The sequence below is a fragment of the Carassius gibelio genome, chromosome B21 (assembly GCF_023724105.1).
Source record: "Carassius gibelio isolate Cgi1373 ecotype wild population from Czech Republic chromosome B21, carGib1.2-hapl.c, whole genome shotgun sequence".
NCBI lineage: Eukaryota > Metazoa > Chordata > Actinopteri > Cypriniformes > Cyprinidae > Carassius > Carassius gibelio.
Window position 1 is genome coordinate 15,629,665 of NC_068416.1, and position 143,285 is coordinate 15,772,949.

General features: G+C 36.9%; 4 protein-coding genes across 8 annotated transcripts; all 4 read right to left on the reverse strand.

The window, feature by feature from the left end:
• Positions 1–4,367: 4,367 nt before the first annotated feature.
• Positions 4,368–25,785, reverse strand: ddx10 (DEAD (Asp-Glu-Ala-Asp) box polypeptide 10). The gene is made up of 18 exons (XM_052588352.1): positions 25,518–25,785; positions 25,000–25,060; positions 24,787–24,917; positions 24,319–24,477; positions 24,090–24,210; positions 23,533–23,722; positions 23,302–23,428; positions 22,519–22,681; positions 22,260–22,344; positions 21,392–21,493; positions 20,327–20,414; positions 19,935–20,023; positions 18,787–19,120; positions 16,987–17,106; positions 16,745–16,909; positions 13,636–13,692; positions 10,370–10,530; positions 4,368–5,557 (listed from the first exon to the last, which is right to left on the reverse strand). Exons 1-18 carry the CDS (start codon positions 25,701–25,703, stop codon positions 5,353–5,355), a joined length of 2,544 nt encoding a protein of 847 aa, XP_052444312.1. The 5' UTR covers positions 25,704–25,785; the 3' UTR covers positions 4,368–5,352.
• A 702-nt stretch (positions 25,786–26,487) lies between these two features.
• On the reverse strand, positions 26,488–57,397 carry LOC127985798 (dixin-A). Of its 3 annotated transcripts, none has more exons than XM_052587963.1 (21): positions 57,350–57,397; positions 51,157–51,283; positions 50,946–51,071; positions 50,612–50,861; positions 47,594–47,713; positions 35,324–35,430; positions 35,085–35,239; positions 34,913–35,002; positions 34,477–34,530; positions 33,292–33,342; positions 33,058–33,162; positions 32,889–32,942; positions 32,296–32,388; positions 31,881–31,952; positions 31,688–31,753; positions 31,445–31,606; positions 31,293–31,359; positions 28,963–29,071; positions 28,405–28,513; positions 27,910–27,989; positions 26,488–27,830 (listed from the first exon to the last, which is right to left on the reverse strand). In XM_052587963.1, the coding sequence occupies exons 1-21, from the start codon at positions 57,380–57,382 to the stop codon at positions 27,824–27,826; spliced, it is 2,037 nt and encodes a 678-aa protein (XP_052443923.1). In that variant the 5' UTR covers positions 57,383–57,397; the 3' UTR covers positions 26,488–27,823. The 3 variants fall into 3 exon arrangements, with proteins under 3 accessions (XP_052443923.1, XP_052443921.1, XP_052443922.1); XM_052587961.1 differs by lacking the exon at positions 57,350–57,397 and adding an exon at positions 55,198–55,744 and having other exon boundaries at positions 51,157–51,286; XM_052587962.1 differs by lacking the exon at positions 57,350–57,397 and adding an exon at positions 55,198–55,739.
• Positions 57,398–57,791: 394 nt separating this feature from the next.
• Positions 57,792–65,139, reverse strand: LOC127985801 (E3 ubiquitin-protein ligase rififylin). Of its 3 annotated transcripts, XM_052587966.1 has the most exons (7): positions 64,972–65,131; positions 64,832–64,879; positions 64,019–64,194; positions 62,363–62,800; positions 62,068–62,278; positions 61,148–61,171; positions 57,792–61,050 (listed from the first exon to the last, which is right to left on the reverse strand). In XM_052587966.1, the coding sequence occupies exons 4-7, from the start codon at positions 62,789–62,791 to the stop codon at positions 60,857–60,859; spliced, it is 858 nt and encodes a 285-aa protein (XP_052443926.1). In that variant the 5' UTR covers positions 62,792–62,800; positions 64,019–64,194; positions 64,832–64,879; positions 64,972–65,131; the 3' UTR covers positions 57,792–60,856. The 3 variants fall into 3 exon arrangements, with proteins under 3 accessions (XP_052443926.1, XP_052443927.1, XP_052443925.1); XM_052587967.1 differs by lacking the exon at positions 64,832–64,879 and having other exon boundaries at positions 57,792–61,041; positions 64,972–65,139; XM_052587965.1 differs by lacking the exon at positions 64,832–64,879 and having other exon boundaries at positions 64,972–65,139.
• A 4,329-nt stretch (positions 65,140–69,468) lies between these two features.
• LOC127985800 (junctional adhesion molecule 3B) lies at positions 69,469–100,850 on the reverse strand. Its single transcript, XM_052587964.1, has 9 exons — positions 100,727–100,850; positions 75,783–75,851; positions 75,563–75,676; positions 74,745–74,897; positions 74,142–74,344; positions 72,280–72,379; positions 72,070–72,199; positions 71,802–71,856; positions 69,469–71,672 (listed from the first exon to the last, which is right to left on the reverse strand). The coding sequence occupies exons 1-9, from the start codon at positions 100,773–100,775 to the stop codon at positions 71,637–71,639; spliced, it is 909 nt and encodes a 302-aa protein (XP_052443924.1). The 5' UTR covers positions 100,776–100,850; the 3' UTR covers positions 69,469–71,636.
• Positions 100,851–143,285: the final 42,435 nt, after the last annotated feature.

Here is a 143,285-nt window from a genome sequence, read left to right on the forward strand (position 1 = left end):
AATCTACGGCCTGTCCTACTGACCTTTACTACTACACTCTCTATTCCAGTTGTTCTCTGGAACTGCCAGTCTGCTGTTAACAAAGCAGACTTAATTTCTTCTATTGCTAATCATTCCAGTCTCAACCTCATGGCACTGACTGAGACTTGGATCAAACCTGAAGACACTGCCACTCCCGCAGCCCTCTCCACTCATTTCACTTGTTCCCTCGTACCACTGGGAGGGGTGGAGGTACTGGTCTCCTTATATCAAAAGAATGGAAATTTGATTATCAGCCCTCACCTACAGGTGATGTTTCATTTAAATTACATGCCATTACTGTAATCCCAACCTGTTTAAATCCACTTTGTGGTCATTTATAGTCCCCCAGGTCAATTGGAAAACTTCCTGGAGGAGTTGGATGTGCTGCTATCAAACTACTCCTATGGTACTGCTTGGTGACATCAACATCCACCTAAATAAACCCCAGGCTGCTGACTTCAAAACTCTCACGCGAGTGTCTACTACTGCGACTCACAAATCAGGCAACCAACTGGACCTCATCTACACGCGCTGTTGCTCCGTGGAAAACTCTTCAGTTGCTCCACTGCACACCTCAGACAACTTCCTCATTAGTGCTAACCTAGCACTTACTCCTGAAGCAGCACACACTCCAACGCAGGTCACCTTTCGACGGAACCTGCGCTTACTCTCTCCATCTCGCCTTTCTTCTGTGGTTTCATCCTCGCTTCCTGCACTCTCTCAGTTTTCAGCTCTGGACACGAACAGTGCTATGAACACTCTTTATTCCACTTCAAACTCTTGCTTGGACAACTTTTGCCCACTGTCATCTAGACCAGCACGCACCACCCCCTGGCTATCCGAGGTTCTCCATGAACATTGCTCTAAACTCAGGGCTGCAGAGAGGAAACGGCATAAATCAAGAAATCAGTCTCTCCTCTCTTCCTTCTCTGCAAATGTCTTCACTGCTAAAACATCCCACTACCACAACAAAATTAACAGCTGTTGTGACGCTCGGACACTCTTCAAAACTTTCTCTTCTCTTCTTTATCTGCCTCCACCACCTCCTCCATCAACTCTTACAGCAGACAGCAGTTTTCTTCACAAATAAGATAAGAACAATCAGTAACCAATTCTCCACACCGTAGACTGAGGACGACTTCACAATGACCAATGCACACTCTTTCTCCTCCTCTCCACTCTCAGAGATGGATGTTTCCAAACTTATCATGTCCAATCATGCTTCTACTTGTCCACTTAATCCGATCCCCACTCACCTCCTTCAAGCCATCTCTCCTTCAGTCATACCTTCACTTACTCACATTATCAACTCCTCTCTTCACTCTGGAACATTTCCCTCAGCATTAAAAGACTGCCCTGCTCACGGTTACTGAAGCCCTGCGACTGGCAAGAGCAGCTTCAAAATCCTCAGTACTCATCTTACTGGACCTGTCTGCTGCTTTTGACACTGTTAATCACCAGATTCTCCTGTCCACCCTCAGAAAGATGGGCATCTCTGGAACCACACTCCTGTGGTTGAAGTCCTACCTCTCTGATAGATCCTTCAGCATGTCTTGGAGGGGTGATGTTTCTAAGTCACAACAACTTGCTACTGGGGTTCCTCAAGGTTCAGTACTTGGACCACTTCTCTTCTCCATCTACACGACGTCATTAGGATCTGTCATTCTGAAGCATGGCTTTTCTTATTACTGCTACGCTGATGACACCCAACTCTAGTTCTCATTCCAACCAGATGACCCGACAGTAGCGGTTCGTATTTCAGCCTGTCTGAGTGACATTTCTAGATGGATGAATGACCATCCCCTTAAGCTCAACCTTACGAAGACAGAACTCCTAGTGATTCCAGCTAACCCATAGTTTCATCACAACTCCTCTATACAGCTGGGTTTTCATCAACCATAACTCCTTCCAGGATAGCTAGAAACCTAGGAGTTGCGATGGATCATCAGTTAAGCTTCACAGTCCACATTGCTACAATGACCCGGTCCTGCAGATTTGCCCTAAACAAATATAGGAAGATTAGACCCTTCCTATCAGAGCAAGCCACCCAACTTCTTCTCCAAGCTCTTGTTCTCTCCAGACTGGACTATTGTAATGCTCTCCTGGTGGGCCTTCCTGCATGGACTATCAAGCCTCTGCAATTGATCCAGAATGCAGCAGCGAGGATTGTCTTCAATGAGCCAAAAAAAAGCTCACGCTACTCCTCATCAGGTTACACTGGCTACCAGTAGCCACTTGCATCAAATTCAAGGTACTAATGCTTGCCTACAAGAAAGCTTGCACTCTTAAAGTGAATGCTGCCTTGTGGTGCCACCCCAAAAAAGCTGGTGGAATGACCTCCCAATCTCAATTCGTACAGCGGAGTCTTTTCTCATTTTCTAGAAACATCTAAAGACTCATCTTTTTCGCCAGCACTTAACCAACTAATATTAGCACTTTTCCTTTTCTTCTATATAAAAAAAAGAGAAAAAGCCTGTTGTATACTGTTGTTGTTCTCTTGTTGACCTGACTGCTTCTTTTGTTCTCATTTGTAAGTCACTTTGGATAAAACCGTCTGCTAAAATGATTAAATGTAAATGTTAATACACATCTAAGATAGCTCTGTAAACTCACTGAGTGAACCAGACAAGTTCTGTGACTCAAACACATATCTCTGGATAAACCTGAAAATAGCTGTCCACCAGCGGTCCCCATTCAATCTGATAGAACTTGAGACGGTCTGCTTAGAAGAATGGCAGAAAATGTCCAAATGCAGATGTGCAAAGCTTCTCACTTTGTACCCAAAAAGAGTATATAATAACTGCCAAAGCTGTTTCAGGTACCGAGTTATACTTACGCATTTCAATTGTGAAATTTTGCAAGAATAAATAAATACATTTGCAAAGGTACCTAAAAATATTTTTCTTTTTGCCTGTTTTTGCACAATTTGGTGTATGAGGGGTATGAGTTGTTGCTAAAATTATCATTATTTTGGGTATTTGGTGCAATGCAATTTGTTTGTGGTTTAAGGTTAATATATATATATATATATATGTGTGTGTGTGTGTGTGTGTGTGTGTGTGTGTGTGTATATATATATATATATATATATATATATATATATATATATATATAAATATTAGTGGTGAGCATACATTAATTTTTTTAATCTAGATTAATCTCACTGTTATCTTGGAATTAATCTAGATTAAAATGGCTCATTTGAATTCTGCCAAAGGCATTCAGAATATGTATGCTACCCAAATAAAATAAGGACTAAAAGGAACGTTAAGTCTTTGAGAACGGGTTTCTCAAGCCAGGTGGTACATTAGACCAGGGGCTCATCTCCTGTTTCCAAAATGCATCACAAACTGCTTGAGAAAGCTGTAAACGAATTCCACATTGCACAAGTTGCAATCAACCTGTGTGAAACAGGTGTGCGTCTTGTCGAGGTTTCCATTGAGCTTCTTTAAAAAAAATTAAATATAAAATTCCCTGAACCACATTTGATGTGGTAATTTCACAGTAGGCATACACACAGGTTTAAAGAGTCATTCTCGCCCCCTACAGCTTCGGCTAGGTATACATCTGCACAAAAATATCAAGGTGAAAGTCATCATAGCTCGCGTAGTATATACCCAGCTCCCAATCCAACTTTGAGAATAGAGTAACAGCTAAATTTTTTTTTAATCACCCGATAAGAGTCTCACGTTAACGCAGCACGTTAACGCCGGTAACGGGCCACCACTAATATACATGTTCCACATATCGTACATAATTGGCACTCCTCTCTGCCCTGCCTTTGATATGCATTTTTACAAAGCACATAATTCTGAAAAGCGTGTTGAGCTTTGATTGGCCAGCTCTTCAGTGCATTGTGATTGGCCAAATACCTCGTGTGTTTAAAGGAAATGTTACCGCCCTTACCATATTTGGAAACACACAGCATCTTCATGACACGGCAGCGGTGGTGGCAACAACACTACAGCGAGAATACAAGTAATACATTCTTTCTTTGTGTATACCCCGGGCGCCGCAGCATAAATAGCTGCCCACTGCTCCGGGTGTGTGTTCACAGTGTTTGTGTGTGTGGTCGCTGCTCTGTGTGTGTGCACTTTGGATGGGTTAAATGCAGGGAACGAATTCTGAGTATGGGTCACCATACTTGGCTGAATGTCACGTCACAAAAGTATTGCCGTCTACAGGGTCAGAAAGCTCTCAAATCATAAATATCTTAACGTGGGTTCCAAAGATTAACGAAGGTCTTATGGGTTTGGAACTACATGAGGGAGAATTATTAATGACAGGCATTTCATTTTTTGGTAAACTATCCCTTAAACAAATGAAAAGATAGTATGACAAAGATATCATTCAAACAAATGTTTTATTTTGAATATGAGATTAAGCTGAAGAATAAATGCAGGTAATCTCACTAGTTCATCTCTCTCTCATACTAATCTCTTAATACAATACAATTAACGTTTAGTACAGTTATACAATAAGCTTTCATGAAGCAACTCAACATTACTCCAAGTGACGTAGTAACAGAGGCGTAGGCTTTTTAAAGACATTCCGTTGTTGTTTCTTATGTATTTACACACACTCGTGCTGTCGAACTGTTGTACAATGAATGTTGAGAATAATTTGGGTCTCAAGAGCACTGTTGACGGATCTGATAAAACCAGGGTTGGATAAGGTCACCACTGAACAATGCAAAGTTATGCTGGTGCTAAAGGGTGGCTATATATAAACCTAATCCAATCCCCCTCCTGACATGAGCCAGCTAAATGCAGACAACCAGACAATTCAGAAAGATGGATTTGTGTTGAATAATGGACAGTACTCGCAAAACCAAAGTTTTCTTTCAGAACCCTCCATTTCTATTTCTGCCACAGAAATGAGGGAGAGTAAATCACACATTAAGTGACTGTTCAATGTGACAGGAAGGCAATATTCAAACCAGAAATAATGAGAGCCGTTTAACAGTAATAGGTTATAGATGGCACCTGGGACTTCACAGTGGTTCTCTATCAGGATTGACATCAGCTGTGCTGTTTTTTTGCTTCACTGCAAAACAGGGGTTTTGTAGGTAATTTGAGGCTGTCTGGCAAGACGCCACCTGAGTATTCAATTCCTTTCTTGAGGAGGAGAGGATGTAAAGAAGGCAAGAGGCAGGAAAGGAAATTATAACCTGCACTCTTAACACAATAAATCACAAGGATATGTATGGCAATGCATCTTAAAGTTGCCATCACAATCAGGATAAATTTTATTAGTCAAGGGGCATTTTATAAACTCGACATACAAATTCAATGAATAAGGAAGTCTTAAGGAGATAATAGGTACAGGGACCTAGCTGTGACTGCCCAATAAATGCAACACGAGCTCCTCGTCTTCAGCCAGTGAGAGGCCAGTGTCCAGAGGAGTTACTGTGGACTCCTTCCTGGGCTTCTTCTTGCCCACCTGTGTCTGCTGTACTTCATCATCGCTATCATCATCATCCTCACTGCTGTCGCTGCTGAAACTTCTCTTCCTGCCACCTCGGTCTGATGAATCGCTGCAAAGACAAAGAAGGGTCAATACACATATGAAGACAGAAGGCAAAAGGCAAGATATGCTATCTATACAGTGAAGAGTGGGGCAAGATGTGTCAGTGGGTAAACTGTGTCAGTCGCATTAATCTAGAAAACGGCATACATTTTGTGTCACATAATCATACATACAGTATTTTCCGGACTAGAAGTCACACTTTTTTTCATAGTTTGGCTGGTCCTGCGACTTATAGTCAGGTGCGACTTATTTATCAAAATTAATTTGACATGAACCAAGAGAAATGAACTAACAGAAAACATTACCGTCTACAGCTGCGAGAGGGCGGTCTATGCTGCTCAGTGCTCCTGTAGTCTACACTGAAGACATAGAGCTCACCCTCGCGGCTGTAGACGGTAATGTTTTCTCTTGGTTCTTGTGTCTAAATAAATGCGACTTATAGTCCAGTGCGACTTATAGTCCGAAAAATACGGTAAGCTGCGGTCTACGAGTCAGAGATGCAAATGAGATAAAGATTTTTTTTTTATGATAAATGGCTTCTGCATTAAAATGCAAGTAAATTTTCTATATGTCACACAAAATATGTCTTAACGAGTCTTTGTTATGTATTGTACACTATTGTTCTAAAGTTTGTGGTTGGTAAATATTTTTCTAAATTGAAATGTTTAAAAGTAAATAACATACTCACCAAGATTTTTTTGTGCTTAATTTGTGTTAATTGTGAAAATCATGCCTTCTATTTAAAAAAAAAAAAAATTGTGACATTATAAATGTTTTCACTGTCACTTTTGATCAATTTAATGCATTCTTCCTAAATAAAAGTATTAATTCCTTATATATATATATATATCATTTGAATAATCAAACCTTTGAATAATAATATAAGTAATAAAAAAAGGCCTACCTTTTCAGTTTGTTTTTATAAATACACTACAATAAAATATTTTGAAAATTAAAGCTTGCTATGATGAATCATGAATATCTTAAGGAAAATTTTAATAAAAATTTGGAATAGGACATAATATGTAAAATGATTGCTTGTTTTGTATGCTTACTTTTAATTTAAAAACATCTTGCTTTAAAAAAAAAAGAAAAAGAAAAAGAAAAAAAGTCTTCTCAAACTTTAAATGGCTCCACATTTAAGATGCTCTTTTTCAATTTCAGCTGATGGGGAGACACCTTGAAATATATTTAGGCATATTTGTTTAACTGCATCTAATTTCCTTTTTAAGACAACTTAAGTAAAAGTGGCAAAGCTTACCCCATCCCATCTCCTACTTGTAAACACAAGAGATCCTGTGATGTGCTACTTGTCCTTGATCTTTAATTACAACATCAGCTTTCAGCTGTCGATCTGTGACCAAAGAGCATAGATATTCACTGAGAAAGGAAAAGACTTTCCTTGAGCTGATTGAAAATTCTTTGGAGAATGTGCATTTGCAAAACAAGGCACTGAACATTTCCCACAGGACCACTGATGCACCAAAGTGCTTGCAAAAGCAATCATCTGAGATTCATCTAGGAAGCGATTCCTATCACAAACGTGCACTGCATTTTAAAAGGCATCTATGTGCTGTTGAGGTGAATGGGTTTTTTCAAAGTACCGGCCCATGCGGGTGACCTTGATAGCCAATGCAGACAATTCCTAACTTAATTAAATGAGGCTATAATGGTGCATTCATGCACATCCAGGGCAAGTAATACTATTAAGGTCCTGTCAAGAGACTTTGAGGTGTGAAAAGCTTTCCTCTGGTCTATAAAAGTTAAATTTATAGCAAGAACAAAAGTTCAGCTCTTTTGTAAAGGAAAGCTACTGGACTTCCACCATTTCTGGAGTTGTGCAGAATCCACAGCACAATTATTCTGAGCTGCTTAGTTGCAAGTTTTTCGCAGCACACTGTGAGTGCTAGACTGTTTAAATCATGTTTTGATGAGAACTTTCTGTGCCTTCCTGAACTCTTTGCAACATATAAGGTTTTATATGTAATGAGATACGTACTTAATGGGAAGGATCAGTGCATTTGTGTTATTTATTAGGGATCTCATGCAAAGTGCTTGCTGCACAGCTCTTTTACATAATAATACCATGAAGAAACCAGGAAGGATGACAGATCAGCACAACGTTTAATTAAGTTAGAAGGTCTTAAATGGCCCTAACTTAATTAAGTGAGTTAATACATGAACGGTGTACTCATGAACATCCAGGACAACTAATAACATTAAAGGTCTGTCCAGAGACCACCTGGAAGTGGGAAAATCCATCCTCTGGTTTACAGCAGTCAGGTTTTTAGATAGCACACATTACGATGTTAAGGGCTGGTCATATAGAGTTTAAAATTACTGGCTATGTCCAACCAGCTCAATGACTCAGAATTAGGGATGTGCAAATCAACTAGCTAATTAAAAGCACTCCTGTTAGGAATAACAAAATTAAAGGGAAAAATTAAGAAAAATGAAAACTAGGTCATTAATAACTCATGTCATAGGTTATTTGGTCCATACTTACATACAGATTTGGTTAATAGGCAACAAAACTGTAACCAAGATTCTTTGAAATATCTTCTTTGGTGTTCTACAGAATAAAGTCAGTCAGTAATACGTTAGTATAGGGGTCAGGTCTCACTGTTAACTAGCTGATTATTATCGTGCCTGTTTATTAGAAATTATAAAGCACATATTATGATCATATTCTACAACTCTAATCCTATCCTATACTTACATTTAACAACTACATTAGTAACTATTAATAAGCAGCAAATTAGGCAATATTGAGGCAAAAGTCAAAGTTAATGGATTGTTAATAGCAAGAATTGGACCTTAAAATAAAGTGTACAAGAAAGTCATACATGTTTAGAAGTAATTGAAAGAATTGTAATTTTGGGTGAACTATTAAGGAACACTGTGTATATAAGAAAATCTATATCTTCTTGTCAGTTGTTGGAAGGGTTGCACGATTTGGAAAAAAATTAAATAGCAAATTGTCTACAATTTAAAATATTGCGCTTTAAATTAGTATGTGTGCGCTTGTGTGTTTTCAGGTTTGATGTGCTTGTATAGGGCGGCACGATTTTGCCAACATTTTGTAAATATATATACATTTTTATGCAGCTTATAATAATAATATTATTATTATTATTATTAGTATTAAGCTGCATAAAAAAATACAAAATAAAAAAGTAAAAATTAAAATTCTCACTATTGTACTTCAACCATAAAATACTAAAAACAATTATATATTTAATACAATTTAAATAATTTAACTGTTCAAGTGTAGAAGCATCACAGCTGTTTGGTGTAAACACAGTACTGCACTTCACTCACGATGCAAATATTTAATTAAACCACAGTTTACTAAATCACACTATATACTGCATATCAATTTTTATTTCAATTAATCATGCCGCCCTAGTTGTTGGATTCCTGATATGATCCGTTAACTGCTGTGACAGGGTCAATGAGTCAGTTAGTTAAACTTAAAGACAGAATCATTAAGAGAAGAGTCGTAAATGAATAATTCAGAAATGTTTATGGCCGGATCGACTGATTCTCTGAACAGATTCATCATTCGTAAAACTTCACAAATGGACCACTCATTCATTTTACTGTAACTCAGCATTCAGAGTAACTTCACTCTCATTTTAAGGAATATTTCCAAAGATTCACAAAGTGCTGGCAGGGGCAAGGTGAGGCAGGGCCAGTAAGATCCTATTAGATTTATGGGAGGGAGGTATCGGTCAAGACAGCAAAGTAGGAAGACAGGTACTGGTTCAGGGTTAGTGATGCCTCTGGCTCCAGTCCCGAACACCAGCCTTCAATATGACGGAAAAAAAATGGGCGAGCGAGCCAAAAGAAGAGGAAGAAAGAGAGATTTATCAGATTTACAGCGCCAGAGCCTCTCCTGCATTCAGCAAGTGTAGCCATGCAGTAAACACACCGCACAAAGTCATTAATCAGAGCCGCTGCTGCTGTCTATGCCGTATCACCTGCACTGTGTTTGTGCGTGTCAGAGAGCGTCCTTAATGCACGTACATGACTGAATGACAGAAAAACAGAGACATAAAAGTATGGGCCGACAGATGGAAAGACTGAAGACGAATGAGAACAGAGGACATGATTGGGTTTTACAAGAGAGGATTGGATAAAAGACAAAAAGCGAGAGTGAGAATAAAGTATGGCCCTGCCTCTCACTTTAAATCTGGATGTAATTATGCATTTTATAGATTATCTACAGCCAACTAAAGGATCTGTGCTTAATGCTGCCATGGGGAAAATGAATCATCATGAATCATTTTCCCCTTTAGAGGGATACCTCCTCAGAGAGGCAATTCTGCAGCGGACCTCAGAACAAAAAGAACACCGGATCAGCATGCCTGAGCCTAATCGAACGCTACAAACTCAATACAAGCAGAGAGAGCTGAGAAAGCCGAGGCTGTAATTGAGTATCAGAAGAATCAATTCCTCATTTCAGAATAATTACGGCCTCGTGATGCGGTGCCGGACTGATTGGCTTGATTTACTGGTGTAATGGTTTCCCACCATCACAAAGCCCTGCATGAGGTATGTAACTGAAAAGGGTCAAATATGATAATTGGTTCGACGCTCAAATATAGGCATTCAATTTGAAACGGTGCACAGTTAGAAACTTTGTATTTTAGAGGATCACCATCCTTTAGGTCACATCCTGGTGCCTTTTTAACGCTCTTAGCTTTTCATGAAAAACTCAATCGTTCTTCATTAGAGGTTTGAGTGATGAAATTGCTGCATGACTTTTGAAAGCGATGAAAGTCATTAATGTTGTTCGCAAAAGTTTTACTCTTACCCTTCTTCCTCCTCAGAGGAGGACTCAGAGTTGCGCACTTTGTCGGGATCAGGAAGTGTGCTGGGGTCAAATTCTTCATTGGCACCTGACAGATACGCTACCACCTCCTCCTCCTCCTCCTCCTCATCATCGTCGTCGTCGTCATCATCACCTTTCTTCTCCTGTGTGACAGAGAGAATTCTTCAATTACATAATGTACTTATCAATCGTTAATACTGATCATCTGATATCTTAGACGATGGCACCTTTCACAATGAATATTTTCTTTCCCTGTTAACTCTAGCCTGTTTCCACCTGTCATACAATCTCAGTATACCAGTGGTTTTCAAACCTGTCCTGGAGGCACCCATGGCCTGCACATTTTGCATGTCGCCCTAATCTAACACCTGATTCAAATCATCAGCTCATTGGTAGAGATTGCAAGATCTGATTTGGGATCCCATCTGCGGTCAGAAATTTAGATAACATTGTATTTGTAGTGTAAATACAAAGCCGGCTTTATGATTTATTTTACAGAAAAGAAAATATTCAAAACAACCTTTTTTGATTACTAATGACTTTCATGGTTTTGAGTGGACTAATCTTTTAATTTAATAAATGTAGTAACTTATTATTACCCTTAAATGGTGAAAAATTATTACTTTAGAGTAGTAGTAATATGTACCCTTAAGGTGCTACTATGACATTTTTAGGGGTACATAAGGTGCAAAAGATGACTTTTTGAGGGCACTGCCCCAGCGACAAGCTGTTGTATCACTAAAGGTACACATTTTTGCATCTGAGGGGTTCCTACACCAGCTGAGCAACTGCCACTGAGAAAGCTAATGGATAGATCTATCTAGGTATTATAAATGAACTTGTTGGCCATCAGAGGTACTTCACATCCTGATCAATGGATACAATCTCCCTAAATATGTCAGCTCTGGGATCATTTACAACCAAAGTGTGTCCGTTTCCTCCAGCGATGGTGGTCAAGGAATCGATTCCAGCCCTGTCTTTGTTCATTATAAGTTTCAGAGACTTAACAACTCAGACCTTGGTCTGGTCACAACCAGATTTATTTCCCCACTGTTCTGCTCCACCTCCAGACTGACTTGCTGTGCCCTCAGGCAAGTTCTACAGTGTGCAGCATGACCCCGTGTTCTGACCTCTACTTCTTTGGTTTAAGACAGAACTACATAAATCTAAATCCACACTGTGTCAATTCACACATCTACAGTAATATGCACATCTAAACAGACCACCCAGATCGGCAGAGGCTGAATTGTCTGTGCCAGAATAATATTGTGGTATAATCTATTACAGATAAAGGAACAAAACAACAAAATTAAAATTATATAAAATAACAGGTGTTTGTTCAACTTTACAGGTTAAATTCTTCATGTCTAAGTGGGTGGCTCTTGGTCTGAATAATCTACAGTATAGAACAGCCTACTGCCATTAAAGATTTGGTTAGGGGAGCGTGTATATCTGTGCTTGGACCTGATATGGGGTTTCTTTAGGTACCGGACACTCTGTATTCAGCGATGCTTCTGCCTGTGCTGTAATCTAATCATGCTTTGTAAGACCCATTTGAATTCTGCTGACAGACCTGCGCTTTGAACAGACGCGTCTATGTGCACTGAATAACGCCAGACAACAAGAACAGCAATAAGAGGGAGTCAGTATAAAAGACTTAAATAAAGCAAGAACTTAAAACAAAAGAAATTAAGAAATTAATACTTTTATTCTGCAAGGATAAATTAAAATGATAAAAAATTGACTTTTTAAAAGGGACATCAGATGCTCATTTTCCACAAGTTGGTATAATTTATGTTTTAACGAAGTCTATAACATACTTTGATCATTTCTCAATGGTAGTGTAAAACAACACGCTTTTCACCCTCTTTTCACAGCTACCCGTTTTGGTGCATATCCCTTTAAATGCTAATGAGTTACAGCTGGCCCCGCCCCTATCTTCAGTGTTGTGAGGAGCAGCTCTCCGAGACAGTAACTTAAACAGCGTTTGTTTTAACTAGCACAGTATTCGGAAAGGTGGTTTGCAAAGATTCATAACCTTATACTCACTTTTGGATGTGAGGCTGGATCATGAATCATTTGCGCGAACAAAACGCATTTACGTAGATTGGGGTGTATTCACTTCAGAAACAAGCGTAATCCACTGCGTCCTCAGTGGCTCAGATGTCAGGAGTAAATGACGACTGCTGTGTTCATTATTACAGCCAACAACAGAACACTTCATCGCTTAGGAGAAATTATTATCTACATCTGCTCCGGTGGTGAAACAATGGCGGACTGATGACAGCTCAGTCAGGTCAAGTCTATGCTAAAACAGCAGTGTCCGTCAATAGTCATGGGAGGAGCCTTGGTCTGTGTGATGTCACTCTGCCAGGAATCTGTAAATGGCTTGATCTGAGACAGTGCTTATGATTAGAGCTGATGTAAAAAAAATAAAAAGGCACTGGGCGGATTTTTTGCATTATAATGTGGTTGTGTACACACACTGCCAGTTCACATTTATGTTCAAACACCATGGAAAAGTGAATTTTGCATCTCATGTCCCCTTTAATCATTATATAATCCTATAAATAAACAAAAGGTTGACTGTGGTAACCTTCAACCTACAAATGAAACTAAGGAAAGGTAAGTTTTTTTTGTAAATTAATGGCATTACATTAACAAATTTACCGATTGAGCAACAAGACTCTGTAGGGTCCATCTATTTCCTCAATCTCCTGGAGAGGAGCCCCAAAAGAAGTGAAACTGACAAAAAATGAATCAGCACCGCTATCTGTTACAGCACATGCTGTCAAAAGGGCGATTAAATAGCTCTCAAAGGAATGAGTGAATGCTAAAAGAGTGCTGAGATTCATTGTTAGGGTGGTGATGAATAGTCACACGATCTAGGACAGACCGCTGAATTGATCAGATGACAAACGAGAGGAGAGCAGCAGCTGCATTTCCATATGGATGCGCAGAGCTCAATCCCCCAGCGAGGACAGGCGGAGAGAGACGGGACACATGACAGCTGCCATCCTGTGAATTATGCGCTGTCTGTGGGAGGGAAAGGCCAGAAACCGAGTGGCATCTTTCCCCTCTCACTTCCTGTGACCGGAATTCCTCATTTCAAATCATAAACCATTTAATGAACCTTTCAGATCCTCAAATTTTCTTTAAATGTGCTGTTGCTTTAAATTCACATACAATACCAGCTCTCATCATTAACATCCAGCTTTCGAGATGACTTTGAGCTATGTTTGACATACCTCTTTATGCTGTTTGCTCGCTTCCCTTCGAGCTGCTTTCTCCTTCAGTCTTTTCTCCTATTGAAAACGAGAGAGAGAGAGAAAAGAAATGACTTAATAAATAGGTGCTCAGGTACTTATATTTGGTCATGCCACAATCTCATAAACATGTCAAACAGCAAGGGGTTGAATTGATTACACGGACTCAGGGAAAAGAAAGCACAATTTAACTTCAGTGCCCTGCATTTCTTTTTGTCGTGTGTCATTTTCCAATATGAAGGGGCGACTAGACTACCAGACAAATATACACATTACTAGTGACTCACAGATGTCTGGAAGACGGAAATATTAAGAGGTTGAGGGTTGAATGGAAATCAGAGTGCTGAGAGTGTAATAAACCCAATGTCAAGTGCATTTCATTGGCTTTTCATTACTTTAGAAATGTCAAATGATGCTAATATCCATTGGTTCACTCGGACACGACATTGTACAAATATCAGTGCCATAAAATCAAAGTCAGTGACAGCGGCGGGTTGCCATTAAATATGTCAGAATATATTGCATATTAAGAATTTTCCCTAAACAAACTCCTAATCTACTGCTTATTAATATTTATTAAGGTAGTTGTTAATGTTAGGTAGGATTTAAGGGGTCTAAAATATGGTCAGGCATCAATGAGTGCTGTATTAGTGCTAATAAACATCCAATATTCTAGTAAAATGCATTTTAGTAATAATAAAGTGTTACCAAATATTTAAACTAAAAAAATTTTAAAGGCAGAGATCTTTGGAGATCTCTTTTATAAAATATTAATTCTGGTGTTATATAGTTTCATGTGAAATTTGTTTGCCATTAGTTTCAGTTAACTATAACAGTTCTTAATTTCGTGAATAAATAAAGTTATAATAAATAAAGTTAGTGTGAGTTTGACCTGAGCATATTTGAGAAAGCCAGGAACATTCTTCTATCTAAAAACTCTCTAAATAAGTTATTATCCTCCCACAGATCCGCAAGAACACTGTGGTACTCTATAAAACTATAATCTCACTAAAAGAATGCAGAAGTTTGATATTAATAGCTTATCCATACCTTTAAAGCAAACCTATACTGACACATTTTGAGTCGCTGACTTGGCACACGTCACATATGCAGCAAAACCCATCAGTGGTTTTAAAGAAACACTATGCATGCTGTTAGTCTCAGGGTTCAGCTCCAAATGTTGTTCTGCTGGAGTAATAAAGACTCCATGAGAGAATAAGAAACACAAAGGCACCAGCGAGCCTAGCGTGTCTGATTAATGAGCATGAGCATGTATCTGATGGATTACTGGGTAGCTGCCTCTCAAAGTCTCTGAGAGCACAAAATACAAAATCAAAATGGATTAGGATGGTTAGGCTTTTCACAGGAATGTTCCCAGACACAAGACAATGTCTTCTGCCTCGTGACTTTCAGGGAAAAAAAATGGTTTTTACTGTATGCCAGTCTGAATGTCAGTACTTGACAGAACTGGCAGGAGAAATTGGCAGGAGAGACTGGCACCAGCATGTTTTATTTTAGTTTTCACTTGGCTGAGAAGTGAAAGATTTCAAATGTACTATGCTGGGTTAACAGACAACAACCTCTCCGTTTATAAAAAAAAAATAAAAAAAAAATAGGGCCCAATATTCAGTTTCAGCTCATTAAAATCAAATAGAATTTATTTTATACTACAACTTAATTCCACAATTTGATGGATTTCTGAGCAAAATTTTTTTTTAATAAGATAAAAAAAATTAATTGTATTGATTGAAAAAAAAAAGTCTAAATTAGAGCCTGACCAGAATGAGAGTTTGGCAAAACATGGGCTAAATAGCCTGCGGCTATTGGGGAACATGTATTAAGTCTAAGTGATTTCAAAAGAAATCATTGTTTCAGAGATTACGTAAAACCATGTTTTTATTAAATGAAAAACCATGTTTCAACAAAACTAAATGCTGCATCTTATTTTACATTGACTTTAATACTTGTTTTTCAATGGATGACTTATCTTGTTAAATGCTTGGTAAAACCAAGCCAAGACCTAGTTTTATGACATAATATTAGCTTGAAGTACATTTATTATTTGGATAATTTGACAACATTTAAATGTTCATGATTTACTGAATTTGCATTAATAAGTCACATGACATGCAGGTAAACAAAATACATATAAATTTTTTAAATGTACTTATATTCTACATTTTTATGATTAATTATTTGAACATTAAACATTTAATCTCTTGAATATGCATTTTATTTTGACTTTTTTTTTTTTATAATTGTATTAATTGTACATTTTAATTTAATTTGTTTTTATGATTTAATTACAATTTGGAAAGCTCTGATCTACTGATTAGCACACATAATAATCCATGGTGCTCATATGAATGCCGCAAGATCAACTCTTTTTCCAATCAATTCCTGCCTTCTGTATTCTATCGTTAGAAAAAAAAAGTGGAAAACAGCAGAATCTACTAAAACCTAACTCTAAGTTTAACTTGGATGAAAAAGGGCCACGAAAACAGGACATAAAGAACATGGTGCTCATCTGCTCCATGTCCCATTATAGAAACAGATCCCATTACTTCTCTACTTTCTAACTTAGCTACGCTCTCCCAGCGATCGATATATATATATAAAAAATAAAATAAAAAAAAAACACAAATAAACTGAAACCTAAATCAGACATAAACTAGGGATGCACTTCACCGTACTTGACTCTCAAGGAGAAAACACTCTTTGCTGGAACGACGCAAATGGTGTGATTTTGCCGGAGAGCAATCCTTTAAAAGCTTGTCCAATACTCAGAAGTACAGTAATAAGTCAGAGGCCCAATCTCAGCACTGATGCCTGGAGCTTCAAGCCACGCTGCCTGCTCAGGCATCTCAGTTATTTCGATTTGCCTGAACCTGCCAGAGCACCAGCCACAGGGCCAGCGTGTCTTTTCGATTGCCCATTGCCCTCAGCTCCTTCAATATTACTTTAATCTGAACACCTGGAGCTGAACACAATAAATAAAGAGATTCAAAGAAGCCTTTTGATTCAAGGAGGAGCTATATAAACTCGGCGTGAACCAAGAGGATGGAAAAGATGATGGTATGGTCTATCTCACCCTATGTTTCTCCTTGATTTTACGACGGTACTCGATCTTGTCAAACTCCTGGTCTTCCTTGCGAAGCCGCTCTTTGGCTGCTTCCACGTTAATGCCAGACGTCTCCTCCTCCTCCTCTTCATCTGGTACCATGGTCTTTTGCAATGGAGGCCATTGCTGCACCACCTGCACACATACCTCACAGTTAATTAATTTTCACTGCTTTTTATGACTCTCAGTAATGTGTTTCTGAGAATACAAACCTCTCCCTCCTCAGTGAAGATCTTCTTAGTGTTGACCTTGAAGCTCTTTTTCTGGATTTTCTTTGCGTCTTTGAATTTGGATTCCTTTTGTTTCTTAATCTTGGACTTAGCATCTGTGTCCTAAAGAAAGAGAAAATGTATTTTACATAACCAGATGTAATTATAAAAGCTGTCAATTTTACCTCCTTGGGGCCAGGTTTAAAAAAAGAGAATTGATAAAGGAGCTCTGAAAGCAGTTCATTTGATCCCGTCATTCAACCAGGACACGGAGGCACCCAACACCACTCCACAATATTCCTGTCTCCTCTGAAGTCAATCAAGTCGATTGCTGATGAGATGTGAAAAGGTTCAGATCTTGAGGAAAACCACTTTCCACTTAAACACTCTGCAAACTCAAAAAAAGATACTTGCTACTCTGCAATTTACAGCCGTAACAGCCTTTAGCCCTTTTGCATCAAAAAGACTATTGACTAAATTGACTATAAAAATCAAAATCATTTACAAGGTGTTGACCAAATCAATTTATTCATGTGTGCAAAGAAAAGCTAGCAAAAAATGACAATTCACAAGGCATTTTATTATTATGATATGTAATAAAGAAATACATGTAAAGTGTCTTTAGAACTGTATATATATATTGTTTTATTTCTATATCAGAAATCATTTTAATGTGCTAATTTCAATTTGGTGTTTAAGAAAAAGTTTTTGCTGATGAAAACAGTTTTAGATGAAAACAGTTTCTTGTGAAAACCGTGACTGATAAATGTAAAGTTCAAAAGAATAGTATACATTTAATTTCTTTACTGTCACATTCAGTCAATTTAATCAGTCAATAGAATCATTATCCTTTAAAACACTAATAATAATAATAATAATGATAATAATGCCAAATGTAAAATAATTAGCTATTTTTTTAATAATAACAATAAATTACAGGGCTAAATTAATACAACTGGCAGTTCTTGTTTTGGCAAAGTAGCTGTATGAAAAGTTTAGATTTTTTTTTAATGAAATATTATTATTTAAAAATATATATGTCTAACTGTACTGCAGTATTTGATTGTGGAGCCTCAAGACATATCAGGCAATTCTGACATGACTCACAGGTCCGCGTCTCTCATAAACCTGCCAGGTCTGCACAGGAGTCATGTTAATGGTGTCTCAAAGGAATATTGAGAGGAGAGTTACATAATTTTGCACGTCTTCATATCTGGAGGCCTATTAAAACAATGCGCTTTGAACGCAAAATGCACAGAACTCGAATAGAAGCTCTTCTGAATCACAGTGCAATGGGTCACAACAGCCGAGACGTTACGAGGAAGATGACTGAAGAAATGTCCATTTCATAAGCACCACAGACGTAATCTTCCCACCGTTCACAAGGTAAGCTTCATTAATTATTTTCCATGTTTCAAGTTAAGGATAAAGCTGAAGTGTGTAATTTGTATTCAAACCTTTTTATAAATTTGTGATTCCGTACTCTGTATGTTATGTTAAAATAGATCCAAATAATGCATTCAGGAACATCCTTTTTCTGTATGGCAAAATGTGACTATTACTTGGTTATAAAGCCAAAAGTATACAGACATTTTCCTCTAATTAATAGCTTGAGCTATTTCAGTCACACTTATTACTAGCAGGTGCATAAAATCAAACATACAGCCATGAAATTGCCTCAGGCAACCATTTATATTGAAATGGGAACCCTTAACTGCTGATAATTCCTGTGTTCACAAAGCAGAGCCCATCAGAAATGTGCAATAACTGTAATTACACCAGAAATGTGTGTTGCTTATTTACCTCCTCCTCATCCTGGCTCTCTTCATTGATATTGAACACATCTTTACGCTTGACAGTCAGTAGGTCCTGATCATTCTGGTCGTCCTCATCCTCTTCATTAAAGCCACATAGCAGAGCTGCAGGCTTCGTCTCCTCCTCATCACCATCATCCTCATCATCATCCTCAGACTGTGAGGACTGAGACTGCTCTCCTTTGAGTTGGGCTTTGAAACTCTTGAGCTCGTCTTCAGACTCGTGTCCTGCAGCGCCTCTGTGGTCCTCCGTCACCCCACTCTTCTGCTGCTGGGCCTTACTGAGGAAACGGACCCGCGGAGCCACCGCCAAACCCAGTGACCTGACAGCGACAAGACCACACAAACCTGTCAGCTTCACGTCAAATTAAATGCATTTTTTTTTTAATCCCATTTTAGTTTTTTTGCCACTTTTTTATTTTTATTTTTTAAGTGAACTAAAACTAAAATGTTTTGTAAAAAATAAAGCATTTATAATAGAATATATATTCTATAACATATAAAATGTGCATTAATACATTTCAAAAACAAAATTAAAACAGTTATTTGCAGTTTTAAAAGAGAGGAACTGCTCAAATATGATTATAAACTATTACTGAATATAGTGACAGATAATTTTTTACCATTTCAGATATTTTGTTTTTACCACTTTTAATAGAGACATTTGGAGATGAGGAAAAAATTAATAAATAAAACAGCTTTTAGAACAAAAAATTTATATCTTTTTTATATTATAAAAATAATAATAATAATAATAATAATACATTAAAAAGGTACATGCTGCTTTAAAATGAACTGTTCAAGTATGATCAAAAATATGACTGCTGAATATACAGTGACAGGTCATCTTTCACTAATTTTCACTTTTTTGACACTTTTGGACAGGATATGGGTATGTGGGGAAATAGAGACAAGATTATTGACACTAACCACTAGACTATAATGAATTATGAACAAAATAATTGTATTAAACAGTCTATGTTTTTCCAAAACGGATGGTGATGGTTTCTTTTTGGATGATTTAACTGCACAATAATGACGCATTATTTGAAGTCCTCAAGAGTGTGTTCACATGGCTCACACACAAACACATTTACACAGAGGACTGCTGGGCATTACTTCACAGCATCCACTCACATTGCATATTCTGGGAGTTTGAGCTGGAAAACATCAAAGACGTCTTTGTTCTTCATCAGATAGACGGAGCGGAGGTAGGACACAAAACACTGCCGTTGAGAGGAGGGGAAAAAGAGAAGAGGCATTACAGAGGATAAAATCGGAAAACTTATCCCTGATAAACACATTAGTGAGAGTGCACTAGCAGGCGTTTCATGGCAGCAATTTGCCCGATTACATTTCATGCTGTTCTTCTCTCTATAATGAGCCTCACAAAGCTCAGCCCTTAGCGTGAGGCAGACAATCCGATTATCCTAAAAGCATGGCTTGGCTCTACAGTACAGCATCAACCTTTAGTGTTTGAGACGAGGTGTGACAGACTGCACAGGAAGTCAGGTCTCCTCGGGTCTTACCCTCTGTGCTCGTTCCTTCTGCTCCTTCTCCTGTGCCAGGAAGGCCTCCAACTTCTGCTGGACGCACACCAACTTCTCTGGGTTCACCCTGTGAATTAATACAAACAAATTATTCAAGGGATAGTTCACCTAAATTTTTTTTAATTCTGTCATAAATTACTCACTATCACGTTTTTCCAAACCCATTAGACGTTTGGTCATCTTCAGAACACAAATAAATATATTTTTGATGAATTCTGAGAGCTCTCTGACCCTCCCATAGACAGCAAGGGCACTACCACCATCAAGGTCCAGAAAAGTATTAAGGACATCATTAAAATAGTCCATGTGACATTAGTTTTTCATCCGTAGTTTATAAGAAGCTAATTTTTGTGTGCAAAGAGCTCTCGAATTCATCAAAAATATCTTCATTTATGTTCTGAAGATGAACGATGGTCTTACAGGTTAGGAAACAAAATGAGGCTGAGTAATTAATGACAGAATTGTATTTATTTATTTTTTTGGGGGTGAACTACCCCTTAAAGTCAATGGCCTTGTTTATATATGGTTTTAACATGTGTCAAGCAGTCAGTGCAAGGGTAAACAGGGTCCAACATATTTGTGATTTGTTTTAAAAAGTAAAAAATAAAGAGTTTATAAATTAAGTTTATTAACAATGAAATGGTTTGGAATTTTTGTCCATTCCAGTCAGGCACTGATGAGTGCAAATGCTACTAAATTAACTGAGCATTCTGGTTAAATTGGGACATTTTTGTGAAAAGTAACACTAAATAACAGCAAACATAAAATCAGGCCTGTGGAGACTGGGTCTGCAGCTGCATTCTCACAGCAGATATCACTGATCATAATGATCTCAACATGATCACATGCATCAAGCTGCCATCTTTCGTTCTCAGCATGCATGTGGCTTCCTCTATTATTCACAAAGCCTTCTGCTAAACACTGATGAACATGTCACACACTACAACACTGACACAATAACTACACATTAGCTCCAAGCTCATCTTATTTTCACTGCAAAACTGACTGCATGCAGTCGCAGAAGGAAACGAGAGATACACTCACTTGATTTTGTTAATGGGAACTTTCTTCTCTTGAAGCTGTGCAATCATGCCCTTCTCCTCTGACGGCAATAGGACAAGAAGAGCTTCGCCTCCCTCCTTATACCTGCAGAGAAAAAGAGAAAGAGAATGTGTGTTACAGCAACATTTCACTCAATATTTCCTCAATTCTGTGCTACATAATATCAGCAATCAGTTTTGGAATGGCATGACAGTGAGTGCATGAGCTCAGAATTTTCTTTTTTTTGTGAACTGTCCCTTTAAGGTCACACTAGGTGGTCTGCTGCAACGCAGACCTCTCACACAACCCCTTTTTTTTTTTTTTAATGCTCAGCTCAGTGAGTGTTCATGTTAAAGCTCAGGAGCTTTCTGCAGAGGGTGGTGATCTATGAAGGGGAGTTACTGAGAATATCGATTCCACACTGAAAAGACAAGTGTAGCACAAGGAGAAGAGAGTGAAACTGGCAGCTGGGTGGATGGCAGGTGTGTGCTGTCTCGCTCGAAGCGCCGAGAAACTTGACATGTTTCTGTAGCTATCCAGTGCCTAGTATGTGCCCTCAAGGTGAGACTTTGACAAGTCAAGCCAGAGCTTAAAAATGTAAAAGCTAAATAGCTGAGCTTGTGTTAATCTATCATGTGTCCAGTGTAAATGGACAAATCTGTACAGTGGTTAAATATGATTTTATGTAAGAGCTTAATTCCAAGGCCAACATTGTTTCCACATGTATTAGAAACATGGAAGTGATGAGGAACAGTTCAAATCTGCCATCTAGTGTTTCAGATAAAACACTCTTCCATTAAGATTGTTACAATGCTTTATGAAACATTAACCCTCAACCAATATTCAGATAAAAACTGTTAATCAGTGTTACCTGGCTGTTCTGCCCACCCTGTGGATGTATGTGTTTCCATCTTCAGGACAGTCAAACTGCAGCACCCAGTTCACAGCAGGGAAGTCTAGCACCACAGACAAAAAACCATTAAATGTGTTCCAGTTACATACTGCTTCATTAAATAAATATTCACAAACATTTGCTGAGATTTGTACTCAAACCAAATATTAAATTAACAGCACTTATTTCAGTCATTCAAACATAATGTGCATTTTTCCACAGAATAAACTTCCATTACCAAGTCCTCTGGCAGCGATGTCTGTGGCAAAGAGGACGGCTGAGGTCTTGCGGACAAAGTCATTATAAACCTCCACCCTCTTCATCTGCTGCTGTTTTCCATGCAAAGCAAGTACGGAGATACCTGGACGCAACCGGCAGAAGACCCTGAACAGATACTGAACCTGCATACAGAACAACACCCGTGAATTTCATCAAACATTTTTTTTATCAATACTTTTGTTCAGCCAGCATGCATTTAATTGATTAAACAGTTAATATATTTATAATTAAAAAAAAGATGTTGTTCTTTCTATTCATGAAAGAATTCTGAAAGAAATAAAAAATAAGCAGCATAATAATAAGAAATGTTTCTTAAGCAGCAAATAAGCATACTAGAATGATTTCTAAATGATCATATGCCACTTCAGCTGTGCAATGATATACATTACATTTTAGCGTGTATATATATATATATATAGATGTTATGGAAAATTAAAATAATATTTCAAAATGTTACTGTTTCAAGTGTATATTTGATATAAGTGCAAAATAAATTTCTGAACTTAATGCAACCTTGGTGAGCATAAAATACTCAAGAATGTTTTACAGATTCTTTTGAACAGTAGTCTAAGATATTTTTAATTGAAAGTCTAAACAATAATGCTCATATATAACGTGAAATTTTTTTAAATTCTTTTTATATATATATTTTTTTTTTCTAGTAGTTTCAGACATTTTAAACCCACTCCATTCTAGGAAAACAGACACGGAGATGTACTACAGAAATAGTTTGAGCTGTTACCTCTTTGCAGCAAGCAAAAAACACAATGATCTTCTTCTTAACATGACTCCTCAAAAATGAGAAGAGCATGTTGACTTTATGGTGCAGCTCACACACCACATAGTTCTGTTCCAGAGTGGCTGGTGTACTGCAGAGAAGATCAGTGTTTAAGAGCTTCATGTCCATCCATGATGTTAAAGGTATTGACATAACATAAACCCAACATAAATCCCTATAAAACCAAGAGATTACCTGAACTTGGCCTGCTCATGGACCCACACATACTCTGGGTTCTTCAGGCTCAGTCTGGCCAGATCTTTGACAGACTTGGTCTGAGTGGCAGAGAAGAGAAGGGTCTGCCGTGTTTTCGGAAGGTTTTCAATAATGGCATTGAGTGTGTCGGCGAAACCCATGTCCAGAATTCTGTCGGCTTCATCAAGTACTGCCATGGAAGAGATGTATGTCAGGTTATTCAAAATAAAGAGCTGAAAATCACAACTGCACATGTATAAAGTCCACTGGTTGGTGTATAAAATTTGGGGTCAATGAGATTCTATATTGATGAATTCTGACAAAAAGTACCTCGATTTCCACAAAAATAATAATAACCAGCACAATGGTTTTCAACACTGATAATAAGAAATGAATAAAGAGCACCAAATCAGCCAATTGAAATGATTTCTGAAGGATCAGGTGACACTAAAGACGGGAGTAATGATCAAATTAATTCTTTGTTCAAATATAAATCTTACTGACCCTAAACTTTTGAACAGCGTTGTATTTAAAACTCTTTCTAAGCATCACCTTACCAAGCATGTGGAGATCTGAAGCATGAAAGGTGGCCGTCTCGTCCATGTGCTGCAGCATACGTCCTGGGGTGCAGATAATGATATTGGTGCGATGGATTTTTTCTGATTCATCTTTCAGATCCTGCAGTCATTGAAAAATAATAACCAATTATTACACGATAAAAACCTTGAAAAAAAAGAAAAAAAGAAGCAAGAAACAGACTAATCACTAAAGACAAGAGAGGCGCACCTTTCCACCGATTACAAGACCAGCAGAAAATTCATGGTGCTTGCCGACCTTCCTCAACACCTCGAAGGTCTGATAGGCCAGCTCTCGGGTGGGAGAGATGATGAGGGCGCCGAGGCCATCCATCGCAGTCCACTGTTCACGGTACAAGCACTCCAAAACCTGGAGTATACAGATATATGGATATTATATATATCATAATATATTATAAATATTACATATTTACAGAAATATTAATTAGACCAAAAAAATATAATCTTGTCATTGCATTTTCAGTTCCAATATACTGAATTCAACAGTGTTTCAGATTTTTTTCCCCTAAATATTGTATACAATTTCACAATATTGCTGTTTTATTTTTTTTTATCCAAGCCAAAACCCATTACTGTTGGGGTTTTGTCAAGAGAAACAAGGTGATGCTTACTTCCAAGTCGGCCTACAAAAATACATTAGCACTGCTCTATTGCTTACTGGGATGAGGAAGGCCAGAGTCTTTCCAGAGCCAGTCTTTGCAGCACCAAGAACATCTCTCCCTTGCAAAGCGAAGCCAATCGTCTGCCTCTGAATCTCTGTGGGCTGCCTGTACTGAGCCTCATGAAGACCTGAAGGCATGATCAAGAGCATCATTAAGATTAAGAAGACATATGTGAACTTGTTAACATGCAAATCCTCAAGTTTGCTCACCTTTCAGAGTCTTTTTTGAGAGTGGAAAATCAGAGAACTTCACAGCTTCTTTGGGATTGATCTAGGAAAACATTTACTCGTGTCAAAACCTTAACAGTGGCATGTTTCAAGATGGATTAGGTGTCTGATGAAGGATATCAGGACTATTATAAATCTCAACAACAACACAACACAGCGTCTGAATACTTGACATGCGGAATCAAATTAATCCAAAACCTTGATATGTTAACTTTTTATGTCTGTTACGTGGCCTTTTCTGTCCCAGGACTAAAAAAAAAAAAACACAGACTACAAATAAAACAGTATCATGTTTGAGTAAAGACCTGTGCTGACCATCAGCAACACTTCAGGTACAACATCCAAAGGACTAGTTAGCGCTTGTAAATTGAACATTGATTTTAAATGTCAAAAGGCAGAACAGCCGCATAACAGGTAAATAAACACGTGGAACTTCTTAGAAACAAGTACTGTATGAGAAGTCAGAAATGCTTTGCGATATCAGCCTCATGATATCTCACCTCGGAGTATTTATTCACCAGCTTCTGTATGACTTCTCTCTCCACCTCATAGTCGCGTTTCTTGGTGCTCTTTTGAACTTTTTGGACTCGTTTCTTGGTTTTGTTGTATTTCCTTTTCCATTTCTCAAAATTCTTCACAGGGTCATCGTCTATCTGCGTTTTAGCTTTATCCTTTTTATCCCGCATTTTCAATTTGTTTCGTTGACTAGCTAGTGCGTAACAGCGTAACAACACGTGAAGGTTTACCTCGCGAGATCTTTGCTGGCAGTGAAGGTTGCTATATGCGTGAATGTGCGCCATCTAACGACCTGGAGCGGCGAAAAAACATTTATTAGACCCTAACATTTTAAGTTATTTATATTTTTTATATCTACACTCGAAGGGATCATGGGGTAGCAGGATTGATCCGTTTTTATTTAACACGTATGGTTATATTTTATTTAAATAACTGAATTATAAATGTTGTTGCTAAACTGAATGTAAAGGGGTGATTTTATAATTATAGATACATTTGGCATTTCAAAAAGGTAAACAATTATTTATAGTGTTGTATTGAAAACATTACATTTTTATAATTCTGTGCTTGCCAAAAATTAATTACCTTCTTTATTTTTCTTTTAATGTAAAAAAAATATATAAGTATTATTTGTTAACTCAACAAACTAGGCAATGTGTTTGAAAAACAATAAATCAATGAAAGGAAAAATCTTTCTTGCCTCATTAGATAAACGGTCCTTACATTCCAACACTTGAAACTGAGATGATAATTCACCTATGCATACCTTAAAAAAAAGACAACAACGTCTTCACAGAACCATCCACTTGGAGCAAACATTTATCCATCTAAAAATGCATTGGAGACTTTTTGTCCCATAAGGATCCCTGTGTAACTTTTTTAAATGACACAAAATACTTAATGATAATAATACATTTAATAACGTTTATTTAACAAAAACACACACATAGTGTATACTGCTTCAAACTGTTTATTTGCAAATCAAATAACATTCTACTTAAACCAGCAACACAACGAGCAGTAATCAGCAGTTTAAAGCAGAATTTCAGTCATGGCATACAGTTGCTTGAATCACCATCAATACTGTTCTTGTTAGCTCAGGCTTCTCTGATGAAAGTAATTATGAGCCTTTTTTGGATACAAAGGGGACATTTTCATATCTTTAAAATATTATTCAGTATTTATAGGACATCATTTATACGGTGTAAAGGCACTATGCCTCGCTCTGTCTCTGAAATATTAACATATTTACATAAATATAAAACAGAACAAAAATACAAAAAGGCTAACCCCGGCCACCTCTCTTTCTTCGCAGATTCCAGGCACTTTCCTGTAATCTCAAATATCTGATAGTTAACATTTGAAAGCCTGCAGTGATAATGCAATTTATATGTACGAAATGTAACATTGTGCTACGGTCAAACTCAAGAGCTGTAATTCCACCACATTTATACCATACAGTCAAATCTTCAGTGCAGACTCTTAGAAGACAGGTTCAGGTACATACAAAAAAAATCATAATCTCTTTAAATGTTAAAACTGAGAGCTCTTAAAAAAAGACGTATTGAATGACATCTTACTGTGTATCAAACAAGCAAAACACTTTGGTCCTTGGAGAAAACTGAAAGTCTTTTTTACAGAACTTCATAAAAGAATGCATCTAATGTATGTTTTAAGGAAACTCTTTATCTTAGATAAAAACAATCTCACAGCGAGGAAACAGAAGAGATCAAACTCCTTTCTGCTCTATACTCGCATACTTTTACTGCTGCTTTCTAAAGATTCATAACAACATTCACACAAGTACTCTTGACAGTCAAGATTACCTACTTCTCTCTATTCACAGCAAAAAAAATTCAAATTATAATTTTGGTTCATCGAAATAAAAAAGTACTCTGGCAGAACCTACTTTAAAGTAGGTGAAATGAACAAAAGGCTCCTCCGTCACAGTGAAGAGTTTGTCTGCTGGTAAAGCATTTGAATGGGTGTCTGTTCTATGGCAAGACCTCTAAAAGAGATCAGAAATCCTGTCCTCCCATCTTCTGTATAGTTATGTTTGAGTAATACGGGTCTGGACAGGACTTTCTCAATCTGGTTCTCCTTACGATGATCCTCCATGTCCTTTCAGGTTCATTCTGCTGTTCAGCTCATACAGGATAGAGTAAAGGTGGGGCGGGACTTTCATAGGGCACTAAAGCACCATCCTCTGCACACTTGAGTTACAAATCAATGTCATTTCATTTTGGCACAGACGTCTCCATTTCCTTAGACAACTTCTTGCTGACTTTTGTTAGGTCCTGTCGAGGAAAATAGAGAGAGTGAGCTTAAAATGGTGAGAAACAGATGTGGTACCAGCTGTATAGATGTGTGCAGTACCCTCTTTGCCCATTATCTTCTTCTACCCAGGCCACGATCTTCCCTTCCCAGCCAGGCACCACTGCGTCATCCTGGAACACCTGGGAGAAGCCATGGGTCCTTTTTATACATTATATGCAACATTTTATTTTGATACAAAAAAAAAAACAATTAATTCATGTCATTCCAAACCATGGCATTTTCTTTGCTGTCTGTGCAGGGTCAGAAAGCTCTCATATTTCATCCAAAATATCTTAATTTGTGTTCTGAAGATGAAACAATGTCTTACAGATTTGGAACAACAAAAGGATTAGTAATTAAAGACTGAATTTTGACTTACGGGTGAACTATCCCTTTTAAAGTCCCTACTGTTCAAAAAAAATATTTCAAGACCCCCTCATAATTGAAAGTTTGCTGCGGCCCCCTAATGGGCCCTGGCCTTCTGGTTGAGAAGTACTGATTTAGATGCTTGAATGTAATAAGAAAATATCTTGTTGACTGATTATGTGGCAATACCTCTTCCTTTACAGTGCCAAACTCTGGATCCAGTGCTTTAAAATGGTACCGATAATTGCCTTCCCGATCAACAGCAGCCTTGAAGTCTCGCAGGGTGACCTCCCCAAGTCTGTTGACGTAAGACAAAGAAAAATCTCATAGCACATACAGTATGTGACCCTGGAACACAAAAACAGTCATAAGTCGCTGGGGCATATCTGTAGCAATAGCCAACAATACATTGTATGGGTCAAAATTATTTTTATTTTATGCCAATGATCAATAGGATATTAAGTAAAGATCCATGAAGATATTTTTTACACTTCTTACCATACATATATAAAAAACAAATTTTGGATTAGTAATATGCACTGTTAAGGAATTAAATTGGACAATCTCAATATTTTGATTTTTTTTTTTTTTTAAATGGTTGTATAAATGTTTAAATATTATTCTATCCTGTTTTTGCGGTCCAAGGTCAAATATCTAAAGTATACTACATTATAATGATTAAAGGCTAAATATCCACCCAAGTCGCATATATGTATAATATGTGTTATCCCTGAGAGTCTGACTGACCTCTTGGGGATGTTGACCATGAATGGTGTGATTGAGCGGTCAATGAAGTACAGGACTTTGGTGCATGGTGATGAGTTTAGCGTAGGGCTGCTCTGAGAATGAGCCATTTCTGTAAAAGAGCAGAGGAGATTATTCACTTTAGTAGTATTTTAAATTAGCAGCAATATTCTTACTGTGAAGCCTGACAAGTAAAAATTATATTCAATATATTTAAACGTTTATGTCATTTCCTCTACTGAGGTGTTTTGTAAGGTGTCCCAGTAATGCACAACGAAATCTAAACAACATAACAAAATTGTCACAACACAACGCATAGGACTAATTTTATTATTGTGCTAATTATACTGTGTTGCGACTTGTTTCCATTGTGTTGTGGCTTGTTTTTGTTGTGACTTGTTTCCATTGTGTTCTGGTTTGTTTTTGTTGTGTTGTGACTTGTTTCCATTGTGTTGCGACTTGTTTTTGTTGTCGCAACTTGTTTCCATTGTGTTGTGGCTTGTTTTTGTTGTGTTGCGACTTGTTTCCATTGTGTTGTGACTTGTTTTTGTTGTGTTGTGACTTGTATCCATTGTGTTGTGACTTGTTTTTGTTGTGTTGTGACTTGTTTCCATTGTGTTGTGGCTTGTTTTTGTTGTGTTGTGACTTGTTTCCATTGTGTTGTGGCTTGTTTTTGTTGTGTTGTGGCTTGTTTTTGTTGTGTTGTGACTTGTTTTTGTTGTGTTGTGACTTGTTTCCATTGTGTTGTGGTTTGTTTTTGTTGTGTTGTGACTTGTTTCCATTGTGTTGTGGCTTGTTTTTGTTGTGTTGTGACTTGTTTTTGTTGTGTTGTGACTTGTTTTTGTTGTGTTGTGACTTGTTTTTGTTGTGTTGTGACTTGTTTTCATTGTGTTGCGGCTTGTTTTTGTTGTGTTGCGACTTGTTTCCATTGTGTTGTGACTTGTTTCCATTGTGTTGTGACTTGTTTCCATTGTGTTGTGTTGTGACTTGTTTCCATTGTGTTGTGACTTGTTTCCATTGTGTTGTGGCTTGTTTCCATTGTGTTGTGGCTTGTTTTTGTTGTGTTGCGACTTGTTTCCATTGTGTTGTGACTTGTTTCCATTGTGTTGTGTTGTGACTTGTTTCCATTGTGTTGTGACTTGTTTCCATTGTGTTGTGGCTTGTTTTTGTTGTGTTGTGACTTGTTTCCATTGTGTTGTGGATTGTTTTTGTTGTGTTGCGACTTGTTTCCATTGTGTTGTGGCTTGTTTCCATTGTGTTGTGACTTGTTTCCATTGTGTTGTGGCTTGTTTCCATTGTGTTGTGGCTTGTTTTTGTTGAGTTGTGACTTGTTTCCATTGTGTTGTGACTTGTTTCCATTGTGTTGTGTTGTGACTTGTTTCCATTGTGTTGTGGCTTGTTTTTGTTGTGTTGTGTTGTGACTTGTTTCCATAGTGTTGTGGCTTGTTTTTGTTGTGTTGTGACTTGTTTCCATTGTGTTGTGGCTTGTTTTTGTTGTGTTGTGGCTTGTTTCCATTGTGTTGTGGCTTGTTTTTGTTGAGTTGTGACTTGTTTCCATTGTGTTGTGACTTGTTTCCATTGTGTTGTGTTGTGACTTGTTTCCATTGTGTTGTGGCTTGTTTTTGTTGTGTTGTGTTGTGACTTGTTTCCATAGTGTTGTGGCTTGTTTCCATTGTGTTGTGGTTTGTTTTTGTTGTGTAGTGACTTTTTTCCATTGTGTTGTGACTTGCTTTTGTTGTGTCGCAACTTGTTTCCATTGTGTTGTGGCTTTTTTTTTTTGTGTTGTGGCTTGTTTCCATTGTGTTCTGGTTTGTTTTTGTTGTGTTGTGGGTTGTTTTCGTTGTGTTGCGACTTGTTTCCATTGTGTTGTGGCTTGTTTTTGTTGTGTTGTGACTTGTTTCCATTGTGTTGTGGCTTGTTTCCATTGTGTTGTGGTTTGTTTTTGTTGTGTAGTGACTTTTTTCCATTGTGTTGTGACTTGCTTTTGTTGTGTCGCAACTTGTTTCCATTGTGTTGTGGCTTTTTTTTTTTGTGTTGTGGCTTGTTTCCATTGTGTTCTGGTTTGTTTTTGTTGTGTTGTGGGTTGTTTTTGTTGTGCCGCAACTTGTTGTGTTGTGACTTTGTGGCTTGTTTCCATTGTGTTGTGACTTATTTCTGTTATGTTGTGCACATTTTATTGTGTTGTGCCATGTTTCTGTTGTATTGGGGCTTATTTTCATTGTGTTGTTACATGTTTTGTGTGTTTCGGCATGTTCCTGTTGTATTGGGGCTTGTTTTTTTTGTGTTGTGCACTACTGGGCCACTGTACTTTTGGGATTAAGATGTATGCTTACTTGAAGTAGGAGGCCAGGAGTCTCGATCTGAGTGAGAAGCTTTATGACCTGGAGATTTGCCTCGGGTCTACAAAGAAACAGACTGATTTGAGAACAGAACGTAGATCAGGTGCAAAACCTTCTGTGTGAGAACGGATAAACATTCACCGTACCCTCCTCTCCTGTTTGTGGCGTGTTTCCAGGTCATGGAGGCGATCCATCAGGCTGGCCACACCTTGCTCAAGGGTGTCCAAAGTGTGATGCTGAGGGTCGTGACCTCCAAAGCTGTTCCTCAGACTACGGAGAGCATCTCTTACTAACTGCAGCTCCTCAGCCTACAACACACACAATTACATATATCTCTATAGATATAATATAAGATAATTGATGAAAAAAAAGTCTTCAGGCTTATTTACCCCATGTTGTGGTTTTGATGGTGTGATGGGTGGGTGTGAATAGCCGTTGTTTTGTGGGCCATGAAGCTGAAACAAACAACAGGGTGTGTTTACTTGAAATGTTGAGGAAATAATGTAAGCACTAAACATAATCTGCAATGTGTGAAAACACACAGCTGTGGGGAAAATTGTGTATTATTTATAAGCCTGTTACCTCCTCTGTCTCATGGCTCATTAACTCTTTGAGAATACTTTCCTTGTGCTCCAGCTCTCTCTGCAGGCAAGTCTGAGAAACACACAAACAATCTCATTCACACTCAACTGTTCTATAAAAAGTAAGTGGAGAAGCCTTCAGTTACATGATGAGGTAAACAGATTCATTATTAGGGCTCAACAATCAGGATATCTTTTTTTTCTGCTGGGGCGGTCGGGACTATACCTGCATACTTTTATATTAAGATTCAAAAGTATTCACTCTCAATTTAACATATATATTACATTTGCAATAATAGCTGTACATTATATAAACAACTAATGACTAACTATCCTGCATTTCCATTCCCATCATGCAGTTCTCCTTCACAGCTGCTGTGCTAGTCGAGTCTACAGGGCTGTGTTTGATGTGGTACCTGCTGGCTGCTGCTGTCTGTCAGCTTGTGCAGTGTCTCGTCCAGCTTCAGCTGCTGCTGCTGCAGAAGTCGATCCTTTTGGCCCAGCTCTTTCTGTACAGCATAAAGACAGTCATTTTAAATATATTTTAGAAATAGATGTGGTATAACTACCAAAGCTTTATGATGAACATTAGCATTTGATTGGAAAAAGCATTTTTAATGTGTGGAATTTTTAAGACAAATTATCTACTCATTACTTAAAGCACAACTACAGTCAAGCTACCCTTTTGAAAAAAAGGTAGCTACACAACAAGCTACTAATAAAAACTAAAGCTTAAAAGTAATGCATTTCTAAATGTATAAATATAAGATAATAGTTTTTTAACTTAGCAATGAGAACAAAATGATATAATATTGCACATACAACAAAGATCTCAATTAAGGTTTCAACAAACATTAATTACTACTGGATAACAATAAAACTAGAAAACTCTGTTATTTATATAGAAACAACCGAAAACTCTCATGAACAGAAGAATTAGAATACATACAATATATTGTGGAAAAATGTTTGGATTAAAAATTATTATACTTTGCAAAACAAGACATGCCTTATATTCGGCGAGAAGCCTGTTCCGCTCCTCTAGCTTCCTCTGTAGCTCGGCCTAAGAAAATAATATACACACATAATAATTGACAACTGTCTCAAATATGGTATAACCGAATTAATATGCACAGTATAAAAACAAAAGAAGTCAGGTCTCAGTTGCATGCGCTCACATTTTGTCCTGCCAGCTCGTCTTTGGCCATACTGGTGCGCAGGAGCTCCTGTTTGAGCTGCAGGACTGAGGACTCCTGCACAGCCATACGCTGCTGAAGAGCATCCTGAGGGATGACAAAGCACAGTCAATCACTCTAAACTCTGATATATCACTTTTTCTGCTTTATATCAGTCTGAGACTAATTATATTATATTTTATAGGCATGTGGAGATTGGAGGTGTGCAAGACTTACTTTCACCCCCTGCAGGTTGCGAGCCTCCTGTTTGAACCTTAATAGCTCCCTCTGCATGTAAATATAATATAAATAAACAAAATAACTCTAAAGACTCTACAGCATAGATTGGTTATAAAAAATACAAATAAAAACATGACTCGACAAGATCAGCCCATAAATAAGTGACTACATAGTTTGTTCAATCAGATCAAAACTAACACACAGATTATGTATTATCATAAAATAGTCAAACGAACTGAAATGATATTTAAAAATACATTAATACAGTATAGGAGTCTCTTATGCTGCATTTACTACAAAATATAGTAAAACTAAGAACTAATATTGCAATTCAAAATATGTTTTCTATTTTAATATATTTTAACATTTATTTATTGAATATGTATTTATTTATTTATTTGTTCCTGCAGTAGCAAAGCTGAATTTTTAGTGTCAATTATGCTGATTTGGTGCTCAAGAAACATTTCTTATTATCAACGTTGAAAACATTTGTGCTTTTCAATATGTTTGTGGAAACTGTGATATAGGATTTTTTTTTTTTTTCAGATTCTTTGGTTAAAAAAGAACAGCATTAATTTTAAATAGAATTATTTGGGAACATTATAAATATTTTTACTGTCAATTTTGATTTAATAAATCCTTGATGAATAAAAGTACTCAATACTTTCCAGAAGACATATCTTGCTGGCATCACACTTTTGATTGGTAATGTAGTGCTGTCAAATGATTAATTGTGATTAATTGCATCCAAAATAAAAGGTTTCGTTTACATAGTTTATCTGTGTGTACTGTGTATATTTGTTATGTATATATAAAGACATACAAATACATACAGCATATATTTAGAAAATATTTACATGCATACATTTATATTTATATACATTATATCGTATATAAATATATTGAATACATATACGTAACATTTTTATTAAATATATAAATGCATGTGTGTGTATTTATACATAATAAATATACACAGTGCACACACATTATGTCAACAAAAACTTATTTTGGATGCAATTATTTGCGATTAATCATTTGACAGCACTAACATAGGTAATATTTATATTAAACATATTGTTGGATTTATTTATCCTGCTGTAAAAACTAAATCCTGCATCAATATCTCGCCACACTCAATAAATGTACAAAACTAAAACAGCCCAGAACAAAAATACCCACCTTCAGTTCTTGACTCTCCTCCATGCTTTGGTCCAGGCGACTTCGTATTACAACCTGTAGCACCACAACAGATGAGAGGGTTATTGCTACTTCAAAACAAAACCACCATAACTACAGTTCACACAACACTAAATCCAGAAAAAACTAGTTCACACGACAACCTAGAAAAGAAATGGAAGAGAGAAACCGACAATGTAGGAGAGAAGGAGAGAAATGGATACCTGCGTCTCTCTCACAAACAAAGCAAAGTTCACTGAGAGAGTAACATGATCTGCCCTGACAGAGCTTAGTGAAAGAGCAGGAGAGAAGGAGAGAGATGGGGGAGGGAGGGGCATAGGAAGTCACATATTATCAAGAGGGAGGGATATGAAGGATATGGAAGAAAAGAGGCCAATTTGGGGTAAAATACAATTGGGATAGAAATAAAGATACACACCAGTTGCTGCTCGGCATTTTCAACTCCCTCACCCAGACTGAGCGACACCTCCTGCTCATCCTCGGGTAATGAACCATGGAGAAGGAGAGCCTATAAAACACACAAAAACATCTGTTAGAAGTCTCTAGAAGCAATTCAAACTAAATTAGGAGATGATATATGTTAGTGTCACCTGTAGGCTAGACACCATTTTCCGCGCCTCCTGCATCTCCCTCTCCAGATGCTCCTGCTGCTCACACAGTTTGTCCTCCCAGGCGCAGCCATCAGCTGGACCATCATGCCCTGAGACAATGGCCTGGTCACACAGGGCCAATTTCACTGTGTCCTCTAATGGCAACACAGATTGATCATGACAGTTTTATGTGGATGAGACCATCAATGTCCAACTGACTAATTGAAAGTAATCAATACCTGACTTAATTGTTTTCTCCCTGGACAAGGTGTCTAATAGTCCTGCCTTCACGTCTGTTAGGCTGACCGAGTCTCTGGAAGTGTGGGTGGGGCTTGATGAACTGAGACTGTGGAAAAATACAAAAACATACAGTTACTGATATAGGGCTGAACATTACAGTCCAAGTCAACTTTTGATTAGCACATGGCTTTTTATTGTACTGTATTTTACACACACACACACACACAAATATATATATATATATATATATATATATATAGAGAGAGAGAGAGAGAGAGAGAGAGAGAGAGAGAGAGAAGGACCATGTGATATTTCAGTTTTTCTTTTTTAATAAATGTGCAAAATGTCAACAATTCTGTGTTTTTCTGTCAATATGGGGTGCTGTGTGGGGTGCACATTGAGGAAAAGGTGTACGCCGTCAAAAGTCTCACCTCAAACACATTGGCCAAGGAGGAAAACTTATTAAAAATGGCAAATATCCACCATGGCGAAATATCGGTCGACCACTAATAAAATTGTCATAAAAGTAGTCCATATGCTCTAAGAAAATTGTTGTCATGTGTAGGAAAAATGCTGCGTATACACTCTTCTTTAAGTCTATAAGGAACAACATGAGGCTGATTAAATGATGAGAGAGAGTTCATTTTCGTTTGAACACCCCTTTAAATGAATTCCACTTTTGCCGAATTGTCATGGAGGTGCTTCAAGAGCGAGTTATAATATCACAAAGACAGATGCTTTTGCGGTTTATGTTTATCAGGTGCTGCATCTGGTTTCTCAGTAAGGCAGAGCAAGATAAAAATAAATAGTCCTGAAGCAAAGGAGGATGGTGCCTTTTAAAACCAGTTGCCATGGAGACCCTTTGCAGATATGAACAGCCAAGTCTGTCAGAATCTGCTCTTGTGTTTGATCTGATGCCCTATCAATAATGCACTGTTAATCCGTTTCAAAGTCACAGGATCATGAGCAAATGTCTTGCATGCATGAAAATTATAACACCTTTAGTTTTGAAATTTGAAATATGCAATACAGAGTTTCTGTATCGCTGTCAAACATATGTTTTTAAATATAGTGTATTAAAAATAAAGTCTCTTCAATGACTCATTGCTTCAAAAAACAAATGTAAAATTCTAAAAGCAAATAACATCAACTGAGGTTGAATTCAAGTCTCCTGAGGGTACACGATTGTTTTATGTAAAGAAAAGATTTCATTTAGGTGTTTTTTCACACATGAACATTTGAACATGAACATATAAAGAGCACAGCAAATATGGTAAAATTAGGGTGAAAAAAGGTGCACATTTTCCTGACATTTTGGAAAAACTTTGGACAGATTCTGGAAATTTTCCACCCCTTTTATATCGCATGGAATCGATCTTACTGCTATAGATATTGTACCTCAAAGTGATGATATTACAGACCATTTCCTTGTATCGTGCATGCTGCGTATAACTGATATTAACTATATGTCGCAGCGATACCGTCTGGGCAGAACTATTGTTCCAGCCACCAAAGAAAGATTCGCAAATAACCTGCCTGATCTATCTCAACTGCTATGTGTACCCAAAAATACACATGAATTAGACAAAATTACTGACAACATGGGCACTATTTTCTCTAATACATTAGAAGCTGTTGCCCCGATCAAATTGAAAAAAGTTAGAGAAAAACGTACTGTACCATGGTATAACAGTAATACTCACTCTCTCAAGAAAGTAACTCGTAGTCTTGAACGCAAATGGAGAAAAACTAACTTAGAAGTTTTTAGAATTGCATGGAAAAACAGTATGTCCAGCTATAGACAGGCTCTAAAAACTGCTAGGGCAGAGCATATCCACAAACTCATTGAAAATAACCAAAACAATCCAAGGTTTTTATTTAGCACAGTGGCTAAGTTAACAAATTACCAGACGCCACCCGATTCAAATATTCCACCAACGTTAAATAGTAATGACTTTATGAATTTCTTCACTGATAAAATAGATAACATTAGAAATACAATAGCGAATGTAGATTCTACATCATCTAACACTTCAGTTTCATCCATCGCACCCAAAGATAAACTGCAGTGCTTTACAACCATAGGACAGGAAGAGCTAAATAAACTTATCACTGTATCTAAACCAACAACATGTTTATTAGATCCTGTACCCACTAAATTACTGAAAGAGCTGTTACCTGTAGCCGAAGAACCGCTTCTCAATATCATTAACTCGTCGTTATCTTTAGGTCACGTCCCAAAACCATTCAAGCAGGCGGTTATCAAGCCTCTTATTAAGAAACCAAAACTAGATCCTAGTGTACTGGCAAATTATAGGCCTATTTCAAATCTTCCATTTATGTCTAAAATCTTAGAAAAAGTTGTGTCTGCTCAATTAGCACCTTCCTGCATAAAAATGATCTGTATGAAGAATTTCAGTCAGGTTTTAGGCCCCACCATAGCACAGAAACTGCACTTGTTAAAATTACAAATGACCTGCTCCTTGCGTCAGACCAAGGCCGCATCTCATTTCTAGTCTTACTTGATCTTAGTGCTGCGTTCGACACCATAGATCATGACATACTCAGTTACAAATTATCATTACTTACCTATAAGGCCCTAAATGGTTTAGCTCCTGCGTACCTAACTAGCCTTCTACCACGTTACAACCCATCACGCTCCCTAAGGTCAAAAAAACGCTGGACTTTTGGTCGTTCCTAGGATAGCAAAGTCCACTAAAGGAGGTAGAGCTTTCTCACATTTGGCTCCCAAACTCTGGAATAGCCTTCCTGATAATGTTCGGGGTTCAGACACACTCTCTCTGTTTAAATCTAGATTAAAAACACATCTCTTTCGCCAAGCATTCGAATAATGTATCTTTTTAATTGTGAGTGTAGTTGCATCTGATCAAAGGTGCATTTTTATTCATTAGCTTGGGTTAAACTAATTTTACTTTGTTGGATCAGCAGCTATGCTAATCATGTCTGTATTTTGTTTCTATGTTTCGCCACGGGATTCACATCCTGTGGTATCTAGGATTTACACAAGCTCCAGTCTGGATCCAGAAAACCTGAGAAGAGCCTGACCCCTCAGAGGACCCCAGATGATGCTAACCCTGAATCAACAAACAGAACTAACAATTATTGCTAAATGTGTGACTGAATCATATAATAACTTAATTAATAATATTGATAGTTCATCGTCTAGCTGACTACGTCTTGTATTATTATTATTATTTTTTCTAAAATCCTGTTAAATGTGCACAAACTACTAGCTACTACTAAATATTGTAGAAACATAATTTTCTGTAAAGTTGCTTTGTAACGATTTGTTTTGTAAAAAGCGCTATACAAATAAACTTGAATTGAATTGAATTTGCAAACCTAAATTAAATAGAAATGATACCATACTTATGCATCAAATAAGCATATTTGAATTTCCATTTTCCATATTTGCATTATTTACAATGACTTTGTGAACTTCGTGAAGTGTCCAAGTTTTGGATTAATGGACTTTCGATGGAGGAACAGAAATTTCCTTATGTTTCATTAAATATATCTTCATCTGTGTTTTGAAAATAAACTGTCTCATGGGTTCGGAATGAGAGTAATTAATGAATGTTTTTTTTTGGGTGAACTAACTCTCTAACTCTTGTTGTTTGTAGTCTCATATTATAAAAACTAATTTCAGTAATTTCAATTGAAATCCCTGCGATCAGTGTTTCGTGTAAAGTGGAAAAATTCCCCATGCTCATATTCAAACTGATCACGTGAATTTGCAGTGCTGACCAACAGAAAGCTGCTTGGTTTGAAATTGACTTCTGTGTGAAAAGTCACTATTGAACCCCCCCCCCCCCCCCACCCCCCGCCAAACAAATTTTTTATAATGTGCACCTTAACATGATATTTATTTGTAAGAAGGAAATTATGAGAACTATGATTAGAGAGTATATTTCTGTCCATTTCAGTTTTCCACATGCATTAGACTACTAGTGGAAGAGTGAAAGCTTGACACCACAATGTGTCTCAAGGCCTGAAGTGAAGGACACAGATCTAAACTAAGCTCATGATGGGTCAATCCAAGTGCAGCCCTGGCAGCCCTGTCTGTGAAGGGACAGCAAAAGCTTGCAGCTTCAACAACACCACTCTTTCTCAGTCTGCTATCTTGATGCATGCAAATTTGAACCCTCCCATATCAACTGTCCTCCAATCCAAGTCACATAAATAAAAGGACAGTCCCGCACCCTTTGACACAAATGACCTTCAGATTAGACAGAGTGGGACAATGCTGTCATTATCAATACTGGACTTATATATTGGGGAATAAATCCCATCCACCTCATTGGTTCCATTCAATTACAGTGACATTTCCACTAACACACAGAGCAAATGGATCCCGCTTGGGTGACCTTTGGAGTATTCATTTTTATTTTCAGACAGATTAAGGCCAGAAGTTCTTCATGCCAACACAAAAAGACAACATAGGCCAAGCATATCATTTCTGGACATCTCCAAACATTTTTGAGCTCTGTAAATGATTTGTGTTCTATGTGATGGATGAAGACAAAATGCTAAGGCTGATCTGCTCTGTCGTTTTAACAAAGCAACAATGCTTCTTCTCGAAAGAAACAGAGCGCTTGTTGTTGTCTTTTTTTTTTGTTTAGTGTGTATGTTGTGATGGCTCTCATTGTCCTAATCCAGGCTGTGGAGCGCAGAGATCCTGAAAGAGAAGGCCCGTCAAACTCCACATTACTCTCTTTGTTTTATTTTTCTCACGTTGTGGGGAGGGGGAATTGAGGGGACTGTTCTCTTTCAAAACCAAATCCAGACCCCCTCCTGTTTGTGATCCACACAGACACTAAAGACCCTCACTTATTCAGTTCAGTTTCCACCATTTCTTTCTTCTTTCAGTGCTGCGTTTGCCAAAGAAAATCACCACAATTAATAGATGAACAAAGAGTGAACTGAAACTCGTGATCTAAACTAAACTGGAAAAACCCCTCACAATTTATTAAGAGTTCTGTACTAATCTTTAAACCCTGGTCTAAAACAAGACTATAAACAATGGGCCTCATTCACGAAACAGACCTTCCTGAAAACTCTCCTCTGGATTCACAAACTTTTCGTAAACATCCAATTTGATAGTTAAACGTGTCTGTTAATGAATTTCAATCATTCATAACTAGGGTGCTTGTGCACGCTCATTCACAATTAACATAATCCCTGTCTATGAATTACAGCTCGGCAAATTGCATGTCCAGGAACGCAGTGGAATATTCTGGTCTACTTTCTCAGGTTTGGCTCCAGTATACTGCATAAATGCAAAAAAGACTAGTCCATATGCCTAAAAAATAAATATTCAATAATATGTTACCACCCAAGAGTTTTTAGCCAGCTGAAAATATGTCAGACACTCTTCTTAAAATGACCGGCTGGTGGGGCTTGAGAACGCTTTGGTGGCACAGCGTTTTTCCAGCTGAGACGCTTTAGTTGCTATGGTATGGAATATTAATGGTGGAAACGTATTAGCCTACTCGTATCTAATTTTTAAGAATTTACTTAATATAATAAAGCAGTAACAAGTAATATTGACTTCTCCATCGTTGTAGGCAGTTGTTGTACAAGTAGGATATTTAAGTATTTGTCCGGCCCCTCCTCTATTTACGGCTGGGTATATAGTGACAGTGATGAGCGCTGCCTTTTACAAATGATCAACTCAGCTGCAAAAAAATTAATAAAATAAAATAAGAATCATAATTTTTAAAAAATATAAAAAATGTACACATAAAAAATATATATTAAAATGAGGACAAAAACAAATTAACTTACTATTGTGGCAGTGCATCAAAATTCAGTGTCATCAGTTTGCCAAAAAGAACAGAACATTTAACGCACCATTTACGCCAGTCTCCACATTTCTACAATATTCTGATCCCTAGATTTGACTCAAGTTATTCTAACACACTTTACTGTTCAAAAGTAAGGGGTAAGTATGATGTTATTTTATTGAAATTATTTTATTAATCATAAGAGATTTTAACATTACACACACACATATAAAAATAGGGATGCACAATAAATATCGGCCAATAATTCATGCAAATCCCATCAGTAAAGCCAGTTCTCTATTCAGAGGTAAATTCCCCGATATTTTAACCCATTTACCTGAGCCAGGTAAAGTAAGGATGCACAGATATTAATTTTTTTTTATGATTGCTAATAACCAAAATATTTCTGATAATAAAATACTATATTATTTTGTAAATAATCATTTTAAATGCTGAAAAAAATGAAAAATAGATATTAACTTGAGATTTGTTCATTCGTTTTTTTTTTTTTTTGTTTAGAGATTAATTCAAATGAGTGTGAATTGACAGTGACAGTGAAGGAAATCTGTATGTAAAATTAGAACACATGAACATGCATAATTAAATATCCAATACAGGGCAAAACAGATGCATTTTAAAAAATATGGTACCAATATATTGTGCATGCCTTAAAGTCCAGAACTGGTTACACATGGATGCTTAACAAAAGTATGATCAAGAGAAATGAAGCTTAGCAAGCAATTTGACAAGACACTTAAACAAAGTTTACCTCGAAAATGAAAATTCTGTCATCATTTACTCACCCTCATGTCATTCAAAACCTGTATTTGTTTTCTTATGTTGAACAAAAAGATATTTCGAAGGATGCTGGTAATCAAACAGTTGATGGTCCGCCAGTGGGGACCAACAACAACTGTGGTTCTTCAAAATATTTTCTTGTGCGTTCAACATAAGAAAGAAACTTAAACAGGTTTGGAACGACATGAGGGTGAGTAAATTACAATTTTTTTATTTCTGAGGTAAACTATTTCTTTGAGGCCTGTTCACACCAAGAATGATAACTAAAGATAACCACTGCAAAACGATAACTATATTAACGTCCACACACAAACATTTTAAATCCTCAGACTCAATGGACAATGGATTCTGACTTGTCAGTGTTTTTAACATACATCAGCTGGTAAAATTATCATTCCGAAAGTGATTCCAAAGATATTGTTCCCCTGTGCTGTTATATTTGTGGTGTAGACTTCCCTTTTCTCACAGAATTAGAATTATTTCAACTTTATAGTTATAATTATTGTTATTTTCCTTGGTGTGAACTGGTCTTTAGATGTCAAAAACCTCAGATTCAGTTTATGGTTTAACTAGCTGCCCAGAGGACATGAAATCTAACACATTCAGCACTGTCCAGCTAAAGCATTTCAAAAACATTCTTTAATGCTGAAACATTCTTTTTTTCATAGCAAAGATGGATGGAAAACGACAGCTAGAGAATGACTGATTCCACTGGGATGGAATCAAAGTGAATCCACAAAGCGTTCTTCTAGTTATAAATAAAGATCCGCTATGGCTGTTTTCTCTGGATGAAACACGAGCCTGTGCTAAGATACTTCCTATGCAAAGTGTTCTCACCATTCTTTTTGAAACGCAAAACAAAAAGAAACAAGTAAAACATGCTCCATTTTTTCATAAGCTACTGCAGCATGCACTGACTGGGTTTTATATAACCACTGACTGAATGCAATGGTAACATACAGAACTGTTGCTGTATGATGAAGCCTGCTGTCTGTGAAGTCTGGCTTCAGAATCCCAGCAGTAAACCCAATAATCTCTTTAACAGAGCTCGCTGTGATCCTCCCAGAACATCTTCTCCCCTGATAAATATGACTGGATCTCAAAACCGTTTCTCACATCTCCCACCCACTCGCATATCAAACCGCAAAAATGACCAACAAGTGGTCCAACGCAGATAAACATGTTCTGCTCTGAGATTCTCACATGAGATTATTCAGTCTGAAGGGTCATTAGATAGTTCTCATGAGAGCTCATCAGATGCCTGTCACAGACCCAGGAGTCATTTGGTGGGATGGCAGGAAGCTCATTAAAATGTATTTATGCTCCAGTGTCAGTAATTGGGCACAGGAGCCAGTGTTATTTAAAGGAAAAAGGTCTGCAGATGCAAAATGTCAACACAACGGAAATTCTCGGCTGCCAGGGTGGGAGCTTGAGAATTATTTCACATCTGGGGGGCTGTTTTAGAGAGAAAAGGCAGTTTTAAAGAAAACAAAGTACTTTACAACAAAACATTCTTCCAACATTTCTTGAAAGTGAAATATTGTGCTGTATGTCAATGACAGATGCCAATGATGCAAAATTGGATCCTAAAACACAACACATGTGGCACTGACATACAGTAGAGAACGTGATTCAAAATCTGTAGAAGAAAGGTTAACTGGGTCAGATCCTCTAATGAAGTCACAGCCGTCATTCACAGCCAGACAATAACAAACACAAAGGTGCATTCTAAATCACAACTATTAAAATGCTGCAAGTCAGTAAGTCACTGTCCTGATGGCTTTAAGTAGACATTCTTGCTGTATCGGCGAGTCATGTGTTTGCTAAGAATTTGAGTAAAGTTGAACCCTTGACAATGTTATCACATCGTTAATGGTTCATGTAGCTCACATCACCTCAGTCTGCCAAATCTCATTCTAATATATGATTTCTGATAACTTTGAAGAACTATCAACTGTTAAAAGTGTTTATCAAAGGGATAATTTACCCCAAAAATGACAATTCTGTCATCATTTACTCCCACTTGTGTTGTTACAAACCTGTATTCTGCAAATCACGAAAGAAGATATATTGGTAACACATTTAAGATATTTTAGAAAATCTTTTGGAAGATTATGTGGTAACCAAACAGTTTTTTGACCACTGACTTCTACTGTATGTAAAACAGAGACATCTCAAAGTATCTCTAAGTTCCACTGAGGAAATAATTCAAAAAGTATTTTGGAACGACATAAGGTTGACAATTTTTTTAATTTAAGTGAACTATTCCTTTAAAACATCACAAATATGCTTTGATAGAATCTTACCATTTGATTTGTTTGGCTCCCATTTTGGCACTAGAGTTCCTAGCCCTCTGCACCACGTTTATTCATCCATAGACCATTAGGAAGTATATAAATCAGCATCGTTCTTACAGACAACTTCTTTAGAGTCCTGTCTTAGCATGCAGTGTCTACAGAATTGCCACTCGTTTGCTAACTAGCTCCTCTTAAATCACCATACTTGGAACTGACAGCAGATCCTATCTGTGAGTTCAAAGCCTCTTCAGATGCACCCGACGTTGTCCATATGGAAATCCTGTTTTCAATCCATCCACGGTGACAGGAGAGAGCGGTACTGCTCTGTCACCAGGGCAGCTGCATCCTACCCCCTCCTCTTCTTCTCTCTCCGGCTGGGAGTTTGGCTAATTATTCCTCTTCTCAGTTCAACCTGTTCACAGACGACTCCTTCACTTCATAAAGCTCTCCAGTGCCGAGATCTGCGTGTCCCTGTCTAGTTCTCGCGCTCCCACCCTCCCTCACTAGCTCCTCTTTTTCTGTGCGGAGATTTTAGACTCAGTCCGGCCTCCCCCTGTTTACCCTCCCCCTCTCGCCTTCCCTCTATTTCGTCTTCCTTCTCTGTCCTGCCTCTCTCCCCATCTGTTAGGACCAGTATTTTGACAGAGGGGGAGCTGCTACGGGACTGTCTGGCTTGTAGGGGGGCAGAGATCTGATCTGCACCGTTTGCTGCAGCATTGAATGCACTTCTGATTTCTGAATCTTTTGCTAAAAAATTGCTATAAATACATTTGATTAGCTAACATAACATTGGTATAACATTTTTTGAAAGAAGTCTTATGCTCACCCTGACTACATTGATTGCTTTTAAAAAAAAACTGCAATCTAATAATAATTTTTGTAACAAAAATATTTTGATGTATTACTACAATTTCAAATAACTGTTTTTCTTTTTAATATACATTTTAAAATGCCATTTGTTCCTGTGATAGCAAATCAGCAGCTATTTCTCCAGTCTTCTGTGTCACATGAATTTCAGAAATCATTTGTTGCTCAGGCAACAATTTTGAAAACAGCTACAGCTGTCTGTGACTTCTCTTTATTAAATAGTACTGTGAAAAGATAATGGAATAGTACTATGGTAAAGTGAACAGAATATGATTGTGAACATTACCACTGCAACACAAATCTAAAATGATCTCAGCAGAAATCAATAAAAGTATGCACAATGCAAGCAAAAAGCTGTCAATTTGGCAGAAAAATATGTTCTGTGCAGATGGATTTCAGTGGTATCAGAAATACCAACTTCATCAGAAAATAAAGAAGCTGAGAATCACTACTTTGATATTTTCAGTAGTTCTCATTACAATCTACTTCCCCAATTCCAGAAAATCGTCGACGTTTTGTAAAATGCAATAAAATCAGGAATCTCTGATTTGTTAATTCGCTTGAACTTTTAATTGACAAAAGTACACACTCCCAAAAAGTTATATATAGCCAGAATAAAAGTGAAAAGGTTATAGAATATCCATGTTAAACTATTTTGCAACAGTTCACAATAAGCAGGTGAACTGGTAATAGGTCAGAGTATCATGTTTGGGTATAAAAGGAGCCTCTCAGTCATTGCAAGCAAAGCTAGATCAAGGCTCATCACTTTTATGACAAATTTCATGAGAGAAGTGTCAAAAAAAAAAATCTCTTTTCGCAATACAAAATTGCACAGAATTGATGTCTTTCACCAACTACCAGACGTAATATTGTGAAAAGATTCAGGGAATTTAGAGAAATCGCAGTACATGTAGGGCAAGGCAGGAAACCTCAGTTGAATGTGCATGGCCTTTGAGCCCTCAGATGGCATCGCATAACAAACCATCATGTTAAATATAGCCACATGGGCTCTGGAGTACTTCGTAAAAACACTGTCATTTACCACAGTCTGCTGCTGCATCAAGAAATGCAACTTGAATATATGTTACTCTTGAAGAAAGCTATATATTTAGCTGTACCAGACTTTCATTAGTGACAGAAGCAAAAGCAAACGTCTGTCATGGTATGGGGGTGCAGCAGAGCAAAGGGCAAGGATGACTGACTTAAGTCCGAGGTACTATTGACATGGAGGCATATATTTGAATTGCAGAACTGCAATTACATACTGCCATCAAGATGATTTATTTAATGGGAAGACCATGGTTATTAGATCAAGACAATGCCAGCTCTCATTCTGTATGTGCTACAACAGCGTGGTTTCGTAGACTCGGCCCACCTACAGTCCACATCTGTCTCCAATTAAAAATGTATGACCGGTCATTAAAAGGAGAATCACATACTGCTGAGCATCTTTTATCAAGCGAGACTGGACAAAAATGTAGCTTGAAAAACTTTTAGTATAAATTAGTATCCTCGATTCCCAAACAATGAAAAACTGTAAGAGGAAAGTTGTTGATCTGACAAAGTGATAAACGTGCCATTGTCCCAACTTTTTTGGAGTGTGTTGCAGCCATCAAAATCAAAATTTGTTTAGCTTTAATAAATAAAATGACATTTGTTTGCACTTCAGTCAACTAAATAAAGATTCAAAGAGATTTAAACGGATAAATATTCTTGATTTTATGGCATTTCACAAAACGACCCAACTTTTATGGAATTGGGGTTGTATTTATTTAAATGGTCAGTAACGAAGTCCTGACGATTTATTAAAGCATTTGATTTCAAGCATTACCCAAATGTAGCCTATGGGGCAGTGAGCTATCCAGATCTGTCAGGTTATCTCTGATCAAGTGCCTCTTAACAAGTCACTGACCTGACAATGTCCTAGAATGGTTTCTTACATAACACTTTTAGAGGCATTTACATACATCACCAAACCCAGAATTAATGACTAAGTGTACAAATGATGTTCTTTTGGATAATCAGGTACTGAATCAGCTCCTCCAGATAAAATCAAAGCTGATGTCCCACATAAAAGAACAGTCACACATTTTCTGGTTTTCAGTGGCAAAGCATGATGACGCTTTAAAGAAAGCCTGTGGGCAGGAACATCTCAGGCCTTACGAAACAAGCAAGGAGAAAATCCTCGTGACAGCCTCCTCCAGCCTATCTATGTGTTCTCCTCTCATAAAAGCGGAGAGAATAAAGAAGAGGGGTTGTGATAATGTGTTTGTGTATATTTTGTAACTACAAGATGAGAATGCTGGGAAGCTTGTTGATTCCAAGAAGTGTTTTACAAAGCTGAAGCAAATTATTTACAGATGAATGTATTCTCAACTTAAAGGCTTATAACTACATCAGTCTCTTTTTGTCTATTTATGTGCATTTTCACTAATGTTTTGTTTGAATATTGATTGATTATTAGATCTTAAATATTAGTATTGAAATGATTAGAATTTACCCAGTGGATCTTGCTCCTGTCTCCTCTTCAAATGTCCCTCTCTGTCCCTCATACTGTTGAACCAGTGCTCGGACACTCCAGCAGGGGTTCTCACTGTCCTCCTCGCCACTGCAGCCATGACTAAGAGCAAAAAATACAGTGGAATTAGAAACTGTTAAAAGCGGTTTCAAGTACGGATGATCTTTTCATTTGTAAACTAAACAACTCTCTCTGAATATAAATTTTTAAAAATTTTGCACTGTTTCAGACTCATGGTAACCATTTCAAAGCTCCAACAAAGCACATGAAAGATTATTAGTAAGGGTGACATCAAATCTTAAGTTGTAGAAACATATGTTTAGAGCAGTAGATCTGATTATCCATATGCTACCTCTGAACTGAGCTGCAATTCCTAATTACAGTGGCAAGAGGGCAATGATTCATCCGTTTGAATTTCTTCTTTGAAACACAAAAGGAGAACTACAAGCACTAATATTTCAAGTCAAGCAGACTTTATGTATTCACTCATAACATTTCACCGGTTTTGTGAACTGAGTCAACTGATTCTTAAGAATGATCAGACTAATTAACCCAAAAATGAAAATAAGCCCATGTTTTGAAGGCCTCCTGAAGTGAATGTGTTTTTGTAAGAGAAATAGTCATATTTTAATGTTATAAATAGGGGTAGATGATACAGCCTCAAAATGATATCACATATATATATATATATATATATATATATATATATATATATATATATATATATATATATATATATATATATATATATATATATACACATATATATATATATATATATACACATATATATATATATATATATATATATATATATATATATATATATATATATATATATATATATATATATATATATATATATATACATATATATATATATATACACATATATATATATATATACACACACACGATATTTATGACGATATAGAAAAAAAACATGGAACAACATTTTATTGGTGATTGTAGCTGGCAGGTAGCAGCATTTTTTTCCCAATGAGCTCCTGTCATCAGACAGTCTACCTAATTTGAAGTGTAAATCTATTGTCATAAGGTGGCAGCAGCAGCTGTGTGTTCGACTTGAAGCAGACCGATCAGTGTACAGGGCCTTAGCTGAGGTTTGTGGGGCTCTGTGCAGGTTGTACCACTGGGCCCTGTTTGAAATTGTGTAAATTGCACAAATAAACAAGGTTTGTAGGTGTCCAGGTACAAAAACTGTATAATCAAATGTAAATAGCATGGCATAGTCTTCACTGTTTAAATTAAATATAGATTAATTCTTGTTAAAACTACAAAGTAATTCAGTAAATGCATTGAGTGATTTTCCCTATTTAATTTCTTGGATTAACAAGGACACTGACAGCGGCTAGTAAATTAGGTGCGGTCACTTTAAGAGATAAAACATCCGATATAATGATACACATTCCATTTCTATCTCAACTGTTTACTTAAGACATAACTGCGCCTTTTTAATCGAGGATACTAGCAAAGACAGCTATTGTGACAATTTTGAATGCATTTGTTAGTTCAAGAGCAAGAAGAGACAAAACTCAATTTGGTGTTTAAGGGCTGTAGACGTGTCTCTGCATGCACACTGTACACACAGAACAGCGTGTGGGTGCTGAATTAAGCTTTTCATGTCTTTTTTGCTTGTGTATTGAGGTTTATTTGTTCGTTTAAGCACTGGAGAGAGTGAAGAAGAGCTCAGTTTACTGTTTCCTCTCCGTGTGCGAACTGAACTCAATGAGAAAACTCTTAGTTGAGTTATTCCACGTCTTTTGTTCGAATGCTTTAAACTGTTTTAAATGTTTCAATTGGCAAGGCTTACAACACTTGCAATTCATAAGCTTTCATGCAGGCTGTCTTTTTATGCTGGCATCGGGCAGTCAGTTGAAACCGTGGATGGTACGATATGGCAAACCCCTAGTTACAAATATTTTTCTCTCTCTACTGCTGAGATATGCTAGTCTTGTGAGTTTGTTTACATGATCAAAGGAAGCAAAGTTTCCTTACATTCCTTGCGCAAAGGAAATCCAGTGTTGCCAAGTCTGCAGTTTTCCAGCGGAATTGGGCTACTTTATCACTATTGCCACAGGTTAAAGCGACTCCGATAACGTGATATTCATCCCGTGGAATGCAAATTTTACTGTGCAAACCCCACCAAAAACATGTATTTTATCCCCCCGGACCCGGAAGAGAAGACAATGCTGAATAAAGTCGTAATTATTGTTCTTTTTGGACCAAAATGTATTTTCGATGCTTCAACAAATTGTAACTGACCCTCTGATGTCACATGAACTACTTTGATGATGTTTTTATTACCTTTCTGGAAATGGACAGTATACCGTACACACAGCTTCAATGGAGGGACTGAGAGCTCTCGGACTAAATCTAAAATATCTTAAACTGTGTTCCGAGGAGGAATGGAGGTCTTATGGGTTTGGAACGACATGAGGGTGAGTCATTAATGACATAATTTTCATTTTTGGGTGAACTAACCCAAAAGTTAATGGACCATCTTAAAGGGATAGTTCACCCAAAAATGAAAAGTACCCCATGATTTACTTACCCTCAAGCCATTATACAAGTGTATATGTATAAAAAAAATGTCCTGACTCTTCTAAGTTTATAATGGAAGTGAATGGGGGTCGATGTTTTGAAGCCCCAAAAAGTGTATCCATTCATCATAAAAAAAAGTGCACACGGCTCTGGGGGAATAATAAAGGCCTTCTGAAGCGAATTAAAACACTTTTGTGTAAGAAAAATATCCATATTTGAAACTTAATAAACAGTCATCTAGCTTCCACTGTTGTATGATGATTTAAGTGGATGATTTAAGATGTAGTTGTAGTGAAATATGCTAGTGAGAATATTATGGAGAACTAACCCTATAAAATGAGAAGGAGATTTAAGAAAAGCTACTCTATGGAAGCAATTCTAAATGAATAAACATAAACAATAAACAGGAGGTAAAGGGAAGAATAAAGTTACATGTACCTCCATTCTTGCCTTAGATGAAAGACGGAGCGGCCAGGCCGAGAGGCATCCTCCCTTGCTACTGCTAGTGCTGCTGCTGCATTCTGGGCCATGGCCATAGTGGAATGAGGTCTGTGATTGGCCGAGGAGCCAGTGGAACTCCTGCCTACGCCAGCTCCAGCTCTGTGACTGGCTGATGCGGAGGGTTTAAAATGTGCAGCTAGAGCGAGTATGAGCCTCATGGCAGATTTGAGGTTCCCCTCCACTATGTCTTTGAGTACAGAGAGATAGAAGAGATCTTAAATAAGCAGTTTTATCAGCTTAACCATGATTAAGAGCCTGCTTTGTAACTCACCCCTGGCAGACGTCTGGGGCATTCTGATCCGTTTGGATGATACAAACTGCAGAACCTTCTCCACATTCTGCTTCCTCTCCTGGTCATCACGTGGCACATAATGAATGCCATCCAGCAGCTCACCAGCTTGCCAAATATATAAAACACATCTCAATACAATGGCGTATAACACAGTTCTGCAATAAAAATGGAATATGATGTACAGGCTTACCCACGATCTCAATGAGGTGTGCTAGAACCACACCATCTCTGAGATCCTGCCGTAGATCGCTCACAGGTTTCAGTCCAGGCTTCTTTCTCAGCTGTGCATTAACCCAAGACACATAGGCAGCCAGTTGCTGCTTGACAGACAAACATTTCATCAGGTAAGTGCAAACTTAGTCAAGTCTATAGCTCAAGAGCAGATTTTACTTAAGTATTTTTTTAATTATTTAATTACTTAAGATTTTTTTTTTCAACTTTTCAACTTTTGATCAACTGAATGCACCTTTGCTGAAAAAAGTAATTAAAAATCTTACTAAGGTCAAAATTACTTTTGAACAGGAGTGTATATAAACATGCATGCATAGAAAACCAGCTGACCATTATATAGCAACAACTTCCACCTTTTTCCTTGAATTACTGATTATTCCAAATTGCAATTAACAGGTAAACAAAACCTCATGCTACAGTATAGGGTGACTTTCCTCAAGCTCAGCCTAAGCACAAATCACAAGTCGCAATGGAGCCAATGTCCCTACGTGCGTTTCTTTTTTGCTATACGTTTGATTGAAACATCTAATCATTACTGTTTATAGTGTTCACCGTCTGTTTGATAACATGACAAACTAACAGCTTGATTTTTATCATACATTTCAGTACTATCAATTTGAGATAGTCACCACTGATAAGCTATTACTAAATATAATGTAAAAACTTTAATTTTCTGTAAAGCTGCTTTGCAACGATTTGCATTGTGAAAACTTGAATTGAACTGAATTAAACTGCAAGTTATCATTAGTGCCGACAGTCCTGGTGGATAGGTTGTGCAGGATAAGCCTGTGTTGGTACCCACTAGGATACCCGTTGTCAAAAGAAATTTATGCCTCAGTGCTCAAGATGCACCTGCTTTGACAGAACAAGTCCCTCCTCATTCACCCCGGCCGGTCAGCATCGCCCGGGTTCAACAGCGTGGATTAGTCTGACTTGCACTTTGTCTGGCATGTCACAAAAGGACAGCTTAACAACCCACGTTCACGCTTCCTCTTCAGCAAATACATGTAGGAACACAAAGACTGCAGTGAGGTTTGCCGCAGTCCTGCAAAAATGATAAGTGCTGAAGAATGTGGGATGGCTGCAGAAAAAATACAGCATGTAGAAATAGCATATACTTATTTATAATAAACGAGTCCAATACCTTAGATGAAAAATGACACAAAAACACCATGAAAGTATCAAATTTTGTCTATGTGACTACATTCTATATGTCTTCTAAAGCCATACGATGGCTCTGTCAGAGATACGAACCAAAATTTACATATTATTCACTGATAATATTCCCCACAAGTGAGCTGTAGACAAATATGACACCAGATGACATCTGGAGTCACCAGATCAGTGTAGTTGTCAATTAATCATTCGTTCCAATACTGTAAACTATACTATACGACCTATACTATTTGAACTGAACTGAGCTGGACGATGACGTCACTGAATCAATGATGAACTGACTTTAACTGAAAGCGTTTACTATCGTCCTCTTGCATTATCGACACAATATTTTCCTGTTTAATAATATAAAGCTGCTTTGACACAATCTGTTTTATAAAAAGCTTTATATAAATAAAAGTGACTTGACTTGACATAACCAGAATAGCCGATTCATTAAAAAAAAGATCCAAAAAAAATACTGATCGGTGATCACTATTTATTTCATAACAAATCAGTATAGGTCAGATGTCAAGATTATCATATTCAATTTGGAGTTTAATGCAGTCATAAGGACCAATTTTATGATGCCTGTTCATTGAAATATAATGAAAAAGTGCATAGAAGTTCAAAATGTCTCTTTTTGGGGGAAGAAAATCTAAATTATGGAGTAAATGAAGCCAAGAATTGAAGTTTCTCATATATGACATACATACTATTCAGTAAGATTTTTGAAAGATTTATTCTTTTTTACTCAGCAAGGATGCATGAAGTTGATCAAAACAATAAAGACTTTTTTTAATGGTATAAAAGTGTTATTTTTCTTCTATTAATTTTCTATTCATCAAATATATCATGTATCACAGCTTCCACGAAAATATTAAGCTGCACAAGAGTCTTTAAAAATGTATAATGAAAAGCATGTTTCTTGAGCATCAAACTTCTCAGACTTCTTTCGAAAAACATTTAAAAACCACACCGACCCCAAAACTTTGAAAGAAACTGAACAGTCATTTATGACATCATGTGTCACACCTTGACAAAACATCTCCTATTAATCTGGAAGACTGTGGATAAACCTTTCCTCGGCCTCCACCTCCCAACCAATGTGTAGTTCCCATCACATGCCAACACGTGAACAGTCAAGTACAACACATGCACACCAAAATAAAAGAAAACAAAATGAGCTCTGCATGTTTTTCACGAGGACCAATGCACAGTAGCATTTATTGATTTGCCACATGGTGGGCTGACGAACACAATGCAAGCTCTGTCTGAAGCATATCTGTCTCACTTCAATCTAACAATGGTCCAGAGTGACAGGCTTCCCAGTGAGAACAGCTGACACTAAGAACTTTCAGCACAGATGCACTGTAAGATGCTGACCATGCTGTACAACTTGAAGGTAGCAAAAGTCATGTGCAACCAGCTGTACAAATGAGCTATCTGTTCCCACAGTGAACCAACAGAAGGATACATCTCCATCACCGGAGCCTGCTGTTCTGCTGTAATCCCACTTTATATTGGTGGACCTGAAATATCTGTGGAGACAGCTGGGATTCATAACAAAAAATCAATGATGGTTTGAGAACAGCGCTTGACGGTTTAATGGTTACAGTCTGAGGGCAGGCAGATGTAGAAGCACTCAGTCTAAGGTAACATCAGTAGGGAATGTCTGATGATTACAGAAATGGTATAATATGCTTAACACCTCCTCCCACACTTAACACCATTTTTAAAGCATGATATAGGAATCTCCACGGGTTAAAATTACTTTAACACTTATATAGAAGGTATAACTTCAGTTAAAAGACTATCATGTTATTCCAATGAAAATATAAAGTAGAGCAGCACTACACTGCTATTTGTAAAATATATCAAAGTAACACAAGTAGAGAGCTGACTACATGTACAGCACAATAGCCGACTGTCTCAACTGAAATTATAATTTTTATTGTGCAAATTTTGGAGTAAATATTGCATTATTTATGGCTTCTTTTTATCACTTCCTGTTTCAGTATTCAGGATTTCATGTTTTCTACATATAATTCAAAAGCACTATTTTCAACACAATATTTCTGCAATTGTAATTCATCTGTAAATGCATTCATATCATAAATAATACCCATTTATATCTGTGTGGCATGAAACAGTCGATAAATGCAGGATGAATAGGAATGTCTTCCATTGCTTAACAGCTGTTAAGACTTATAGACTTTCACTGGCATTACTACTAACAAACTACTGAAATTACCACGTTTATTGAGTAAACCATGGTATCTATGGCATAATTTATTGTTTACTGGTCTTAATTAATAATGTTGTCAACCAATCAACCAGTTTCAATCAGCTGCTTTAAAAACATTATTTCTGCAACTGTAATATCCATATAAATGCATTCACACGCCACATAATATACCTATTTATGCATGTGTGGCATTAAACAGTCTCTGTAAATTCAGGATTAATAGGATTGTGTCTTCCATTGTTTATTAGCTGCCAGGACAATCCTTCTCTCTGTTTTTGCGCATATGGCACGAGGATTTTAGTTTGCATGTGTTCTATTAAATATCACCGGTCAATGACTGTAAACATACTTTGTTCTAGTGCATGAAATACTAAGTTACATTCAAAAGAGCCTGGTATCTGTTGTTCTACAGTCACTACTCACAGACGGTGCAAACAATACAATGCCGTCGCCCTCTTCGGAGTTTCTTGCGTAATAAAACGCTTCATAAGTTGCGACAGCTACCGCTTTTAACTTTTTAGTGAGTCTGAACTTAACAGAACCTAAATAAGCCAATGAAACGCAGAATGCACGTGTGAGGGTTTAGGAGTTCAGTACCTCAGTAGGACCCTCCTGCAGCACGTCAAGCAGATTTCCTTTAGACAGGGATGCGATCATTCTTCCGACTTCTCATCAGGGTGAGGGGAGCGCGAGTGGAAAATGTTAACGTCCTTACTCAGTGAGAGTGTTTTGACCGCATATCGGAGGAACTGAGGTAAACAAAGGAAACTACAGAAACTACATCACTCACGGCGATGGCCATATGTGCCACCCGTTAGCTCGCTAGACCTGAAACAGGATACGATGTGGACGCGGATGGGGAGAGAGCTAATGCGCATGCGTCCGCAGCAGCGGCTCCGCGGTCGTTATGGCGACGCTTGAGTTCATGTCGGCTGCTTTCTGTCTCTAGCCTCTGCGATGTAAAGTACACTGGTCTTGATCGAGAAATGCACATTATACCTGTTCTGACTGAAATGACTAATTTTAAATTGAATTAAACCTCTTGAACGCGAAGCACAGAAGAGGTGCTCTAGCCTGGATCGCCACCCTGCAGCCCCTCCTAGTTTAAACCCAACACCACACCACAATGTGTAAAAATCATGATGTGAAATCAGAAATTCTGTACGCAGTCTACTCTGGCTTCATTGTGTTCAGCCCCATTAGACCACATCCTTCCTGCCTGCCTCATGCTTCCTGCTTCTGCCTCACTGTTTTATATAAAACAAACTTATAACAATTATCTTTTTTATATATATAGTTAAACTGAGTTACAGAACCATTACTATAGAGATAAAAGGCTCTCTCTACAAATACGGCATATTTCATCTTATTTTATCCATTTATTTAATTTTAATCAAATGTCTGTCTCCCCCTGCTGTAAGAACTGCAGAGGGGGGAAACATGGTTCTAAATGTGGGTCCTGTAGCTAATTTTACATGATTACAAAATTTGTTTAATTTTAAAAAAAGGTTTTTATTTAATGAAAAATTTGCCTTATTAAATGAACTATTATTTAAAAGCTTTTTTTCCCCTTATTGGGCCTGAAATGTAGGAATTTTGGTCAATATTGCTAATTAATATTTTGCTAAATGTGCTTTTGTGCTGAGACCTTGGCTGGTTTAGGCCTGTCATGGATAAATAATGATGACCAACCTTCCTTTACTTTCTATGTGACCAACAGGAGGTGGCAGCAAGCCCGTTTTGATAAATGATGAATTGAATCGTTCAAATAAAACGATTCGTTCAAAACGGCTGATTCAATTAGAAACGAAAAAAGCCCGAGTCCCAATGTGCATAATATCCATCCTTAATTCAATGTGATATTAGTAATTTTCAATATTATTTAGGGCATATAGTCTGGATAGTATGCACATGTTTTTCCCTGGACGCAGGGAAAGTGTCAATGTAAATTGTCCATTGAATCACTGGCTCACTAATTCTTTAAGGAACGAAAAACAGTGTTAGGTTACTGCAACTGAATAGCATATTTAAGGCCTACTGATATCCAGAAAAGTTGCTTGTGCAATGAATATAAAAATATAACTCATACATGGCTATTTTTTATTTAATTACTTGAATTTGTAGACAGTTAAATGAGCTATACCAAGTCTACTGGTAAGATTTTAGTTATTTCTTTTGTTGTGCAAAATGTAATTTATAGTTTACTTTTTCTAAGATATTTAACAGTGGCTCATCTGAATAATCAGTTACAATTAAAATCTTCAGAGACTTCATAAAAATGCACAGTGGGGCTCATATATAGCACAAATTATTTCATTAATTCACATTTCTATCGCACGTCAAGCTGAAATCCTAGTTTTACATCGTGTCTTCCACTTCTGTGGGTTTTATGTGGATCAGCAGACTTCCAGATTTCTCCACAGAAGGCGAATGCAGCATACTTCTGATCTACGAAGTGTTAAATGTCTCAGTAATTTTGGTTTGTTTATTATGTTACGAACCAGTTGACGATGGAAAATCTGCATACAAGCCTCTCCCATAGATTTTCATCACTTACACTTCAAGACTTCAGCGTTTACTTAAACGGTTGACTCCGACTGAACTTCGCCACATGATTACAATTTACTGAAACTCGTAACTTGTAAAGCCAATCGGGCTTGTAAACATTCTCAAGAGCCTCTCAACGATAAAACTAGCGTTAGCATCCATAACGTTACCAGAAATCAGTTCTTAAATTTTAGCGACCTACATTAGGTTTCTCCCGCTTTCTTGACGATATCATTAGTGAGTTTGGTAATCCACCTTCATGTAAATATAGTTATACATTTGCAGCAGTAGAAAGTAAATCACAGCAGCAGACTTCGGAATCCGCACCGGTCATAGTTTCTATGGTTACCAGAAACAGAAGCACGTGCGCTAAACAGCAAGTGGTTGGAATAGTTTTTCTGATTTGCCATCAAAGCGGCTGAAAAAAAAAATCGTGCAAGTGTTTTGAATCATCACTGTCGAGATGAAATTCTAACTTTACCCTGTGTTGTATGATTAGTTTATAGTTTTGTATTACTGGCCCGTGTCTCCCCCTGCTGTAAAAGCTGCAAAACTGTAATGCGGTCAGAAAACACTACTTTTAAGTAACTGGACTATTAAATCAAAACCGAATAGTTATTAAAATAAATCCCAAGCGACACATATTTGGCTGTTGTAGGTTTGTTTATTAATACTAAAAAACAAACAAAACAAAAAAAATATTTGCACAAAAACATATAGAGTAACAAAATCTAAAAATATATAAATGTATCAATGATTATAAACCTTATCACCTTTCAATGTTGTGTTTTACATGAAAACAGCATTTAGCACATCAGGCTCACTGCATATTAAAGACAATATTGGCAATCTGACATGCTAGTTTATATGATAAATGTTTATTACATCCGGAACAGCTTTTGAGTTATCAGCTGATTCGATTCAATTTCATACAGTTCAAAATAAAGTCACAGTCGCAAAGAATCTAAAAACAAACAAAACCAAACCACTTACAAAACAATACACAAAAGTCAATACAAAATCCAAAACCTGGAAAAGTTCATTCAGGCATTTCGAAGCACCTTTCAATAATCTTTTTCTTTGCTCATGTATGCAGAGCACTTATTCCCCCCTCATATTCTTATTATTTTTTTCAGAAGTCTAGGTACACATCCAATGGTTTACTTTTTTTTTTCTCTTTGCACATAATTTCTCATTGCTGCAATTCAATGAAGATATATTTGCAAATACACTTTGGCTTACAAATAATGCTAAAAAAATTTTCCCACACTTTTACAGTAAGTTTTAATTGAATTTAGTTTATATTTATTTTCACTAAATTTCTGTAGATATTTAAATCTTCAGACCACAACACATCCTACTGATATTTCAAGGGCTATAACTCCACTTGGCACATACACACACATATTTGGGCACCTTTGCTATTACATAAATAACATAACTTTTTTGATTTTGACTTAACATGTAAAACTCATTTTGCCCATTTATTTGTTTTTTAACTAGAGCTGTTAAAGCACAAAATTAAAGCTCCAAGCACCGCAAGAACCGAGCAGAAATTTACACCCATCGCTTCATTTTTTTTAGTTATGCGCCTGTTCATCATCAACTTTTTTAATATATTGTGGGGAGGTTATGGACGTTCATGCTGGGTTTGGACTGACTAGACATTGCAATGGCCAGTGAAACAAATACAGTGAGTAACTGAGATCTTTTAGGTTTTATCATGTGGCTGTTTGATTGATAAATATGCAAATACATAAAACACAAAGCTATCAAAATAGCTTGCATATCCTGTCAAAAGTCTTCAGTATGTGAGAAAATCCAAAAGATTGAAATATTTTAAGCCAGATAACGAAAATTTCAAAAGAAAACGATCCTATTTAACCACAATTATGATACATTCATACACTTGCAATTTGAATAATATTTTTTTAATAATTAAAACATTGTACCTCCATAAGTGTGAGCCTTCACGTTTAAAAATCAAGATTTCTTTTTATGAAAAAAAAAAAATGTACAGTTATGATTGGCATTATCACTCCATGACAACTTTTTATTAGGTTAACACACTTTATCATACAACAATAAATGTAGGCAGTAATGAGCACCTTGTGACTAACACAGACTTGGAAGTAATACTAGTAACGGTGGAGAACTAGCCACCAGTGTAATAAAAGAAAGAATGTACCGAAGAAAAAGTCAAGCCAGAAAAGGTTTCTTGGCAGTTTGGAAGTACTGGTTCTGTCTAAGATATGGAGTCAAGACCAAAGCATGAGGCAGTGGAATGGTTTGATCTCTAAGTGCACAAAGCCTGGAAATAGCACCCACACACTACTGGTAGAGTGCATTATAATTTAAAAGAATAGATCACCCAAAAATGAACATTTGTTGAAAATGTATTTATCCTCAGGCCATGCAAGATGTGGATAAATTAGTTTCATCATAGAAACAAATTTGGAGAAATGTGTCATTACATGACTTGGTCACCAATGGATCCTGTGTAGTGAATGGGTGCCGTCAGAATGAGAGTTCAAACAGCTGATAAAAACATAACAATGATTCACAACACAACTCGAGTCGCTCAGTTAACATCTTGAGAAGAAAAGTTGTGTGTTCGTAAGAAATCAACTTAAAGATCATTAAGGCATTTTAACTGTAAACCATTGCTTCTGGTCAAAACATGAGTCTTTAATCCATAATAAAGCTTCCTCAAGTGAAACAGTCCATCCTCTTGTGTCTCCTCACATCCAAATCCACTGACGTATTGGTTTAGAGCCGTGTTGGACTGATTTTGCTTGTAAATGGTGTTTGCTCTAAATTCTAAACTCAAACAAGTTGACTTTATTTTAGTGAAGAAAGCAATATGATAAATAGAGGACTGTATTTTATTAGGAAGCCATGGTTCAAGGTTAAAGACATTAATGATAGTTTTCATTAATTTGTAACTTTCACAAAACATTGATGAACTGGGGCCATGTGGATTACTGAGATGTTTTTTTATCAGCTGTTTGCACTCTCATTCTGACGGCACCCATTACTCACTCCAGAGGATCCACTGCTGAGCAAGTGATGTAATTTCTCCAAATCGGTTCTGATGAAGAAACAAACTCATCTACATCTTGGATGGCCTAAGGGTCAGCAAATTTTCATTTCTGGGTTAACTATATCTTTAACCAAGAGTGAACTGACCCCTGAAGTGGTCACATTATAGTGGTGAATTATCGTAAAGACCTAAACACAGAAACAACATGAGAATTGGTGAATTAAAGTCAACCATCTTACCCTGTTAACACATCCCAGACACTTCCAAGATTATTCCACATATTTAAATGTGTTCTTTATATGTCATTTAGACTTATTAATGTCTTAACCTCTAATAAACATTAATCATTCATGCAGATTATCCATTAAACCTTGCTTGCTTATTCAATATTTTCTAATAGTAATGCAAATGTTGTAGGATGGATATAAAGAAAAAATCCTAATAACAAAAAAAAAGTGTGAAAGTCAACAAATAAATTAAACACAACTTTAAAGCCACACGTTAACACCGTTGTGATGAAAAATCAAATAAGTGCACATTTAATCATGTAAACTTAGAAGCTAAGCAGCAAGGTGGAGTATTATCACAAAATGTTGAGAAAATGTTGCTTGGTGTGTGAAAAAGCAGCAAACTGTAGGGGACAGTCTGTCTCTTTGCACTCGAATTTCACGATCTGAAGACGTGCACGGCTCGAACTACATACTGTCGGCAGATGGGACACTCGTTCATGCGTTGCCCACATTTGCTGCAGGTGACCATGTGGCCGCACTCCAGCAGGACGCAGTCAATGGGAGAGTCCATGCAGATCTTGCACAGGTTCTCCTCCTGGCCGCTGGGCTCAGCAGGATCAGCAGGATCAGCTGGAAGAGTGGGGACAGATTCAATTATCAGTCACAGATTCAATAATTGTCTTACTTTAAAATAGAGGCTAATTGCCATGGTATTTATAAATCATACCTGCTTCTGTTTTTGTATTTGAAACTGAAAGTAAAAAGAAAGGGCAAAAACGTCAATTACAGTAAATTGAAGAACAACAGTATACACAATGATGATTTAAGTTACACGACCATTCAAAAGTTGGGATGAATAAGAATTGTATTTTTCTTTTCTTTTTCTTTTTCTTTTCTTTTTTTACAATTCCTCCTCTGCTCACCAAGCCTGTTTTTTTTTTAACCAGTAATTTTGTTAAATATTTTTACTATTTAAAATAAATACTTTCTATGAAATACATTATCAAATGTAATTTATTTCTGTGAAGACAATGCTACATTTTTAGCATCATTATTCCAATCTTTGGTGTCACATGATCCTTTAGAAATAATAAATAGAAAGCAATTTTTTTCTATTTCAATATTTACTATTCAATATTTTGAATAGTAAAAATATTTCACATTATTGCTTTGGCTGTATTTTGGATAAAATAAATGGCGGCTTGGTGAGCAGAAGAGAATTCTAAAAAAATAAAAAAATAAATAAAAATCTTGCTGTCAAAAATCTTTTGACTGGTAGTGTAAACGTCTTGACTATCAATTTTGATCAAATGCTAAATGTTAATAAAAGTATTGAGCAGCAATAACAATAATAATAAAAAAAATCTTACTGGACTTCAAAACAGAATTGTATATAAACTAGGATGATTTTTTTTTTTATTATTCTAACATTTATTCCAATCTTATGCTGTCATTTTAGCTATACATTTAAATACTTTGTTTTGTAAGAATATTTTGTAAGAAAAAAAAAAACTCACATGCTAAAAAAAACAATAATATTTTCAATTGCAATTGCAATTTTTGCATTACTAGTCCAAGTCTTTATGTGCTAGGCAATACTACCACTATGTTGTTGTGGTTTCACAGTGTTCATGTAGAAAGACGTACCGAGGTTGTGAAAGTCTTTCTGATCATTAAAGAGGTGGGTGACCTTCTCCATTAGTTCCCATTTCTCACAGCAGCCCTGGTAGTTCACCAAGTTACGTGCCAGAATCTCCTTCAGCTGCCGCACGCTGAGGCCTTCGATGTCCTCCACCCTGCTCAGGTCAGACAGAGAGGCTCTTCTGCTGAGCACCAGCGTCTCCTCACTGTCTGTGGACTAAGTGAAGCGCAGATAAAACACGATTATATCTGGACAAGAGGCTTCTGCTATACACAATAACACAGCATGCTTCATCCATACCTCTTCCTCATCATCCTCATCATCTTCTTCGCCCTCTTCATCTTCTCCACCTCTATCTCCGTCTTCTTCTTCCTCCTCCTCACCCTCTTCGTCGTCTTCGTCGTCATCGTCGTCCTCCTCCTCCGTGAGGGCTTCAGATTCGGCGAGAGGATGGGAGGGTGCAGCCGGCTGTGACCGGGATTCGGCACTGCCGCTGCCCCTGGGAGTTTGTTGAGCCAGCACCAGCTCCACCAGCTCCTCCTTCTCTCGGCACATCTGTGTGGGGGTTTCGTGCAGGTGGAGATAGTCACGGAGGTCCTTCACCTTCAGCCTCATCAACTCTGCCCGTTCAAAGAAGGTGCAGTGGAGCCGCTGACAGGTGTGGCACATCCGCGGCCGGACATCCATCTGCACCGAGCAGCGGCTGCAGAAGCTGTTTTTGCAGTCCATGCAGACATGCTACGAAATAGATTGAAATCAGCCAAAACCGCTCAAATCCAATTAGATTTTTTCTGGGATTTTTGCTTTAGAGGGTTAGTTTACCCAAAAATGAAAATTCTGTCATTAATAATTCACCCTCATGTTGTTCCACACCCGCAAGACTTCTTCGGAACACAGTTTTGATATTTGTGATGAAGTCTAAGAGCTCTCTGACCCTGCATAGATAGCAACACAACTGAAATCTTCCCAGTCCCAGAAACGTAGCAAGGGCATCGGTAAAACAGTCCATGTGTGAGTGTTGCAAAGCTACGAAAATATTGTTTTGTGTGCAAAAAAACATAATTTATTCAGCAATTCTTCTCCTCGAGTTACCGTCTTCCATAATCAGTGTTGTTAACGTTCAGGAGAAAACACGCGCATGTTGAGCGTAAACAACGCTGATTGCGTTCTTGGGGAAAGCGCGCACACGCATCATGCTCTCTCCAAGATTGTGGAAGCTACAACGGTAAATCGGGGGGAAGAATTTTGAATAAATTATTTTTGTTTACTTTGTGCAGAGCACAAAAAAAAGTATTCTATAGCTTCGTAAAAGTTGAGCCACTGATGTCACATGGACTATTTTGCCAATGTCCTTGCTACGTTTCTAGGACTGGAAACATTGCAGTTATATTGCTGTCTATACACGGTCAGAGAGCTCTTAGATTTCATCAAAAATATCTCAATTTGTGTTGCAAAGAAGAACGAAGGTCTTATGGGTTGGAACGACATGAGTAATTAATCAAGTCAAGTCAAGTTTTTTTCAAGAGCACATTTAAAACAACAGAAGTTGACCAAAGTGCTGTACATCCCACATCATAAATCAACAACAACAAAAATAAAATGACAGCTTTCAAACTGAAGTAATGCCAAGGAAAATAAATGTGTTTTAAGACTAGATTTAAAAGCAGATAGTGGTGGGGCCAGCCTCACAGACAACGGTAAATTATTCCATAGTTTAGGGGCCGCAACTGAGAAAGCCCGATCTCCCCTATGTTTCAACCTTACTCTAGGGACAGCCAAGAGCATACAATCTGCTGACCTAAGAGACCTAGATGGAACATGTTGTTGTATATGGTCAGAAAAGTAGGCCGGGGCTAGACCATTTTATGTCAATTATGTCAATTAATGACATAATTTTCATTTTGGGGTGAACTATCCCTTTAACAGCAGAACTGTAGTAAATGTAACCTGATTTACCGTTCTTACACTGTCAACCTGGCCTCCGCAGGCCTTGCACAAGTGTTCGGGTGGTGCTGGGAGGGGGCTGGAGCCCGAGTCTGTGTAGGCCTGGTGCCATGAGCTGCCGTTTTCTTCCACGGTGGCGGTGATGTCCACACAGAGCAAGCTATAACATAAGGTCTGCACAACCCATCCTGCTCATACAACAAAGTATTAGTTCATCTAAGATTAGGTTTATTCTGTGAGTCAATGTATGCTTGTGTTTGCTATTAATTAATATTTCCCAAAAGGAAACAAAACTCTCTATGACTCTATGATAAAGGATTTGAAGAAGTGCCCTATTAAATTAAGTTTTATATAAGAAACACTTCATATCGATAAAGCATCCTAAATAATAAAATAACTGCAGATCAAATCAGACAAATATAAACTACAGTCAGTGTAATCTTCATTATATTATAGTCAATCTTTTTTCATCTTTTTATCAGAAAGTCTATAACATCTGTTACACTCTTTATGGTTATGTTAGTTCTATTTTATTACAGAATGTATTCACATTTTGCTTTTTTTCAATTCTAATATGAATTTCAGTCTAAGTTGTCTATCTATCTATCTATCTATCTATCTATCTATCTATCTATCTATCTATCTATCTATCTATCTATCTATCATACATACATTTTATTGAATTCAGTTTTATTTTTTATTTGAGTTTTTCACCTAATATTTGTTTTGTTTTATTTCATTTTAAGTACTGCGATTGTTTTATTGAGCATTATTGAGATGCAGTAAGACATTTACATGTATGCATGAACCCAGAGAGCTGCTTACCAAGACTGCCTTGCTATGTCGGTCGCTTATGATGTCCAAAAATGCTGTCTAGATAGGCAGAACACTGGGTTTTGAGACACAGCCATAGACTGTCTCTCGCAGAATATAATTAAGGTAACTAAATGCATATGAGATCTTACCCAAAGTATCCGTTGCAACGTCCTATTACAGCCATAAAATATGTGTTTAATCGGGGACGCATGAACGATAAATACTAAATGAACGAATACGCTCTGTACAGAAATAGGTGAAATCGCTTTGCAGTTCCCTTGACGAACGTAAAGAAGTATGACGTCAGAACGTGTAATCACGCGAGAAAAGCCGGCGTCTGCCTAAACGAGGGTTTCTTTCAGGGTTGCCATGTATGCTTAATATGATTGAATTTCATCAAACCGTTGTTAAATCTCTTCAAATACCATGATATTTTAATTTGAACTATTGTTATTAATGCATTTTACCTCATTGTAAAGTTTCACTTCCTCATTGTAAACATACCACGATAAATCAAAGCAGAATACATTTTAAAAAGAATAGCCTATATAAGTATGTACGTACAAACCGACACACACACACACACACACGCACATACATGCACACACACACACACACACACATACACACACACACACACACACACACACACACACACACACATATATATATATATACATATGTATACACACACACACACACACACACACACACATATAGCTAAATTTATAATAATTATTATATTTGAAAGCTAATTAAAAGAAATTAAATTAGAGTATTAGACTGAAGGAGATTAATTAATAAATATTGCAAGTAAATTTAGGGTTAAATTCGTTATTTTTTAGGTGCTTTAAGGATTGTAATACAAGTTTAAAATATTTTGAAATGCCACAAAACAATCTGTTATTTCATTTTCTCTCGATTTTTCTAGATTGTGGCTGGAACCCTCTGCAGATTGGTCAAACAAGGCAGAATGATTATTATCTAGTGGGATCTGGCAACATAGTTTTTTCTTCCTCCCTTGTTGTTTAGTGATCATCAGAGTTATACTGCCATCAACTGGGCTAAAACTACAAGGATGGACATACAGTAATGTTAATGTTTCTCATATACAATATTTATTCCAGAATTCATTACATTCGGAATTGACCCTTAATTTCTTCTTCTTCTGTTTTTTTTTAATGAAGTAAAGATGGCATTCAGATTCATGTTTATTCATGCCTTTATTTAATAATGAGTAACCAGCTAACTTTACATGTGATTTATTTATTTATTTATTGCTGTGTTTATTAGTTCTATCTATCTATCTATCTATCTATCTATCTATCTATCTATCTATCTATCTATCTATCTATCTATCTATCTATCTATCTATCTATCTATCTATCATAGACATGGATAATCCTATTCTTATATATATCTGCAAAATCCCATCAAGGACAATGCAATTTACCTGCATTTCCACACACAGATTAAAGGATATATGAATAATCTGAAGGTGTCATGCTGTATACTGAACATTATCATATAGCCAAACTACTAGGAAAAACTGTTCCTTCTGCACCAGAAGAGTGCGCTGTTTACCAAACGTTGGTTAGCTCTTCATTAATGTCCATTGATCCGGAGCTGTTCAGTATCCAGATGACACTGGATTAATCTAGAGAGGTCAGGGATCAGAGGTGAAGCCCTCATCAGTGATGGCCCTTCAGCAGGGCTGCTGATTTGGGTTAACTCGTTAATCAGGTTACCCTGCAAATGCTGTTTGAGGCGGCTGTTGGGTGTAACAAGTGGATTGTGCCCCACACGTTTATAAGACATGGTTAGAGGTACCATAGACGATTACATTTAATTCCTCTTTTGATCTGAAATCAAATATTAACAAGCCTAACATTCAATATTAATAACAAGTATGTCAGGCAGGGGCATAGCGTATACAGGGTATGCGTGGGGCATATGGCCCGGGCAGATTGGGGGCCCGCCGAGCCAAGGGGGAATTTTTAAGTGAAACAAAGGAACGAATATAGAGCCCTTCAGGGGCCCGGCCCTTGTCCGACAGCTTATCAGAATTCTCCACCCGAGTCCGATCTGAACCTGCGTGACTAGGTATGGACAAGCCTTTGTTCTAGATGAATCCTAAAAAGATGGCGTTTTACAAGCTTCCAATTTTTTTTCCGTAATTTTTTAGGGTGTGGACTTTGTTCACGGTGCAAAGCCCCTGTGGAATAAGTTCTTTATGGTTCACGCATGGACATATCTCTTGAGGGCCCTTTCCCTGCACTCAGTGGAATTCTTCTCTTTTCTAAAATAACAACTCTTGGGTGCCTATTACAGTCAGATGGAAAAGACTTCAAAAATGTTGACTTAGTTGCTGGACATATAGGCCTTCATTTAAAATGTACAGTCAATAAACTTCTTGAGCAATGCAGAGCTGCTCTCACAGCAGATGAAATCAAGTTACTGGAGGACTATTATGAGGAGCAAATTGATCCAAACAGTGATGATCCATTTCATGTTTTGTCATTATCTCCCAGTTTAGAAGATTGTAAAGGTGTTTTCTTGCAGTGAAGAATGACACTAATTAGCCTGGAGCCAGCTTCTGGAAAATAAAGCTATAAAATGTGTGTTAAATCTTTAAACAAAATGTTTTTAAATAATAGTGTGGATACTCCCTGGCGTAATATTTTACAGTTGGAAGAGGTCAAGTACCCTGAATGGAGAGCATTGTCACCATTAACTAACTTGGGGATCTTTCGTGGAGAATTAAACATGGTCCATTTGCCTTTATCTCAGTTTTAAATCCTGACGTTGGTCATGATGGCACTTCTGTCTGCAGAGTGAAATGAATTTCACGCATGTATGCAATGTTCTAGACTTGAGCCTTTGTTTACTGTTTTACAGAATTTATTTTTTTTGTTTTGGTGAGACGTTTTCTATTAGGGTTTTTATTTGTGGTTTTAAATATGTTCAGAGAAAATTAATTAAATGTCAACTTTAGATTTTTTTATTAGGTCGAGCTAAAATGGATATGTGGTAATAGGAAACAACATTGAATTAAACGAGTTATAGTTTATTGGCAGTTTTTTTTTTCAAATCAGTAAAATTAATTCTCAATGACTTTTGTTATTTCAAAGCTATGCATGATCTTTCTTTCGACTTGATTTGGTGCTATGTTGGAACATTGTGTGAGGTTTTTGAAAACAACTTGGTCTTTGCCCCAATTTTGGCTTAATTTTCTGTTATTTTTTTTGCTTGATTGGCTGGATATTTTGTAATAAAGTTTTTTTCGTAAATCAAATCGCTCTCTTTCTCTCTCTCTCTCTTCCCCTTTACACAGCTGCTGTTGCAGCCATAAAAATAGTTCAGTTTTGTTTTTTAATGGCAAAGTGGATATATTTTGTTTTGTTTCATTTCATTTCTTTATTAAGTTAATTGAGAAGCATGACTGGAACGTTTTATGTTTCATTGCTTTGGAATAATAAGGTTCTATCTGACATTTTTGTCCCAATGGAGTTATTCATATATTCTGGATGTTTCTTTTGAAAGCTTTGTACATTAGGGATCTAACAGTATGAACATTTCTTATCACTATTATAGTGACCAAAATAATCAGGGTTATCAGTATTGTTCAAATGTGCTGGAGATGTTCAAAAAGTACAGACACATAAATCACTTCAAGTTTTATATTTAAAAATCAACAAACAACAAATAAAATGACTTTTTGTTTGCATAATCACTAAAACTATAATATTACCAATGATGTCTGGATTTTAAATGACAACTTGACAAACAGTTTAATAGCATGTTGAGGTATCTAATGTAAATGTTCAAATAAAAACTTTGTTTTTTTGGAACTTAAAATATGCCATAATTTGTCCTCATAGAGGTAAGAGTATACATCATTTGGAACTGCAAAGTATCTACTTTTATTTGTGTGCGCTCACAATATGAACAAAGCATTGCGCTTTAGTAAAATAAAGAAAATAAACAACACAGGGTGGCTTTCTGCAGTCACAGTCTTGAGCAGAAATGCCTCACAAATGCAGAATCGAAACTCAGCAAATACTTACCTCACTGACATGATAAATATATTTATAGAATGATATAAATTACTACTTTAAAACAAAATAATTGGCTGTGCCAAGATTGTGTTTGCATTAATTACAAACAGCCTACAGCGGCATTTTAGTGCCATTCAGAAAAAATAACTAAATAAGATTAACGTCATAATATTTCAAGAATAAAGTCAAAATTATGACAATAAAATTATGTTATTGCATAAGTTAGGGTGAAAATGGAAATGAAAACACATTTATACCATAATTAAAACCGTTTGTGAATGGTCGTGTAATATTATTTACGTCAGAAAAATCTATAAGTTATGGGGAGGATATGGGCTCCCCATAACTTATAGATTTTTCTGACGTAAATAATATTACATGACCATTCACAAACGGTCTGGGGGGGGGGGGCATGCAAATATATATATATATATATAAAATAAATCTGCTTTTATTAGACTAATTATATGTCTGGAGCCTTTATCCCTTTACAGTGTAGGCCTACAGGATTTTCTAAAGTCCAGATTTTTGTGTAAACACTGTATGCAGACTATGCTCCTTTAAATGATCGGCCCAATAACAACATAATGAATTTAAGAAGTGAGTTTTATTAATCACAAGCATACTGTTCAAGAATTCACACAGGATTTGCACCGGTCCCAAACCATCGGGACATTACATGAATTCAGTGAATGAAATATGTTTCACTTCAAATTCCAGCTGTCTCCAAAACAACCACAAACTCCACAGAAACTAAAATGTGTGAAAAACATCTGAACTCAGCTTCCAAGAAATCCTTTTCAATAGTTATAAACAAAATAAAAAAAAGAAGAAAGAGAACTGGGAGCAGAATAATACTGGAATTGGAGAAAATGCTCTTTTGGCAGTCAGTATTTGGTACAGCTCTCCCTGCTTTCTTTTTCTTTTTTCTCTCAAAACCACAACTTTTCCCTCACATTGACATATGCAGGGACATTGGGCTGTGTGACCCATAATGTAGGCTATACCTCGCTTTCTAACTTACTATATAAATCAATAATCTATCGCACATGTCTAGTGAAATTATGAATTTCCAATTCCATCTGCTGAATTAACACTAGTGCTCTGTCCTCCTGAAACATTATTTCATTCTACATTTAGGCACTAATACATAATAGAATATCTATGTCAATGAAAAAGAAAAAAACAAAACAATGAACAACTACATGTCTATTTACAGTAAAATATATAATATTAGATATGCGTGACCAAAACAGTGAGCGCAGAACATTATCATTCCTCTCAAACACCTGTTATTTTCTAATCATTGACCTGGTTTAAGAGCGATGAATTAGATTGTTCTGCATATTCCAATTAACTGCTACAGCATTAAACGATTGAAAACTGCATTATTGTCACCGTCTACAGAGGAAGGCACTTAAGAGGAATGATTTATGATTCTCTTCAGAAGTTAGCTTCAGAAGTTTTCTGAGAACATGGTAGAATAAAATAAAATGGTTTTACTCAAAATATTATCAATAGCATTTAGTTTCAGCGGATTGCACCCTTTAACATCTTCAAAAGTGTGTGTGAATAGTCCAAATTTATCCATTATCATTGCTATGGAAGAGTACATTGTTAATTGTACATTGTTCCAGATTGTTAATGTATTTAATAAGGCAGATCCCCTCTCTACCATGACCATTTCGCTTTTCCATGGAAAGAGTGTCATATTTGCCTCATTCGACGTTTGGTTAAACCAGAAACTTCTTATGCACAGTGTAGCTCACAGTGGATCTATTTACAACCAGTACAGTTAGCCAACAAACAAACCCTGTAATGTTAAAAAGTAACACGGAGAGCGTTTCTCACTCAAATGTAGAGCGAGAAAAATAGAAGAAAAAAAATTATAATAAAAAATAAACAACCTAGACAGTATATTCACTATATACAAGATAAACAGCTAGCATAGAAGGACACTTAAAATCAAGGATACGCAGCACTGGTCTTTCAAAATATTCTGAAGATACTCACGGTCTAAGACTATCTACAAACATGAACATGGAACGTCCTCTCACGATTAACATGAAATCCCAGCAGTATAGTAAGTACATAAGACCTTTGATTGAAGCCGGTGTCGCTGGATATACCGCTGAAAGGATTTAGAAACAAAACATCCACACATCGAGTGGTCTTGTACATTATCTGTTTGCTGAATGACTAAAACAGAGGTGGGGATGTTGGTGGAAATGGTTTCTTTCATAACCAAATTAAAAATAATAATAATAATAATAATAAGTACTGGCTTCCAGGTTAGTATTTTACAAATATTTAAAAAAAAGTATTTTTTCTATTTTTTATTTGTAGGCTTTTTAAAATATATTCCATCAAAAATAGTCTGGCAAATTTACCTAGTACAAAATAAATGTTTTAAAAAGACAGAAGATCCGAGGAAAACGTTTTCTTGCTATATGTCAGGTTCTACTGAAATCTGACACCACAGTAGGTGGAATTTTAGTAAAAAGGGGCTGCAAAAGTTGAATTAAACAAATAACAAGTAACATCTAGTGTCTTTCAACAGTGATCAGACATGATTATTTGTCACCTTTGGCAAATACAAATTGTGTTGTTGCAGACGTGCCGTAAAGCGAGGCACGTACAATGGCAGCTCCGACGTTGATGTCCTCATTTGGGGATTTGTGTCTGCGAGGTATAATAGCGCCAATAATAACTTTCAACGTAATTCCACATCTCTTCCATCGCCCGTCTTCCTCCTCTCAGATGACAAACGAGGATTTGTGTCGGAAATCCCCCTGAAAGAGAGAAGATTGAGTAAAGGAGGTTAAACTGATTCCCTGTCTTAAACTGCTAGACTTTCCAAGAGATTTCTTAAGCTCTTGGAAGCCTTAATAAAAAAATAACATCTCTCGATTTCCCCATACCTCATCCTCTGTTCTGACATAGTCCAGTCCCTCTCCTTTTGCGGGAGCTTTGTAACTGAGGAGAAAAATAGAAACCTGTCAGTTTTACATCTGCAAAACCTTTTTGTATTTTGAATATCTGGACAGACTACATGTGATGTTAGGACTGAGCTGGAAACATTCAGCAGCTCCTTGGGTGATGAAATGGAAAAAAGCCATAAAACGGTGAGTCAAAACTGCTCTGGGACAGAGTGTGACTCAGAAGTCGCTGTCAAAGTCGTGTGCTTACTTGTTTCCCGTCTGCTTCTGGCTGGTGAAGTAGCCTCGTTTATAGGCACAGAAGATGCCCACTGTTATACACAGAAGCACCGTCACCACAATCACTACGCCCAGGATGATTCCAGCTATGTTGATGTCATCTACAGATAAAGGCCAAGTGTGAGATCATGGCTTTGCAGGGTGTCCTTATCACATGTGTAAAGGTGATCAAAATACGTACAAACTTCCATCATCTGCGCTCCACATTCAGAGAAGCCAGCCTCATTCCTGGCTCTGCAGTAGTATTCTCCAGCATCCTCCTTCCTGACCGCACTGAATTTCTGAAGATCATACATTACAGTGGTTTGAGTTGACGACTTGTTTTGGATAATGTTCAGACTCGGTATGATTTTAAAAAATATCTATTTTTATTTAGCTAGGATGCATTAAACATTATAATAGTTTTTCAAATTATTATTGTATTTGTAATTGTAAAAAAAAAAAAAAAAAAAAAAGCATTTGACGGAAATCATTTGACAATGGATTAAAAAAAGAAATGTGTCAATTAAACATACTTAGACTTTAGATGACAAGGTATTTTTCACAAATAAATAAATATTTAATAAGAAAAATTAAAAAATTAAAAAGAAGTAAACACTGTAATCAACATGGCACTAAGTATTCTGGGAAGTTTGTGTGCATTGGGAATAATATTTTTCAAATAAAGCCAGGGTAACCTTCATTTTACATACCAGCACAAAGTGAAAATGACATGATTATGACAGTGGGTAAATGAGTGAAGCGCAGCATAATTTTAAAGCACGAGTTTAAAGTTTAAAGCATTCAATTCCCACGGACTGATTGTTACACAGAGAACACGCGATCATGCTGGATACACATGCACACTTCACAAGATCTCACAGCTGGATTCGACTAAGTTCGCAAGGTTTGTGAAATTAAATGTTCATTAGTCATTCAAAGATTTGTTTAAATTATACAAATGCGTAATGTTATTTGCTTAATGCTGAAGGCGAATGATTGAATATTATAATGTTTGCCTTTCTATTACTAATAGGCCTAATATAAAAGCAACTGTTATAATACTTTACGTATACATGAATTCCTTTGTTTAATCATTCTATCTGATTATTAGACAGACTTCTATACTTATTAGAAAGAACGGTTAACGACGACGATGAACAGCAGAGAGAGTGTGAGCGCTGTGTGCGCCGTCAAAAAATAAGTCCCGCCTTAAACACATCGGCCAAGCAGAAAAACTTATCGGCCGATATTTGCCATTTTTCAAATATCTGCATCGGCCTTGGAGATATATTGGTCGCCCACTATTTTTAAAAATTTGTGCATTTAAATTTGTATTGTAAATGTATAAAAAGTGTACAATCGGTCAAGAAAAAAATAAAAATGTTTCTGTAGACTAAACTTTTTTGGTAACATTTTAATATAGGGACCCATTCTCACTATTAACTACTTGCTTAGTAGCATACCTATTAATAACATATTAGCTGTTTATTAGTACTTATAAAGCACATATTCTGAATGATCACATTCTACATCCCTAATTCCTAAACTTAACAACTATCTTAAGATTAAAAATCAGCTAATTAGAAGTATACTGAGGCAAAAGTCATAGTTAATGGTTTGTTAATAGTGAGAATTGGACCTAAAAATAAAGTGTGACAACTTTTTTTTTTTTTATTAATATTCAAATTAATTAATATGACATGATGAAATTTTAACTGAATTTAAAGGACTTTCTCATCAAAAAATGAAGCCTAGAAGCATCTTTGTGTATGTGTATGTTAGAAAAGTGTTGAGTGGGGCTCTTGCAGATCTTAAAAGACACACGGTAAACTCTTCAGAGGTTGTCTCCTCAGAGAGAAGAGGCTGTTCCGCAGTGCAGGTCAGACTTTAAAAAGTGGTGTGAAGGTTGACGAGGGCACAGAGTACAAATGGTGGAGAATGGCACTCTGGAATGTGCAAATGAGGGCAGCAGATTCCCTTCATGGCTGAGCCCATCGCACATCAACTGGCTCCCCAAAAATATCCCTATGCCTACCCCATCGCCTCTTTTTCTGAACTCACCAGAGTGCCAGTCTCTCCGCTCAAGGTGTAGGTGGAGTTGAGGAACTTTGGGCTGCTCTTGGGATCGTCTGGGATTTCCTCCTTGTTGCGGAACCACTGGTACTGGGACCTTGGGTAGCCCTCGTCCTCCAAGCAATGCAGCTCTGCGGGTTTGCCTACCGGGACGGACTTGGGTACAGAGCATCTGGGCACGACGGGCTTCACTGCATGGCACACATAAAAAAATCATATCAGAGAAGAGAAAGCATCCTCACATGCACCTTAGTGACTCCAACTGCAAACATCCTGGCTAACTGAACATGCTGCTCTTTCCCCTTTTAGACCCCTGATTAAACTCAGATGCAGTTTCAGAGGTTTCCTCTTATAGCCCTGAACACGCCCTGTAGAGTTAGTGCTGCAAGCATCCTCAAATGTGCGCCAAGGGTGGGTGCATTGGCCCGCCGCTCCGTCTCATGTTACATCAAAGCAGTTGGGAAGTACAAACAATGCTACGTCTACAACAAATTCTAAATTCCTCTTAAACGTATGCATACTTGGACACATTATAGCACGTCATGGACTGAGCAATTAATGAATGCAGAATTATTTGAGAGGAGCGCTCACCTCTTACAGTGAGTGAGATCAAAATCTCATCAAAGGATTTATGGTCGTTTGGGGCAGTGACTTCACAGCGGTAATCAGCAGTGTCGGCTCTTGTTGCGTTGAGAATGAATAAAGACGCAGGTTCTCGGATTCTTGCTCTCTTTTCTAAGTCACCTGAAAAAATAAATAAATAAATGGATGATTCACAGTTGAAAGCGTGGAAGAAAAGTGTTATTCATTAAATGTGGGACTTTAAATTGTACTCCAAAAGTTCCAAATCCTTATTAAACACTGATAGAATGTGAGAAAACACAATCGGTTTCAACATTAGCTGAATAAATGACACACGTTTGATATCAGTAAAAGTTTAGCTATCTTGACCTAAAAATAAACAACACACATTAATTAAATGCAGGTTCATTTATAATAACTAATATATAACATTAATAACATATAACATAATTAATACTACATTATTGACTGTTTATAAGTTTTTAACCCCAAGTGTATGTATTGTTCAACATTGTTCAAAAAAAGTGAAATATCGCATTAACTGTTAAACTGTCAGTATAAATGTTAACAAACTTAAACTTAAATATATATATATATATAAATATATATATAAATATATATAAATATTATATATATATAATCTTACAGACCAGAATCTTTTATTAGTGGTTTATGTAGAAATTAACATTAACCAACATTATTAAATATTGTAGAAATATACTGTAATGTCATGTCAAGTATCGCATTAACTGAATGTTAGCAACTTGAAACTTATTATAAAGCATTCCTCGTGGCACAGTATTCAGTGGAGTGTTTTTATAGCTTACCTGCTATTTCTTTTCCAAAATACACATAACTTGGCTCTCCTTTCTTAATCTTCTTCCATTCTATTCTTGGATTAGAAGTGGTGATTGACTCTATCATGCAGGACAGCTCGATCGCTGCATAGGGAGAGAAAGCGAAAGAGCTTGTGAGCAGTTCCATTAGCCTGTTTAATGTTAAAATCAGCAGCTAACGACTGCTGGGGAGCAGATTACCCAGCCTTACATTCAAACTCATTGACCCATGGTTTAGCATTCGTCGTCTTGAGGATGACTGCCAAGGTGCTGATGTAGCCTGCAGTGAGAAGACACAAACAAACATCAGTTTTATGTTGAATTAACAACTTGACATTAGGGGGTGAGGGGTATCGTTATGGTCTAAACCACATGTGATATTAGTACCAATGTATATATGATTTCTGAAACTCAATTAACTTCTACCCTGACAGCACACATTCTTCGAATCACTGTGAGCTGTGAACGGATATGTTACCAGCCATTTTTAGTTTCACTCTCACAACAAACATCACTAATGTAAAAGCGTTTCACCACAAATAATTGTGCAGACTGACAAGCAGTCTCAGTTCTGTTATGAAAAACAGCTGGCTGCTTTAAAGTGAAGGCCAGGGGGCTCGCTAAGTGCATGAAGTCGCTAGTAAACATGCTAAATCAAAAAGGTCAACTCTGAAGTTCATACTAATTTTAGACATTTGTGTCTCATCGTTTTTGTCCAACATCAAGAAAATGTTTAAAAGAATTTAAATGAATCTATTAATCGAGGTTCACAGAGGAAGACAAAACAGAGTCATATTTGCACAGAACATGACCTATAAACCTTATCACTTTATTTACCACTTTAAAAAGGTTAAAGGTTAACTCTCTATGAATAGCTGGTTGGGTAAAAGCAATTTTAGCAATCAAACACCATTTACAATCAGATACTGGAATAAGATAATTTTTTTGTCATAATCTTTCATATAGCTATCAAAAACATTGTTTTTTTTAAATGAAAGAGCATATATTCAGGGCACTGAAATTTTAATGGCCATTTGATTGCTAGGGATAATTTTTATGAATCTTTGATGATTGTATTTTGGGCCAAGGCTCTTGAGAATTCATCCATCTAACACAGAACAAGGCTAGCAATACAACAGAAGTAGCAGCAAATATGACTGAGAAACCACATCAGTGTGTTGTGGTCAAACATTGAGACATTTACTTTTTTTCAGTTTTAGTTTGAATCATTTTAGTACTTCAAGTTTAAGTTTTTCCAATTCAATTTCAATTACTGTAGAATAATTGTTTTAGTATTGGATAATAACAACACTTTTACTCTAATGAAATCAGCATGCACAAACAAAACTAGGGGTGCTCCGATCACGATCGGCCGATCGTTAATGCGCATCTCGTCAGTAAAGCCGGTTTTCTAATCAGCGGTTAATTGCATCAGGTGCGTGGTTTCACATAGAGTAGCTGTTACTACACAGAGCCGTTGTTAATAGAGAAGATGCACCAAAAAACGCTGAAAATGAAGTGGATTTGCGCATCTTCTCTATTAACAACGGCTCTGTGTAGTAACAGCTACTCTATGTGAAATCACGCACCTGATGGAATTAACGGCTCATTAGAAAACCGGCTTTACTGACGAGATGCGCATAACGATCGGCCGATCGTGATCGGAGCACCCCTAAACAAAACATTTCCAGACTAGATTTGGAATAATTGTCACATATCATATTTTCAGCCCCATTTTGAGACCATTGTAGTGACAGATAAGGGCTCTGAATAGACTGTAAAGCTAAAACAATGTTGTTTATTGTGTACAAAACAGTATGCAATGGAAAATATAAAAAATTGTCTTCACAATTTCCTTTAGTCAGATAGATCAATTAGGCATAACTAAATATTCGTTTTTAATTTAGAACTTATAAGAGGTGCAGATCAGTGCAATGACGTAATTGGAAAGGATGCAGGATGTTCCCCCCAAACAACAATACATAAACACCTCACACACAAACAAATCCACACAAGCTTACATCCTCTTTTACAATCATATCCAGCCATATGGAGGACACGAAGGCCACTGGCCACTCTAGACAGGCAGGAAGTGGTGGTGTTGTCTCCCGTCTCCTTTTTCTGCCTGCCACATCCTGTCCTATCATATCATCAAATAGGAGGCTGGTGCTCACCATAGCTAGTGTAGTGTCAGTAATGTTCGACTCCATACACCTCACCTCACCAGTGATGTAAAGTCTGTCCTGTCGGGTGAAGTGTCTGTGGTCTGATGCCATTTGAGGAATAATTGAGCCCTCAAACAAGGCAGGTGCTCTATGACCTACATATCCTGACCTCTCTCTTCCTGTTTGGAGAGCACAGCTGGATGAGATGTGACAATCCTAGCCAAGCTTTAATCTTCCACTTCTTCCTTTAGAGCCATAACTGTTGGTTCTCTTCAGTAATCTTAGTGTAATGCGCCGGTAAAATCCTAGGCATTACAGAACTGAATAATATAATAGAAAGAGAGAGAGAGAGAGAGAGAGGGAGATTTCCATATCAACGCAATGGATAGTATTTGTGGCACAATGTTAATTAATCACAAAATTTAATTTCCAATCATCCCTTTTTTTAGTTTCTAAAAAAGGGTCTGGCAAACAGTGATGTACTTATATTGGAAGTGAATTGAGCTGTAAACACTAAAATACTGTTTCAATATCATAGCCACAAGACGTAAACAATATGCGTTTTAACATGATTTGATTGTGAAAAAATGCTTACAAACATTTTAAGTGTGAAGGTATATCAAGTTATATTAATGTATTTATGTGATCAAATAAATACATGAAAACTATAATATTTGTTAATGTTATTGCAATTTTAAATATATATTTTAATATTTTAATACATTTCTGTGATAGAAAAGCTGAATTTTGAGCAGCCTTTACTCCAGTCTTCAAGCATCACATGATCCTTTACAAATCATTTTAATATGCTGATTTTGAAATCTTTTGTAACATTATAAATTTCTTAACAGTCACATTTGATCAATTAAATGTATCCTTGATAAATAGAAATTAGTTTTATATACTATAAAATACTAAATCTTACTAAAAGATATCATATTTCTGCTCTTAAATCATTACCACTTTTTCCTTTTCCTTTTCTTTTTTTTAAAGAAAAGTAGGGACAAGTCTAAATTAACATTTTGAAACAAACAACATCATGCCTGGAATGCTTCTTCAAAACCGCACGAATGGACCACCTTGGAATTAAAAAAAATAAAATAAAAAAATGGAACGATGGTGAAAAAGGTCAACAAAGGGGTCGGCCTATTCGAGGAAGCCATTTTCTAATCCTGGCATCGACACCTAACTCAGCATGATGGCTTATGGAGAAACATTACACCACAGAGAAACGAGTTATACGGCCAGAATCATGGGGTTGTTTGGACAGCCTCCACAGTGCAGAGTTTAAACCCCACCACACCCTGCATCGTGATCTGCAACCGGCGTGCAGAAACGCCGAAAACACATTCTGCTCTGATGCAGCCTGTCAGAGAGCATTCAACACATGCGGTTCACTCAGCAATGCATGAAGTGGATAATATTCCTTGTTATTTTTAAACTGCAGCATTGATTCATTTTGCAGGGGGGAAGGGGGGGAGGCTGTTCACTGGCTGAGAAAGAGATGCCCACAGAGCCATTCATTACACATCCCAGCTCTGCTTCACTGGGATTTGATTGGATGTTGATCGTATCCAACTGGAATAGATTCTAAAGCTGGCGAAGCCATATCACATGGAGAGCCGAACTCGGGCTCTGCCCCCGCAGCTTTAAAATGATCCGCATGTTTGTAGTTCTGAACAATTCATGATGTGGAAGAGGTCGCAAATCCTCTTCCACTGACACATGGATAACTGTACAGCAATATTCCCAGTGTGACTTCGCTGAGGCGTGTGTTTCTTACACAACACCCTCCGATCCTGTACGAACACTTGTGTAGATGCATGGTATAAACTTGAGGGTCGGATTTCGAAACCATTGAGAAATGACAAAGGAGACAACATGTTTTAAATTCACGGTTCATCTCATGGGCATTTTGGCATTTGTTTTTGGTTGACGCTGACAGGAGGAATTAAGACTCTGTTCTGAATCCTATAAGGCTACCTACCACCTACATAGGCAGCTGGCTTCTAAGGGAGCATCTTAATGGACGAAAAGCGAGCCTCACATTGACTGACAATTGTTATAATCAACTTTTCATCTGCCATCTTGGATTTTTTCCCCAAAGCTGTACATTGGAAAGTCACTTTACTCCATGCAAAAATATTCATGCCCACTGTATTCCAATATTCTCTAATAAGCATACATTTACAAGAGAAGAAAACCCATGTGAAGATGCATTTCGGTTGAGATAAGGCTACTCATGAAGCCAGTCACCTCAATACTTGACATGGCAGTGTTAAACCCCCTCTACAAATAATCTCCTGCGTAGGACATCCCACCTGCTCTAGGGAAAGTAGCTTAGCTGACCTCTCCGAACTCATGAAAACATCGGCATCAACAGAAGTGTAGTGTTTTAAGCTTTGAGTCAGTAATGGTGGTGTTTTTACAGCTGTGGACGGCTCTTACTCTCCTGACGCTGCCCAAATGAATTACCTCAGCGGTCTACATTTTTATCTCCTTTACATTTAGGTCTGCTGTGGTTTTATTTGCATGGGTGTTACGAGTCAGAAAGGTTAAACAAAGACTCTTTTGAATAAGTGCATAAGATTAAAGAGGAAATCTTCATTTTTAAAGGTCTGAAGTTTAATATTCAGTCGGTTACAGACTAAAAAACCGCCAAGTTGCTGGAGAAATGACAGTAATGACCTCTTGCTCTGCCCTCAGTCTCATCAGTTACATCTTATCTCAAGTGAAGACATCTAATAATGAAAGCTGAGAAGAAGGTACCTCAGGGAACTAGACACAGTCATTACATCGGCTGAACATCTTGTTCATTTCTACGTAACCCTCATGTTGGATCTATCTTTATTCTCTGGTTTTCATTCAATTGAGAAAAAGGATTCTTATACTCATATTCATATTCCCAAAGTCCCATTACTCTGTTGTGAACTGTTAGATTTCTATCAAGGAAGAAATAGGCTTGCTTCTTGTTCCACCAAGACTAAAAATAGTTTAAGATAAGGCAATCTCCACAACGAAAATACCTCTGATATTCCTTCAGCTGCTGAGCAAATGTCACTAGGCGTCACTTCAAAGTGCAAGTGTAGAACAAGCAGACATTCCTCTTGAACCGCACCTCTGATGAAAACACAACACTGACTTGCTGTGGTCTACATTAGGAGGAATGTTCATTGTCTTTATGAAGATATGAAACCTTTTTAAAATGACTTTTGATTTGTTTTTACTTTTTATACTTATAGAGCCTTTACATATGAAGTGTTCCTGCGTTCAAAAACAAGTAGACGAAAAACAAAAGGAATGAACAGAAAGCAGGGGAACTGAGACACCTTTTCAAAAGTCTGACTATTTTTAACTTGACGCAGCATCTTAGAAACACACCACCTGTGGTGGGATGCCAGAAAATGGCATGCAACACCTCAAGACGTCTGTCAACATACAGATCCTATACATGTAAGATGCCAAAAATAAGCTAAACTAAATATATAAATAAATAAAAAATATATATAAGTCACATTCAGTGTGTTAAACATAATTTTTTGACGCAATTTCTGAGTGAGGATTTTTTTCTATACCATTTGTCTGTGTTCAGACATATATAAATATGTATGCATACACCTTTTAAATATATAATTTCTCTGTTTATCTGGACAGACATGAGGTAAATCTAGGTAGACTAGACTGCACGTGCAACAGGATTCATTTGCATTACTTCTAAATTCGGTGGTCTCTGACAGTTCACTTTTCGCCAGAGGCTCTGCTCTTTGCATTTGTAATTTTTGCATTCACGTGTGGATGCTATAGGCTCTCTTGGAGGTATTTGAGGGCCTGACTCCAGCCGAGCTTCCCTCTGATCTAGCCAGGTCAAAGACTAAGCTTGAGCTGAGCCAGTGAGAGAGGGGCAGCGGTGTCACAGAATGCCTGAGTACATGTCACTTTGCGTCAGCATTAGTTACTGCAGGAGGCCCCCTTTCCTTTTGTCCTCCAGCCGACTGGAGTTCATAGGACCGGTGTGCGTATCTCCCATTCCACATCTCAGTCCTGTATCCCATTATGCCCCTTCTGCATGGCAACACGCTTCAAATGAGGTGAGATTTTGACAGTCAGGTATGATTTAGTGATGGAAGATCAAAATAACGGAGTATGGCTTCAGTTGATTGCATTTGGAAATATTATGTTTTGGCATCAAAAAGCAGTACAGGGAAATGTATTTCACAGATAGGTCATATTAGGAATACTTTCCACCTCACATTCCGGTCACATGAAATAACTAGGCTTGATTATATGACCACTTTTTTCCCAATAAAAATAGACCCCTTGTTTAGTGTCACACATCACATGGTTGAAGTCCACATGAACACCAATCGAAACCTTTGTTTTGTGACACAGTTTCAGGCAGTGGGAGTGAATGAATAGTAAATTAATCAGGACAGGGCCTGATGGCAGAACAAAAGCATTCCTGATAGCAACAGTACAAAGGGGGATCACTTTTGAGTGGCACAATTAAAAAATAAAATTATACAAATATTTGCTAAATAGGCCTATTAGAAAAAAGTTCTGTAAACATTTTATAAAGATACAATTTTGTTTTATCTTTTAAAACTGTTCAGGTCAAAAAATTATATAAAAATATTCTCATTTAATAGAAATAATTAAATAAAAAAATAACATTTTAAAATAAAAAGTACTATGGCCATCTTTCCACAGTATTCCTCTGCCTTCAATTTGAGATGCTTGAGCATCACTTGAACCTTATATAAAATGAAATAAATAAAATAAAATACAAATAAAAATACAATACGATAATAAAAAAAAAAAAAACTAAAGTGTGTGCAAAATGTGTTAAAAATTCTAAAGCCCCTGTGACCCCTTATCAATGTAGCTTTTAACATGCATTTTTTATTTAGTTCATAAGTAAGCATAGAAAAAAGCCTTAATGTATCAACTTGATCTGTAAGTGCTTTTCAAGCTATTAAAATGGCCCTGGGGTCTCAGAGACCCCCGCACAGAACATGAGGGTTAAAATGCAGCTTAAGCACCATCGTTGAACGTCTTCCAACACAGGTTCGTGATTATTCAGAGGGCAGTTATATGTTGCAAGACCATGAGTTATTTTCCACAGGGGTGAGAACAGGTTACCGTTGGAGAAGCCTTTGCTATTTATAGCAGTTGTCAACACCAGTCAGAGACTGCGTGGCATACTAATTGGTTGCATTTGCAGGTAAGTCAGTGCTGTGCATCTCCTCCCGTCCCATTCATAGGCAGCTGAGAGCACTGACCGTCCCCAATAAGATCTACTAGAGGCTTAGTTTTCACCCTCATGGCTCCCGGATGCCATTTCAGCAACTGCTTTTCACAGAAACTGATAATGAGAGATATGAAATGCATTTGCATATATGCACACAATATTAAGACTATGCTTATCTCCTCTGTCAGTGCTAAAAGGCCTTAATTTAGCTCACCGAATCAGCTGATTGGAGGATCCCGTATTCGCCGTGAGGCTCCAGCCGAAATCTGTAAATCGTGTCGCACTCGGCTCCAGAATTAGCCGCTCACTGCTTTCAGCACAGATGGCGTCATCCCCGCTCACTGCAAATGCCTCACATTCTAGAACAAGCACACTGACCTCTTCCTTAATCCTAATTAGGACTGTAATTTCTGCCAGAGCCTTCTTCAAGAGCGGTGGCAGTACAAGCGTGCGCCTTGAAACATAAAGAAAAAGCTTGTCTTCTCTAACTTGTGACATTAAACGATATGAGATGGTGATGCGTCCGGATTTCTGACAATGTCTTTATGATGATGGATTAGAGGAATACATACAAGCGTCATTGAAGCCCGTACTGTGGTCTGCACGTTTCTCTAAATAATGGGCTGTGATAAATACATAGGCAAATTGGGCTAAATCCCCGAGCAGGCTTAATAAATTCAAGAGTGAGATGAAGTCTAAAGGACATTAACTCGTATGTTCTCTCAGCTGTTGGAGTCCTAAAAGGGCCCAGTTCTGGAAACAACATCTATTGTTGAGCATGCGAATTGTGTAGCAAAGCAGCGAGGTGCAGATTGGCTGACAGCTGAATAATGCCACCCCACAGTGGCTGGAGACTTGTTGAGTTAGCAGGGATATGTACATAATCCTCCTCACTTCCTGTTCAAAAGAAATGCCCCAGAATGCAATGGGGTAGGTGAAAAGAGCACCCTGCAGGGTGACTCTTTACATGTCACAAATGTAGTAAGCTGGTGGCAAAAGTTTTTTTTTTGTGTGTATATCTTGGTAAAAGGTTATCTGAAGAATTATACAAAAATATTTGATAAAATATAACAAAAACTAATTTTAACCCTCAAGTACTGTCGGGAGTTTTATATTTTAAAACAATGTTGTGCATGTAAATATATTACTAAAAATAAAAATAAAAACCATGATGGACTGGCTACTTTTCCATAGTGTTTCCATTCCAAAAAATTGGGATATCATTTTTTTTTTTAAATGGGGGGGGGGGGCGTGTTAGCATGATTATCATGTAATTGTAACTTTTACTCACAATTAATAAATAAAAAAACACTTATGTGACATATTAAAACATGCATACCCTAATAAATAAAATAAAATGAGAGCAGTGGGGTAAACAGGAGAGTATCTCAGTCTCTATAGAATCACACTCTCACAGAGCAGTGGCTGGACCGGCAGCAGGAAGTCTATAAACTGCATAATAGACCCGGTAGCAGCATTCACTCCTCTCTTCAAGATACAATCGGTGCTAAAACAGCAAGCCAAGCAAAAACCCCTGAACTCTCATTGTCTATTGTACAGCGCTGGCCCCCCATAGCATCACTTGTTAATTGCCTTTTGTTTGCACTCTTGTACAAAAGCCATGTTGTGTAGTGCTACTCGCTGCTCTGAACAGTTGGAGCTGAAGTTGTTGCTGCTGTTTCAAAATCGTTACCTCTGCCACATGCATCTGTTATAAAATGGAGTGCATTTAAAAATGAAATCGATATGACTATTGGCTGAGGCATAACGTTAGTCTGTATCAGTAATTGTGGATTGATTTATTGTCATCACTTATTTATAATACAGGGAATTCTCAAAAACAACAAGTAAAATGTGCTCAATCATCTTGAGTTAGTCTTTTCTTTTTAATCTTGATTTTATTTTTATTAATTACATTTTCTCTTAGAATAAAATTAATTTTCATAATTAGATTTGAATAGAATTTGAAAAACAGCTTATACGCTGCAATACAAGTAGTACAGTCTGCAAAAAGGTATGTTCATTCGTGACCGCTTCTCTCTTTTCATTTGCAAATGTGCAAATACAGGCCACATTCACTTCTGGCTCTATAGCAACACCATAAAATATGCCATCTCTCTCCAGCACCATCGCTTTGCTTCAGTACCAATGATGAACTAGCACAGAGAGTTTTAAATCAGGCCCGCAAACCCAATCAATCCATGAACACTGTTTTGCAAATACTGTGTATAGCTGGTTATGCAAGCCTTTCATTTGGAAAACGGCCAAACACGCAGACATTGAGGTCTTCAGCAACACTAAAATCCTGCAGAAAACCTATTTATCTGAGGATATTAATTAACATGAACAGTACTGTGACAGTCTTCTGGGCTTTTGGATCTCCAAAGGGCCTCTAATGTAAACGGGAGAGGGTTTACTCTCAGTATGATTTATACTGTGTATAAACCGACTCGCCTGTTTGAGGAAGTCTACTTTGATGTCAGATTAATGCGCATCCTCATGCCAGATCCACAGAGGTAATGCAGAACAGCCAGGCATGAGGGCCACTGATAATGTGTGTCAGTCTGAGACAACAGACAACAGGTGAGTCAGTATTTTAGAACAGACACTAAAGGTGAGAGGTCAACCAGGGGAGGCTTATTTTAGGGCTGGATTGACTTTCTCCAACTGTTGCAACTTTCTTTGTTTGCTGATTGTAAGTGATTATTCAGCCAAAAAAAGAAAATTCTGTCATCATGTGGGGTTTTAAACCTATATGGCTATATGTAGCCACACTACCACTCTTTTTTCTTTTTTTGCAATGGGGAATTGGCGATGCTTTATTAAAGCATAAAACACTTTATTTTGCAGCATCTTGAAAACCCCAAGGCTTATGCTAGACTGCTGTTTGTGGCCTTCATCATACATCATTAAGTGGTATCTGACCCAGCAGGTCAGAGTGAATCAGGCTTTATTTGAGTCTAAAGTTGTGAAGACAGGTGTTCCACAAGGATGTGTGAGTTCTCCCATTTTGTTTACACTATAGTACAAGTAGTTATCCCAGCACTTTTATTGTTAAGTTTTCTGATGACACTGCCATCTTAGGACTTATGGATATGGACATTTCTAGTTATACTTTGGAACTGGAGGTTAAAAAGTTTGTACAATGGTTAGAGGACCATCACCTCATTGTAAACACTGATTTTGATCCAGGGCATCTGGGGGACCATTCTTTATTACTGGTCCATAACAGTTGTATTACTCCGGTTCATTCTTACAAATACTTCGGTGTGTATATTGACTGTAAACTGTCTTGGAATGTTTATGTGAGTCTCTAATGCACCAAGATTCAACAGCGACTTTAATTCCTGCGAAGACCCCAGGTGTTTGGTGTTGGACAGAGGGTATTGATGTTATTTCACCAGGCTGTGATAGAGAGTGTATTACACGTTATGGATTTGTAGCTTGGTTTGGTAACATATCAGTTAAGCTAAAATCACAAATAAAGGGACAGGTTCATACAGCAATGAAAGTGATGGGGGTGAGGGAGTATCCCTCCCTCTAAACTTTTTTGAGAAGACCATAGTTAAACAGACTAGGAAAATTATTGCTAAATAAAAATCATTGAAAAAGTTCAGTGATCCCAGATTTTTAACAGTAAAGTTAAAATTTAAATATATTAATTTAATATATAAACTAAATAATAAAAAGGCCAAGATGTAAATAATTTTAAGTCAAACTGAAATTTCAATCAATCTCTCACATAAACTACTGGATTCAGAAGACAAGACAAAGTAGATAAGATACTTTTAGATAAGATAGACAAAGATACTTTTATGGTGTTTTGTGTCCTTTTTGAAGCATTAAATCTCCAGTAATTTAAGAAAAATATTTATTAACACTTTAGTAAGGGACCAATTCTCATCGTTAACTAGCATGCCTATTCAGCATGACAATATTCTACAACCCTATCCTACCCAACACCTAAACTTAACAACCTTACAAACCATTAATAATCAGCAAATTAGGAGTTCATTGAGGCAAAAGTCTTAATTAATGGTTCGTTAATAGCAATAACTGGACCTTAAATGAAATGTGACCAAATATTCTTATGTAATAAAAATATTCATATAGATTCCATTATAAAACAGAATGAATTTTCCAGCTTGTACTGACAAGCTTTATGCATAAACATCTTCAGTTTCATGTGAAAGACTGATCAGTCCTCAGAGACGTGAGTGTCAACACCACCACAAATTAAAACAGTGAGAGTTTTGCAGAAATCTGTAAGATATACTCGTGCTTCACCAAAAAAAAAAAAAAAGGCTGAGGAATTTAAAGAGAGCAAGTTAGGCTGAAACAACAAATGTTTGCAAAGGCATGCTTCAGACTCAAATAGTTCGCATACGCCGTCTAAGTGACCAGAGAAGGAATGCTTCAGTAAAACAGGTGGGGTGAGAGTGGGGGGGTTCACAGTTCAGGACGCACACCATCTGAGCTCCACGCAAGCAGTGACCTCCCAAAAGGAACCACTTCATCACCTGCTCAGGAAGATCCCCTCTTGTTTGGGAAATGCTTTGCTCCTGCTCACTTGGCGAAAATGTGGAGCATTCGATGCCCATCCGCATGCCCTGACATCTAAAACAAATGTGGACATTCCTGTGGACCGTGGGAGCATGTAAAAGACTGACATCTTGATGCAACCGCAGGAAAGCAAATGATATCATGTGGTTGTAGCAGCAGAGCAAGGGTGCGTCCTTCTATTCAACACTCAGATTCTGCTGCTCTTCTACCCATTTGCAGATATGCCAGAAGCATTCACACTTGCGGAAAAAAACGCAGCATATTTCAAATCATAAAATGTTTTCGGTTTTCCACAGAGGCAATATTAAAACTTGGACAGAGCTCTCACAATCTTTCATGATTTACCAACAGTGACATTTCAACTGTTTTGGTCCTTCTTTAAAGCCCAGGAGGCCACACTGACTCAATGATGGAGTTTACAGACACATCTGATGTCAACATGCCCAGTTTCAAAAGAATAAATCAGGGAAAGAACCACACTCACAATTCAAATAAAGTGAACCAGTTAAATATCCAGACTTTCATGAGGCAACTTGAATATTGATAACTAGGGCTGGGTATAGACATATCCTGATTCATATGTGTATATTTAAATGGTAATGGTAATGCGAGGTTATGGTATCTTGATGTTGACACAATAACCGCTCTGTTGGAATCAGTGAATTTATCAAACTGATTCAATCTCCTAAGCTTGTCCGTTTTCTTTTTTAACGATTTATCACAAGGACCCACTCAAAAGAGTCATTTGTTTGTGATTAGAATTACACGGGTTGTGCTACATGTACCAGTTTATAAGAACAATCAATTCCTGAGAAACAAACTACACCGACAATGCTGTTGTCATTATGCATGTTTCATGAAGCATGCCATTTTCTCTAATCATATTCAATTTGGAGGGCAAGCTCCAAATAAAATATGTATTTGTCTGAAAAACTGCAGATTCAGCAAAAAAAAAGAAAAAAAAATAGGTTCAGGAAACACTAGCCCAGCGTAAAAGATTGATTTAAACAAATGATAAAGTGAGTTTATTAAGATCTCATAATCATCATCAAATGTTGGTGCATTCAAGCTCATCCACAAATGTAGAGCCAAACTCCATCTTTACTGTAAGGATTTATACACACCGCATACATTTTGCATGGGTTGATCCAGATGTGCATGCCTGCCGATTCCTAATTTCCTGACCCAACTGCATCATGCTTATCTGCTTTAAGCCTTTGCAGCCCAGAGAGAATACAATGTAAACTCACTAATGAGGGTAGTTTTACGAGGGGAATAGTATTTCCTCAACTGCTGAAAATATCTCTCACTCAGTCAACTCTATTGCCGTCATTTTGGAATCTGCAATTTGGATAGCTGTAGATATAATTAACCCCACCCATGATAAGTGTAACACATGCGATGTCTACTTCTGATGAACAACTGCACTCCATTTTCCTGAAATGTGGCCAGAAAAAACATCCAGCAAACTGATACAAGAATAAGTGCTTCACCCTACATTTTGGATTTAGAGAATCCATTGCACTGATGGTCTCGACTTGTTCAAATATTCTCCCTAAACAATAGGATGTTGCCCATAGACATATGAGGAGTGATCTTGAGTAGTGCTGATAAGAAATAAAGCTGCATGGATGCCCACTTCTGCATGAATGAATGAAGCAGGTTCATCTGCTCAAAATGGAGATTCCAAGTGAAAATTCCATGAAAGTGCACAGAACCATAAGATCACTGTGCAGTGGAACAACAAAGAAAAAGAATCTATTCTCAACTTCAGGGAAAACTTTCACCTCTGAGGGGTGCGATGGCTATATGGGCCCGTACTTTCAAGGGACCAAGCTAAAAGGCATTATATGTGTGTCTTCTTGGGCCTTATTTTTGTCATAAATTATTTGTTGTCTCTGTTCTTTCTCTACTGTTTTATGTGTTAATATTTCAAGAAGCCACACATCAGTGTTCTCTTTGTTCTTCGGTCCACAGAACAACTGTAATTTAAGGTACTACACAACACGTCCTCAGACATGATTTTTTGGTTTTCTGCTGTGAAATGAAACACAATATAATCTACAATAAGTGTACTGCATCATGATAAAAACATAGTAAAAAATATATATATATTAGTAAACTTATTTTTGTACAAAAAAGAATAAAAAAAGAGAGAGAGAAAGTACAAAGTGTACCTTGAGCTTGGAAGCAAATGACTGAAACTAACCTTCACAGAAATTCAATTGAAGCATCAGCATTATTAGAAATTCTCTGTCCTCTAAAGAGACAAGTTATGCAAATGCCATTGCAGTTCAATACTTTCAGAAGCCAGAAATTATCATATGGCATTAGGAATAATTGCTACAGCCAATCATTTCTACTATTTATGAGAACATCCCCCAGGCCCTGCACACTCCCAGAGCTTTGCCAATAAAGGGGTCAAGTACAACAGATACAGGCTGTTAATGTAGTGCAATAATGCTAGCAAATACACATCAGTGTATATCTAATACTAAATCGATGTATAAACAAAATTATAATCCAGATCTTTCCTGTGCACTGCTACTCTGATATATACATACAGTACATGAAACTATATTCCATATAATACATAAAAAGGCATATGGAAAACAACCACCTTGTGATCTGTAATCTTGATTATACTCAATTTAAATGTATACATTAAATCAAAGTTACAAAGCTACACTTTTGCATTCCTTCTATATTTGTACTTTGTCTTTCTCTGATGTTTCGGTAAACATCAACAACAACAGCAGCATCTTTTCCACTTCGGTTAGTTACAATAAGATCTTTTAATTACATCCAGCATTCTGGCATTGTTTCCATATCTCTGCACATTATTAGGACTTCTTAAGTCTCAGCTAATCTTCTTAAAGGCTACCGACTGATTAGTTTCCTGCAGGAAGGATCTCATGCACCCTATCTTAGCGACTCCTTTTAAGGTCATCTTGGTGTATGCTGATATGCAGCCATGATGTAAACACGTGGTCTGTATTGTCTGCAATAGGCCAAATCTCTGAGATAACATGTTCGCCCTGGGACACCCCGAACAAACTGCTATGTACAACCATCAGTTTTCAGAAAACAAACAAAAAAGATACTTAGGCCCAATCCCATTTCCACCCTTTATAACAACACTTACCCTAACTCCTCCGTTTTGCACGTTCATGTGAAGGGGTTCGGTACATATTTAAACTGAGCAGGGTGTTTTTTCCCCATATGTCTGACTGACTGTATTTTATTATTATAAAGCTTGACTGTGAGTGTGCATGCGGAGTCAGTGCAATAAATTGTATATACAGTAAAAAAAAATCTTTAGGATGCCATTTGTTTCTGCCATTTGTTTCCTTTCATGCAGCACAAACATGAACCAAAACTCTGTTTTTGTGTACATTTTTTTGAATTTATTATTCAAGTAAAAATATATTTCTTGTATAGGCCTATTTATTCACTATATATAGCCTAGCTTTATTATGTATTTCTCCACTCGCAGAAGTGCTGCAGGTGCGTGGTGTGATATGAAGACCATGTGAATCCTCATTTTTTGTTGTTTGTTGCTTTCTGCGCATGTAAAATTAATCCCCGGGAAACTAATGTTAGTATTTTTAATGGGTCACATACACTTATCCTTTTTAATTTATTTCAATTCTAATTTTAAATAATCTTGTCAGTTAACGGTTAATAATCTGTTAACGAGCATTGGTTGTCCCTAAATGAACATCCCTAAATGTAAGCATTTTTGGCATTAATAATGATTTTAAAGGAAATTCATTATTTGATTAATGTTACATTCAATCGTGTTTTCACATTTAACACCATGTTATTCAAATAAATGTTGGAAAAAAATATTAAAACATTTGCTAATATTAATCATTACTGACCACACTGTGCCACAACATATTTTCATATCTGTACGTTTGAAGAATTGTTCCAAAAAATACCTCTTCCGGTTTGTCATAAGTTTCGGAAAGTTTTTTTCGAGTATGGCTCTGTGTGATGTTAGATGGAGCGGAATTTCCTTATATGGGTCCTAAGGGCACTTCTCCCAGAAGAACGCGCACTCCCGTAGAGCAGAGCACAGCAGAGACATTCACTGATCAGAGCGAGAGCGTCGCGAAATGTCACAAAAGGAGTGTGTTTTTGGTTGCCAGGGCAAGACAACCCTGCACAGATTACCAAAAGAGAAACAGCATTAAGGGACCAGTGGATGGAGTTTATTTTTACAGAGCATCAACGGAGTTGTGCAAGTGTTTTTGTTTGTTCCCTGCATTTTGAAGATGCTTGTTTTACAAACAAGGCCCAGTTTGACGCCGGATTTGCACATCGTTTATTTCTTAAGGATAATACAGTCCCGACGAAAAAAGGGTCACGATCGTGTGTTGGAACCGCATGCGGTGAGTAAAACTGCTTCAAATATCTCTGTGTTGTTAACTTAGCTAACAGCGTGTAAACACATCAAGTAAACAACATGCGATGTTGTCATCAAACTGCACTTTCCACATGTACAGCTTTAAAAAAAAAAAAAGAAAAGAAAAGACGACATAAAGTGGAACTTAGTCATTTTCCTAAACCAGTACATAACACATAGAGACGTCATTGCTGATGCTGCTCTTGTTAAATTTCAGCCTCTGGATCTGATTCTGGATCATAAATATACGACTGAATCTGACTGTTAGCCATGGTTTGTTTTGGATGATGTTTTTTTCCTCATGGTAATGTCACAGCTTCCAAACGCTCTCAACGCAAAAGCCTACTGGCGCTCGTGATTCTTTAGCTCCGCCCACACGTCACGCCTCCAGCCGGTCGTGTTTTTCCAGGAAAAATCTGTACAGACTATCTTTCTCTTATGAATATAATAAAACTAAAGACTTTTTGGAGTTATGAAGGATGCAGTACTACTCTATAGGTACTCAAGATTAACAGGATATTGAGTGAAATATAAATATCACTCAAATTAAAAAAATAATAATTTCATAGAACACAAGAAGAATATATTTTTGAAGATGGTTTAATTGTTTTTCCCAATACTACAAAAGTCAATGGGGTCTGAAACATCAGTCTATTGACATTCAATGTATCAACAAAAAACAGCCTCTTTTCAAAATACCTTCTTTTGTATTTTACAGAAGAAAGAACTTTGCAACGACATGAGGCCAAGTAAACAACAACAGAATTGTCATTTTGGGCGATCTATCGCTTTAATTTCCATTTTCATAAATTGGAAACCACTATGCTCATAAAAACGTATTCCAAATTCCTGAGTTTTCCGCATTGGCCAACTAATTGGTGTCATGATTGAAATGCTTTTTGACAGTAAACAGTTGCTTAACAGCTTTATCCATAAAACCATTAGTCAAAACAAACCTATTCTGCCTATTAAATATACCGTACATACATAGCTTTTTATACATGCCTCTGAGCCACGGGATGGGAAGATCTTGACCAATGTCTGGCATAATGACAAATATCCCAGGCACTTACTTGTACACACTCTCAAACCCACAACAGCTGTACTCAGCACATACTATTACAAAGTTCATTTCAGTTTTGAGGCCACTGGAGGAATCAAACATCCTTTTCAAAATATAGGCAAACCAATAAGTAGAGATGGACCGATATATCGATTTACTGATATTTTCCAAGGTATTGAAGCATTTTACCATAATCGGATATAAATTTTGAAATATTGGGTTCACCTATTAATGTTGTCATCTTTTGGGTGTTTTGAGAATTGCGTGCAGGATCGGCATTGCAACACGTTCAGGCATTGACTTCCTGTAGTTAGTAAACTTAATTTAACATAACAGCCAGTTATGCACAAATTAGATGCATTACATAAATGCCTGATGTAGTTCATGCAGATTGGCTCTAAGAAATAGAAACCAACTCACGGAATCATGTTAAATAATCCATCAAGTCCTGTCCCAATAAAGACATAACTTTGCCTGAATTAATATGCAGCCATGAATGAGTGCATGTTGGAAATAAAAGTGCTGAATTTAATTCTCTCTCTGTTGTCTGTGCTCATCGTTAGTCTCATGAAGTCGGAGTCATGCAGATAATGCGTCAAGATCCTCTCCCAATAAAGACATAACTTTGCATGAGTTTAATAAAACAGCCATGAATGAGCGCATGTTGAGGAAAAAAGCGCTGAATTTAATTCTCTCTCTGTTGTAAATTTGCTCCATCATTAGACTTGTGAAGCCGCTATCATATTTCTGTTCAATCACCAGGTTGATGTGGTTGACAGTGTTGCCAGCTAATTTCCAGGGAAAGTTCCTTAAAGGGGGGGTGAAATGCTCATTTTCACTCAATCTCCAGTTAATCTTGAGTACATATAGAGTAGTACTGCATCCTTCATATCTCCAAAAAGTCTTTAGTTTTATTATATTTATAAGAGAAAAATAGTCTGTGCCGTTTTTTTCCGGAAAAACACGAGCCGCTCGCTCTGGTCAGTGAATGTCTCGTCTCTGCTCTGCTCTACGGGAGTGCGCGCTCTTCCAGCAGACGTGCCCTCAGGACCCATATAAGAAAAATTCCGCTCCATCTAATGTCACACAGACCCATACTCGAAAAAAACTTTCCGAAACTTGTGACAAACCGGAAGGAGTATTTTTGGAACAAAAATACTCCTTCAAACGTACAACTTAATTTTTGAAACTTGGTCCATGTTTAGCATGGGAATCCCAACAATTAACAGTGTAAAAAACTCAGTATGCATAAAATAGCATTTCATACCCCCTTTAAAAGTTACCAGAAACTTGTGGTGCTTTTCGAAAAAATAAATTGCTAGGGTAGTGTGAAAAGTTGCTAAATCTAGCAACAAACTTGCTGAGATGGCAACAGTGGTTGATATTCAGGAAATGCTCCAGCATGGACACCGCATGTAACAAGATTCACTTGTTTAAAAGACCCTAAACATTTACTATAACCATTATTTTGCTAATAAACATCTAAATAAATACAACTCTATGGAAAAGATTTATTATCGTCCAGAGCAATCACAGTTTGAGTATAGGTCTGTGTAACTGCATAGATAAACCGCACTGTCTTCAGGCATTTCATAATCTAGGAGGACAAAAACATTATTAATAATTTTGATATAAAATTCCAGATGAGAAATGCAATAAAATACGATGTTTTGTTTGTTATATTCCAATAGTCCAGAGAATATTATTCAGTGAATTAACATTATCCAGTGAATTATTCTTGACCCTGTAGCTATTAAACGGCTTATAAACCTACTGAAACAGTAGTTTAAAATGAAGTTGATAGGACTCCTGTCCTCTATTTATTTTCTCCATTTGAAAACATTAGACATTCTACATTTATTTTACTTTGTTAATATTAGTGCTGTAGCTGTTGATGCTTTTTTATAAATAAAATGTTTTATTGTTGTAATATAAAGATTAAAATTTAACAACACTTAAAAAAAAGATGACTGAAATTATTTACTATATAACAATTAATAAATACAGTTACATCTGTAAAAACAGATCATCTGCATATTGGTTCTCGGGCACATAAACATGCAAATAATTGGTATCGGTAATAAAAATAAAATCTATATCGGTCGCTCACTACCATTAAGCTTGCATTTAAGAGTAACTTGCTATTTTGCTTTGCATAAAATCTATGGGGAAGCTACAGTGACTTGAATAAAGATTTTTATCTTCATCTTTAAACACAGACGCTCAGATTAATAGCATTTTGTGAATCAGATGGCATCTTGAAATAGATCTAATTCGCCTGTGCCTGTCATAAAAAAGTTCAAGCTCAGCTTTATGGGATATCTGGTTTTATTTTCAAACTCATCCCTGTTAACTTAGCAAGTAAGTGCGAGAAGCGTTATGAGGTGGCCTTAACACCGGCCCGACAGATGGTCTGAGCGCAATCTGTCAGTGCAATCTGACCAGTCGGCTAAACGCACACAACAAATCTGGTGCTAATGGTGGATTTTAACCCAGAGAGGAGTAACACTGCAAATAAGTTTCTTATTAAGGTTGCTCCGTTCATGTTGCCTTAACTTATCAACTGCTAATCATTCTTTCATACAGTGGAGGCACTATTTTAAGAGAGGCATTTTGCAGCTATTGCTCTTTAAAATATATAGGCTTAAAGGCACTACAAATGGAAATCATTAAAAATGTATTTGAAATAGGCTAGGGTAATACATTTTCTCCTTTCTGATGAACAGCTGTGCGAAGCAAATGAAAAAGTGGGCCGTCGAGCAGGTGATAAATTGTTCTTATGATTGACCGTATGCGGGTCTGACTCGAGTCGTAAAAATGACAAAGCGTAATTCGATGGAGAGATAATAAATCCAAGTGGTTGAGCTGTTTGTTGATAGAGTTTGGTATCATGTATCGGAGTTTCTTGTACAGCTACACATCATCTCCCACAGTCACTAACCTCTAAAAATGAGCTTCTACTTGTGTGAACTTCTCAGTATTTAGATATGTATTTGGTCACGCTCATCATCTATTCCCTCAAAACCTCTGCTGGGACAGTCAACAAATGCATTTGCGGGTCTTTTTTTATCACCACGCCGAAGTCATCTGCTCTTCATAGCAGTCGCTTTAGAACTTGATATCTGCTGTGAGGGTTTCAAATCATCGTCACCAAGGTGAATCATGGGAGCCAGTCTGTCCTATCTGTCAACATTTGTACTTGAGATAGCGACCATCAAATACAAAGGTGTGCTAATGGCAGATGTTTCAGCTGAGAGGAACTCAAAGAAGATGCCACTCCGTTTAACCAAGACAAAGATCTTATGTCTGTTTTCTGTCCTTGCACATCATTAGATGCAGGCGACATAAAGCAGCGGAATGAAGAAAAGTGTTTTTGATAGTTGAACTTCTTTTAATCCGAGCAGTGCATTTTTAGAATGGCATGTTATGCACCAGACATTGCAAAAGACATCAGACACAAGCACAAAAGCATGTTTACCTACAGAAATAATTGAAAAGCTGCACAGTGCAATGCAAAAACACATCCTTAATCTGTTTGTGATTGATATAAAACCAACATATTACAGTTAGAATTTCATTTATCATGTCAGTCCTATTCAAACTATTACTGCCGTATGCATTTGTGAGCTTATAAAGAGGGCACATGGCTTGTTTCCATAGAGAGCCCAGCATTTGATTCCAGCGGCTGTCAGATGATCTGTTGCATATTTCTATATTTAGCAATAATAATTACCTTTGTGAATACATTATAAATCAAGGTTCAATTTGAAATCGTTCCATACACAAAACAAGTCTATTTGAAAATGAAAACTGAAAGGGAGAGAGACTCTCATTACCTCAGTCTCTGAAATTGGCTAATAAGAAATGATTGCATGAAGCTGACGGTATCCAACTGATTCCCTCTGGAGCTATTCACCTACTGGGAAAGACAAAGCTGAGAAAAACAATAGCACAACCTTTTCCTTCGGAAGGAAGGATAGGAAATTATTAACCAAACTTGGAATGAAAGAACTGATAATTACATCCAATGTTTTAGGAATACTGAGACAGTCAAAAATCTAATATAATAATAATAATAAAAAAATGTATAATATTTAATGGGATAATTTAAAAACTACCCAAAAAGAACAAATTAAACCCTTTATTTTTTCCTTCTGTGGAAAAAAATAATGTTGGCTCAACTCTCAACACTCTTTTTTTTAGTTAACAACTTCTAATGAAGTTATGTTCAACCAACAACCTAAACTGATTTAGCAGAAATCAATCATTTGTAGCATAAACACTTTTTTTTTATGTTCCAAATATTTAAGTTGGTCCTGGAACCAATTATTCTTGAATATTTCAGTTAAAATCAACAGCTAATAACACATGCAAAATGTAATGAACTCTTTTAAATGTAAAACATAACAGCATTAAACATGTACAGGTCTTTACCTTCACTAATAAATCATATAAAAACAACACTATCCAGTCCTATGCAAAGCATGTAGGGAACTAGAAATCCACTGTCCAATTTCCAAAGTTAACGAGACCATTTCATTAAGTTACTATAACTTGATTTTTTGAAGAAAATAAACTGACAGAAATCTGACTTAACATTACACACAATATTATGTTGATGTAATTATACTTGCAAATTAAAAGGTTTAATTAAATCACAATCATGCATTTAATTAAGTAGGTCCCCCAAGTTATTTTTTTAAGCAATGAAAGTGGACTCCAGCGCTGGTTTTGACCCCTTTGTCTCTCACTTTATGTTAAAACAGCCTTTTAAAATATCCACTTTTGTGCTTCAAGAAAAAAGACAGTCAGGAATGACACAAAATAAAAATAAAAGCTGGTCTGTGCTAATCCTGCTCCTTTGCACGGGCTCCAGTATACCCAGCACAGCAGTCGGGAACTATTTTGATCAATGCCCATCTTACACATGGACGTCTTACTGACATTTAGGGAATGCACATGCTTGCCATTCCTGACTTGCGAATCTGTTAGTTCTAGGCTTTCCCTTCCACATCTGTCACTGCTTTCCAAAAGATACAAATAAATAAAAAGTAGCATTAGCAAAACAATGAATATTTCCATTTCATAAGAACCCCTCAGATCACCTTTAAGTTTTTTAATACTGAAAATGCTAAATGTTTCGTACTCAACCGACTCCTTTACATCATCTTCACCTCTGCGTGTCTGTTTTTTCGCATGTGAAGTGAATGAATTCTCACAGCTTCTGTTTGTGGGTGAGCATTCCACGTTTGTTCTCAATGCTGAGTATCTGTGGTGGGCTGAGTGGGACATATTTCAGCTCCGTGTCAGGGGGGTCCTCCATTCACTCGCACCCACAGCCGCTCAGCTGTTTCTGCACGTTACTCCGGGTTACTCCGGCTGGCTGACCGGACATGTGCCGTTCTCCCATTGCTCCAAGATTCAGCATGTTTCATCTCGACCGCCTGCCTGTCTTGGTACCCATGTGGATTACACTGGTACTCCCGTCTGGAATTTTTCCCATCACTATACTGTCACGATAAACTGCCTTTAGGAACACAAGATGCTGTTTACATCATACTTTTCTCATGCGGTACCTTCCAGCTAAAACAAACCTAAGCATGTGCGGAAGGGCAATGTGTCTTTGTCAGCAACAGCCCTGGGTGAAGAACATAGAGAACAGCTATCTTTTCCATGCAGATTTCTCTCTGTCGCTTACTGAACACATCAAAAATGTCAGCTTGTAACTGATGGACATGCCCAGAAGGTCCAGCATGATTTTCATGAACCCCCAGAAAGCCATTTGCTGGGAAGCAGCGGGTGGAAGAGAAAGCACACTCAGCCTTCTAGGGACAAGCTATCACTTTCACTGTTTTTCACTATTTAAGCTGGATTTAATCACCTCTGAAGTACTAACCTCAAGAACAGTCAATTATCAGCATTTTCAGAGGCGACACAATGGTGAATGTTTTATGTCTCATGACACCACGTTTCTGCAAAGTCTGGAGCGTTCGCTGTGGACTAAAATGGAAGTCTACCACCCGTCCAAGCATTCATCTAAAATATGGGGTGTGATCTCAACCTTTGTACTATTCCTGAATCTATTTTATCCTATCCAGTAAAGCATGTCTTGGCACCAAAAGTGCTGGCAAAAGACACTGGAGAGTTTCCACTGTACAAATACACTCCAGAGACTAGACACAGGCTTTTAAACATATAAGGTATAACAAAGCACAGAGAAACTGCTTTTGGCATAGACTTTCGATTGTTCTGTTGATGAGGTGATTTACATTGTAAATGTACTTTTAATCCAAATTAAACTAGACTGACTGAAAAATTCTATGGAACTTGTAGAGTTATGCTTAAAATTGCTTAAAATTACACTTCACGTTAGTTGCAATATAGGCCTATTTAAATAAATAAATACTCAAAACAAAACATGTTTTAAAAAATGTAACATGGCCACTATGTAAAGTGTTACATTTTAAAATATGTATATATTTAAATAACTACTGAATTGGCAAAATCTAATTGTAAAACTAAATTTTTAACTTCTCAAAAACATAAAGGAATTAAATAAACAAAGGGACAAAAAGAAATTGAGAATAGGAATGATGGTACACAACACAGACTTACCAGCAGTAGTATTCCCAGCTAAGTCTATAATTAAGCCATTCTGCACACGAATAATCACAGGAGATGTGCAGTTTCCACAAGAGCCTACGTGACTCCCTACAACCACAACTACCTAAAAAGGTCATTTTAATCAAACAAAAGTGAGATGAACAGAAAATAAAACACACATGACCTGAATAACTGGAAGAGTTTACACTGGCTTCAAAATCGAATTAAAAAAATGTCAATATTAATGATTTAGGCAACAACATCGGATTATTTTTAGTCCACAAGAAAGAAAAGAAACCTCATCTTCTGACTGAATTTAATTAAGCTATTGGTCTAGACTGAGTCTGAAGCCTCTGATTAAATTAGCCTAGGACAAAAATATGCCATCTTTTTAATTATCTGCCCGAGCCTTAAACTTATGACCGATGTATTGTGCAGGCTGAAGGCAGAAAACCGTTATCTCGAAATAACACTCAGTTTCTAACAGTTAAAAGAAACCCCAAAACTAACGAAAACGTGACCATTTTGAAAAAGCAAAAAGGAGAAAACAACAACATCAAAATACTACCCAGTCCTCGTTTGTTTATGTCATTTCAAAAACTTTTAAAGCGTGAAAAAAAATAACTCAGCCGAATGGTCCAGTGAATCATAACAGCACGAAAACAACTTTTCTGTCAGCTTTATAGGATTATAAAGGCTGAGTTCCCGTAATCAACCAATGGAACCTGTAGAATAAGGGAATTATAGAGGCGTGCGTGTTTATTTACGGTTAGTTGGACAAACACTGAGTGCGGGATGCGTGCTTCAGCCGGCGATGAGAAACAATTCCCGCGAGAGAAAACTAAATCCTCAAGCTCATGCCGCGAGACACGGCATATCCACACGATAATGTTACTTTTATCCCACTTTGGATTCAACAGCCACATCTAACATCTCATATAAAAGAGCTAACGGGTTAGCTCAATAGTTTAGTTGAGAAAACTGTGAAACAGGACGTTCACTGAAACAGATTTCAAGAACTTCGATGAATGATTCGCCGCTATTTGTATCACTTTTGCCTCTTCTACAAAGAAAGTATAAACGTGTGGGGATGCGTACTCACATTGCATGGAAAGGAGAAGCAGAACGCAAGCCAGCGGTGTTAACGCCATCTTGGAGTCGATGAAATGTTCAGTTTAGCCGTACATGCGCAAAGTAAAGGGCTTTAGGAGAGGATGGAGAGAGAGAGAGAGAGAGAAAGAGAGAGAGAGAGAGAGAGAGAGAGAGAGGCAAGCCGATCTATTGTGTTGAGTTTCCATGACTACAAACAGCATCATCGTCATGAATATTCAGGATTTTTTAGGAATTGGCCACAGTTCCTAAAGCCTACTGGAACAACATGTTTTTATGGCTAGTTATTACAAATTAGTTATGATCAGTTGGCTACCGCTCAGAATTTCACATGTGACAGATCTAAGAGTGGACGGATTATGAGCGGTTCTACAAACTTTTACATATTGTATCACGCTATTTGAAATTACTTTTCATATTTCCTGTCTAATTTCTCATTGTTTTATTATATTTCACAAATGTTCAAGAGGGTCAAAAAGATTATATTCAAATGCTATCCACGAAAAAAAAAAAAAAAGAAGTGTGCTTGAATGTGCACTTTCAGTGTAGCCTACTTCAAATCGTAAACATAACAATTATAATGTAGGCCTGAAATGAATGAAATAAAGACCATTTGAGTGTACTTAAAGATAATTTCATGACTTTGTTTCTTCATACATTTAAATTGACTTTGAACTTTGTAATAGCCTAGCTACTTTCAAATTAAATGACTTACTTTTAAAGTAGCTATTTAATTCATTACGTTTTAGTAATCTTTGGTCGTGCTTTAAAGTAGCCTACACTCATTTAATTTGTCGACTGACATATAAAGCACCTATCAAGTAAGTTACGTAATTATAATTTTGACTCCAATGTGTAAATATAGTTACTTTAATTACATCTTTATCTTTGTAACTAAAAATATAGGCTATAGATGGCATACAAATTTCAACAGAATTGATATTAAAGTATATTTTTAGTTTAGTTTATATTTTTCAGTATTCAGCAGTGCACTTGAATCATATGTAAGACAAAAAGTGATTATGGAATTATATGTAGCCTATTACTATGCAAGTATGTCAAAAACACTTTCTTAATTTCTTTTAAATTAACATGCATTTATATCTGGAAATATTTCTTTCAGTTCGCACTTGTATATTATTTTAGAGTATATAATTTCTGTAATAAGTACTCTTAAAATGTATGCCAAAGTCTGCTTCTTTTCACAAGGGCAGTCGAGTTCAGGGTTTTCCTTACAGTCTGTATTGTATTTAGCCACACAGTGCGTTGGAAATCAAGTACAGTATTGGACTTTGAGAAGCACAAATAATCTTAAAGTAAATTTCAGGATTTCAGTGTGCAGAAATACCACAGCATTAGAGTTAATACAGTAAGTGATGTTATCACAACCTGTTTATGTGAATTTGTCTGATGACAAGCATAGATAGTGTGTTTGTGTGTGTGTGTGTGTGTGTGTGTGTGTGTGTGTGTGTGTGTGTGTGTGGGACCATTTCAACAAAAAATCATTCCAGTGTCTGACAATGGGAGATAAGCGCAAATCCTGAAGGCTTAGGGCATATTATATTTTTTCCAATTCCAGACATTACCGACAACAAGGACATTCAAAGCAAGAATCTCTGGTTTTGCCAACCACTCGCAGCACTTCGACACATACTAAGAGAAGTCCGTAATCAGTGCTCTGATTGTCTGTGGTTCAGTATGATGCCGATGTGCTGGGAAATGATTATATGGGGCTGAAGACGAAGAGGTATCAAGGCAGTGTATTTATATCTTGTTCTATCTTTTATATGGAGGGTATACTAGTCAAGGCCACTCACATCCAATGTCACTCTTGTTTGACAAGAAATATAAATAAATCATACAAATTAATATATAAAAAAGATATTTCAAATGACATTTACAGAATGACCACAAGCAGTAAAAGGACACAGACTAAATATTATATGGATATATTGTATTAAATAGTTTACAAACATTCTCTACTTACTTGTTGCAAGCTCCAGAAACTGAATTGTTTATACAAATTTTCCTCAAAATAAAATTTATATATATATATATATATATATATATATATATATATATATATATATATATATATATATATATATATATATATATATATATATATATCAGTATATCAGTATATCAGTGCAGAACCCGTCAGAGCTCCATTATTTCAACATAAATGTTCAGCAAAAATAATCTGATTAAGAAAATGACATTATCCTACACATTATTAGAAAATAGCCATATAAAAATAGCTTTTTAATACTCTTACTACACTGTAAAAATAAATAAATAAATAAATGCATACATGAATAATCCTGTCATTGGAAAAAAAAAAACTCTACCAGCTGTGATTGCCAGAATATAAGAAAAAAATACAGTAAAAATGCAAATGTATTTACAAAACAACCAGTAAACTTACAGTTTAATGATAACCTCCATAGCACGTAATCACATAAAACATAATCACAATCTAATTTTGACCTCACTCAAAGAATTTTGTACGTTTTCTGTGAGGGGTGGGTTTAGTGGCGGGGTTAGAGGTGGTAATTTGTAAAAAAAAATAATATTTCAAAATAAATAATTCACAAGTTTTTTCAGTGCATGTTAAAACTAGAATTAGCAACTGACTGGGAAAATAAATATATTTTTTCCTTTTGATTCAGCTTCACCTTTCCCCCCTTTAGGCTTTTAATGCAATTTATTTTTGTACCACAAACTGAAAATAAGCAGGGAAAGCTGTGTGTTAAGAGAGGAAAGGCAGATGCTGCTGTGTAAGTTGGACAGTGTGGTGAGCTCAGGGGAAATGAATGAATTCCTCCTGGCTTAGCGTGGCTTGCGAACATTCAGGCAGACATCCCGACATCTTCACACAATCACCGCAACCCCTGGCCAATGAACACAGGAGAGCAGTTCTGTTTGTGAAGATGTAATTGATATTCTGGGAGGCAAAATAGGTTTGACCTTTCAAAAGAGTTTTGTGATTTCGCATGGAAATTTCTGAGAAACTTCATCTGAAACTACATTGGAATCTTAATTAACTATGGTATTCTTAAGGGCAATACTCATGTTTTACTGGAAAACGTCTTGGTTACATATGTAACCCTTGTTCCCTGAAGGAGAGAACGGAGAAGTTACATTGGAAACCGACAAATTGGGATCTCGCTCATAGAGACCAATCTACTTTGAGTGTAAACTAAATGAGCCAATGCACACTGGCATGCAATTATTGCATCCAGCAGCTGCTGATCACAGCGTAAGCATAAAAAGGCATTGCGTGCCAATTGTATGTGGCCCCCAGCCAGTGGTGGAGGTATCCGTGTAAACCACAGCATCCCTGGAGACCTGTTCTTGGGGCACTCCTGCCTGGAGGAATGCAAGATCTGTGCTGCCACACCCACCGTGGGACTCGGTCATGAAGCCAGTGCTGAAGCGGTCTTACTGTATATGCAATAGGACCTTGTACTGGTATGCACCTCCTTTGAAAGCAAACTACAGAAATGGTCTGTGGCATAGAAGGATCAACACGTGAAAGTATGCATCCAATCTCAGGGACGGACGCACCTGAAGATGCGTTTCTTCGTCAACATCTTGAATTGTACACAGGTCCAAGATTGGTCTGAATCCATTGTGTTTCTTGGGTACAATGAAGTAGGGGCTGTAACACCCCATATTCATACCGGCTGGAGGGACCGGCTCTATCGTATCCTTCACCAGTAGGACTGCAATCTCCAAACGCAGACAAGGGGCATCGGCCATCTTTACTGTCATGAAGTGGATGCCACTGAACTTGGGGGGATGCAGGGTGAACTAAATTGCATAGGCGAGGCTGATGGTCTGCAGAAGCCAGCAAGATGGGCTGGGTGGCGCTAGAGGGACAGAGAAAGGGACAGAGGGACAGAAAACAGAGGGACAGAGAAAGCTGCTCCCTCATCAAGATTTTCCAGATTCTCCACCTGGTCCTCCTCTGGAGGTTGGAGAGGTGACTTTACTATCCCTCAAAAAGAAGCTTCCTCCCTCTCTGGGTGGCCTGTCCCTGGGCCTCTTGTTCTCCTGCTTACAACCAGGTTTGATGGGTGCCAGGATGGGTGGGGTGGCCATCCTATGCCCAGCTCTCCGGTACAATTTGCTGGAGGCTGCTGAAGACGTGGCGCAGGAGCAGGCTGGGGTGCTGTGGCCAGCAGATGGGTGAGGCAGCAACTGCCCACCGTGGCAAGGTGTGACGATCCGCCTCAGTCTGCTTCTGTGCAGCCAAGAGCTAATAAGCCTGGCTCTCAACTGTGTCACCAGAGAGGCCGGTCTGGGATACAGTGGCATTAAGGATCTGAACTTTATCGGCGTCTCTCATATTGACCAGACACCACCAGAGATGGCACTCCTGGACCACAAGTGTGGACATCGCACGATTCAGAGAACTCACAGTTACCTTTATCGCTCAGAGCGCGAGGTCAGTAGATGTTCAGAGCTCTTTCAGAACTTCCGGATTGTGACCACTCTCATGCAGGTCCTTCAGTGCCTTGGCCTGGTGAACCTGCAGTAATGCCATAGCATGTAAGGCGGAGGCAGCTTCTCCACAGGCTGTATACTCATTCCATACCCTCTTGGCGGCCCGGAAAAGCATAGCCGACATCTCCATATCCGATTCAAGTCTTGTCACCACCCTGGAGGGCAGCAGAGCAGCCGAATCTTCTTCTCCCGAGAGCTCTCCCTCTGATGCAGTGATTGACATATGGTTGTTGGGAGGAACCACAAAGTATACTGCTGTTATGCTCTTTAAAGAGGGTCCAGCGCATTCCTTTGACGGCTCAACTGATTACAAAGTGCTAGAGAAGCGATGGTCCTCCAAGGGTTGGTTCCACCACTTTAACCCTCAAACCACCCATGTTACTACTAGACTGCAGCAGAGGCAACAGAGCTCCGCCCACTTTTAAGATCTTCTAGAGAAATAGGCTCTTTCAGGTGCGGAGACGCACAGGGGAAATGGATGATCATTTCTGAAGCACCGTCTCTGCCAACACAAGAAGCTCCCTAGAGTTTGCTGAACTCGTCACACACGAAGCAGTTTGGTAGCAGCAGAACTATGTTGTCTCTCTGCTCTGAAGTGAAAAACTGGTATGCATTGCACCTGCTGCCTTCTTATGCTCACGCTGTGATAAACAGCAGCTGGATTCAATAATCGCATGCCAATGTGCACAGGCTCATTTAGTTTACACTCAAAGTTGACTGGTCTCTCTAAGCGAGATCCCAATTCAATGGTCTTGGACGTAACATTGAGAGTGACTGACTGAAATGGAATTTTAGGCACATGACAGACTCATTAGTCATGTCTGATAAAACAGCCTGGTTAACTGTAGACCAAAGTATAAAAATTATATACATTCCACATTAAAATAAACACAAAATAAACATGAACAAGCAAAGACTTCTTTTCTGATCACACTCAGATCACACAAAGAATTAGTATTGGGAATTGTATTAAATTGTATTTGCCTCAATTTCTGAAAAAAAAAAATGCTTTACTTAATAACACCAGATAGTTTTTAAATACTAAGGAAGTTGCAAACATGCCTGTCTGTATTTAGCTGTGCAGTTCCTCCTTTTCCTCTAACACCAGTCATGCAGAATTCCTTTGACTTCCCGTGTTAACATCATGCACTTCAGTTAAACAATATTCCCCATTTCCTCTAACTGTGCTAAAAAAGGATGTGCTACTACTACTACTAAAAAAAAAAAGTAAAAAAAAAAAATTAAGTTTAAAGTTTTATGTAAATGTATTTATTTGTTTGTGACAAATGTATTGAACTGAAACCATTTCATGATAATGGTATAATGTATTAAATTAACATGCTCTTTGTTTCATTACATAGCAATTGTAATTTCTTAAATTTAATTATAGGGAGTAAAAATCTTCAATACATTTGAGGAATGGGGTAAAACAGTTCAGTTCAGGATTTTGTGTTCTTGTTACCCTCGTTTGATGAGTCACACTGTAAGATGACACATTTAGTCAAGCTGCCAACAAAAGATTTCAGCCAAAAATGATGAAAACTGATCCAGGCTTCATGCAGCTTAAATAGCCCATGGTTAAATGCTTCAGTTTTTAAAAGAACATTATAAAATCCTCTTGAAAAGTGGATTTCAACTCAAGTGGGTTTGGATCTTGCGACTCTCCCCCTGTCTAGCTAGGGAGGAAATTTAATCTCATAATATCAAGACACATACACTGATATTCAGTGCAAAGCAGATCCCCTGCTTAAGAACCACTGTTGAAAATCATATTAAATATAGTCTACAGTCTAACAGTAGGTCAGAGGTAAAATCTGAGAAAAATAAGGGAGGGGGGATAAAACAAGTAAATAAATCAATAAATAAGTAAGGCACTATGCATATTAATATGAAGGAATGTTCTGTATTATTTATTAATTTTTTAGTATTGGTTTTTTTCTTATATTTTTAATTTTGCATAGATTTGCATTATGTCTTAGGGTTGAAGGAATTTAAATCTAAGGATTTCGTTAAATATACAGGAAGAGAACACTAATGGATATCATTTTTATAATTGTTAGCTGTCCGTGGGTACTTCTAAACAGGAAGTCGGATAATTAAGTTAGCAACTCCCTGCCCTAAAGATGTTTTAGCTTTAAATGCTATAGGACTTAACCGTTTTCACTAATGAAGCCAGTTCAACTATGCCCTACAACAATGTGAGGACTATCACAAAGCAAAACAATAAGACTGATCAATTTCTCAGCTCAAAATGAACATTGATCACTTCCTACTTGTGGTGAAACTAAATAAGATTCATTATAGTGGATGCTGCATGCTGAGAACTGAAAATAACAAATCCAAGTTAAGATTTACACAGTCATTCAATTTCAACCCCTGCTGTTTCTATTATGAACCAATGACACAACATGCGGTTGATAGGATTGTGACACTTGTTGGGTGTGGTTGTTATTCTCCTCCACATATTTTGAAAGACAGCTGCATAATAGAGCGCATCGTAACTCTTCACTCGCATGTACATTTCACGTTGCATAAGAGAGCTTCACACAGCTTCAGTGTTTACATGAAATGCTGTTGCCATATCCATCGGTGTGTTGTCAGTGCCCGTTAACTCCCTCTTGTCACAGAGAGATTGTCGGACGCCTTTAAAGTCTGCAACATGCAGCATCTGTGTGAGGCTGAGCGAGGCACGCCATGCAGGCAAAAACACAGGACAGCTGCATCTCAACTCCAATTAGGTAATGGGAGCTGACAGTGTCGGTGCCTACAGCCTCAGTTCAAGGGGAGAGAAAGAGAGAGGGGTCTGAAGCTCTAACCCTACACCCCTTTAATACCTTTGGGCCAGGCTGGAGACAGGATGCAGGCGGACCCCTTCAGCAACAAAAATGATTGTGGGGAACCCAGCTGGAAGAAACTGTCTAAGTAGGCTCACTGAAGCCCAGCACAGGGTGAGGGAATTAATTGCTTAATTCACTTAGGTGAAGTGTAAGCACTGCCGGTTTACACACCTAAATTAAGAGGGATTAAGATTCACTGAATCCATTTGATGTAAAGCTCTCGATCGGAGTGGAGCTTCTTAGGTAGTAAAATACTAGGACATTAGAGGAGCTAATAATAAAGGTATTAAGTCCTAAACCTCTTACACATTTCTTTTCACACTGTAATATGAAGCTGGATTGTGCTTGTTTTTTGCTTAAACTCTTTAACAACAACAGCAACAACAACAACAAAAACGTAAACTTTTTAAAAATCTTTTTTTTTTTTTTTTTTTTACAGTGTACCTATATTTTTTTTTTTTTGCAAAACTCCAGAAAATATACTTATACATACAATTCACTGCAGTGTGCAGCTGAAGTGAACACTAGTGGCAGTAAAACTTTTATTCCTTAACACATAGGCTAGGGGCAGGTAAATACATATTTTCAAGCAATTCCTAGCACTATATTATGTTACGAGATCAAAACACACTTAACGAAGTGTATAATTTGTAAACTAATACATTTTGATGTTTTCAACACATATCCAGTTCCATATGTAGGGCTTTTCTGATGTAGTAAACTTGCTAATTTGCTCACCTGGTAGAGTGTTGCACTGGACCCTATTCACAGACTGTGATGACACATATCTGTAGTTATTTACACTGTAAATTTACCTTATTTTTATATCTTCTTTTTTATTTTTATTTATGTACATTTATAACACTACTTTGTATTACATTATTACCATGGTATTAAATTAGTTAACACTACTCCATTAGTGTTTCTAATACAATGACTGAGCGAGTGACAGCAAATTTGACATCTTTTATAAAGTTATAGAAAGGCTTTTGTGTGTGTTTTTTTTTTAGTTGTACTCTTGAAGCAAAATTCATTATTTACAAAAATTATATTTGCAAGAATTATATTTGTTGTATTCTCAGTTCACCACTTTAGAGGCTTCCTCAGCTATGACAACTTCTGCTTCCGCTTCTGTCAACCCTGGAAATATGAAAAGAATCCCTTGTGATGTGGAGCAAGGTACGAGTCCCGTGAAAAACAAGTCCCGATAGAAGAGTTTAAAGAAGCAAGCAAAACATTTTTTTATCCCATGTTTGCTTTGGTAAGGTTTAGAGGGGGGCTTACACACAATAACCAATGTAAAATATTTATATTCATGTTTTGGATAAAACTGAACTCAATTTTAACCACCCTAACTGGACATTTCACCTTGAAAGTATTGCAAAATATACTACAAGCAATACATAATATAGTTTAGCAGAAATATCACCATTATCCAATGGACCTTTTTTTTTTTTAATAACCCAGTCGATTTAAAAGATTCATCTTTTATGATGCTAATGAAATAGATCTGTGCACTGCCAAAACGTCAGCTTTTGATTTAAAAGAAGCAGTGATTGCTCAACGTCTTTTCACAGCTCCATGTTTACTCTTTCCAGGTATTTGTCACAAATAGATTAAGTCACTTGAACACTGATGCCTCACATTCCTGGCACGTGATATAGGTGTGCCCTTGGCCAACCCCATACACAGATGGGTCTGCTAGCGCTAGTCTCATCCACCTGTTCATCCAGCCTGCCAAGACTAGGCACTGTCACTGTCTGGCCCTCCACAGTTACAGCTGTCATGAGCTCCCAGCGTGTCAGACGTGCATGTGGTCAGAAGAGCTAAAGAGGGCAGAGCCTGAGCCGGCCGAAACAGAGTTGTCGGCCATCGATGGAACGCAGTCTGGCTGTAGACACTGCTCTAATAGGACAGAGAGGAACACAGACAAGTGACAATGAGCAATGAAAGTAGGGATGCAAGTCATGAAGAATTCAACTCAATGATTCCGCTTACTTAATGGAATAGTTCTCCCAAAATTAATGTTATTACTGAGTTAACCTTTATGTTGCCCCAAAACTGTATAAATTACTTTTTACTGTGGCACATGAATAAATGATATGTTGAAGAATGTTGGGGTCAAAGCAACATTCAGAGTTTCACTGAAAAGTGGAACTTAACTACTGTTAATGGTTCCATCAACAATTCTTTTTCTTTTTTTTCTTTCTTTCTTTCTTTCTTTCTTTCTTTCTTTCTTTCTTTCTTTCTTTCTTTCTTTCTTTCTCTTTCTTTCTTTCTTTCTTTCTGTCATTCTTTCTTTCTTTCTGTCTTTCTGTCATTCTTTCTTTCTTTCTTAAAAATTAATTTAAAACTGTGCGACAACTTTATATACTCCAAAAAGATTCCTAACTATTAAAAAAAAATAAAAACAATTTTTTAATCATTATTTATAAAATGCTACAGGCAAAATGCATAATAATTATGAACAACCAGTCAGTATAAAATTTTACAGTAATAAAGAATCGGTTCAAAAGAAGCCAGCCAGACTACACTTCTAAGCTGCATTTTTTTTTTTTTTTTACAAAAAAATGTAATTTGTAATTTGTTTGAGAATCAGACTACATTCCTTTCAAGGCATGTTTTGATATACTAAAAAGAACCAATTCATAATAGCCATTAGTTCAAGAAGTGAACTACATAAGTTGTGCTGTATGTTTTTGATTTACTCAAAAAATTACTCATTAGATTTACATTTTTGATTCACTACAAGAACTGGGTTATATTTTGAGTCATTTATTTTGTAATTGTATTACACTGTTTTCACTGTATTTTTTTCGATTTTCACAAAAAATGTATCTAATCAGTAATACATTTGAGAATTGGCTACACTGCTGCACAGCCTGTTTCAATCAATTAAAAAGAAACAAAAAATTTGTTCAAGAATCAGACTACATAGGTTGCGGGTGTTTCTAATTCACAAGAACCATTAGATTTAGATGAATTTATTCAGGAATAATAGCATACACCTGTGTCATTCTTTTTGGAGTCAGACAATGTCTGTTTTGCGCTATAGATTTATTAAAGCAATAAGCCCCAAGAAGCCGTGGTTTACAGTGAATTTATAACAGCTAATAAAGGCCGTTGTTACGCAGGATGTGAAGTGGAGTGTCTAAACCCCCCTTAGCTGTTATAAATTCACTGTAAACCATGGCTTTATGGGTTTTATTGCTTTTATAAAATGGTTATTCCATATATGTAGTAAGGTTTCACAAAATAAAGCAGAGCAAATAAAGTGTAATGATATAAATAGAAACAGTATTCTTCCACTAAACAATGTAGTTCCTCAGAAACACATGTGGTTCCAACAGTTGTTGCCGAGCAACACACAGAAGTAAACAAAGGTGTATGTTTGTAGTGTAATTTACAACAGCTTCGAACGCAGCTCAACCAATCAGAATCAAGGACCGGAAATATCCATTTTTATAATATCAGTGATGCGTCACTATTCTGCACTAAAAGCTGCTGGTATTGGTACGATATTCTGTCGGCAATAGATTGCAAGAACGGAAGCAACAGGGGGATCTCAGCTCCCAATCCTAAAGAATAGACAGAAAAGAGAGCATGGAGAGAGAGATGGGGCTCTGGATGTCTGCCATCCGAGCAGATGCTACATACAGGAACACCTGGGTCTACAGCTTGTCTAACCTCCCTGTGCACAGATTAGCCAAAGACTCACACTTTTGAAAACCTCATGAACCAATGATAATTATCCTGGATTGTATTTATAGCCCTCTTGTTCATTGGCAGCTCCCAAGTTAATTTCCATTGTGGGAGGAAATTTATACACCTGCGTTGCATGGCAACTGTGTCAAGCTAGAATGAAATTTAATGGGGAGGCGTTTCTTATAGAGCCTTGATTACAGCTGGAGGGGTTGATTTGCCACAGTGAGTTTAACCAGTAAGAAATGGATGAAATCTCTACAGACGGCAGACAAACTATACATATTGTAACTGTTAATTTTTTTTGCTTAATTACTATCTTTTATTTGCTATGGTTTCACTATTATTTGTCACTGACATAACGCTTCACAAATTATTTAAATTCACCATTGAGCGTATGTTGATGTCCTCGTGTGTTTGCTGTAAAAGAGCCTCCCAGTAATGGAAGGATTTTAGTGTTTCCCAACGGTTGTTCAAATTCCAGGCTGGTTGTCCAGGTTGCCAGGCCTTTTAAGAGTCTGCCAGCTCTCCTCAAACCCTCAAATGCCCTCTGTGGATTGAAATTCTCCGAGCAGAAGTAATAATATGGCGTGCAGATGATGAATTCGTAACACCTGTTTCACTGGTCTCCTTCAAAACAACCCCTGCCAGGTTTGAGGATAACAGGTTAACTTACTCAAGGTGTTCTTTTGAAAGAGACACTGGTCACATCTGGAGCTGGTCAGCTTTGTAACGTCACACACAAATGAACTCCATATGGTGTCATATGAATTCTTTGAAAACGCACATATTTGAATGAATTACATTTAAGAGTACTACATTGTTTTTTGTTTTTATGTACTCTTCATATATTTGACACACACACACACACACACGCACACACGCACACACACACACACACACACACACATACATATATGTGTGTATATAATTAATACATTTATACAGCAAGGATGCATTAAACTGATCAAAAGTGTCAGTAAATAATTTCAAAAGTTCAAAAGAACAGCATTTATTTGAATTAGAAATCTTTTGTAACAATGTTAATCTCTTTACTGGCACTTTTGATAAATTTATTTTTTTAAATATTTACAAATATATCAAAGAAAAAAAGCATCAGAATGATTTCTGAAGGATCACGTGACCCCAGCATTTCTATCAACATGATAAATTACATTTTAAAAATATATAAAACTAACCATTATTTTAAATAATCATTTATAATATTATCCTTTTTACTGTATTTTTGACCAAATAAATGCAGCTTTAGTGAGCATAGGAGATTTCTTAATAAATATATATGTATATATCACATATATATATATATCACAAACCCCAAACTTTTGAATAACAGTGTAAAGAGTTTTTTTTTCTACCAAGCATTGACACTGAAACATTATTACTAAATGTAAGCAACTTAAACTAAAGCATTTCACATGTAAACAACTTCAGAGACATGCAAAGGTTTATGAACCTTATTTAGTTAATGGAATGCTGAATACACTTAGGTAATTTGTTGATTTTACTGTATTTATTCAGTTTAATAGAGATTAAATGTATCACATATATATTTCCTGCATTTTCCTTTTTTTATAGGTTCATCCTGCTCTGTGTGATTTATGGTACCAAGGATTCCATCATTTTACTCAAGCCTAAAATATCTATATAACAGCTAAACTTTACTATACAAATATAAATACAAATATAATATGAATTAACATTCTAATACTTTAACATTTAAGATGCTGTCAGTACATCCTTACTTTAAGTCCCTGTATATATCCAAACACATACATGTAAACATTACATACAATAATTTGAATACTAATGAGATCACAGATCAAAGATGAACAGTGAACGACATACAAATATACATAAGATATGGTATAACAAGATCATCAGAGAGATGCATCAAAAAGTGTCAAGAAGTGACATCAGAGAAACAGTCAATGTTTCATGAAGGAGTCTTGTGCATTATTCACCACTTTCATCTTTTATGGAAATGTGTCATCATACACTCAAAGATTTAAAAGAAGTTGTCAGAGAGGTTTGTGAGAAGCATCGGTCACACCGAGCGGCATCTTGTGACCTTCTGATAAAAGGAGCCCTTCATTGGTTTGGACTGGCCTCTAATGAGATTTTCAAAGGCTGGCACATTTGTCAGATTTAAGCGCTGATGCTTCACCAAGGCTCATGCTTAAAGCTTTCACACAAACAAGCTTGAGTATATATTATTGAAAGTCCTTTCTGTGACTTGCACGCTACTTTGTGGGTTACGTCATCAGTTTGTTTGGAAAACAAGCCATGTATTCACTTTGACTATTAACATTTTAGTGTTTACTTGAAAAATAATCTTTTATATTTGTTTATTTATTTTGTAAAAATGTCTTTAATGAAAATAATAATAGAAAGACCCCTCTTACAAATTTTACAGGGTCAAGAAAGGTTTTTTTTTTTTTTTTTTTCTAAAACAAAATCCTGGAAAAATGATCAGAATTATTTCTGAAATGTCAGCTTTGATATCACAGAAATAAATAACATTTAAAAATATATACATATATTAAAACATTATTTTAAGTTACCATGTATAATTTTATTGTTTTTACTGTATTTTGCTTTCTTCAAAAACAAATAAATAAAAAATCTCACAAACCCCAAACTTGAATATTAGTGTGAAGTGTTTGAACACTTTACCATGTTTGTACTGATACTAAACCATTACTGTATTGACAGCAACTTAAACACACAAGCATTTTACTTATAATCAACTTTAGAGACAATCAAATGTTTATGAATCTTTTTGGTTAATAGAATACTGAATACATTTTAATAACTGGTTGATTTAAATGCATTACTCGATTTAATAAAGATTAAATATATTCATCAAATGTATTTACTGCATTCCGAAAGACCCCTCAGAGACTATACAAGGGGCAAGAAAAGTTATTTATACGTATATCACAATTCATGCATCACAGTATAGTTAAGATCAAGAAAATTAACTGTACTGTATAAAGAAATAAAGAAAATGTAAAATAAAAAATAAAAAAGAAGCTATATATTGTATATAATATAAATTATATTATATAAAATTAAAAATAATATAATAATATAAATAATACAAATAAAATCTAATATAAAAATAAAAACAAACAACAAGAGTTCAATACATACCTTTTTTGTGATTTGTAATTTAAAATGCAAATTGTTTCCAAAATAAATTGTATACCCTTTATGTGTACTGTTTGTATAAATATATATAAATATGACAAAAAAGGAACATGAATTGAAATGAAATAATGCAGTTCAATCAGTAAAGCACAGCTGGATTGTTTACCCCAGGAGCAAAAACTGAGACCAGAGGGTTTTCAGCTTTACAGATCTATCGCTCTGTATGGAAACAGACATCGCATGGCTTCCACAGCAAGGACAATTGTTTAGCAGCGTGTCATAAAGGCTCCAGACTGTCAGTTGTTGTCATTTTGTGATCTGCCAAATGCTTTCTAATGTTGTAAATGAAACGCTGGAGAAGGAATGTCATCAGAATGTACAGTTGACATCAAAGTGTGTTAACATCAGCCAGAGTCTAGAGGAGCTGTGATGACAGATGAGTGGGCCACTCCGCTATGGGATGTTCCTTCTGCCAAGGCACAAAAGCCTCTTGGCACAGGCACGACTAAAGACGCCCTAAAAGATGAAGAGATAGTCCTCTCATTCACTGTCTGTTGCTCAGAAGCAAACTTTGTGAAGTAGGTTATATGGTGGCACGTGATGAGAAATCATTTGCAAGCTATGTATCTATGCATCTATATAAATGACTGATGAATTGTATGAGGTAAGTCATTTGGAATATGGGACAGAAAGACAATGCTCTCGACTGCCGCTCTGACATCCCGGGCCATTTCCATGCTAAATGTTTAAGCGGCAGGTCTGCCTGAGGCAGCAGAGCACCGTGAGGAGGTCTTAAATGTCTTGTCAGATCCAAGGAAACTCATGGTGAAACTGTTAGTGGAAACACCTGCCCACAGCAAAGTCACTTCAAGTCTCTCCTCAAAAAAAAGGCCTGTTTCAAGACCGCCAGGAGGCGAACTGAGGAAAAACAGCTCTGACAGCACAGGAATACCAGGATAAAGCACCCTGAGATGTCCTTTGACATTTTCTTCCAGTCTTCGGAGCTCTGTATGAATGCATTTTTAATTTCTTGTAGTAATTCTGTAACCTGTTTCTGGTTCTGTCTATGTGTGCTGTAAAATAATAATGACAACACAAGTAATGCTGTAAAATATTAACTGTACCTAAAAAATTATTATGCTTTATACACTATTCTCATGATGATTTCAAAATCAGCTGCAGCAGTTTTGTAGAAGCAGTCTTTCATAACTGTTTTCACCTATGTATTAATATTTTCCAATATCCACAATGCTGTAGGTGTAGGTTTAAATCAACAGCTACTTCTAGGCAGAAAGAAAAAAAAACACTGCAGAGATTTGAAAATCTACGACATTAAAATGAATAATGAATCGAAAGCATGACTGAATTATTGATTTTCTTTTCTTTTTTTTTTTTTGAAGAAGAAGATGCTATGGAATGGGAAAAGCATTTTAGCAGCTTCAGCGTCTAAAAAACACTGGTTGATCACTGACATCTAGCGGTAAAAATTAGACTTGCAGCTAATTTTTTTCTGAATTTATGCTTTGAGCTTTTTATCTCATTTCTAATAAAGATAGAGAGAGAGAGAGAGAGAGAGAGAGAGAGAGAGAGAGAATATATTAATAACATTTAACTTAAAAATAATTGTATTAATTTACAATTATCATATGAAAACATATACACAGTGCCATGGAAAAGTTTTTGTCCCTTTCCAGTTTTTTTTTTTACATGTCACAATTAAAAGATTCAGATCATCATCTAAATTGTAATATTACACAAAGATGACCCGAGTGAATACAGAATGCAGTTTTTAAATAATTTCATTTATTAAAGGAAAAAAAAGCGGTCCACTCCAAACCTGCCTGGCCCTACGTGAAAAAAATAATTGCCCTTAAATCTAATAACTGGTTGTGCCACTCTTTGCAGCAACAAATGCAATCAAGCATTTGTGATAACTGGCAATGTGTCTTTCACATCGCTGTGGAGGAATTTTGGCCTATACTCTTTTCTGCAGAATTGTTTTAATTCAGCCACATTGGAGGGTTTTTGAGCATGAATGGACTGTTTAAGGTCATGCCACAGCATCCCAATTGGATTTAAGTCCGGACTTTGACTTGGCCACTCCAAAACCTTAATTTAGTTTTTCTTGAGCCATTCAGAGGTGAACTTGCTGGTGTGTTAGGGATCATTGTCCTGCTGCATAACCCAAGTGTGCTTGAGCTTGAGGTCACAAACTGACGGCCGGACATTCTCCTTCAAGATTTTCTGATAGACTGCAGGATTCATGGTTCCATCAATTATGGCAATTCATCCAGGTCCTGAAGATGCAAAGCAGCCCCAGACCATCACACTACAACCACGTTTGACTGTTGGTGTGATGTTCTTTTTATGAAATGTGTGTTGGTTTTACACCAGATGTAACTGGACACACACCTTCCAAAAAGTTAAACTTTTGTCGCATCATTCCACAGAACAATTGCCCAAGAGTCTTGGGGATAATCAAGGTAATTTTCTGGTAAATGTGAGACGAGCCATTGTGTTCTTTGTGGTCAGCAACGGCTTTTGCCTTGGAACTCTCCCAGTCTCTTTCTTATTGCTGAATCATGACCTTAAATGAGGAATGTGTCAATGTCACTTTTATTTATATAGCACCATTCAAACACCATCAAACACCATGCTTTACACCATCTCAATAAAACAATACAACAATATTAGGACAAACTGATTAAAATATATAAAAAGTAATAATCATTATCATCAAATAGATGAATAAGCCATTTCAAACAAGTCTGTCTTAAGTTGTACTTTAAAAACATGTACAGAATCAGTGTCCCTAACATGTGGTGGTAAGCTATTCCAAAGTTTTGGAGCAACTACCCCAAAGGCACGATCCCCTTTCTGGCTTAGCTTGGTCCCCGGAACTTTGAACAGGTATTGAGTTGATGATCTCAAGGTTCTACCTCTCTTGTACCCTATTAACAAATCTAATAAATAAGTCGGTGCAAGGCCGTGAAGAGATTTATACACTAATAAAAGGAGTTTAAAATCAATTCTATATTGTACTGGGAGCCAATGTAAATGGACCAAGGATGGAGTGATGTGTTCACGTTTTTTAGTGTTAGTTAGTAATCTTGCTGCAGCATTTTGTACCTTTTGTAGCCGTTGAATAGATGCTTGACTAATACCCTTATATAAAGAATTGCAATAGTCAAGTCTTGAGGATATAAGAGCATGGATTGCAATTTCAAGGCTCTTATGTGTCAAAAATTATTTCATTTTTCATAAGTGAAAAAAACTTGACAACATAATTTACCTGTGCATTCAATTTCAGTGCGCTATCAATATAAACACCCAAGTTTTTAACACGGTCTTTCACATATAATGACAGTGATCCGAAATTTAACTCTTGTCAGCATTTGACCTCCTGTAGTTTGTCTCCGTGCCTCTAGAGGTCCCCTGTGTTCCCTTCTGTCTTTGTTCTTCTTTGTCTACTCTTGTTAGCGTTATCCAGGTCACCTGTGCCTTGTTTCTGTTAGAGTATTTTAGCTGAGTCTTTCCCTTGTTTGACACTTGGTTTTTGAGTTCAGGCTGCATGATACCAGCTATTTATTTACTAGTTCTTCCAAGTCCTCCCAAGCTACCTCAAGTAAGGTGTTCATAGTTATTTGTTTGTTCACACGCTCTTGATCTGTTTTCTCCCCTTGTGGAGTTTTTATTTTCCCTTGTGGTTTTGTTTTCCCATTATCTCTCTTGTTATTAATTCCTCTGTCTGAGAAGAACTTTTGTTGGATTTTTTGGCTTGCAAAGTCCTTTTTTTTTTTTCTTTTTTTTTTTTTAATAAACCAAAATTGCTTGGAGTACTGCCTTGAGTGTTTCAATTGGGTCCAACACCTCAGCCTCTGTGGCCTAGTGGCAGATCTCTCACCCACCACACCAGAGACCCAAGTTCTAGCCTGGCCCGTGACAACTCTGCTGTCTTTTTTTTCATTGCGGTATAAAAAATTACAAGCAACCCATGATTTAAGATCAGACAGGCAAGACATTAGAGATTGCACATTATTTCCATTTTGTAACGGTAAATATATTTGCAAGTCTTCTGCATAACAATGAAATATGATGTCGTACTTCTTAAAAATGACTCCTAATGGGAGCATGTAAAGAGAAAAAAGCATAGGGGCTAGGATAGAGCCTTGTGGCACACCACATTTAAGTGATGTCGATTTCGATGTGTACGTGTCCAGTCTCACTGCCATGGTTCTGGCAGTCAGGTAAGACTTAAACCAATTTAGGGTCTTCCCCTGAATCCCTACATATTCCTCTAGCCGTGAACGCATTACCGTGTGATCTATTGTGTCAAAAGCCGCAGTTAAGTCCAATAAAACTAACACTGCTGAATCACCAGCATCCGCTGTCATCAGCAAATCATTGAACACTTTTACAATAGCAGTCTCTGTGGAATGATGCTTCTTAAAACCAGACTGGTAAACTTCACCAATATTACTCTGTTCTAAGTATACATGTAATTGATTAAACACTAATTTTTCTAAAAATTTTGACATGAATGAAAGATGAGAGACCGGTCTAAAATTGGTCAAGTCAGTTGGATCTAAGTTAGGTTTTTTTTATATAGGTTGCACCAGGGCCTGCTTCAGCATGCTTGGAAAAGTACCTGTGTTCAAGCTTTCATTCACAATCTGTAGAATACTAGGTCCAATAACCTCAAAGTTTTCTTTTAAAAACCACAGAGGAACCATATCTATAGCTGACCTAGTAGGTTTCAGTCTGCTTACCATTTCCAGCAGCTGCTGAAATGATATAAGTTCAAACACTCAAAGTGAGGCCTGCAGTTCTTTAGATGTTGTTCTGGGTTCTTTTATGACCTCTTGGATGAGTCGTCTTTGCGCTCTTGGAGTAATTTTGGTAGGCCAAGTGGTTGGCTCTAACCGTGGTTCGCTGGAGTCCCAAAGCCTGATATGACTTCTATATGTCAACTATTTTGTTTCTCATTAGTTCTTGAATTTCTATAAACCACTGCATTTTGTGTTGCTCTTTAAGCACGCTTCACTTTGTCAGACAGGTTATATTTAAGTGATTTCTTGATTCAGCAGGTCTGGCAGTAATAAGGTCTGGGTGTGAAATAATGTTTCTAAAATAATGTGCTTAATCACAGTTCTTTCATGATTTAACAGAAGGGGGTTTGTACAGGTGTTTTCCCTTAATAAATGAATCATTAAAAAAATTTCTCCTCCTTCTCAAGAACAACTAATTCATAGCATTTATCATACTTAACACTAAAGCCAAGTCCATAGACATTAAAATTTTAAAAGGTCCCAGACAAGTAGATGATCACCTGTTACCAGATCAGACTCCCAAACTGAGATTAAGTCATAGGCTGTTTCTATATGAGCCATTAAAAATAGTCAGCGATAATAAAGTTATTGTAAAATCACACTGGATTTAAATATTGGATATTTAACAGCAGGGTACAAATATTCTGTGATGACAGTCGGTGCATTTTCATCTGCTATTATGAGAGGTGTGATAAAATATAGCTGAATAAGAAGATGATTACAGCTCTCCTTAATTACAGATAATGTTTATTAACTCTCAGATCTCAAAGATCACAATAATATGCTATTATGACTGTTTCAAATGTCATCTTCTGCACACAGGTTTTATTTATTAATATAAATGGTTTTTTTTTAAGTTCACTCCTTATCCTCATCGCATTAGTTTTAGCTGTAAGGGGGAGTAGCTGATAGCATCAGTCACAAGACGTAGAGGAAATCCAATATAATCCAGCATCCAATACAAATCAAGACTCCCAGCTAAATAACAATCAGGAATTACAAATCGAGCTGATAATGAATCCACCAGCCGTGCACACATATAGAATCACACAGTGACGTAAATGTTATCTCTTGTCAGGGGTCCTCTGCTGTGGAGTGGTCTTACACCCTTGTGTCACAGCACAACCAGGTGATGCCATAACCAACAAAAGTTGCTAAGTGATCCAGTCCCCCTGGATAAGAGGCCTCTCCCCTGAGACGCAAATTTCTTACATGCAGCACTGAACCCCACGTTACTGAGAGAGGCAAAGAATGAAAGCTCATGGATTGTTTTTCACATCATATGGTTCTCTCGTCAGTGTATTGTAGCCATGTGCTCTATTCTGTTTTTGCAAAATACATTCACAAATGAGATTTGTGTGAATGTTATATACTGTAGGAGTGTTTCCTAACTTTTATTGTCTTATGCATTCCCACTGGGCCACCAAAAAGACTAAAATACCCTACTTCAATGACTAGAACCAGAAATTAGCTCCTATTAACTCACATTGTGCTAAATATTATCCTTATATTAATTATTACACAACAGAGTTTCAAAAGTTTGGTCTCAATACAATTATTAATTTTCATTTATTTATTTTGAAAAAAGCCTCTTATCCTCAAAAATGCTGCAGATATTTGATCAAAAGTACATTCAAAACAGTAATATTGTAAAATATTATTGCATTTTAAAATAACTGTTTTCTATTTTAATATATTTTAAAATGTAATTTATAGAGATAGATAGATTTAGATATTCAATCTAATTAAAGATTTTGGACCTGGGATAAACAGAATCTAAATATACTAACTGTTAGTGTGCTGAGACATGAGTGATGCTGTATGTTGTTATATTTAGAGCATTAATAGTGGGAAGAATAGTTCCTACAAACTGTAGGAGAAGAGAGTTCTCAGTAACATGCTGTGATTATATCTTTAGATGTCAATTAAAAAGTGAGACACCTAGCTAACATTTTTAACAGTTAGGTGAGAACTGAGATTAATAACACATGTAAGCTTAGATACTGGTAGAAGCACAGGTAAACTGTGGCACTCAATGTGTAATTGACAGCAATAAAATGGTAAAAAAAAAAACATCTAGATTGTTCATACATACACACTGAAATAGCAGATAAATCAACTTTTTTTGAGCAGTATCAATTTAAAATTTATTTGAAATGAGCCATTACAACAGACAATGGGATGTTTGATGAATGTGTCACCTACCAAACTGAGTCAAAAAGTATTTTCAAATTAAGAAAAAAAGGCAAAAATTGTCATTTTCACTCTTGAGTGATCAATACCTTTGTTCCATTTTCATGTAATAACTTATGTGTATATTTATTGTTTATTTGTAAAAAGTTTGAGGTTAGTAAAAAAAAAATCATGTTTTTAAAATAAGTCTCGGTAACACTTTATTTAAAGCCTCTATGTAATGCATTATAAAGGTATAAAAAAAGTCATAATTTTCTTTGTATTGCATTGTATCTTTTCATAAGTAATTATAACCAAAGTTAAAATGCATTATAACATTATAATAAGGTTTATTTGTCATGTGTTTTAATGCATTATTCTGAGCTTATAAATCATAATTCTGACTTTTTATATATAAACTTGTTTTTTTATCCTATATAGCAAAAAAAAAAAAGATAATAAAACGTCACAGTTACCCTTTTTTATCCTGTGAAGAAAACAGACTTCCATAGTTCCCTTGTAGTCGATCACTCTCTACGTCACAATCGGTGACCGACAAATTGGATTCTTGCTTAGAGAGACTAATTTACTTCGAGTGTAAACTAAACGAGCAATTGCACATTGGCAAGTGATTATTGTGTCAAGTGGGTTGTGCATTTCAGGTTGCACTGCTGTCGTGCTGCAAACAGCCATTTCCCCTATGCATCTCAGCACCTAAAAGATAATTTCCCTGAAAGAGCCTATTTATCTAAAAGAGCTTACACAGGTGCATCTTTGTAAAGACCATGGATCATCTTTTTAAATATGTTGTTTCACTTGTGTTTTTCTGGATGCAGTCGTTACCTGCCACAAGGTGATTTCATGATCACTGCCTCATGTGTTTGGGCATTAAGCAATGCTGAGGTGGCATGGTTTAAGATGGTTTAGATCCTACCTGTCCGATCGCTACCATTTTGTTTACTTAAATGGGGAGTCATCTCATTTATCATCAGTAAAATATGGAGTGCCACAAGGATCCGTCCTAGGTCCCCTTCTATTTTCAATATATATGTTGCCCCTTGGTAATATTATTAGAAAATACGGAATTAGCTTCCACTGTTATGCTGATGATACTCAGCTATATATCTCAACGAGACCAGATGAAACTTCCCAATTATCTAAGCTAACAGAGTGTGTTAAAAATGTAAAAGATTGGATGACACACAATTTTCTCCAATTAAATTCGGATAAGACAGAGATACTAATTATTGGACCAAAAAACACTACACAGAATCTGCAACTAGACGGATGTACTGTTACTTCCTCTACAGTCAGAAATCTGGGTGTTATATTAGACAGCAATTTGTCTTTTGAAAATCATATTTCCAATGTTACAAAAACTGCATTCTTCCATCTTAGAAACATTGCCAAGCTACGAAACATGTTATCTGTTTCTGATGCAGAAAAGCTAGTTCATGCATTCATGACCTCTAGACTGGACTATTGTAATGCACTTCTAGGTGGTTGTCCTGCTTCTTCAATAAACAAGCTACAGGTAGTCCAAAATGCAGCAGCTAGAGTCCTTATGAGGTCAAGAAAATATGATCATATTACCCCAATTTTACAGTCTCTGCACTGGCTACCTATTAAGTTCCGTATCAGTTACAAATTATCATTACTTACCTATAAGGCCCTAAATGGTTTAGCTCCAGCGTACCTAACTAGCCTTCTACCACGTTACAACCCATCACGCACCCTAAGGTCACAAAACGCTGGACTTTTGGTCGTTCCTAGGATAGCAAAGTCCACTAAAGGAGGTAGAGCTTTCTCACATTTGGCTCCCAAACTCTGGAATAGCCTTCCTGATAATGTTCGGGGTTCAGACACACTCTCTCTGTTTAAATCTAGATTAAAAACACATCTCTTTCGCCAAGCATTCGAATAATGTATCTTTTTAATTGTGAGTGTAGTTGCATCTTATTCATTAGCTTGGGTTAAACTAATTTTACTTTATTGGATCAGCAGCTATGCTAATGATGTCTGTATTTTGTTTCTATGTTTCGCCACGGGTAACTAGGATTTAAACAAGCTCCAGTCTGGATCCAGAACACCTGAGAAGAGATGATGCTGACCCTCAGAGGACCCCAGATGATGCTAACCTTGAATCAACAAACAGAACTAACAATTATTGCTAAATGTGTGACTGAATCATATAATAACTTAATTAATAATATTGATAGTTCATCGTCTAGCTGACTACGTCTTGTATTATTATTATTATTTTTTCTAAAATCCTGTCAAATGTGCACAAACTACTAGCTACTACTAAATATTGTAGAAACATAATTTTCTGTAAAGTTGCTTTGTAACGATTTATTTTGTAAAAAGCGCTATACAAATAAACTTGAATTGAATTAAAGTTCTGATTGGTGGTAGATGACCATCTCGGAGCTGTGGGCCAGGCTCCGTTTCCTCCAGGGGGGTGAAGCGATCTAGTGCTTGTCCTGGCAGATGCCATTTGAAGGCTACCTCCAGCAGTAGCATGGGTGGTTTGAGAGTTACAATGGTGGCAAACCCCTCAGGGAACCAACCCTCAGAGGACCATTGCTCCTCTAGTGTTTCGTAACCTGTTGTGCTGCCAAAGGAACTCACTGGGCCCTCTTCAAATCAATGACCAGATGTTGATCACTGCATCGGGGGGACAGCTCTCTGGAGAGGAAGATTTGGCTGTGCTGATGCATACGGGGATAAATGCAAGCCCTGAATCAGATCCAGAGATCTCAGCTATGCTTTCCCAGGTCACCAAGATGGTAGGTCTTGAGTGGAAATCTCCACAACATCTCAAGCCTTGCATGTGGAGAAAGCATTCCTACTGCCGAAGGATGAGATAGAGCCGCCCCCTTCAGCCTGTATGAATGTGAATCTTATGTACTTCATTGTACATAAGAAAGGCCGTGGGTTACAACCAATCTTGAACCTGCATGTCTTGAACCTGGTGCTTCACTGGTGACCATTCAAGATGTTGACACAGAAATGCATCTTCAGGTGCATCCGTCCCCAAGATTGGTTTGCAGCAATCGGCCTGAAGGATGATCTTTCCCCATCACAGAGGATTTCTGTGTCTTCACGAAAGTCACAGAGGGGGCTCTGGTTCCCCTCAGAGAGCAAGGTGTTCGCATCCACAACTATCTTGATTGTTGGCTTATACTAGCACAGTCTTGGGTTCAGTTGTGTAAGCACAGGGATCTTGTGCTGTTCAGCCAGCTGGGTTTTCAGGTCAATGGTTTGGAGTTGGATTCGGTCAAGCAGACAGCAAGCCGTGGAACGTGCACAGTCAGTGCTGAACTGCTTGAATTCAATTAAGTGCAGGACAGTGGTCCCACTGAAATGGTTTCAGAGGCTCCTGGGGCATATGGCAGCTGCAGTGTCTATGCTCCTCTCATGTCGCAATTCGCCAACTACCTATTCCTTTGGAGTCAGAAGATTCTGTGGTCACTTCGTGCCATTCACACTCCAGGTATGCTCAACCGTACAGCCAATGAATTGTCACAAGCTACACTCTAGAGCTGTAATCGGGCCATAAAAGTTAGGCCCGACAGGACCCGGGCCCGACAGGGACAGTACATTTTGATTGACAGCTTTTAAAGCCCGAACCAGTTTACAGCCCGACATTATTCAATGAGGGCCAAGAAGGTTAAAACCTCCCCGGCCCTTTCTATACCCTCTTGGGACCTGTCTCTGGTGCTTAAAACACTATAGCAGGGCCCATTTGAGCCTTTTCAGGCAGTTGAGCTAAAGTTTCTTTCAATTAAAACTCTGCTTGCTCCTGCTTGCATTGGCCTCCATCAAGAGGGTAGGGGGCCTGCACACATTTTTTGGTCGATGAATCGTGACTAGAATTTGGGTTGGCTGACTCCCATGTAATCCTGAGGCCCCAGCCCTGCTATGTGCCCAAGGTCCACCCTTCATGGATCAGGTGGTGAGCCTGCAAGCCCTACGTAGACCAGACACAAAGTTTTAGGATCTCAGACCAGCTCTTTGTCTGTTACGGAGGCCGGCAGAGGATGGCCCACTGGATTGTGGATGCCATCACCCTGGCTTGTCTGGCAGAGGGTGTTCCCTGCCCCCTCAGGTTGCAAGCTTACTCTACTAGAAGTGTTCCATCCTCCTGGGCGCTGGCTTGTGGTGCCTTGCTGACAGATATTTGTACAGCAGCAGGCTGGGCAACCCCCAACACATAGACTAGTTTCTTTAGCCTTCGTGTTGAGCTGGTATCCTCCTCTGTTCTCACCTCAAACGGGTAGAGGCACTGAGATGTCCTGAGATGGTTTACTGTCGGCCTGCTAAAACTGCTTCAGAGTGTCCGTACTGTAGACCCTTTCAAGCTCCTCCTTCCCCTCAGTAGCCAGACATGGCAGAATGTCCAGTACCAGGCCATCACTTGGTAGAGGGCTGGGTTTCATATGTATAGACCTAAATGGATCCCATGTGTAAAGTCCACGGTATAACCTCAGAGCCTGTGTTTCCATGGCAGACTTCTGCCATTTCCAAGAGGGTTACAATCACCTCTAATATTTCATATGCACCTAAAGGGATGTTCATATGTGTAAGTGCTTCAGAAACCTCCTTCGGGAAGGATGGCGCTTCTGCAACGTTCCAGTTCCAAGTGGAACGGTTACGTTTTCCCAGTGTTATCCGAGCATTTCTTATAATCAGAGACAGTTGTTCTGCTTAGTATTTTTGTGAAAACCATGATACCTTTCTTCAGGATTCTTTGAAAGTTTAAAAGAACAGCATATACTTTTTAACATTTGTAATTTACTGTCTTTTTAATCAATTAAATGTTTCTTTGCTAAATAATTTCTTTACAACAAAAAAATTTAAATTCTTACTGACTTCAAACTTTTGATTGGTAGTGTGTATCTGATAAAAATGAAATGTATTAACTGTTAAGGGGAACACAAGCATAAAAGACTAACAGCATGAACTAAAAGCAACAAAACTCTTCTTTCATGGGTGCATTTAACCTCTGAATTCGCAATGTATGGTAGATATATATTACATCCAGTCTCATTTCCGAGGTTGAAGTTTGGGCCTATGTTTATAGTATTTAGTAAGAGCTACTCTTAGTTTGAGGGTCTGACTCCCAACTCTTCCCTCCCCTTCACTTTATCATGCAGGGAGCCACATGCAATACACTGTGTGACGAATGAGACGGAAACCATGGCAACAGCAGGGAACAAGCGGCTTGCTGTTCTTCAGCTGTATGATCAAAACGACAGTCTGGCTGTGACCAGAAGAGTGCTAACGGTGGGCCGGCGGCTTGATTAATTGTTGTGAATCATCTCTGTAGGTCTAATGAGCGTGTTCAACACCTCCTTAGAACATGAGAGAGAGTCCGGTACAAGGAGGGGGAAGGGAGGGCTATCTGACTCACAGTGGACACGGAGGAGCCAAAAAAGGTAGCAGAAGGTTTCTCTGTCAACCCCTATCCCATCACAAGGAGATGCGCTCTGACTCACTGTGAAATGTAAGTACTTAATGTTCCAAGGGCAGCATGTATTGGCGTAAGGACGTTTAAACAATGATGATACAGTGGGGTAAGTAGTATGAGGCATCGGCATCAGGTGTGGGTTGTTCGTGGGCGGCAGCTGAGAGGAACATGTCATTCAAACAGGAACGTGAGGCCTTTACAGTATATTATATTACAATTGTGCTGATGCTATGAAAGGTCATAGATGATCATCCTACACACTGCAAACTCAGTCCTGACCATAAAATCACGTTTTCAAAATTTTCTGTTTCATGCTATTTCATCCTATTATCCAATAAAGTTAATTAAATACTATTTGACTTATTTTATCATTGTAAATGTTATTGTATTATTCATTAGGTGCTTTTCGATGATAGAACACAAACTGAAAAAGCTATAATGTTAGACAGTGCAATAAATCTTAAACTGTTTAATGTAGCATAGTGAAAACTGACTTCAAAGCAGTATTTTTCAAATTGGGTTTAAGATTAAGAATAATTCCTGAATTGCTGCAACCAAATCTTACTGAAGAACTGGCAGCCAATGTGATCAAGTGCAACAACGATCACTTTTCCAAATCTGTTTGTTAAAGGGAAATTAGCTAAAAACTGACTCACCCTCAGGTCATCCAACATGTAGATGAGTTTGTTCCTTCATAATAAAAGATTTAGAGAATTTTAGAATTGCATTATTTGCTCACAAATGAATCCTGTGTAGTAAATGTGTGCCATCAGAATGAGAGTTCAAACAGCTGGTAAAAACATCACAATAATCAACAAGTAATCCACAAGTCCATCAATTTACATCTTGTAAAGTGAACAACTGTGTTTGTAAGAAACCAATCCACCATTAAGGCATTTAAACCATCACTTCTGGCCAAAATACAAGTCTGTAATGCATAATAATGCTTCATCCAGTGAAAAAGGACTTCCACTGATGTGTGTCCTCTCACTTCAAAACTACCAGTCTTGATCTGTGCATATTTCTTCAGACAAAGTTACTTTTTCACTGGAGAAAGAGTGGGGTGTTTTATCAGCTGTTTGGACTCTTATTCTGATGGCACTCTTTCATTGTAAATTATTTATTGGTGAGCAAGTGATGGAATGCCAAATTTCTCCAAATCTGTTCTATATCTTGGATTGTCTGAGGGAGAGTAAATTTACAGTATTCAATACATCACAACTATATAATAAGCAGATAGGGATTTCATCAGAGTATAAGTTGTGAATCAAACTAAACAAGCAAAAAAAATAAAATAATAATAACAATAATAATAATTAATTCATTAATTGAAAAAAAGGCCTGAGAAGTTCTCCGGTAAGTCTTTACTGATCACTACAACATAAAAACTGCTCTGTGATGTTTAAACAAATTTCTCAGAAAGCATAATTAAATTAGCTTCTCACATTGGCCAGTTTATATGCATGAAGAAGTCCTCTTATGGACCCCACTGTGAGAGGTCATGTCTGTGGGCAGAGAATTACATGGACAGTACAGTCATTCAATGAGTCACCAAGACCCCCTAATGTCCACTACATCTTCAGATTACAAACACAACCCAACACCACCGCCCACAACGACAACAAAAAAATATATACATATCAAAGAACATTATGAAAGTATGTGACAAGGGTGACATTTTAGAGCACAGATTTGCCAAAACATGTTCTTTATGGGTAAAATTTAATACAAAGTTTTAGAGATATTGCAACTTTAACAGAAAATATCAATATCACGGCGCAACCTGCTATAGCTAGGGTCTATTTCATGTAGGTGAAGTGATCATGTACACTTTGAGTCATGTTGGTTTATTCTGCGATATTGGCGATAAATACTAGTTAACTGCACATTAATGTTAGTTGGCTACTTATGAAATAAATAAAAATGTGGACATGAAATATTTGAGATAAAATTTTAAATGAATAAAAACGTCTGTTACAACAGAACAACTGGCCTAGCAGCATCATGCACTCTGAAGTCATTTTTACTACTCTTGATAACTGAAACACTAAATGCCACAAGCTGCATTTGTATGAAATTAAAGAGCGAGTCCATGGTGTGATACATACAACAGACATTAAAGTAACACTGATTTCAGTTTGGAGAACTTTCAAAGACCTTTGAGTCCAAAGGTATTTTCCACTCGACGGTAAGTGCCCTGCGAAGTGCACTTTGGAGTGTGCAAGGTGATCAGGGTTGCCAGGTTTTGGCAGAAAACCACACCCAATTCCCCAAACAAAACAAGCCTAAATCAAGCTCAATCAATTTGAAAGTGGCTAAATATCATGTTATGTTGCTTTAAACCACGGACACAAAAAACAACCCGCAGAAAGAATGTAAGTAACCCAATTCTGCAGGAAAACGACTTACTTGGCAACACTGAAGGTGATGTAAGGACCCTGGCGATTGGAACGCAGCTTTTGTTTAAGCTATAATTTCAAACAGTGCATTCCCTCCTTTGACTTAGGCCATCTATGTTCTCCAGACATGTAATCATTTCTTCAAAGAATTTCTTTATTCAAGCAAGCACCTCAATGGCCTCATTTGCAGGAATGACAGGGTAATATTTGCTCGCCGCTTTCTGAAGCACTCGGGCCCTATGGCGAGATATGAGACAGCCTTTTTAATATTCAACTCAATGGTCAGACTCTTGTGAGGGATCACAGCAGATGAAGCACAGCCTTGTGTAAAAGTGACATGCTGTATCACTAAAAGGGTTGTGGGATAATGAAGATGACTGCTCTCCTTGACAGTGTCCTTTTTCCCTCCCTCTTGGGAAACGCTTCTCACGTTTTACTCTCTTCAGCACTAATCCGAGGAGGGTCTGGCACCTCCACGCTCTCCATAGCCCACAATTATATTACACTAAACCTGCTGAGAACTAAACATGGAGACCAATGATTACAAAAACCATGCTGCCCATTTAGAATGTCAACATTTGTTTCTTACTCCTCTTGTAGAGCCTTTTAAGTGTTTCAAACAACCTTCAGCTGACCAATCGAGCTCAATTATAATTTAAAATAAGGATGATTAGAAAACATTCTAAGCACAATGCATAGGAATTGAGACATGCACACGGGCAATCACACTACACTAGAAAGTACTAAAAGCTGTTTGGAAAATGAGTTTAGACTGACTTTTTACTGAAAAAAACATTATTCATTATCCCATGCTCCATTTACACAATCTATCTCACTAATAGGATGCCTCAATTAATAACTAAAAGATACACTTTCGAGTTTAGAATCGGTGCTGAGTAGAACAACCAGATAAAATAGCTGGATCAGAATCGGGGGGTTGTGGGTGCTGCAATGACTACATAATAAGGTTTCAAGTTAGACTGGCAAACAAAATGCTGAAGTCATCATAGCTTTGAGGTAAGTAACTGAAATGGAACCAAATGAGACCCTGTTCCTGCTAAAATATCCACTGGCATAGAGCTGAAATGTTAATAGATTTATTTAAAAAGGATGAATTAATTTACTCCAGCATGGGGATTGAACATAGGTCATTATGTAGAATGAATACTAGCCTACTGCTTGAAGTGAGCACCAACTACACACTGTAAAATTCCTATAGATCATAAGAATGCCCAAATATGTATTAAGTGCGAGGTCCTGAAATCATAAAATTTTATGATGTTAATGTTATTAGAAAAAAAAAAAAAAAAAAAATTATTGTTTATTTGTCAAAGCCATGTTGGATTGCTGACAAGTCAGCCTATCATCTCACTGTGTCAGAAACAAGCAGTGTGTATCCATCTTTTACAGAAAGTCCACACTGCTACAATACATAGCGGCTTGTTTTGTGGATATGTGGGACAACTATGCCATGTGGTGCCCTGCTGAGCCACATGGATGTGACTCTGAGTGTAATAACCGGCGAATGAGGGCATTAAGTCTATGTGACAGTGTTCCAAAGGCCCACTTTACATCTGACAGGGGGCTGTTAAAGGTCAAGGCCACATCCAGCGCTGTTATTCCTCTAATTTCACTCCCTGTCAGAATCGTTCTGCTTTCCGTTTGTGTGAACGGTTTAAGTTGTTTTATTCAGGTCCATCAAATCAACTGTATCAACTGAATTATTGACGCCATTTGTCATACAAGGCGGTTATTGCAAAAGATCTATAGCCACTGTATGGTGTAATGTGACGTAGCGTTTTAGCAATATGATTTGAGATCAAGACATGAATGATGCTGAACATTAAAAACATTTGTTAATATTAGCCACCATTTCATGTGTGGCTTTCACCAACAGATCAAAAGGTTCCAGAGGGCCGAGTTGGAACTCTACATAAAAACTTATCAATCCAATGATACAGAGGTGTGAATTCTACAGCATCATTTTCAGGTCACATGATCATAAATGGTCATTTATTAATGTTAACATTTAATGCTAGAAAGAAATGTATTTACTGTTTAAGTAACTGCTGTAATTTCTTAATTTGACAGGACAGCAAAAAACGTGCATTGTTGTATTGTGTTTTTCACATATTTTATAGGACTTTTTCATGCATTTGAATCTCAGTGGGTAACTGGAATTGCAAAGCTTGAACTATCCAGTGACATCATCGCAGAGGAGAGCTCATGGGAAATGTGGTGTAATGAGTCAGTGATGAAGCTGATGAAAAAGTAAAGGAGGAATAGAGAACACTCCTCAAACAAAATGCATCTATATCTTATAAAAATAGAACAATTTATAAGACCAAAGAAAGCTTGGAATACATTAAATTGTGCTGTATTATATAATTGAATAAAACTGACGATCATGATAAAGTTAAGGTTTTTTTTTTTTTTTACATTCTCCGGCCATGTCTGATATGAATTTAGCTAGCCTACATTGATGAGACTCAAGTTACTTTAGTAAATGGTGAGGAATTAATGCATCTGATTGATTTATCCTTCCTGAGATGATTTTTGACTGGGGATAGATACATTTTTCATAATTCCCTGAAGAAGTGACAATAAAAATTTTATTTATGTAGTTATTTATTTTTGTGGGCATTTTAGGTTATTTAAATCTTATTTAGCCTTCTACTAATGTTAGTGTCTTCTATCACACTCTTATTAGATTCTAGAACCAGAAAGAACTGTTGTATAAAATATAGGCCTTATATAATACATGATATGTGTTTTCTTTGAAAACTATTAGTAATAATACTTTTTTATATACACACACATTTATATATACACACATGTATACATATAAAATTAAATAAATGTTTCTAGTCAATAACAAAAAACTGTTCATTCCTTTCAAAAGTCTATAATATGTGGTCTAAATAAATTAAAAATACTAAAAACTAAAAACAAGGGGCTAAAGTGTCACAAATAAGCATGCACAATAGATTATTGACTATGTTGAGGACATTTTTTTTTATTATTGTAATGCTGACACATAACTGAAATGGTATACAAATATATACAGATATGTACTAACAAAACAAAACAAAAAACACCATGATTGTCCAATATGAGTCAAATATTCCAGAAAGTGATATAATAAATACAAACAAATACCTAGTTTCATTAATCACCTTCTTCTTGTCAAACTTTAGTGGCATTGCCTCACATATATAGTTAAGACTGTGTCTGGACTTCCTTCAACTGGTGTGCCAATTTTTTCTCTGACAGTTCTTTGAAATACTGTGCCATTAAAAATGTTTTTTGATGTATTTTTAACACAACTTTGTAATCTAAATTAAACACAGTTGCTCTTGAACTGCATTGCACAAACAAACTCTAAGCATTCTGATTTCTCAAGCCTTTAAATGCCTCCACATTAGGAAGTGACTGAGCTGGACTGCAGGCCCTCAATATGCTGGCAATTAAGCCTGAGCACCACTAAAAAGCATTGACCGTGGAGTTCTAAGCAAACTGCGCTCTGATATATTGGCTCCTCTCTATTGAAAAAAAAAAGAATGTATATGGGGTAGATGTTCCTCCAAGCATCGGGCAATCTAAAAAAGACAAAGGCTCAAGCTTTATTTCAGTTATCTGGCTTATATGGCACAAGTATTGCCTGATAGCTGACGCATAAGAAAACGAATGGACTGTTGCTGCCGGGAATGTCCGGATGCCGGAATGCAGCTGAACAGATGTGCGTGCAATAACCTTGACTCTGTGTGTAAATTAAGTTCTGTTTAGGGTTATAATCAGCTTTGAGTGATTTGACCCCAGGGCACGAGCGTAACTGTTTTGATAATGTTCTCCTCAATAAAAGAATTGAACGATGATTTTTAATGCACCTTGGCTCCTTTAATGTGCTGTGTCCTGTGTAATCTTGTCTGAAGGCAATGTTTTAATGAAACATTAAGTTGATTACCGGCCACCCAGTGTGCTGTCATAGATGAGCATGACTCAGGTAGAAAACGTCAGTAGGCGAGTCATTTTTGCTTTATTCACAGATAGAGGAGCTTAAGACTAGCCCTGCTTCTGTGTTATACCTTAAGAAATACTGAGATTTACCACAACAAAACAGGTGGTTGAATTGAAAGCCGCATGACAGATTTGTCAATGACCAATCACTAATAAACAATTTCAAAATAAAACATTATCAGCAAATATGGCGCTACAATTAACATTAACTATAGCATGAAGTGCTCAAATGGTCATGAACAGAATAATCTAATTTAAATTAATGTAATGTAATGTAAATCCATTCTTTTGCTGTATTTTAATGTAAGTTATGAGGTGAACTAGTTCAGTGTAATATAATTTTTCACTATATGTGGTAAGGTAACTTATAGTATTTTAAAATATGACATTTTATATCCCATAGCCTCATAAAATAATTAGGACACTTTTTCCAAGATATCCATTAATAGACAAGAAGCTTGAAGAATTCTTGCTATGAATAATAATAATCTAAAACATCATTTAAATAAATTATGATTAAACGTGAATTCTGGGAAAATCTTTTCTCTGTATTTTTCTGAAAATTATGAGGTGACTTGTATTTTATGGTATATCATTAATTTTCTGTTAAAACATGACATCTTTACATCAATGCCTCCTGTCTTTTTAAAATAATTAGGACACCTTTTCCAAGATATGTATTAATGAACAAATATGTTTTAATATAAAAATCACAAATCCATGATTCATAAAGCTAAGTTTACATTGATTCAATCCTCTTCATCCATCCCAACACTTGCATGTGCTCATTTATATTTCAGTCTGGTTGGTTGTGAAATCGTGGACAATATATAGCACAATTAGCATATATTCCTCTGGGAAGGGTTTTATGATTAATTTTGTGTCACCAGAGATGACATCAATTCTACGCACTTTACAGTTGCACAGATAATAGTGCATACACAAGAGTTGTGAAGTCTCCGCATAGAAGCAGCTGCTGTGGAGGCTTGCAATCCCTGGTCAGCGTGACTTCATGTAATTCAGATGAGTAATAAAGAGCACGATTATGGAAGAGTTCAGATGGTCTTATTAATAAACGTCTTGCCACTCATTTATGGATGATCATATTATACCATTTAACGAATCATGTTTACAAGAGAAAAACAATTTCTCAAAATATTTATGACCAAATAAAAAGTTAAATGGGATGTAAATAAAAATAATCAGCTTTGCCATCACAGGAATACATTACATTTAAAGTATAAAAAACAGAGAAACAGTTCTTTTAAATTGTAATAATAATTCACAGTATGAATGTTTTTTTTTTTTTTTTTTATACTTGGCGTGCATGATATACTTTTTTTTTTTTTTTTTTTTAAAAACATTCAACATTTTAATTATTCCAAATTTTTAAACACTTGTGTATATTACAGTAAAATGTATAACAGACAAACAAATGAATGACTAAACAAAATTTGGCCTTTTTAAACAACTTTGGCTTCATGACTTTTTTCCAATGACCTTTTTTATTTTTATTTTCCTTCAGGGTAAAGTCATCCACATGACACTCCATACTAATGATGGCATATGTCTGTGGATGCCTTCTGTAGTGTTAAGACCAGTCTGACGCTCTCATAGGTCAGTGAGATTTTGGCAGTGTAACGTAAACACTGATCCTGGACCAGCTGTCAGGTGGCCAATAAAGAAAAAAAGCTATGTGACAAGCAAATTATGAAAGCAATCTCTCTTGCTCAGATTGATACATTTTGATATCAGCAATGAGGATTTAAAACATACTGCATCTCACTAGATTCATAACACAAATACTGCATGTTTCAGAGAAAAAAAACAAGAACGGATCAAAAGGAATAAAGCTGGGCTATTTATCTTCCATTACTGGATTATACAAATGGAGAGAATTGGTCTTTTTTTTTTTTTTGTACAAGCAAAAAGCACAGGCATGCTGAAATGCCAGGAATACAAATCTTTAATACAGTATTTTAAGGAGAAATGATGGCAAACTATTTTCTGAATGCAATGCACTTGGATGTTGAGCATTACTAAAGACTTAAAAAGCTGTCTGGCGAGAGGACAGCTCAGTTCAATTACATAGTTCAGTGGCCCAGAGCGACCAAACGAATTCTACCTCAGTGACGGGGCTGGATTTAGATACAGCTTCAAATCTTGCTGTTGGATTCTTCGGTTTTAAAACTCTTTTCATCGTCATTCTTGAAACAACCAACATTTCAAACTCTTCTACTGCAGTCTGAGCATTCAACATGTGGTGACGTGTATGTATCTATCTGAGCTTGACTGACGGCAGTGAGCAACACTTTTAGCTGAGGCCTGGTGCAAACCACTGTCTGCTGGGAGAGAGAGTCAGTACGAATGTTCCAGTGTGTCACTCAGTACTTGACTCCTGATATCTCTATGAGAGCTGTGAGCAGGGTTACCCTGGTCTCAACTGGCCATTCTTTGACTGCCAGTCCAGAAAGTATTTCTTCATTCAGTCGTCCGTTCCAGCACAGGGGAGGTTTATATTTAGAGCGTCTCACGCCTGTCTCTTTAGGTGCAAACTCAATGAACAGTTATTTAGAGCTCATTTTGCTGACTCACTCTAGAATATAAAGGGTACTTTATAAAGGGTAATTCACATTTTAATTAACCTAAAGATTAATTTTAGAACATGATTAGTATTTGAACAAAACATCTGCCACAAGACACATTTAAGGAAAATGGTGGTGTAAGTGATAAAAGGATTACGCTGTTAAAAGCACTATTGGTATTTTTGTCTGTACATCCAAAATCTATTAAACCCAATAACTTCAGAATAAAAATAATCATAAAAAGCAACAGTTTGACTTAATATTTCACAGTGTGACTTCATATCATGCACTTAGACCTTATAAATGTATAACTTATAAAAAATGGAATGTCTTTACAAAATTGCTTCTAATTGCGAGTTTAAATTTGACACCCAGACATTATTTTGCAATTACAGCCTCATATCTTGCCACTAGGCTTTTATGACTTAAAAATGAAACTTTATATCTCAAAATGTTTCTGTAAATCTCTAAATTGCAAAATGGTTATTAGTAATCACAACTTTATATTTCACAGGTGCAACTTTTTATCTTACACCTATAGACTTCATCTAGCAATTATGACTTTATATTTCACAAATCAGACTTCATATCTAAAAGTGCAACTTTGCTTCTAGTAATTGCAACTTTATATCGCACAGCTGGGACTTAAAATTCTATTACAACTTTATGTCTGGCACTTTGGCCTTTATATCTCAAAATTGTTGTGACTTTAGTTGTGACTTTTCATCTCTCACATATACAGTTCTTTACATCACAATTTAGCCTTGTAGCTGACAAATTAATCTTTAAATTTACAAATGATACATTAGCTCCCGATTTCACAGACAAGGCTTAAGCCTACACTGTAAAAAATTGTCCTGTAAATTAACGGTAGTATACTGGCAGCAGGGTTTCCAGCAGTGTACCGTAATTTTACAGTTTTATTACCGTTTTCTGAATTACGGCTTTTTTGTAAATTAACGGTAATATACTGGCAGCAGGGTTTCCAGCTGTGTACCGTTATTTTACAGTTTCCAGAATTACAGCTTTTCTGTAAATTAACGGTAATATACTGGCAGCAGGGTTTCCAGCTGTGTACCGTTATTTTACAGTTTTCTGAATTACAGCTTTTTTTGTAAATTAACAGTAATATACTGGCAGCAGGGTTTCAGGTTTTAATTTTTCAGGATCATTACTGTATTCTAGTTTTTTTTTTTTTTCTAAACCGTAGAACTGGCAATTTTGCCAATCATTAACTTTATAAAAAAATATCTGTATTTTAACAAATTCACAAACTGGCATTTCATTTATACTAAAAAGTGGAAGCAAATAGACAGAAAAGAGAAGACCAAGGGGGTATTTCTTATAGAACACTATTTATTTAAGTGCCCAACCAATAATTCAAATGCTTTCTCAAAAAAAAAAAAAATAAGCAATCAAAATGGAAGAATCAGTCTTTGTATGTGTTAGAGAAAGATGAGATGAAGAGAGAAGAAAATTAACCAATTTACAAAACAGACAATGTGCAAAATGAACCCTGCAGAAGTCTGTGGACATATTTAAACTAATTTAAGTTGACCATATAAAACACAAAACAAGCAGCCATTTTAGGTCTAGCTCAGTGCTATGAGTATGACAATGCATGGGCATGGGCTTGGAGTGTACATTCCCCTAAAAACAGCCTTTAAGAAATGGCAAACAACTTCTGAACAAGAATCTTATTTTGGTGTAATAAGTCAAAACCTGGCAAGGATTTGTAGAACAGTCCAAGAACGTTTCAGAAGCATAAAACTGTCACCAACTCTGATGCAAGTGTAGCCAGGGAGGGGTGTAGTCTGAAACATAAACATTGAGAAAAATCCTTTTTAAGTTAAAATAATATCAGCAGAATTTTAATAGAACGTAACAAAAAACATGTATACTGTATAATAATATAAAACATTTCAGAAACTTAGGACCCTACGATTTCCACGATGTGAAAAACATGGAGGCAATCACGGAATCAAATCATGAAAACGGAATTAGGCAAATAATGTGGATTGTCACAGAATTTGTCACATTTGTGATGAATACAATAAAATAGTGTTGTACACTAACTGAAATCGCGATGTGGATTAGTGTATTAATTAATAAAAGTTGCAATATTATGTTAGAAGTTGTACTTATAATTTTTGTAAAGTTATCCAAAGGATTAATTAGCTAATCAAAAAAAGGAACACTAGATTAAGGGGGGGCGGGGGGGGGTGAAATGCTATTTCATGCATACTGAAGTTTTTTACACTGTTAAAGAGTTGGATTCCCATGCTAAACATCGACAAAGTTTCAAAAATTAAGTTGTACGTTTGAAGGAGTATTTTTGTTCCAAAAAAACTCCTTCCGGTTTGTCACAAGTTTCGGAAAGTTTTTTTCGAGTATGGCTCTGTGTGACTTTAGATGGAGCAGAATTTCCTTATATGGGTCCTAAGGGCACTTCTGCCGGAAGAGCGTGTGCTCACGTATAGCAGAGCACTGAGAGCACAGACATTCCCTGATCAGAGCGAGAGCGTCGCAAAATGTCACAAAAGAAGTGTGTTTTTGGTTGCCAGGGCAAGACAACCCTGCACAGATTACCAAAAAAAACAGCATTAAGGGACCAGTGGATGGAGTTTATTTTTACAGAGCATCAACGGAGTTGTGCAAGTGTTTTTGTTTGTTCCCTGCATTTCGAAGATGCTTGTTTTACAAACAAGGCCCAGTTTGACGACGGATTTGCGTATCGTTTATTTCTTAAGGATGATGCAATCCCAACGAAAAAGGGTCACGATCGTGTGTTGGAACCACAGGCGGTGAGTAAAACTGCTTAAAATATCTCTGCCTCCTTGTTAGTGCGTCCCCTCCCATGCCGGAGACCCGGGTTCGAGCGCCGCTCGGAGCGAGTCGTTGCTGCTGCTGCTTTCGTTCAGTTTTAGCCTCTGGATCTGATTCTGGATCATAAATAAACGGCTGAATCTGACTGTTAACCATGGTTTGTTTTGGATGATGGTTTTTTTTCCCTCACGCTAATGTCACAACTTCCAAACGCTCTCAATGCAAAAGCCTACTGGCGCTCGTGATTATTTAGCTCCACCCACACGTCACATTAGTTTACAGAAAAGATAATCAATAGTTGCAGCTCTATCACACATACACACACACACAAAAAAAAAAATCAAGCGTCTTCACATCAATCCTTCAAAATAAAGGTTCGGTCTAATGTGATGTGATTGTGACGGAAATATATCACTTTTGTACAGTAGAATATGTCATTTTCAAAGTAATATAATAATACAAATAAGAATTATAGTAATAAAAATAATAATAATAATCATTAAAAATGATGTTTAAGGAATAATTACACAATTGTTATTCCATGTTTTAATTGTAACAGGAATAAAAATGGAATTTGAGAATAAAACGTATTTCTAAAATGTATTTTAACCATTAAGATGTAATTTGAAAAAGTTAAAACAAAACAAAAAAAAATTATAAAACATATTTACTTAATTTCTTCATGAGTGTTAAGTTAAATATTAAGCAGACTTTACCTGAGAATGACAGGTGAGTTGCACTTTATATTAGAGCAGTCAAATTTACTTAAAATATATTTGTGCAAATTCTTTACTTTTCGCAAAGTAAATCTTATTTAATTTTTTTCAGAGTTGAGCGCTTGCATACAATTTTTTATAATTCATAGAAATGGAAAATGCTTCTTTTCTCTTTTTTTTCTCATTGTTTCCACACTATTAGTATGACCAGTACTTAATTTGTAAATTGCTAGTTCCCGGAATAAAGTGGGGTGACCGGTTAGAGGACGGAGAGATAACGGTGCATTTGAGCAACATTAGTGGACCAACTAAACTGATTAATAGTGTGCATGTACTCAAAATAAATAAATAAATAAAAAATAAAAAAAATCATGGTTTTAATAAAATCATTATATTATTTCAACCTCGAAATTTTTTTGTGTGTTTGGATAGTTTTTGTGTAACCTGGGACTGAACAGTCGCAACAACATAGGGGTTGTAATGAGTGCGGACTGTATCCTCTTCAGGGTAGTTCTCAGTGCCACTGACGACTTTTTTTTGGGTCAAATATAGGTTTGTGGGTTTTATTTATAAAACCGTTTCTTTGCTGTAAATTATTTTATTTTATGAAATGCAAACTACAGGGACGAAACGTTAGTAACCAAAATGAGTCACACCAGTCTTTTTCAACTGACTACTTTTAAATGTTGATTTTTTTTTTTTGTTAAACAAGTTTAAATGTGAGAAATATTCTGTGTGTGTAAACTGTGAAATACGTTGTATTAAGAACTGTATTTAATGAAAATGTATGTGTAACTTCACTTACAAGTCCCATTTGAAGTCCATTCGATTTTTTTGTAGAGTGGCAACCTTTGGATTGACTGTAGTGGACTTCTTATTCACCACCTTCCCCGTCTTCTTGGAGACTACCTTGCCTCGGCAGGTCTTTGAGCCTCTTTCTGGGTTTATTCCATAGAATCATCTAAGGAAAGTTGCATTACACATTACAGAAGTGTATAATAACCATTTTTCAAAATTCTGATTAATTAATTTGGTTTAGAATTTAGATTAATTTTGTAAAACTTTATAATAAGTATAAAGTAATAAAGCACTTATAAATCATTTGCAAACGATCTATATATATATTCTGACTCGTTTGGATTTAATGTGGATCTACATGCCTTTCTCCTATTTTCTCCGTGTCTGGCATGCGAATAAAACCACATTTGACAGTGTTTCAGATGATGAACTGAAAAAACTGAAATGGAAGAACACAAGTAGAACACAGGAGAAAGGTTGAGGTAACTAGTTTGCAAATAATTTATTACTTTACTACTGTATACTTATTATGAAGTGTTACCACAGATCTAAGAGAGTGATTAAAACATACGCAAAAAGGAAAACACTTACCTTTGAAAAAACTCTAACGTGCAACAAGCCGCCTCTTGATACTGCAGGTTGAAGATGTAGTGCACAGCAAACACTTGCAACTGCAGTCAAAAATGTTGACTGGACACTCACAAAAAAAAAAAGAAAAAAAAGAAGCAATTTTAATAATTGTGCACAACAGCAATGTTAACAATTTTATATCTCAGCCATCAGTAAATGTTTCTTCTTCATCATGTGCAATGACACACTAACCCAGCAAAATCAGATGAGGATTGGCAGGTAGATTGAGTGTCTTCTCAACCTCAGATGCAGATGCTGCAACCTGTAGAGAACACACAATACACAAATAATAATATTACATAATATAAATGTGGTGAAGTGGAAAGAAGAAAATTAAATACTTACATCTGCATGTGAAACCAGTCCATCTTCATGTTCCTGGAAGTGGGACATTAAGGTTAGAATCTTGACAAGCAGGTGTACCATATCTTTGTTCTCATCCTGGGACATCCTCCAACTTTTCATTAAAAACACTTAAAAATATTCTGTCTACTGCTCTCTCCTCTTCCTCTCTCTCTCTCTCTCTCACACACACACACACTCTCTCACACACACACACTCTCTCTCTCTCACACACACACTCTCACACACACACAAAACTGTGTTTGAGGCTGAGGAACAAGTTAGAATGTAAGTGAATGAAGTAACGTTTCCTCTGTGATATAGAGATTTGTGCCAATAAATCCAGTGCAAAATTAAAATGTGCTCACATACAAAGCCCACTTTATTAACAATAAGTTCGAATATATTTAGATTACACTAACTAGTTTTAGATACGACTTATATTGAAAGACTAATGTGTCACTCTGAAAAAAACAAACGTTTCTCACCATAACGTTAACGCTACTCTTTCCATCTATCCAGTCAAGTGCTCATGCAAAAGGCGATGAGTTTATGCTTCCTAAGTAAAATTAAGTTTACAGGCCTATTTTCGATTTCCCAATATATACGGATAATATATAAGTTACCAACTTTATACGCACCTAACTTAGCAACATTAATGCAAATAAAACAAATCCTCCATTTTAAACTACACTGGGTTGGCGCCATTGCAAAATGTAAATATAATTGTGCAAATAAGTGTTTCAGAAAATCAGGAAAACACACTTACTTCATATCCTCGTTATCTGCAATCTGTAATCGAGATTATATTTGAGATAATATCCGTTTTATTCACAGAGACTTTTCTCTGGTATCAGACGCTAACCGTTGCTCCCCTCCCCCACCGATCATGTGCTCATCTTCTACCGTTGCCCAATATGTTCAATTCATATCCAATTAAATAATGAGCGAACGCAAGTATTTTATATTTAACTATTTACAAGTTTAACATTTACAGGATTTTACACCAGGAAAGAAAAAAAAAACGATGCAAATCCTTCACAAACACACTCATACACACTTAACTTTCAGGAGAAATTTGTAAAAATTGCATACATGCTAGTTCACCGTCTTGGCAAGATTTGTCAAAGGTAAATTAAAATATTGTGCCCACATTAAAAAAACGCTGCAGTTTAAGATAAAAATGTATTCAGACTTTGATCTGCTTACCTGTAAATGAGCCTCAACTTGAGATGAAATCCATAAAACTTTGACTGAAACCATGCTCCTCCATGCGTCAGCTAGCCTTTGGTTCCCCCTCTCCCACCGATCACGTGTGCATTTACGGTAAGACACCGTAATTTTAGAAAACAGTTCAGTACTGTATATTTACGCTGTTAATATGCTGTAAATTTACAGAAATTTTTTACAGTGTAGTCCTAGACTAGAATTTAAGTTTTAGCTGTTTCAACTGAAATAAACTTGCATTGACTGATCTGAAAATATATCAGTGCCTTTGTTTTGTCTCAAGATGCACCCCAGTAAGGTTTTTTTTTTTTTTTT

Excerpts from the sequence above, each read along its gene's own strand:
- ddx10 (XM_052588352.1), bottom strand. The coding sequence starts at position 25,703 with ATGCGGGATAAAAAGGATAAAGCTAAAACGCAGATAGACGATGACCCT. Across the intron at positions 20,415-21,391 it reads GTTCCCATTAACAAAATCAA|GGTGAACCCAGAGAAGTTGG; the intron begins GTGAGTGTATCT and ends ATTAATTCACAG. Across the intron at positions 13,693-16,744 it reads AAATCAAGGAGAAACATAGG|GAGAAAAGACTGAAGGAGAA; the intron begins GTGAGATAGACC and ends CGTTTTCAATAG.
- LOC127985798 (XM_052587961.1), bottom strand. The coding sequence starts at position 55,257 with ATGATCGCATCCCTGTCTAAAGGAAATCTGCTTGACGTGCTGCAGGAG. Across the intron at positions 51,072-51,156 it reads ACACCTCATTGAGATCGTGG|CTGGTGAGCTGCTGGATGGC; the intron begins GTAAGCCTGTAC and ends ATATTTGGCAAG. Across the intron at positions 50,862-50,945 it reads GCCCCAGACGTCTGCCAGGG|ACATAGTGGAGGGGAACCTC; the intron begins GTGAGTTACAAA and ends CTGTACTCAAAG.
- LOC127985801 (XM_052587965.1), bottom strand. The coding sequence starts at position 62,791 with ATGGACTGCAAAAACAGCTTCTGCAGCCGCTGCTCGGTGCAGATGGAT. Across the intron at positions 62,279-62,362 it reads ATGAGGATGATGAGGAAGAG|TCCACAGACAGTGAGGAGAC; the intron begins GTATGGATGAAG and ends CGCTTCACTTAG. Across the intron at positions 61,172-62,067 it reads GAAAGACTTTCACAACCTCG|TTTCAAATACAAAAACAGAA; the intron begins GTACGTCTTTCT and ends TTTTACTTTCAG.
- LOC127985800 (XM_052587964.1), bottom strand. The coding sequence starts at position 100,775 with ATGGCGTTAACACCGCTGGCTTGCGTTCTGCTTCTCCTTTCCATGCAA. Across the intron at positions 75,677-75,782 it reads ATGGGTCAATGAGTTTGAAT|CGATCGAGCTGTCCTGCATG; the intron begins GTAAGGCTGGGT and ends CTCCCTATGCAG. Across the intron at positions 74,898-75,562 it reads TTTTGGAAAAGAAATAGCAG|GTGACTTAGAAAAGAGAGCA; the intron begins GTAAGCTATAAA and ends TTATTTTTTCAG.